The following is a 116,076-nucleotide window of genomic DNA, read 5'->3' as shown; positions in this document are numbered from 1 at the left end:
GTTTGAGGCTTGCAGATCAGGACTAAGAATCTTGGCTCTGGCTGCTGTGTTTTGGGCTCAAGTTGAAAATAACACAAGGAGTACAAAGTTATTAACCAGATTCATTGTTTAACCTTGTGCCACTAGTGCATAGTGTAAATTTCCCGGTTTAAACAAACTCATGAGGGATTGTACCTTTTTCTTTAATCAAGTGGTCTTTGTATTCTTTGAATTGAGGTGAAAAGAAAACAGAACCATCAACCGGAAAAGATTGCTTTCTCAGGTTACAATAATACGGAGATGAAAGGCAAGTATGTTATGCTGTGACCGATATGAACCAAGCAGAGGTCGAATCCATCACGGGAATAGTTTGTTTTGGGGTGGACTCTGGCTCCTTGCATGGGAATCTAACCACGATCTTGCCTTGACTCTTGGGAGAGACGTCACTGTTTAGAGCTGACTCACATTACCACAAACATTCACTCCACCACAAACTACCCATCTGAAGACCAGAACATTGTCAGGGATTAGTCTTAAATATCTGAGTCTACAGCATTAATATACTCTTTGTGGTGGATGTGGGTGAACACGTACTTCTCTAACAAAAGGTATAATTAGCTCACTGTGGTTCCTTGTTGGAGGAAGAAGTTGTCATCAAGATTTTGGGGTGATGGCATTGTTGTCTGTGCCTGACTCAGACAAGACTGTACACACTTTTTCTCTGATACATAATGCATGAATGGAAATGACAGAATTATCTCTCTTAAGGAAACCACTGTTCAGTTACTGTAGAGCTCTGAATGTGAAGACTGGATTGCACTTTTGATGGTGTCAGTGTTGTGTGACTATACCTTGTCTGGCCAACCATTTAAACCTGGTCATGTAGTGCTTCTAATATTGTTGACTCCTTATGTTTTTGTGCTTGTTTTGTACTCTACCTCTCTTGTAAGCCGCTTTGAATGAAAGTGTCTGCCAAATGAATGAATGTAAATGTAAATGACTCTGGAGCATGCTAATGAATTGCACAAGCAAATATTTCTTTGTATCAGTGATATAATTGGGACACACATTCCATAAATTCATGCAGACGCCCTGTGTTCTACAACAGCACATGAACTGAGAACCCATTTGATCATACTGGCCACTACCAGGGCACTGAGACTCATGTTCATGACATCAAACTGATTCATGGCCCAGTGATGTCTGTTCATTTGAACCTGAACTCTTAAATAGATAATTAATCCTGGGGAAAAAAAGAGGAGCCCAACAGGAGTTTGCGCTTACATCTCTGTGTCTGACGTAAAGCGAACAGCCCCCTTATTTATGCTGTATTTTCCATGCAGAATGTAAATCACCCGCATGAAATGAAACCTCTCTTCTGGGACATTCGCTGTGCATGAACAACAAAGACGAGGCAGATCAATGCAAACCTGAGGGGCTGCCCATGCCTTCATTTCAATAAAGAAAGAAACAAATTGCAACAGAGCTTTAAAGTATATCATGGCAGTCATTAGGTGTAAGTGGATGCTCATAAAAACCAGTAAATCTTGATCACGTTTTTCTGTTTCATGCGCCTTATTATGGAACTGTGATACGTACATGTTTTGCAGTCCTTGCATATGCATCTCATCTGCATTTATATCAGGGACAGAGCAACAATTCATATTCTGAATTATCACTGCAGAGAGAGCACACTCTCTTGTGTTTCTTCTGTAGTACTCTTTTATTATTAGTTTAGTACTGGACCAGGTTTATCATAACCTCGCAGCCACATTTACATGTCTGTATTACTGATCTGTATAATAAAAAGATAGATGGCCTGCACTATTACTTATCAGTGGTCTGGAAGTCACTTGATATACATTTCTTTGCTCAGTACTGCCACGTATCAGAGGAAATACAGACAGTGGACAAGAACTGCCATGGAGAGTCAAGGGGAAAAATTACAACTTATCATATTGTTGTTTAAAAAAAGCATTTTATTTTGTTTCTGCCTTCTTCCATATCTGTAATTGATCCCAGTAATAAAAGTCTGAAGTATTTCCTCAAAATTTATATTCATCCTAAGAGACAGACTGTGTGTCACCTGTGCAGATGCACTGATCAATATATTATCTGAATGGATAGACTTCAAGCATCACAACATTCACAACATTCAGATGCAACAAATCAGTTTGTATAAATACACACACACACATAAATGCAGGGTTTATTTTTGGAAAATAGATAACATTGTGAAAAAAGATGTGAACACTTGAACTGTGCATTTAAATCATGGCATACTTTAGCTGTACCCCCATTCCCTATTTACACACTGAAAAAAAAAAAACCTCAAACAACCCATACTTATATAAGGGTAATAAACATAGTTGACATAGCTATACTGCACCTAGTGCTGTCAAAAACACATGACTACCTCTGCTATTCCATATGCCATTCATGCTTTGGAAGATCAGGATGGGCATGAGGGGGTGGGACCTCCCTCCAAGAGGGAGACAGGAAACAGGAAGCTGAGACAATGCAAGGACACTCTTCCAACGTGTTAGTGAAAATGCAATAAGCGAAGGGGCATGCGTGATCAACATCCAGTTCCCTCAGAGAATTGGTGCGCTTTGGCTCCGAACAAATGCGTTTCCACTGAGCTCCACTTCCTGCTGGGGCTCCCGAGCAGAATAAAACAATATTGTCCTTGGTGTGACTCCAAGTGCAGTGAGAGATGAGTACTCAGAACAGCTAAAAGTTCACGAAAACAGTCCATGGTGTGTAGGTAAAAGCTCATTGTTTTCAACCCTGAAAGAGACTTATTTACATAAGCCAGGTGTTACCATGAAACATGAATGAAATAGCACTTTTATTTTTGGAGCCCCATTCCCTTACACCTTGCTTTTTCCTTTCTCATTATTTTCTCAAAACAAAGGGTACAGAGTCATATAATGATGCTGACCTTTACACTATGGTGAAACAGCATTGTGTAGGGCTGGAGACTTGTGTGTGTCAGATGATTTTTTATAACATCTGTAGGGGCTCAGTAATCTTAAAAGTTAATGATGACACTGTAATTCATATGTGAAAATGTTTATTCACCATCCCAAATTCTTTACTTTAGTGTGATATACCATAATTCCATCAGCTCAAGTTAAGGGTGTTCATATTGTGTTTTACTGTTATAGCTTTATGTATGTGTAAAGGGTGAAAATATGTTTTTTATTTCCAACACACAATTGTAGGGAAAGCATGGAACAGCAGGCCATAATCCTAAGAATGGCACCTGGTAATTTTTAATGTTTGTCAAAGCAATTTAAAGTTGTGTAGTAAAGATTAATATCACAACATGCACAATATGCACAGCTCAATGTATCAGATCAATCATGTGTCTGGTTCAGATCAAGTGCTCACTGTGCAAAGGGAAGTTTGCATTGAGAAATGTCCTTTTCACTTTCACCTCAAAATAGGGGTTAAGTGAAAAAACATCATTTTGGGTAATGTACAGTGTTTGATTCTAGTCAAATGTCAAAACTGTTGATTTCCCAATTTTGTAATGTGCATAAACATAACTTTAGAAAAAGATTTTCTTGTTTGGCAAGGGAAAGTGGAGGGAATTATTTGTATGTATTGCTTTTTGAAATTGGATGAAAGGGGTACAGTAAAGCTTTAAGTACAATATACATGATGCCTCTATTACTGTGACAGAGGCCTCCCTAATCCTATATATAAATGTTTGTTTAAAATCAGTCACCTTAATTGGCTGTGAATTCATCCTCATCACAGACTATACTGATGCACTTATCACAGCCATACCTCTTTTGGTTTTCACCCTGGGGAAGGTTTCAACCCATGCTGGCTTGTCACACTTAGCAGGATTATGAGGAGATAGAAGCCAGGTCCTCTGTTGTGCTTGTGTGTGAAGATAACGATACCCCCCCCCCACCACCACCACCACCACAGATACACACACACACACACACACACAGCCCCAGGGTTTCCTGTGCAAGTTTGTGTTCCATGTGTATGTGTGTGAAGGCTATGTTATGTTAATGAGATATTGTGAGCGGGATGGCCGTTACATACACCACAAACTTGGAAGGATTTTTTTTTCTCAGCAGATTGGATGTGTCTGTTGCACGTGTAAGTTCCAATCAGACATCATTTTCTGAAAATCACATGGCTTGCATGGCTCAGATGCAAATAGAGTGAACTGAGCATGTGTAGTAAATTACAACACAGACAGAGTTGCATTAAAGCACTCTGTGACTAGACTTCAAAACATGGTATGCAAAAGTCTTGTTTGCAAGCCAAGCTCATCATTTAAATAATATTAAAACACAGACTTCACAGCTGGTAAGGCCAGCCTCAGCACATATTTGATAAGAGAATTACAATTAATTATTTCTTTTTTAATATGTATTGAAAAATTCCAATGGATCAAAATGTAAAGGCATCTAATGAAAATGGCAAACAGATTTAGCAGAACTGGACCATTTTGCTGGTTCCTAGGTTTCTCATTGAAGGCTTGTCCAGCAGGAGAATATCAAAGACACAGCAAACCTTTACTGCAAGCAAAACGGTGAGTTTATTTAAGAGGGTTCTTTTGTTTGTTCTGAACAAGTAACAGTTGCAGCCAAATCAAGTGGTCACAGGCATTCATGATGTCTTCATAGTTTGGGGGGTCTGCACACAGGCTGCCTTTGCTTTTCAGATGCTTTTCAATTGTTGGAACAAAACACTGCATTTATCTCTAATCAGGACATATATATGTTATATGATCCTATATATATATATATATATATATATATATATATATATATTATATATATATATATATATATATATATATATATATGATCCTATATATATATATATATATATATATATATATATATATAGGATCATAACACAAACAAAAGAGATTTTGTTGACATGACATGAAAACCAGATTTGAATGGGGAGACAGTAGCCATACATTAAACCATGCATACAAGCATATAGGTATATCCATCTGCAAAGTGTCAAACCCTACAGTGTGCAGTATCAAGTATGTGCTACTCACCAACAAAACAGAAAGAATGCTGGTTGGATGCTGCCATGTACTTCAATTACACAAAGCATTTCGAGAAAGGCCAGTCATCACTGTACCACTAAGTAGAACTGTCAGAGATTCATTACCTATCTTGGTCCATAACAAAAAATAAAGTGAAGACAGAGCACACAGTCTGCACCTGTAATAAATGTGTGATTCTGGATTATGCTTCAAAGAGGGCCTGAGTCCACAGTTCCCAGCTGCTTAATGTCTTTGTGCTAATATACAAGCCAAGACATGTCAATTATGCTGCTCAGCTGCACACGGAAATAAACAACATCCAGCTAGTAGTAGCTGCAAAGAAATGACTCATTACCCAGGAGCTCTATAATACAGCTGCCATGCACAGTGGTAGAGTATGATACCTAGATTGATTGTACAAAAAATAATTAAATTGCATCATTTACATCACATAGTTTTCACTCACATCGTATCGCAAGGTACTGTAAATTAAAATATAACACATTTTATGGAAGTAATGAAGTCTTCCAGCCTCTAAATAGCATTTTTGAAATGTACCTAGTGTCATTAGTATACCTTGCGCAGACTGGGAAGAATTAACATTGTCTGTCTTCCCCTATCTGTGTGTGTACTAATGTCAGCAAGTAACATGACAGCTTGTTGCAATGTACACACAGACTACTAATGTTATTGCAGAAATATTTAAATGCCATTTTTCTTATGTGGCAAGTAGAAACATACCTAACTGTGTTCCACAACCACAGGACACCCAGTGCACATACTGCTCATGCTGTTCAAATTCCAATGTGTAACAAGTATTATAAAAGAACTGGCTAATTCACTGAATAGACCTGAAGCAAAAGTACCTTACAGAATCCATTCAGCAAAGATGTCCTTCTTCTTCATCCTCCTTATTTATATTCTGGATAATATGAAATGTAAATGACTAATGCCCTAATTAGAAAAAATGATAACAAAACTTGACTGACTTTTTTGTATCTGTGATGTATTCTTACTGTGTATGTGTGAAGGACTGTTGTGTTGTAGACCCTAGCAGTTTTTGTATGAAGTTTCTGCTGACACGCTTGTATAATTGACCATAGATGATTAATACCCAATCAATCATAACGATCTTGCTATCAGGGTGCTGGCCTTGATTGATCATGCTTAAAAACAAATGGCCGAGGCATATAATACCACATGGTAATATTGACCTTTCTGCTGCACGTCGTCAGCACCAGCCTCATTATGATAAGCCTTTCCATCAGGGGACAAGCCGTGACAGAGAACTTCATTACAGGCTACCCAGAATCCTCAGCAAGAGAGACTGCCATGTCTGTCATCACTGTTGACTTCAAGAAATCCGTGCGCTCCACTCGTAGCATATCCTGCGAAACTGTCATCGCGTTATATGGAGCCCTGTTTCCATTTGACACATTTTTCGTTAATCAGGGACTGTCAAACTTACAATGCTGTATAAGTTAGGAAAAAATGACACTCACTTAAATGTGTGATAAACTGCCTTATTGTTTTCACAGAATCAGACCGTAAGAATAGCAACAAAGCTGTTGTGAAATTCAAGGAGCCACTCGTTTGACACAACTGCTACTCTGACTCTCTGAGTTAGTCCAAAGCCCTTCATGTTGGAAGCCACTCAGGCACCATTACATACTGTATAAAAATATATTAATAGGATCCTTGATACATTCCACACCTTAATCTGAGTTATTTCACACCCTGTATTTTGTTGATTCGTCCATTGGGAGTACTAGTCTCATGATTAGGTGGTGTTGCTGGGGAGCTGTGGCTGTCACTATGGCAGTGGCTACTCATACGATCATGTTCATACGTAAGAGCATTGTGGAAAATAGCAATACAGGGGACCTTTGTGGATATGGTACCAAATATAATTGTATGACTGGCCTTAAAGGGCACTTACAATTATCATTGTAAAGGCATTTCATTTAGGCGGTCAGTATGTTCAGCCAAATAATAACAATAGTAGGGGAAAAGGTAATAATTTTTCAGAGATATACCCCATGTGCACATAAGCCTCTCCACTGATTACAGTCCTACATAATTCAAGTGTATTCTTTTTTATTAGAAATATTCAGACAGTGTAGCACAGATGAACAGAAATGGGATACTTTGATCTGGATGAATCACCAACTGATGGCTTTAAATATTGAGAAAGGCACTCTTTGGATGAAAAGGTTTATGAGGAAAAAAGCCATACAAAATCTTCTAGAGGGGGGAAAAAAAAACTGTGAGGTGTAAAGCAGACAGCCTGATCAGTAGCGGTTCCCTGAAGCTGAACCTGTCTCCTTAGCCAACGCGATTTCAGCCTTTAACTGTGCGGCCACAGGCTCTGTCTCAGCTCATGTTCCCATTTTCAGGCCCTTCAGTTAAAATCCGCTCTTCTCTCCACAACATTTTTATTGACTTCACAAACACTCACTTTCGATTTGTATGTATGGGGAGATAAACAATGGAGATAGTGTCAACATGAATCTCGTTTTGAGAAGACACCAAGGCGAGTTCCTTTCTGCACATACCCACCCATCTCTCATTGAATTCTGCTGGGGAATTCTGCTGCTGTATGGGTGTCCCACATCACATTCAGAGGATGACAGTGTGGATTAATGGCAACAGTGCTCTTGACTGGTGGGCCGCTGTGTATTAGACATGAATAGACTGCAGGTTGCTGTAAAATAGTTTGCCAAAACTCAGATCTGGATATCAATGTTTGAAAAAAATTTATATTACACTGAATAGGTGATTTATCATCATTATTGTTGTATTACCTATTATTATTAATTAGCATTATTAAATATTGGATCTGATTTTTTCTTCTGAGGATAATGAGGGGTTTGATTTGTTGGGTGAAAAAAGACACCACTGTACAGCACAATGACCTGTGCAGGCCTAGCAGTTTTAACAGACTACATTTCCATTAAGCTCCTTGACTCAGTGCTTTGAGAGAGCATTAACTTGGCCCATTAATTATGAAGTGTGGTTACATATCACTGTAATAGCACTCTAACTGCAGATTAGTGTATTATGACTGCAATTATCCTGATGTAGTTTATAATGCTGTTAAACAGGATTCACGAGATGGATAAACGGAGAACCTCCTTGATCATTTCTCACATCCTTCTGCTACAAGAAAACAATGCTGCCCAGTAACTGCTGTCAGGCAAAGCACTGGACTTCTTATCAGTGGGTTGTGGATTCCAATCTGCACTTTTGATGGACTTCCATTGTAGTACTTGCTGTGCTTTAATGAAACTAATGTACTTCATCCTTAAAAGCGATCTCTGCAAAGGCACTTAAGGAAAATTAAAACAAAATTTTAATTAAAAATTAAAAACCAAAGAAAGCATTTCATTGAGGGTACCAAGCATTTAATAAACCATTGACTTGGTGTGCAGCCTATATGTCCACACTAAATACTTTCCCTGGGAGCTCAGTTTCTAGTATTCACTATTTCCACCAAACGTAAACTCTAATTAGATATATTAAGTATGGAAAATTATTATGACATGGTGATAATCTTTTGGAGGCCAGTCATATAGGCTCTTTTGGCAACCGCAGTGATGCAAAACACAGCATGTTCTGAAGTGTCATTTTCATTGCACTTACAGTATGATTGAGACCTGCACCTCTCCACCCTCCTGTCCTGTTTAAGACAGTGCAGATGTGGTCACTTCCTGCTTCCCTCAATTGTGTGCTTAGGACTCTGTATGGACCAATCGGATGGGTTGGACAATGAGTGGATGTCCTTTACTTGCTTTAGAATGCTCCAAGGAGAGTTTAAAATCTAGGCTCTTAAGTTAGGTTTTTTCTGTCATCTTGGTATTTTTTTGTTGGTTTCTTGAGATTTCACCATGGGGAAATTCTTCAAAATTGTTTATTTAAAAAATAAAGAAATATCTGTTAGCCCTGTTTACTACAAGAAAAAGAATAGGATATATATAGGATATATTTGCTTTAAATAAAATACAGAGGGACATCTATGTCACAGTCATTTTGTCCAATTTTATAATTTTTGTTAAAACATAAATCATGCCAGCATGGGACTTCATGCACAAACATATTTGTTTATTGTAACATAAAATATAATTTCCCCCTATATTCACTTAACATTAGTCTTATGCGACCCATTGTGCTATTCAGACTTGACTAAAAATTTGATTGCTGCTTAACATACAATTTAAGGTCAATTTTTATTTTGCCTTGACAGTTTTGTCATGAATCACTTTTAATAAATTAAAAGTGTAAAAGTACAAGATTGGAAAATCATTTTCCACTGGGTAGGAGGGTAGGAGAGTCTGATCAAACTTGACACTGTAAGTATGCACAGTCACTTGACTGTTTCTGTAGATATGATTCAACCATGCTGTCTAAACTTTAAACGGCATGTTTCTTTATCATGTCTCCGTCTAATTCTCTCTCTGACCTTCCTTTTCAGCTCGGTGGATGATTAGGATGAAATAAGAGTGGCTCGGAGCCTCAGAGGAACCCTGCTATTGGCAGCTTTTATTATGAGATTTCTCTGAGCTTGTTCACGGATTCTACGGAGAATAGAAACCTGACAAGAAGAAGCAGGGCAAGGAGCCTCGAGGATGCAGATTTCAGAGAGCTGTATCCCATGGCCGGTGTCCCTGTGACCGGAATGGCTGCTCCCCGCCAGCCCGTGGGAGAGGAGCACCTTACTACAGCGGCCATGATCTAGATGTTCCGTGCTGACGGTGGGAAATCTCATGAGGATGAAGACCACTGCCAGGAGCCAGCCCTGCCGCAGTCCCTCGCACGGCCAGATGAGGCGCTTCAAGGGTGGAACTTATCCTTTCCTCTTCCCCTCAGTGATCAGCGGGCTGCCTCCGCCGACGCTCCCGAGGGCCCCGTCACACCCGCCCTCCAGCGAGGGCAGCACCCCCTCGCCTGCCAGTGAGTATCGGCTGTCTGTCCACTTTGTCTCCTCGCTTTATCATCAGTATGGTGTGGTGGCCCTGGCTTGTCCTATTGAAAATGCTGTTGAAGATAATAGGTGTGATATGGTAAATTGTGTAGTGTGCTGTATTTTATATACTATATTTTCAGTCACAGGGTTTTTGTCAGTGTAAAAGTTGCTTTTACACATACACATAGTAAACCTAAGAAATGTTTTTTTTTTCCTGTTGTGGAAGGAATAGCACAGCTCATTTGCTGATTGGGATCAAGACCATGTTGTCACATGATGAGCAGCTTGAATGCACTGTATGACAATGTAAGAGTATTAAATGGACACTGATTTGTGAGGTTGCTTGTTTCGTTAGGTGTGGCTTCGTTTGGAATAACTGTAACAAGTGGTCTATATGAGGCAACTATTTTTGATCTTGACTTTGGCAGAGTAAGGTCGATGTCTTCCTCATGCTGTATTATCACAGGGACAGTGCAGTGGTGTCTTTAAATGTGGCAACGGTAATCACAGTAAAAGGATCTCCACCTATACATAATCATACTTCAACTTAACTACACTGAAGTGTGGTGGTGTGATGCATGAACAGGGTGTAGCTTTAAAGTCTGGTTGCAGTACTCTTGTTATCTGTCTGAGCAAGGTGCTCAGCTTGAGTTAATACCAATCTGTGTAAATGGGTAATTTGTAAAATAGATGCCCAATTGGTAGCATTGTACTAGGGCATATTATAAGCAGATAAATAAGGTTAGGATGTTGAATATACTGACCTCTTGCTGAGATGCTATGACCTCTGTGTCACTCCCTAACATGTGTATATCTTTACTATACAGCTTGAGTTAAAAATTGCAAAGGTCTGCATGCATGTTCACAGTTTTTTTTTCATGTTTTCTATTAATTGGATGTATTAATCTGCTCTAATGCTGTTGGTTTCATTTGAAAGCAAAGTCAATACCAAGCACTCACTGGAAAAATCTAACGTTAATCTACTTGGAAGCCTGAGAAGAAGGCTGAGGATTTTTAAAAGGGCCTGATCAGCCGGCTCGAAGTCGGTCGTGATCCTGCGCCTCGGGCGATGTTAATACCTGTTCACAGCGCTGGGCTCTTTATCCTCCCCGACCCAAACATGAGCGGTGTGAAGAGAACACTGGGGATAAGAGGCACTCCTCCACGGCATCGGGATGAAGGAGCGCTAAACTGATCTGATCTGGTGCTGTGCCAGGCTGTGACGCCGCTGCCAAACAGTGCCAACCAAGCTTATGACATCAAATGGAGTTTAATGTTGGGGGGAACAGAGCATTTTGGAAAGACACAGGGTGTGTGTTAGAAGGGTTTCAGGAGACATTTTTGCCATTTAAACCTAAAGTGAACAAACTGTGCCTGCATAGCCAAGGCTGTGTGTTTGGCTATGATAGAGAGGTATGGTGACCATTTTTGGCATAGCACTGTGCAAGTCATTGAATCTTTGTCTTTTCTTACTCTCTGCCATGTCTAAATACATGCATTATTTTTCAAAAGGACAGAAATGAAACCTGGCGTACCTTTATTTTTCACTTGGAGAGTATTTTAGTAAAATTAGCTAAAATAATAATGCCTTCCACATACCTGTACTAAAATGTAAACCACTTTGCAGAAACATGTTACTTACGATGCACTCTGCACTGTGTAGCAGACTGTTCCAGGACCAGCCAGCTCTGTGTGATTCATCATGGAAGAAAGCTGTGCTGTTTCAATAAATTATTCACAACAAAATAAATACAGCAGCCTGATGCATTAGACGTAAATAGAATTTTTCCTCCACAATATACTGAAAATTAGGACTTCTTCAATAAATGCAAGGCTGCTGAAATGATGACAGGCACATTTACATACCCAGACTGTGGCATCCAGTGAATTCTTTAAGTCCTTGAATTCATGATGAAGCAACAAGCTGAACATTGAGGGATTTAAAAAATAGATTGCATATATAATGTCTCCAGACGCAGACATGCAGGTGACAGACTATTTAGGAAATATAATTGGTCCCTTGTGGTTTTCACCCACTCCATCCAAAAATTCAGTAACATATTAATAACGTCCCTCAGACAGCCTTGTTCTGTCTCTTTCCCCCGTTCAAGTCTCAAACCTGCTCCAAAATAAACACCCGCAGGTTTGCCCTCGGGAAAGAAGTGGTCAAAATCAGCAGGTCTCACGTCCCATGGCTCACGCTCTAAGCTCTGAGGTAAAAATAAACACTCAGTTGGAAATGTCAATAAAATAATAAATAGACTTAAATGAGCAATGACTGCAGGAGTGGCAAATTATCTCCAGACTGGTGAAAATGCAGAACTCTGCATTAGACCTGCTTGTTTGGATGATTTATAAACTTTCTAGAGAAGCAGACAGTATTCAGGTTTTACAACACTACAGCCTGCTACACACAGGGTAATTAACAGCCTTTGAAGGATTCTTATTGCAGATTTTGTGCTGTTTGATTCTTTGGAAAAACATCATCTGCTGATTACTTATTAAAGGATGTAAATTTGAGTCTGGGATAGACATTGCTGTGAGGGACTTTATCAATATAATTGATCATTGAAATTTTAATATAAGTTTCCTCACATGAAACCTACTCCTAATGTTGTCTTTAATGAGACCTTTTGTCAAATAAGCAAGGTGCAAGGTGAGTAGCTCAGCCTCATATTGTATAATGAAAAATAAATAAGTAACTTAGCAGGGAATGGCACCTGTTTTCCTCTAACCTTTGTGCAAAACAAGATGGCTCACTCTTCTCTGCTTACTTCGTTGCAGCCACTGTTCGCTCTGTGACAGTTGTTGCAGTCTGGTTTTAATCTGCATTAAGTATAACATAATTGTTGAAGTTAACTGTGGTGTCATGCAACTTTGCCACTCCAGAACAACATAAATCGCAGCATTTGTGCCTACCAAGTAGATTACGATTTGAATTAATGACAGGAATTAACAGCATAAAAACTCAGCCCCCCTTTCATGTATAGCACAGATAGAATATCATGACCATGGCATATACAGAGGGTCTTGGTCATCTGTCATCCTGGGTCTTTTGGTCATATGCTGATAGTTTTAAAAATGAAAACACAGATAATGTGATCTGTTACTGAAAAAACAGACCATACAATAACCCTATCCCCCAAGATACTCTGCTTGTCCTCCACAGTACTGGATTGTCAACATGTGCAATGAAGTTAATTGAATTTCAGTAGACAATGATTATAAAAAAAAATATCCATTAAAATGTGCAGCCCACTTTCTCTGCTCTGAATCTCTGCTCTCTCTCACCTTTGACTCAATGCATTCTCTTTTCTCTGACTCTGTGCTCTCTCATTTTAAGCTGATTCTGTGTTTTCTTAGCTCTGACTGTATGCTCTCTCTCTCTCTCTCTCTCTCTCTCTCTCTCTGTTCAGTCCATGCTTTATCTCAGCTGTAACTGTATGCCCTCTCTTTCAGGTAGGTCACTCCTCTGACTCTCACTCCGTACGCTCTGACTCAATCCCTATGTTCCATCTCTCTCCTCTGATTCAGTCTTTCTGTTCCACTTCTGTCCACTTTGACTCAGTCTGTCTGTGCCAGCTGTACTCTGACTCTCTGCCTCTCCGCAGGTATTCGGACTGCCCCGTGGGAGGGTGCAGACTTTGACAGGATGACTTATTGATTCTGAGACCATGTCAGACACAGGACTCACAATCAATTTGCACAATGAATTGAAGTCCTTTCTGAATTTCTTTTTAATGGACCCCATCAGTATGCTGAGTACTCAGAAACACCACCGGGGCCTGAGAGAGATGCTGAGATGCTTTGTAGCAGACCTTCAACTGCCCCCAGTCTCCGAAGGGAGGGGGAGTGGTTACAAATTCTACACTGACTTCACCAAAGGCATGTCCTGATCGGCTATGTAAGGACCTAGTGTGCTGTAAATGCAGTGTACATTTCATGTTTGGAATGAAAAATCAATCAACAAATACTGCTACTACTGCTACTACTATTACTACTACTACTAATAATAATAATACATTTTCTTTTAATTGTGTATGCTTTCTTTTAGTGGTATATATCATCCATCTTCATTATTGAGATACATTATAAACTTCACAAGCATATTTATGTAAATGGTATATGTGGCAAACTTCCTGATTGAAAAAGGCACATACTAGGAGCAAAGGCCCACCCCCTGAGGATACTTAGTTTCTCACTGAAAAAAAGTTTTTACTGCCTCCCCCAATAATATTCCTACATTAAGTCAATAATACAGTGTAAGGGTGAAAGTATATGTGTCTATAAAATATCCAGCAAGATGTAGAAATAGGAGTGCACCATACTGCATGTCTTTTGTTCTGTCTACATATTGAAGTCCACATGAATTTCAGGTGATTAGATAAACCAAAGTAGCTGTACTATTTGTCAGAAAATCATTAAACTTTAATTGGATACTGTTTATATACCACAACATTAAAAACAAATCATAACTGGTCGCACGATGGTCACAAGTCAGGATTTGACTCAAATGTGAATGAAGCTTTTTTCTAAAAAAAAAAAAAAAATGCTAAATTATTATTGTTATTATTATTGTTTTGTTGATGTTGTTGTCGTTGTTATTTTTTATTTATTTTTTATTATTTTAACATGTGGCTCCCATTTCACAGAGGTGACATGAAATCGCTTCTCTCTCTTTTCCTGCAACACCATTCCTTCCTTCATTCTCTCTTTCTCTCTCTCTCTCTAACACACAAACACAGTTCCTTGCTTTGTTCTCCACAATGTATGGAATGTTTCTGAAGATATTTGGGTCACATGCAGGGCTCGTACATCCAGAACAATGCATGAATAATGTAAAGGTCTCTCATTATGCCATGTTCTAACCCAATTGATTGAAAATCAATGTGTGACTGAAAACATGCGAATGAAAGGAACCTTTCCTGGGAGCACGGGGAGAACTGGGTCTAAGGAATGTTGAGGGGACCTGTAGTTCATACACCAGCCTCTAGTCCAGTGACTCATTCTTAACCTGTTTAGTTAATGAAAGACACAACATTTGTCCGTGTCGCCATCCCCTATCCCCCTGTGGCTGAGGCACTTAACCTCAGTCTAATTGAAAAAGATAGAGCAGCCACGGCAACAAACATGCTTAGCGAGCGAAGATCGATATTATCTCTGCACTAAGTGAACGATCGTCCACCTTGTCTAACAATGAAATACGGACGGTAAAATCTATTAATTACATGGTACTGTGTGAACAAAGTCTGCCAGGACTTCCACCGGACTGTGTCATCCAATACGATTGCCGTTCACCGGTTCTGTAAGGCTCTAGAACAGCAGTTACCATGGCAACATAACATTTACTTTGCTGCTGGCGTAATTACATTTAGAAGTATACCCCTTGTTGTACTGTAAATGCATTAGTTCTCAGACTTGTGCTTTTTTTAAACAATTTTCAAATAATGGCTTGAACTGTACTACTCAGGTTAAATTGCTATCAATTAAGTGAGCTCCAGTAAAACGAATACAAGGCACACATGGTGAATCACTGTGCTTTTACTCCTTCAGCTTTGTCATCACATACTGTCAAGCCAGACATATTTTTAGAATGTTTCCAGTGAAGGTTAATTGGTATGAATGTGTTTTTATTTGTTCTTTCCTGTTAGCTACATGTACATTTTACTGTGTTAATGGCAGCATGTGATGTTCTGTTAGAGCTCTTGCAAGTGTAGAGGCGCCGGGGCAATGATTAGAGCTTTGTGTCGACTACGCCACCTACTGGAGGTCTGATCTCTATGTAGGAAATAAGCCTGGTGGGAACTAACCACCGGTTACCAAATACAACCAGCTTCCTGTATAATCCACACCAAGGCACACAGGTTCGTGCAAGGATGAAGCAGAGACGGGGTTCTATTAAAATTGTATACACGCTTTATTTTGATTGGTCTGATGGTTACACTTTCATTAGTGGGGCTAAACACCCAGTTAGACACAGAGGAATATCGTACCGATAGCGGATACCGAAGACACAAAATAAACTAGAATCAACAGGAGCGGAGCTTACCAGAGGGAGACCTTGTCTGGAAGGAGGGTCAGAAGGACCACACGTGGCTACACACACACACACACACTGCACTGCACACCCCGGTGACACTACACTGCAAATGATAGTGGAGCAAAGACACAAATACCCACCACCAGGTGTCAAGCCTCCCTACTGGATGTCCCCAGTCCTGCCAGGAAAGAAAAGAAAGACAATAATAAGACAACATCAGAAAAGGGCCCCACCAGTTAGGTCTGAGCCCACAGGGCTAACCAAATAGCAGTTATGGCCACAGGTAATAACACCAGTACAAATCACAACACAACACTTCCCCAACGGGCACAACAAGGTGCCTTAACCAATCCTGGAATGTGTGAAAAGTCAAGGTGAAACACACGGGCCCAGGAGGGCAGACTAGTCACAGGTGGGGCCTAGCATCAGACGCAAGACACCCAAACCGAAAATAGACAACAACAACAACAACCACGACAGCTAACAAAGAAGGTTATGTTTACAATACAATATCACAGTAGATCATTCCTCATGCTACCCACCAGGAAACCCCATACCCGATATCCATACGCACACACACACGCACGAGCATGCACCCCACGCCAACACGGAGCACGTCTACACACACCCAGCGCCCTCAACGCTAACTCACACAATCACCTGCACGCACACACGCACCAACACACACGATCACACGTTACCACTCAGATGCTCCGGCCACCCTCGTACGGTGCCGCCGCGATAGAGCATTCGCTAAATAAGAGTCATAAAACTAAAAGGGTTATTGATGACAAAACAGCAGCCGGTGACCAAAATGCAGCCTTGATCTTGTGTACTTCCGGTAAGCGACCCACCACGGCCGAAGACGAAGAGAGGTGAACTCCCGTTGCTAAGTGCTGACACCGCAACACAGCAAAGCAGCCTAAGTAAAGCAGATAGCAGTAGTTTAGACAAGCAGGTTAAGAATCGCTGACGATAATTCTAAAACACTGAATGGCTACGTACCGGTAACTTAAACAAGGACGCGCACCCACCGATTGAGTGGTACCCCAAATACGGCACACTGCGACGCACGATAAGGGCAATATTTCAAGTGTTTGGCCCTAAAACAAAGGCAGAAGTTAGCAACCCGAATCTGGCATGCATAAAATCACAGCGTCAAGCAAGTGTTGACCAACATACCTTCACGGTTGAGACGTGGGCACTCAACTACTGCTCAACAACGATAACGACTGGAGCATAAGACGCAAAATGCCAAATCGAACAGAATTCAAATCGCCTACCTGGCTGCAGCAGTGCCGGGCTTTTAAAGGGATCCCACGGCAAACAATTAGCATGACAAGTGTCGCATACCGTGACGTCAGTTGATGCGACGCCGCACTGCCGCTGTTGCTTCTGCTTAAAGGTACAGGCGCTCCGTTACAATCTACCCCCCGCTTCTTTTATCGTCGGCCCGACGATACAGCTCACGCTTCCCAAAGTTGAACAAAGTGTGGACCCACCGAACATGGATTCGTCAGAGGTCACTGGTCCGCACTCCGCATGGTAAGCGATGGGGGTTGGAATGCTGACCTGCTGTGACCCGGGTGGTGCGGCGCTGAGGGTGCTCCCTATCGCCAGAGCAGAGCGCTACTGGCTGAACGCCTATGGATTCGACAGCCAATTCGCTGGGGGGAGGATCCCGGTTACTCATATCCGGGCCCGCAGAGCCCCGCAGCGGTTCATCTTGGGATGTTTCAGCCATGGCTGGAGTAGGATGATCAGTACTAAATACTTGCTCCCCAAGGAGAACATCTTCCTCGCTAGACAACTCCCCTGGATCGCCCGGGGGCGGTTCCTCCAGTGGAGTTAGCCCCGGGGACTTGTTATAGGCCTGCGGCCCCAACACCCTTTTCAACATGCTACGATGCACATGTTTCGGCCTACTCGCATCATTAGTAGGGACAATCGTGTACACGGCCCCACCTTCCAACGGGGCCCGCAGAACTGTGTGCACCACCGGATTCCACTGGTCCTGAATTTTATTACGACCCCGCACCCCGAGGTCACGCACATACACCAACTGCCCTACTTTTAAGGCCGAACCCCGCACCCGTGAGTCATGTTTGTCTTTGCGATATTCTGCTGCAGCTGCAAGACGCTCCCTGGCCCCATCAAAGGCTACCTGGAGCCGGGTCTGGTGCTCCTGGACCCAATCGCACACCCGGCCCCCAACCGGCTCACGGACTCGCCCAAGGAGGAAGTCCACTGGCAGCTGGGGCTCCTGCCCAAACATCAGGAGATGAGGAGATTCTCCTGTGGACTGGTGAGGGGTGGTGTTATAACAGAAAACCACATGCGGCAAACAAGTTGCCCAGTCCCTCTTACGGGAGGCAGGCAAGGTGCGCAGTAAATTGTGCAGCGTGCGGTTAAACCGCTCGCACTGGCCATTCCCCGCCGGATGGTACGGTGTTGTTCGAGATTTCTGGACACCGTACATAACACAAAGCTGTTGGATCAGGACACTCTCAAAGCAGCGCCCCTGGTCGGAATGAAGCCGGCTAGGGATCCCGAAGCGGTAAAACCATTCCGTTATTAGGACGTGGGCCACAGTTGGGGCCCGCTGGTCACGTGTGGGGACTGCAATGGAGTACTTACTAAAAACATCGGTAATTACCAGTACATTTTCTAACCCCCTCGTAGTTGGCTCCAGAGTAGTAAAATCCACTGCCACCATTTCATTGGGTCGCGATGCCACCAGGTGACCCATGAACGTGGAGGCAGGGGGCCCAATTTCCTTAGCCACCTGACACCTAGGGCATTCCTCACACCATTTGCGCACCTCAGAAAACATTCGTGGCCAGTAGCATCGTTGCCGCACCAATTCGAGGGTTCGATTAACCCCTTGGTGACCATGCTGCTGATGGAGTTGTTGCAAGACTTCTGACCGTAAAGAGGCTGGCAAAATCATCTGACGACATTCTTCACTCCCGTTGGGGTGAAGAACGCGTCGGTAAAGCACTCCCTCACTCTCAATTAACCGGTCCCACTGACGCAACAAAACGAGCACCAGGGACGGAAGTTTTTCCCTTTCCTCGCGAGTTGGTCGCCTCTGGTCCTTCCAAAAGACCAGAGCTGCCCGAATCACGGGATCGTTTTCTTGTAAGGCGCGCAAGTCAGGGGGGGCATGAGCCGGCAACACCGAGACTACCAGTTGAGTCGCCCTAATGCCGTCCCCGGGGGCTGTGACCTGCTGCAGCAGTCCAGGGACTGCCGTCCCTGGAGCCAGGTCCTGCACCCCCTCTGTGTCGGGTTGATACTGCCGCGACAGGGCATCAGCATTGAGGTTTGACTTCCCTGATCGATACTGTAATTCAAAGTCAAAAGACGCCAACTGGGCTGCCCATCGGTGCTCTACGGCCCCTAGCTTTGCAGATGAGAGGTGGCTCAAAGGGTTGTTGTCAGTGTACACCACACACTTCTGTCCCAGCAAATACTCCCTGAATTTCTCCGTGATGGCCCATTTAAGTGCCAGAAATTCCAATTTCATAGAGCTGTAGTTGCTCATATTTCGTTCCGTTGGTCTAAGAGCCCTACTGGCATATGCTATAGGCCGTACCCTCCCGTTCTCCTCCTGTGAAAGCACTGCCCCAAGACCACTATGGCTCGCATCTACTTCCAGGATGAACGGCCGGCTAAAATCGGCATAAGCAAGTACCGGTGCCGAGACCAGCTTACGCTTAAGGTCCGCAAAACTCACCTCACACTCCTCAGTCCAAGCCTCCTGTGTATTCTGCTCTGACGCCCGTCTGGACCTGCTTCTGCTCAACTCAGCCACCAGCCGATGAAGAGGAGCTGCTGTTTTTGCAAAGCCTTCCACAAAGCGCCGATAATAGCTGGCAAAGCCAAGGAACGAGCGGAGCTCGGACACGTTAGTGGGCCGGCGCCAATTGGAGACGGCTTCCACTTTACCAGGGTCTGTGGCAACCCCGTGCTGAGAAATAATATGGCCCAGATAGCGCACCTCTGATTGAAAAAACGCACACTTGCTCAACTTAGCCTTAAGGCCCTCTGTCTGCAGGCGTGTCAGGACCATCTCCAGCCGCTGAAGATGTTGCGCTACAGTGGACGAAAAGATGACAATATCGTCAAGGTAAAGCAAAACGGAATGACATTGCTGGTCGCCAAACATGCGTTGCATGAGTCTCTGGAAGGTGCTTGGCGCATTGCAAAGGCCAAAAGGCATCCTGTTCCACTCGAACAAGCCGAACGGTGTACAGAATGCCGTTTTGGCCCGATCACCCTCAGAGACAGGGACTTGATTGTACCCGCTGGCCAAATCCATGGTGGAAAACCAGCGGGCACCTGCCAACATATCTAAAGTCTCCTCAATCCGAGGAAGGGGAAAGGCATCCTTCCGGGTCTTAGCATTCAACAGCCGATAATCCACGCAGAGCCTTAAACTCCCATCCTTTTTCTTAACCAGAACCAAGGGTGAGGCAAAAGGGCTGCAGCTCTCTCTAATGACATTGGTCTGGAGAAGCTGGTTTATGTGTGATTTAACTGCCTCATAATCAGAGGGTGCAATGCGCCTATAGCGCTGTTTAACCGGGACTTGATCCAACAATGGGATGTCATGAGAAATCAGGGTCGTACAACCCAAATCCCCTTCGTGTGCAGAGAAGACCGAAGAATATTTCAATAACAGTGCCCGGACCTGTAACTGCTCAGAGTCAGACAGCGGTGACAGGTCGATAGCCCTAATTTGCTCCTCAATCGTTACTGGTGTGGGCAATTGGCCGCCAGAGGTGGCAGTAATAGAACGAACCTCTACAATGCCCCGAGGCAAACTGACAATAGAAACGGTGCTCATTTGTCCCAACCTAGTACGGGGATAGAGCATGATATCTGTGGAACCCACGTTGACCACTGGAATATGCACCAAGCCTTGGGTCACTTGTACGAGAGCCGGTGAAACCAACAATCCCCCAGGTAATCCTGAGTCGGTTGGCTCAAACAAAGTGCCGGGTCCTGAAAACTGTTCTGAGCAGGTGGCTGCAACCATCTTTATAGTCCCCCCAGGTACTCGCCATGGCCTTCGACCACTAACATTTACTGGACCACCAGCCTTGGGCGGGGGCTGAATCACAGCCTGATGGCAGTGTTGCAGGGCTTTTACCACCGGATAGGGTGCTGCAGACACAGAAGGCAGATCAAACAATGTGGGACCATGTTGCCCGAACAATTCCTGGTAGCATTTACTTATCACGTTCATACCGAGTACCCCAGGAACCTGGGGCGACATGTCACCTGGTGGATCCCGAACGACCAGAACGCCACAGTTGTGCATAACCTTACCACAAAGTTCTACATCCAGTTCCAAATAGCCTAAGTATGGAATCGCTAGGCCGTTAGCAGCACGAAGTTGCAGCCAATGGCAAGATTGTAAGCGCTCCTGGCCCAAAGGTTCAAAATGTTCACAGAAGAAGCTTTCCGTCATGGTAGACACCATGGACCCCGTGTCAATAAGGCAGGGGACCCGGATCCCACCCATCAAAACAAGCAAATGGGGGCAACTAGACAGTAAGCCCCTTGCGGCGCTGGGAGAACCAAAAGCGGTACCTGAGCCTAGGAAAACCCCACCCGGACTGTGGCTCTTCAATCCGGCGGGTATTAGTTTTCCGAGGGCCAGGACGAGCGAGAGGGCCTGCTCTCACAGGGCCCTGGGTCGTTATTGGAAGGGGCGGGTGGTGGCCCCACCATTCTCTCTCCATCACACTCCCTCGCATAGTGACCTGGCTGCTGGCAGCGTCTGCAAATAAGGGGTCCACCCCGGGGGAACCTACCACGCCTGGGGGGCTCCTGCAGTGCGGCCATACTACGAGTAAGATTATTTATCTGAATCTGCTGTTGTTTCAACATTTCTTTTAATTCCTCCATGTCAGACTTTGGCTCAGGCCTGCCAAAAGGGCCACTAGTCGCAGAACAGGAGGTACCAGAGACCCCAAATACTCTATCACCACCAGACGGGAGGGAGAAACTACGTGGCCGCGGTGGTTCAGCAGAGCCCTCGCGTTCCCAGCGAATGGCCTCTTTGCGAACCTCTATCAGAGTGGCCAACGGCTTGTTGCGAATAAATCGTTTCAGTTCACGACGTAGGGCGCCCTCGCTAACATGTTCCGTGAACTGGTCTCGAAGCAGGACGTCCGCATTAATAATGCCTTGGGGTGCACATCCCTTAACCTTATCCATTAAGGTCATTAAAGCAATAGAAAACTCGAGCAACGACTCCCCCTCTTGCTGCTTTCTAGAAAAAAAGGCCTCTTGCAGGGCTACGTACGATTGTGGGCAACCATATAACTCCTGTAATATCTCAAAAATTTTCTCTGGGCTCTCCCTTTCCTCCCTCGACCTATAACGAATCTCTTCCCGGGCTTCGCCCTCCAGGTGGTCAAAGAGAAAATATGCCTTGTCAATGGTAGACAGATGCCGGGCCCGCATACAGGCGGCTGCTTCCTCCCTCCACTCCTCTATACCTATACCTATGCTACCCCTAAAAATTGGGCACTTCTTCTCCCTTGGGATAAAAACCAACCGTTCAGTAGTCGATATGACTGGTACACTAGGGTCAGCAGAGGCCGCGCCAGAGGCATCCCCTAGATCAGCATTTTTAAGACGCTCATTCTCCGCTCTTAATTGGGCCACTAGGTCCCTAAGCTCTTGCATTTCCTCCGCCATTTCACACCAAGACACACTGTGCCAAAATTTATAGTTACCCCAACTCACAGGAGATGACTGAGAAGCAACTCCAAAAAGGACTGTAGTTTCCTAAATCCGTTCCGACCACGGGCTGCTGTTTTGTCTCTACAAAGGAAAACAAGAATCACACCACCTACTCAGTCGTTCTCAGACGCCCATACACACATACAACAACCATACAGAAGAATTACAGCGGTGGGATGGAATACACAAATTCACAAAATAGAACACCCGTCTCTGTTCTTTTATGCGAATCCTGCCGACTGCGCCAAAATGTAGAGGCGCCGGGGCAATGATTAGAGCTTTGTGTCGACTACGCCACCTACTGGAGGTCTGATCTCTATGTAGGAAATAAGCCTGGTGGGAACTAACCACCGGTTACCAAATACAACCAGCTTCCTGTATAATCCACACCAAGGCACACAGGTTCGTGCAAGGATGAAGCAGAGACGGGGTTCTATTAAAATTGTATACACGCTTTATTTTGATTGGTCTGATGGTTACACTTTCATTAGTGGGGCTAAACACCCAGTTAGACACAGAGGAATATCGTACCGATAGCGGATACCGAAGACACAAAATAAACTAGAATCAACAGGAGCGGAGCTTACCAGAGGGAGACCTTGTCTGGAAGGAGGGTCAGAAGGACCACACGTGGCTACACACACACACACACACTGCACTGCACACCCCGGTGACACTACACTGCAAATGATAGTGGAGCAAAGACACAAATACCCACCACCAGGTGTCAAGCCTCCCTACTGGATGTCCCCAGTCCTGCCAGGAAAGAAAAGAAAGACAATAATAAGACAACATCAGAAAAGGGCCCCACCAGTTAGGTCTGAGCCCACAGGGCTAACCAAATAGCAGTTATGGCCACAGGTAATAACACCAGTACAAATCACAACACAACACTTCCCCAACGGGCACAACAAGGTGCCTTAACCAATCCTGGAATGTGTGAAAAGTCAAGGTGAAACACACGGGCCCAGGAGGGCAGACTAGTCACAGGTGGGGCCTAGCATCAGACGCAAGACACCCAAACCGAAAATAGACAACAACAACAACAACCACGACAGCTAACAAAGAAGGTTATGTTTACAATACAATATCACAGTAGATCATTCCTCATGCTACCCACCAGGAAACCCCATACCCGATATCCATACGCACACACACACGCACGAGCATGCACCCCACGCCAACACGGAGCACGTCTACACACACCCAGCGCCCTCAACGCTAACTCACACAATCACCTGCACGCACACACGCACCAACACACACGATCACACGTTACCACTCAGATGCTCCGGCCACCCTCGTACGGTGCCGCCGCGATAGAGCATTCGCTAAATAAGAGTCATAAAACTAAAAGGGTTATTGATGACAAAACAGCAGCCGGTGACCAAAATGCAGCCTTGATCTTGTGTACTTCCGGTAAGCGACCCACCACGGCCGAAGACGAAGAGAGGTGAACTCCCGTTGCTAAGTGCTGACACCGCAACACAGCAAAGCAGCCTAAGTAAAGCAGATAGCAGTAGTTTAGACAAGCAGGTTAAGAATCGCTGACGATAATTCTAAAACACTGAATGGCTACGTACCGGTAACTTAAACAAGGACGCGCACCCACCGATTGAGTGGTACCCCAAATACGGCACACTGCGACGCACGATAAGGGCAATATTTCAAGTGTTTGGCCCTAAAACAAAGGCAGAAGTTAGCAACCCGAATCTGGCATGCATAAAATCACAGCGTCAAGCAAGTGTTGACCAACATACCTTCACGGTTGAGACGTGGGCACTCAACTACTGCTCAACAACGATAACGACTGGAGCATAAGACGCAAAATGCCAAATCGAACAGAATTCAAATCGCCTACCTGGCTGCAGCAGTGCCGGGCTTTTAAAGGGATCCCACGGCAAACAATTAGCATGACAAGTGTCGCATACCGTGACGTCAGTTGATGCGACGCCGCACTGCCGCTGTTGCTTCTGCTTAAAGGTACAGGCGCTCCGTTACACAAGGAAGAGTGCCCATTTGCAGTACTGCTCCAAAACCTCTTGTGTAAATCTCATAATGGAACCTCTTGTGTAAAGCCATGGGTCTGTTTCTCCTCCATTAGCAGTTGCTAACTTGCTAAGTTGCTTCATCTTCATAAATGCACAGGAATAAATACTTGTGATAAATATATATTTTAGGAAGATGACTGTCGTTCTTTAAAATTAATACTAATATTCATGAGATAAATTTTGATATTTTACTGTAGCTACAGAAATCAGTGTCACAAACTTTGTCCCCCCCACTCAACCCCCCCCCCCCCTCCCAAAAAAAAAGAAGAAAGTAAAAGTATCTGTAGGCCTTGCAAAGCTGGGGTGGCTGAAGCTGGGCTGCCTCTCAGTAATGTCTCCATGGCAACCATATATAAATCAAGAAAATGGTCCCTTTTGTGAGTTAGTTAATAGGCATGACATGCTTCTTTAGAAAAACCCAACTATTCTTTGAATGGACTTTGATGGAAAGCCAGGCTTTTTCTACAGCCACATTCTCATTCTCATCCTGTAGCAGCTTGTGTGGCTGTCCTGCCTCTAATTTATTACCTCCTTAAAGCTCAGACAATGAAAAAGCAGTTCTCAGGACAGTGTTTACATTGAAAGGCACACAGTACAAAGCAGCAAAGGACCATCTCTCTTTGTTTCCCTGAGCAGAAAATACATTTCACCTAAAGGGTCCTGCTTTTTTCCACCCCTGATTCTTTTTTGCTGGATGGGAGGTGCTTGCATCACCTCTGCATGAAACTAAATGCTGAGGATCTCCCTGCTGCGGGTTCACTGTGAAAGGGGGAAGGGTGGAGCTAATGAAAAGTCAAACACAGGACAGCAATTACTTGGCAGTTTAAACTGAATAATGGTCTACTAGATTAGCAAATTGCTAATGTAATTTTGCTGCTGATTTATGTTGTTTTTTAACAATGTAAAAGTTGTCTTGCCCTAGGTTATAGGGTAAAAATATAAATTTGTATTGACATTTTAGAGATACTACAGCACACATTCAGTAATGGCAAAATAAAATGAAAAAAACAACAGACAGGAATGAATCCAACAGCAGTGAGAAATCTGATTTCTTTTGCCCCCTATATCATCTCTGATTTTCCTCATGACTCCGTTCATGACCCGATTCATCCAGAATTAACCCTGCAGCTATCCAAATCGACCTCGGTCACCTTCTCAGACTAAAGGAAGGCGTTTATTTAAAGAAGGGTTTCAGAGTCTGATTTGCTACATTTGATCTCAGACCTGAAGTAAAAGAAAACGGGGGAAAAAATGCTTACTTTCTAAGCTTTTGACAAAAGGCCTCTCCAAAGCACTTTTCAGTGTATCGAAATCTAATCTGTGGGTCTCTGAGCTCTGTGCTACGGCTGCACTCTGAGATAAGCAAGGAAGATGTTCTCTCTCTTACAGGGGGGACGTTAATTCTCTCGAAAACCAGCGTGACGGTCTGACTCCGTAACACACTCAAACACACACCCCGAGGCCTGTGTGGCCCTAACACTCAGGGAAAGACTCGGTTTGTTTTTCATCTGTGCACTTTAACATCCTTGTCATATTCCAGTGTGAGCACTCACTCATGATCATTTTTTAAAAAGTGTGAAAATCGCCCTTATCTACGGACTGTGCATTGCTCTGCATTGCTGCTGTACTGATTGGTCACAGTGCTGAAGACAGCAAGGGGTCTGTTTTCTCTGGTCGCTCAGTCACAATGAGCGCAGATAAGATCTCATCATAAACACATCTTTATATTTAACTGTTGTTGGCATTCAGGTTCTTGAATAGGTTGCTCGTGTTACTCATGATTGTTCAAGAAAAAATGTTTATCTCTTAATTAATACTGAAAGTTCATTCACAGTAAAAAAAAAAATCGCAATACTGAGAAATTAAAGCAGATCAATGAATAATTGAAACCATTTCAGCCATAATCATTTAAAAATATAATTTACTACATAATTATAATAAAATATATTTTCAATGCTTTGAAAATATCTAGCAAGAGCAAAACAATAAAAAGCTGAAACAAGTTTTTTGTCAATAGGGGTATGTTGTCTTAATTCATTGAACACCACAACATATAAATTTTCTAAGCAAATCCCTGCTATTTAGTACCAATATTAAGCATTTGAGAACACACAGATGAATAGTTAATATTGACATGACAAGTGGAGAACAGTTATGAAATTGTATGGCTGATGCAATCTGTAGGGATACATTTCATCTTTTTTTTCCAAATCAACCATACAGGCTTTAGGTTTCAGAATTATTTCTGTGTGCGTGTGTGTGTGTGTGTGTGAGAGAGAGAGAGAGAGAGAGAGAGAGAGAGAGAGAAAGAGAGAGAGAGAGACTGTATACCATACTTAGTCAGCTGTAAAGACCAAGACTATCCAAGAGAAGCACAGCAGTACAGAGCTGACAATTGATTTCTGCCAAACTCTACATTACTTGCTTTCTGTACACTACAGCACTGTTTTACCCTTTGCTCTTTTTTGTCTATTTCCCCAGTCTTGTGTTTCACCTACACATGTGAATGCTGGTGTTAGAGACAAAAGCCTGAGTGGAGACAGGCCCATGTCATGTTGGGTGCTATCATTGGACCTGCAGCCTTGGTCCAGTCCAGCTTGTTTTGAGTGAGGATGAGGAATGGCTAGAACCCATTCTGTAGGGAAAGGCCCAAATGTTTTTCAACAGTACGCAGCCACAAGAAACAGCCCTCTCTAATTGAGGGTGTTTGCCTTGGGGGAAAGCCAGTGGGCTGTTGAGCCATATTGTCGAGAGGGGTGAACAAAAGATGCTTATGCTTTGTGGGGTTTTCTCTCATGAGGAGACAGGGGTGTTTATTTGCACAGATGCAGGGACGGAATCCTTCATAGTGGCACTGACACAGCAGATGTAAAGAGATTCTACCCCATGTCAGTGTCATCACACTGCCAGAGACAAGAGTCTGCCAGGGGACAAGAGAATCAATTAGCACTGTGTTCCAGGCACATCGCCCCTGTGAACAATGTTTCTGTCCCCCCCTTCAAAATGCCACGCTAGTCTGTTTTTCCTGTCTCCGCATGATGACATGTTGATGATTATTATTATTGATTAGTGCATAGCTAATAGGATAATACATTTGTGTGATAGTGCATGTGCATGTGGGTGTGTGATATGCATTTTTTATTAGACTGAGGAGTTTAAACAATAAATAATTAACCAATGTAATAGAACCTACTGGTGTGCATATTCACATACAAAGACATGCAAACAAACATTACATACACAAAACACACATATAAATACACAAATTCACATACACACATTTAAATGCTCATATATCTATATGTTACTTATAGATTTCAAAATCCATATATGTATGTATATGTAATTTTAAGCAAAATGAAATTTTATATGAAAAAGAAAAAAAAAAGAAATTTTGCTTCAAATATATGGGCTGGGTTCTCTGATATAAAGTGAATGGTTTTTTTTTTTCTGGAACAGTGCAGAGGAAAAGGGCATAATTCTATTTCAGGAAATGCTGAGGAAAAGCAGGGAAACCAGAGGGAGTGGGACAAGAGAGGAGAGGGCTGGGGGGGGGGGGGGGGGGGGGGGGGGGAGAGGCAGCGAGGGAAGAGGGAAGATGCAGAGAGGTAGTGATGTGGTGGAGGAAAGGCAAGCATAAAAGAGTGCAGTGTATGGGGGAGAGAGAGGGAGAGAGAGAGAGAGACAGATAGAGTCCATATCTGAGCTTTCGGATAGGGGAGGGAAAGGAAGAGGTGAGATGGTGATGGAGAGAAGAGGGGAGAGAGGGAGGGTAACCCGTCCCCATGTCTGGGTGTCGGGGAGGGCCACTAGCCCACAGGAAGGCCCTGCATTCCTGTCCTCTGGGTGACCCCTGTTCTGAGGAGTGCAGGAGTTATTGGGTAATCAGCCTCTGTCAGCACCTTGGTTATGCGGCATGGGCTGAATCCAATAATGTGAATGGAGCTTGTAATAGCACTGGTGAAAAGTAAGTTTACTGTGAAAAGAACCCCTGGAGTTTTTTTTTTTTTGTAAATCCTTTCTTTGGTTTTTTCTCTTTAGTTCATTTTCAGTTTACGTGCATGGCATTGTAGATGTCATTACTTTATAACGCAGCTGAATCTCTCTTCTCCTCCCCCCCATTTTCCTCTCCTATTTTGGCTCTCTCTTTTATGCATTTAGCTCTCCTCTTCTTCTAGACTTGACTGCACACAGCATATTTTGAATTATCTGTTTTATTTCAAGAATGAGAAACGGAGGAAGAAAATAGCGGAGGACAAGCGTGGCTGAAATGTATTGATTTTTTTGGCACCAGCTCACTTAGATTAGGAAATGCCAATACTGGAATCCCTTCCTGACGCCCCGGTTCATGTCAAGTTCACTTGTCATTTTCTATAATTTTGAAAAAATCAAGACCCTTAACAATGATGTAGTCAGCCTACTGTGGCTGCCTCAGGCCCCGTTATTGAATTTGCCAGTGATGGTCTGTTATTGCCATGGCACAGAATTCCTAATACTGAATGGAGGGAAAGATTTTTTTTTTTGATGGTTAAAATTTAAAAGGCAGTGACTATGACTGCTCATAAATGAACTAATTAGGATTCTCCATTGACTGTCTCTCAGACACTTAATTGCTAATTAAATCCCAATATCCCTAAGACTATTGTGCTTCACAAGAAGTAATGAAAACACCGTAAACATCATTTATTTTTTTAAGCATTACGAATGCTAACAATTACCGGTTTCAGTGTCTGTGTGCGAGTACAAGGATTCCGTAACCTCTCAAGCAACACGCAAGCGGCCGTGAAGGAGCGGACGGGCTATCGATAATATCACTGCAGAGGGAGATTAGGGGACTTTGTGTGTTAATCTCCGTGAAATCAGTGGCTTGAGAGCGAGCCGGAGATAGCGGCACTCCGCTCTGATGAGACGGGCCCAGGCTCGCTGTACGAAGCCGCCTGAGCGCCGCTAATCCCTCCCCTGGCTGCAGACCCGTCAGCGCCCATGAGAAGATACTCAGGCGTGGTCTGGGGGGAAAAGCACTTTCGACCGAATTCAGAGATTTGGGCTTTTCCCGGACAATATGAATGCATTAAGTGATTACGGCAGGGGAGAGTAACGGGCGTCTGGGGGGGAACTGGAAACTGGAATACTGTATTCATACATTTTAGCACACCCTCTTGTCAGAGCTGTGATGGCAGTCCAGAGATGTCAGTATGTCAACATGATGATTTTGATTTGAAAGATCCAAATACAGATGTTTTTTTTTTTTCACAAAAAATGAAACTATTACATTTTGGTATAATTTTAGTTTACAAACTATAAGCGTGGATCAAACCCTTATTTTTGTGAAAAGAAGTGCAGAGGTGGAGAAGAGCTCTCCTGCTTTTAGGAATCAGAAACCAATCAGTTTTATCATGTGGATATTTGCTTTCCTTTGATGTGAAACAAAATTTCTTCTCTAGGGAAGGGGATTCTCGGAAGAGGCTGAGCTCCTGTGTTATTGCACAGCAGCCTATGAGAAGGGCTCGTCATGACTGTCAAAGTGGAAATTACATCAAAGAATTGGCATGTATCAATGATTTCTTTTTATCTGCCACAGTACTCTGAAAACTCAAACACAATATTGTAGCAATCGAGATGTGGATACCCATAAATAGATCTTAGGTATATCATGTCAATTAAAACCAAAGCAGTAGTGATAGTGTTTCCTAGGAGAGAATGTTATGGTACGTTTGAATTTGTATGCTTTCTGGTATTAAATCATAGATATTTTTTGTTGGTGCTGTGGATCACAGATTTGTTGTTAATGAAGTGTAGGGGCAGCATTCTCATATACAGGAACAGTAGTTCAGGATCAGTACTTAAACATAATGCCAAGTCCGACAAGAAAAGATTGCAAGGTCATTCTATTGAATCATAACAAAGGCTAAATATTATAATAAATCGATCGATTGGTAGTGTATCAGATTGGTAGTGTATAAGCAAGTTATGCTTTGGCAATGATTACCTTTCTGCTGCCCCTGCAGCATTTCACATTTAAATTAGGATAATAATGCTGTGGTAGAATTTATTGGATATTGTTATGTATATTCTGACTGCAGTCAAGCCTAAAAACACATGTTTGAACTCAAAGGTAAAGAGGTGCAGACTGAATTTGTTGGATTTGACACCCCTGCTTCTCTTATACTGAAAGTCCATCTCAGACAGACACTGGAACACATACATCTATGTTTCCACTTACTTTGCTTTGTTAGCAATAACCATGTACTTTATCGTGCAGTTTAATTTATACCCTTACATGTCTATAGTTCCTCTCATACAGTATGTGTATTGTTACATATCATGTGCCATCAGTAGGACTGGGAGGACAGGGCCTCTTGAATAAGACACCCTGGGGAGTGTTTAAAACAGCACATAGAGACATAAAAGATGTGTAATGTGACTTGTGTAATGAGCAGATTGAGTCAAATGATAAATGAAGAGGAGCATCAGCTGAAAGAACTTGATTATCATTGCTGTACGCTGCAGAGAGACCTGGCGGTGAAGAGAGGGACAGTCAGTGACTTGAGCGGGCTTGGTTGCCTAAGAAATGACATTTAGCAGTGATCACATGAGCTACGTGGCTAAATGTTCATCTTTACATGTATCAGTGAGTATCCATTTAACCAGTCTGTATCCATTTATTCGTCTCCAGTATCTGTCTTGTATTTATCAATGGAATCAACCAGAGATCCAGGAAGAGAAGACATTAACATGAACAAAACACAAACCAAATAAGTCATGACAAGATTCAGACTTTTACGTTAAAAAGGAAAAGATTTTTTTTGGCACAAAGGATGTTAGTAAGTTAAATACACTAAATAAAAACTCTGGGTTTGCCTTGAATGAGTACCATGAGTTTTCCCCTGAAGCCGAAAGGAAAATGTGTTGCTCCTCATGATCGCTTAGACACAACGTGAGGTGTAATTACACTGTCTATATCGACCTGCATATGCACCAGGGGAGCAGTTGTACTAAGCGCTGTTGCCGCTTTGTCCTGAACAAGAGAAGTTTATTGCCTGTTGGTTTGTAATTATTTTCCACTTCAAACTACTCCTGCCCACCATTTCACCCACCATACTCAGTGTATAATCTAAGGTTCACTTTGGTTTTTTATGAACACATGAATTAAAATCCCAGGTCATCTATTCTAGAAGCCATAAACGAAATGCTTTTTATGTTCATATTTGTTAGTAGATATCCCTTGACAAATGGGACCATATTGCTTACACTCCTCACATTTATACAGCTGGATTTCTCAAGGGCACAGCTTCTGTATTCCATCTTTCTGGTCACTCTGCCACTTCAGTGAAAAAGAATAACCATGTTGTGAATGTTATTTTCCCTGTACAAGCATGTGTTCAATTCTGAATGCTGTCCGCTCAAGGTGTATTTGCCCTTATTTAACACTATTTAACATTGAAGGGTACATACCATGCAAACCATATTCGTCTTTTTACTCAGTCTGGAAGATCATTTTTTGTGCTTGTGTTTTGGGTCAAGACATACTGTAGGTGGAATGTATGCTGAAAGCAAATTCTATGCTGAAAATATGAATATGATATGATGCAGTAAAATATGGCATTTGATCTGCAGTGTCTGAGGCAATTTCGCCATACTTTTCAGAATTTGCACATGCTGTGTGATTGCATTCTACATGCCACATGTACAGGCTCTCCTCCTGACGACTGTTATAAAGATGAAACAGCATTGACACATACAAAAGGAAACGCAAAATAGGATTATGAGAACTGGAAACAGCCAGAGGAAAGCATATCTGCACAATGCTGGACTTTATAGTGGCGAGAACATCCCTTAGAAAACTTGTCATTTCTCAGTCTTGTGCACAATTAGATTGTGAGCCACTGCATGTGCTTTGATGTGTAAGGGAATTAAATAAACATGCAATAAACTGATAGAAATCATGTTATCTTTTCTGGTGTTCACTCTTTTATGTGCACGGTACTGACTTGTCAGCTTCATAAGTTATTAATTGCATGTTACAGTTGAGACAATAATTGGGTGAGAGACATTTCCACACTATACAGACAGGAAGTGTTGACTACAGGTTTTTGCACCCAGTTGACACTTCCTCATGTGTAGTCTCAGTCTGCACAAAGGCATTAGATGCAGCTGCAAGGGCCTGCATGGGACACTCTTTACACTATTAAAAGTGTAAATAGTGAAAAGCAGATTGTATGCGCATGTTTTGTTTTACTCTCAGCACTTGCCATGAGACTCAAACATCAGTGTTTTTAATCTTGTTTGATTGATGGAGGTAGATAATGTACAATTTTTAATGGTCCTTTCACATGCTAGGGTAGTGTGTTAAAACATCAGTTACAGCAGTAAGTAGTAACGCTTGTTTAAATTTGTTTCTCAAATGAAAGCACGTAAATTGCAATAAGATTCACCAGAAACATTACTACATGCTCCTGCGGTCATAATGGCACACAAGACCCCATTCAACGAGACAGCATCCATGTGTATACCTGTCCAGTATTTGTGATCAATGGTTGTTTAAATTAAATATTACAATTACAAATCAAATAGATAAAAAATGTTATCTATTTGAAATAAATGCATTTGCTGAAGAGTCCATCAGACCTATTAAGGAATAGCCTGTTTTGTGTGATGTCTTATCTCCAGAAAAAAAAACAGTGGGGAGATTGTGAATAGAGAACTACACACACTGTAATCCATAAACAACTGAACAACCTGCTGTGCCACATCTGGGTTGCAATAACCATTGGAAAGCTGTAACAACAATATTTCCATCAGAGAAACATCACCATCACAGTGGTGGACCCCACTCGTATGCAGATATTCTCTTGCCTGTACCATCACTCCACACTCCTGCTCCTACCATCTCAGTCCCCCCTCACGCCTACCAGAAACACCCTGTAAATCTTATCCACCCATCAATGAAACTGTTGAGACTGTTACTTTAATGACATAATAACATAACTACGGTGTCTGAATATATTGGCCACCAGCTATGAAGTACAAGTGAATTCATGTTATTCATGCGTTACACCACTATGAAGAGCTTCTTGTCTGGGGTCAGGAATGTGTCTGTGGAATGTGTGTGTAGGGTGTGGCAGTGATGATGATGTCACAGGGTGAAACTGATAGGGCTGTTCATCTATAACTGATTTGAGCAAGTCCCATCCTTTGCTCTATGTGTATTTTACTGGGACTCATGCTTTTGCACAAACAGTGCTCTAGAGATGTTTTTCATCTGTTAGGCTGCTACTTTCTGAGTTTTACTCTTCGCTGGCTGCCTCTGGGAAAAATGCTTACAGAAGACGAAAGACACAGCGGCCTTCACTGATGCTCTTAAGATTACAGCAAGCCAGCGCTTCTCAGCTTCCCTGATCATAGAGATCCATGCTGGACTAGGCAGAGGGGCAAAAGGCATCAGAGCCAGGAACAGAGGATGTAACGGAAACAGAACCAGAAATAGCAGACATGAGCAAAACAACACCAGGAAAAGGAGACATAAGTGAAACCTCACCAGGAACTGGTTATTTTTCACTAAAAATGAAAAAATTGAAAATGAATCCCTATAGAAATTTTTAGTTGGGTTTACCAAGAAAACGCAAAATCTTTACCATGCATATTTAGAGAAGTGGACCGACCAAACACTTTCGTATAACCTTTGTATAATTTTACAATATAAAAAAACCTTGGCACCATATAACAATATGTTGCCTTCCCTTTGCTAAAATGCATACAGTTCCAATCTTTAAGCAACCTCTTGTTAATCTGAAGTTTTGTTTAGCAGTTTTGGCATAGAGCGCAACCAGCTTTACCAACTTGCAGAAAGGAGAACAGGTCACCACTAAAACTGTGTGGGGTACAACGTGTAATATAACTGTAGGTGTCAGCCTTTGGGCTAAGGATTTGGAAGGAAAACCAGTATGTAATCTGGTGAGGGGTTATATCATAAGAGTTTGGTATCATGGATGTAGGTTTTAGTGAGGAAGAAACTTTATTGCAGCCGTTCCAATAAGAATTGTAGCTCTGCTGAAAAGACTGAAAAAGTGTAACATGAATTTGTAAGCATCAAAGTTCCCCTGGATAACAGCATTGACTAAGTCAATAAATGATAGTAAGAAAGTAATTATTGTATTTTGAGGTGCTCAGTTATGGTATTGATTCCTTGTGGGGGTAAATTTGATACTTCAGGTAACAGTCTGTGTAATTGGCAACTTTACAACCATATGCCCAGTGCTAGAATCTGAACAACACTGTCAATCCAACACTGTCTAAAAAATAAGGGAATTTTTTTAAAAACGGGAAAAGTCATCTATTCTTATGAGAAAGAAAAGGGGAAGAATGAGCAGTGGCTACCGCACTTAAGGGTTTGTTCTTTTAGGTTTTTCTTAGTTTTTTTCTGTTATTATGTTCTGTGTTTCTGTGTCTCTCTCTTCATGTTATGTGACCCAAAAATGCATTTTGTTCTACATTCTTCAAGTTCCCAATATGGGATCAACATGATGATTTTTAATTTAAGTTTCACAAAACAAAAAATATTACAAAAGCAAATTCAGAACAAAATTACTCACAGGACAGGATGCATATAGTACACACATGTGTGTTTAAAATAACCTGTGAGGATCTGAAATCGTGTTCTGCCAACATTAGTGCAATAAGCTGAAAGAGTAGTGCAAGGAATCATGTGTCACCTGTTACTTTGGTTTCTACATTCTCGAATAGGTTGGCCTCTTACCATGAACTCAATCAAAGCAAAGCATCCCAGTGGAGGCACCTTTTAGAGCAGAAGAAATGCATCCAAACTAGCTCTATTCTGGAACAACTCACTGGCTTCTTGGGATGTTTTGGCAAGATAAAGGTGCCTTTGAGAGTATTTATCAATTTTAACACAGTGAGTGGGTTAAGAGTGGGTGTTTAAAGCTTTCCTGACATTTTTGATCTGATTTTCACCCTGGCCGGGTGAGCTGGTGTGTTGGCCTTTGGCTTCAGGAGGTCAGGAGTTGAAATATCAGCCCTTCCTGTCAGACTGAGAATGGAGTCCAGACCAAACAAGCTGAGGACTCTGGGAATTGGAGCACTGGGAGGGTTACAGGGGTCAACAGGCACAACATGAGGGACGAGTGGTGTATGGATGTAGAGGGGCTGGAGGGAATGTCTGCTCCCAGGAACAATGCAGCGGAGCTTACTGACTTAACAGTGGAATGTCAACAATGGAGCAATAGGAGAAGCTGTACTCATCTTAGGAGGTATGTCAAGGCCCTGAATGCTGAGGCCAGTACACATTACTGAGGATACTGTGCAGACTATTCAGACGTGCCATCCCAAATGGAAGGGGGTCAGTCATCTGTATGCTGTCATCAGCATCATTAGGGTTCCAGCAGGACATAGCCTCTGTCTTTATGTTAATTACACTCCATTTGTTTAGGCCTGACCATGCATCTCAGTGTCATTATGGCCCAGACAAAATCCATCTGAAATTCCGGACAAGGAATGGCATTGTGCCCAGTACAAATTTATTTCAAAACCAGTGTTCATTTCTTTATTTTTTTATCTTCCTTTCGATATGCAGTAGATGATGTTTGTGACATTAATTATTTTAAGTGATAACTGACATGTTGTGTTTTATTATCTTTCTCCTTTAAGCCCATTCAAGTGCTGTGCTATGACAGTACCCTTATTTTTCTTGTTCATAAATGACAGGCCATTAGGAAGAAGGAATTTATAGGTTTTTAAGTTAAGATGCCTAACTTTGATGCACTTGGGGAGAAAGGAATACCATATCAACTCTGGAAGCATTTTCAGTGTTTTCCTGTCATAAACTGGTCTGGGGAAAAAAAATGTACAAGGACGTTTCATTGTTTTTTATCAGATTAAATGATCACCTGACAAATATCCCAAATGGATCAAAATGTCTTTGTATAGATAAATACATTTCTAGGAACAAAGAGAATATGAGCCTTTCTTGTTTTAAATTGTTTTCATCCATAGCGTTCATTGTTCTTACCTCTTAAAATTCACAGAGCCATAGGTGTTTCATTTGTGGCTTGTTTTCAAATTAATATTTGACTAGTTCAGTTCTGAGGACTGAGATGGTGTGTGGCTATATTAAAAAAAAATGAGTCTTGGAGTGGTCCTTTGAGTGTGTGCATTGAGCTCTTTATACAAAAAAGATTAATTATGCAACCAGTAACTTCTTGGCTAATCTTTAGTCTCATATAATCAAAGATAACAGACTCTGAGCCTAGACACATTCTAAAGAGGCTCCTGAGAGCTATAGAGTCTGTCACAGCTGTTGCAACTAAGACCATGAAAAGCAACTGATTACAGCACATCGGCTCTAGCCAAATAGAACCAAAATAAGATCACATTTCCCAAGTGCAAGCCTGAAGGAGATTCATAACCATGCACTCACATAGCAAAAAAGAGATGATTACAAAAGTTGAAAGCATTTTACCCTGCCCACTCTAAAAGGGAATCTCTGAAAATTTTTAAACAAACAAAAAAACTCTGACTAAACAATTTCCTTGTACATCCACTGAGCAAAATGGATAAAAACACAGAATACATGATGCATTGGACATTTTTATAATACATACTTTTTATGAAGAAATAAAGAGGAATATATACATTATATATTTGTATGTATGTATATATGTACGTATATGTGTATTTTTATATATGCATATATTTTTTCCAGGCAGCAAGATGAAACACAAATGAAATACAGCCGCTGTTCATTCATAGTGGGCAGCAAATCCTGGTTTTAAAATAAATGGCTTATCTTATAACCCTGTAATTACAGGAAGATTTTTGCCTCTTGTTATCACCCATGTGCTATCCTTGAAGTGTACTGTTCCAGTATGCAGGCCCCTGTGAGTTAGGCAGGGGGGATCTCTTTACTGCCTCTCAGTCACTCTGCTCCATTACTTCCAGTGAACTCTGCCGGATCGCGCTCACTTTGTAATTTACCCCCCTGAAATCGAGCGGCTCTCTCCGAATGTGTCCACTCACCCAGCCACGGGCCAGTGTTTCCAACACAGAGGCTGCCACTTGATCCCTTATCAGAGAAAACACCACAGGTGTAATTAGTGTTAACTATGGCACAGTCAATATCGATGGGCAGCTACACAAATCAGATAGCTTTTTGAACCGTGCAGCAAGAACTGATCACTTTTATTGTATAATGATTGGCTTTAAAGGTGCCTTTTGGCAATATGGTGCTGTGTAACATCTATGGGTAGAGCTGCATCCATGCAGTGGCCTCATTCTGCCTGTACGTCTCAGTAAGGAGATTTGAGCTGCAACCTGATTAACCCCTTTGGAATTACAGTGGTAAAATTGCATTGATATCAACCCGACTTTACCTGGGGATGCCTAGGAATGAGATTTGCCCTGAAGGGTCAATGAATCACTGACATTAAGTGGCACTGACAGGATATTAATTTCACCACACTGTACAGAACAAATGATGAACGAAATAAGGGTTTCCTAAGAATGTTGCAGTCTGATGGTCTACTTGTAAAATGCAGTTGTTGTCATATTATCCTCATTTGTTCTTGTTACATACTACAGTCCTGCTTGTGGAAATATTTGGCAAGGTACCAAGTACATTGGTACGCTCTCTGAATACAATGGTAGCCCAGCATGATCACTTCTACTGAGCTGTAGATGTTACAGTGTTGATAAAAAGTATCAATGACACTGCAGGAAGACACTGTATTATGCTGAATTCTGATGGCTACTGGGTAGTAGATTGAAAGGGAAAAGACCTATGGAACATCTTTTTCAAAAATGGTCAAGATGTATGAATCTATAGGTAGGCTTGAGTCATAATAGTTCAAAGGTGACATGTTTGCAGACAGAAATGGACCCTTGATTTTGAGGCCCTAGTAATCAGTGAAGGGACCACAAAATTCACATGTATTCAGCAGCTCTGATGGATTTGACTGTGTAGCCCAGGGATTTGGAGTAACAAGGGATTTGGAGTATATTAATATCATAAATCTGTTGTTGTTGCCATGATTATTTTTGTTCTTTTTATTACTTTGTGCTAGCAAAAGGTAACCCTAAATGAAAATGTTAGATAGGATAGTGTGTAAGAGACAAATTAGATAAGGTCTGGATATTGTGTAATAAGATAGATCTTTTGCATTGTGCATATTGCAAGTATTGCATATTGCTCAAAAATGGTTATACCTTGTATGGAGTGCCAAATACAATATGTGTTGGTAGCTGAACTACAAACAGACTTAAAATTGATAACTATTTCTGCAATTAAAATGTTGGAAAATTTCAGTATGGATGACACATCAGCAGATGATTCCTTTTCTTCTTAATTGTCTAATAATGTCTAGTAATGTAGTATCACTGCCCTTGTGCATGTGATATTAGATCATTTTAATTATGGCAAATCTGGCAAAAGAGACTGGCCATTCATTTTTGTCTTAGAACCTTTCTTTTTTGGCATAAAGGATGATTTCATGTGAATTGCAAAATGGTAGGGACCTGGCATGTATATTAACCCTGCACAAATATCAGGACAATTACAAATAAAGGTATTTTCTCTGCCTCCCATATTCAGTACACAAGCTACCACTGATATGCAAAGCTAAAATTAAATTTAACTGTAAATTCATAAAGCAATAATGCTGTAGCTGCATAATTAGCCACCGGTGGACTTTTAACTGTTTTTTCTTAATTTCCAGAACAGTAGTTACTCACAAATATTAAATTTGACTGATGGCAGACCCTGCCAAATTGATTTTCTCCTATCTCAACACCCCCTGAGCCTTGTATGTGATGTCCTCTCAGAACAGTATGGCAACAGGGTGCACCTTATGGCTTTCTGTGAACAACCAGTTAATGTAAACATATTTCTTATTTATTCAAATCTGTGCTTGCATTGTAATGGATATTTTCCAGCACACAGCAATTCCACAGAAGCTGAGTTGCCCCTGGAACAAAAAAGCATCAATGATTACATGATTTGTGGAAATTATCAAAAACAACAAAAGGTTCACAGCAGCTCCAAGCCAAAATGTAGTGACTTGAAGTAAATAAATACACAGATCCTAATACTGGAGAAAATCTACTTTCATTGGAACAGAATATTCCACCACATTTGCACAGACTATACTATTCATGAGTAGAGTAAGATTACTTTGGACAAGGTTCAAAACAATATACATATCTGTTTCTGTACACCCCTCAGAAATGAAATCCCTCAAAATGGACTGTACAAAAAATGAAATGAGCAGATAAAAGTTTAAAGTATGTTTGCAACAGAGAAAAGCATCTGATGAAACATTAAGGTTTCTTCACGAGGGATCAGAAGATACTGAAATGTCTTTTATCTTTCACATTATTGATCTTTGTGATGTTTATGAAAGATCTTAATTAACAAATCTTAATTAACAACATTGGTATGTACAGTGCTTTCTTTTGGGAAGAATACTGTGCAGAGCATGAGAGTGTGAAACATACGGACAAAAATGAAATGGCTGGTGTCAATTGCTCAAAATTTTAGCAAACAGCAAAACCACATGAACTGTAGCTCAGTGATTCGAAATTACAATGTGAATGTAATTCTAAATGTGTACTCTGTTCAAAATTAACGTTTTGGAATTTGAAAAATCATTTGAAAAACCATGTCCAAATCACCAAGGATTTCCTTTATTTTTTAATTTATTTCTTCAACAAATTTGATGGATGTTTTATCCAGTATCTCTATTTGATAAAGTATTATTTCTTATTTCTTATTATGTTTTAAGCATATATTTGTTTGATAACAGTAATTTTCAGTAAAAACAAAAACAAACCTCGACCCTCCCCACAAATCCAATCTTTCCGCTTTCTCAACATGCTGAGTGAATGTGTGATTATTGCAGTAAAATATACAAAAAAATCAATTTTCTATTGTGAGGAAAATCCAAAGCTACTTTCGAAGGAAATTTGCTTGGTTACTGAACAAACATTAGCCACCATCTGCGTTCAGTACAGATTCCTGGAGTGTAAAAGTCTCTCACCTCCAACAAGAGGTTTGCCTGATCTCTAGGGGTCTTGTGAAAAGGACTGCCTTTTAAAAGATTCAAGACGTGTAGCACAACAGCGACGCAATAGATTATCCCAAAAGCTACATTTATTAACTGCCTTAAGCTTTTCCTGTCACCAGGAAATTGGTTTTAAAAAATAGTGGCTTAAAAACAGCAAGCTATTTGGTGAGGACATAAGTTTTGTGAGATATAGGGAGCTGTCTGGCACATGTGGGGCTACAGTGGAATTTAATGGGATGTTTAGATAGTCATGGTGGTTTGTGACTCCCTGCACACTCCTCCATTCGCAACCCACTAACTGGAGGGCTACCACTGGAATGAAAAATGTCTGACTGAGGGAAGTGAACCAGACAAACTGTGAAAACTGTACCTCCCCCCTCAAGAGGTTCCCTAAGTATAAAATCTAGAAAGCACACAATCCCTGCAACCAGTCCCCACAAGTGCCTTGCTGACTGCACAGCTCTCTCGCTCTCTCTCTCTCTCTCTCTCTATATATATATATATATATATATATATATATATATATACACATACATATATATATATATATATATATATATATATATATATATATATATATATATATATATATATATATACACATACATATATATATATATATATATATATGTATATTTGTATTCATTCTCAGGCCTCGGTTCACAGTGAGTTTATATTACTTTACACTTTATCACAGAATTCTTTAATTTCTTAATTATTCTGTCCAAAGCACAATGAAAAATGATTACAAAGGTATAATGTAGGCAGAGCAAAAAATAAAAATGCCAAAAAAGGTAAGTCAGTGTTGTATAATGTCACATTGCAGCTGTAACAGAAAGACAATAAGATTGTACAGTGACAATACAATTGCACAACAACAATAACATAGTCAATTTCAATTTAAACAATGATGGGATGGCACAAACAGACAAGATTAAAATCAAGTTGAGTAATCTGATATCAGGCCAGTAACACAACTGTTTTCTGTGGTCTTGGAATAGATTCAAAATAAGAATGTTACTAACAACTTTAATGGTGTTCCTGAAAACGCATTGTTAACAATCAATTGTATTTTTGCAGAAACAAAAAGTTTGATTTTGATCTTCCAAACCTGGTTACCAGGGCAAGGACATAAAAGGATCTTCTAATGGTACACACATATAAATGCTTTCATTGATAGACTACAGAAACAGTATGCTTGCTAGCTGCAAGGAATCTTTAACTAAAACTAAATCTAACTTTTGGATGTGGCCATATTTATTTTATAGCTACTTGGTCCTGTCTGCACAGGCAAATGTTCCATTTTTATAGAAAAAGGCTAGCTAATTTTGCATGTTTTCCCTTTAATTATTTTCATTTGAATACAGTATTGGGGATCTTTAGACATCAAATCCATGTCTAATTTAATAGACAGGTAGCGGTAGATGCATCGAAATTTTACAGTTACAGCCAACCAATTTAACAAGTTAACAACCGCATGAATCCAAATGAAATGATTTTCAGACAATGGTCTAAGCATACAATATATTCATGTAAGACGCTACTGTGGATCTGTTGAAACCACTGCCGTGTGAAGGGAGAGATTACGCATACTCAGATTAGAATACAGATCAGATATTTTGTCACTCTCTGGGCCATTACATGTTGTTTTTAATTGGTGTGCAACAGCAATGTGAACCAAAGCTTATGTATCTGCTCGCTACAACATTACAGCGGAACAACATTTAATCAGGTTTTTGTTTGTACAAGGTGGTGTGTATATGTAGGGGAGATGTGAGAAAGTTCTTGGTGATGTTGAAATAACAGAGACGGAAAGGTATTCTCATATACAGTATATACATCTAGTTATTTTATTATTACTCCCAACCCATGCTTGGGTGAAAGAAAAAATCTGACTAGCACTGACGGTAACATCCCCTCGTTCACCCAGCCGTATAGCCACTGTAATTTTAAAATGTTGACATTTTTAGACAAACTGAGACCACTGTCTCTAAATTAGTTGCATTTCTTGTTATTTGAAACAGTAAAATAAGATGGAGAATGCAATAAAAGTTCGAACGTGCCCATCCTGTAAAACTGGCACTGGCTCGCGCTTAAACCATCCTGCATACTTTTCACTCGCCAGTGACCATTTGCTTTTCTCGACATTAGGCTGGGGGTACACAAGGGTGACAGTAAAACTGGGTCTCTTAAAAGGCGAGAACACGGTCATCATTGCTTGTGTAATACAATGTGGGGAGCTTGTTTTCCTTTCTCCCCCATTACCGTGTTTAAAGCATTCTTAGACCCTTTAGACAACATTTGGTACATGCATAACGTAATATCTTTTTGGCAGCGGCAACATTATAGCCTATCGCCCAAATTCTTCAAACCATTCTGTCTGTTGCTACTCCATTGCCAGGCGCAAACCTGTCAAATGAAAGCGAGCCATACCTAATAGTGAAACGGTTAGAATAGCTACGTGAACTTGAGAATCAGTAAATATCTAACTCAGATGCAGAGTAAAGCTCGCGTTTCCACTGAGAGCGCATGGTGGTTCTTTCGATTGAGCAAAAGACCACAAACCATCGTTCTCTGTGTTTCTTAAACCTGCCTCTGCTGCGAGTTTTAAGCTGTGTGAGAATCCTGGGACTTCGTGATGTCAGACTAGCTTCGTTGGGTCATTTGAAGGTTAGCAGCCTCGGAAGGGTTCATGGAAAGTTCACTCGCATATATTAGGCAATTCAATCTTTCATTCCCTGTGACAAAACTAGTAGGAAGTGAGCTGTGTGGAGGCAGGATAACCCATTCGTCATTGCAGGGGAGATGTAGTTTTGAATCGCGAACTGTGTTATTCGTAAAAACTACATATTTTAGTCCACCGCTTTTCGTCGAGGATAGTATCTTTGTTGTCGATAACCGCACCGGATGGACCGTGCGCGATATTAAAAAATAAATCCGCGGGGTTAAAACGGACAGGAAATCGCGAACACCCCTTTTCGCCGTTGAATCTAGACTGCCTGGAAAATGGTAAATGATCATTTGGATCAATTACAAGCTTTTAGCAGTGTTGTCGGTCATAATTCATGATTCGAGACTGGGATAAAGACCAAGACTGTTCGTGCCAAAAAGGGGGCAGAGTTAGATGGAGTTGGGTATACTTTTACATGTGATTTCCTATCACGCCTAAAAGAAAAAAGACACTTTTTCCAGACTGTCGCAAAGGAACATCATGTTTGATTGTATGGATGTTCTAGCTGTGAGCCCTGGACAAATGCTGGATTTCTACACGGCAAGTCCTTCTTGCATGCTCCAGGAAAAGGCTCTTAAAGCATGCTTCAATGGACTAACGCAAACAGACTGGCAGCATCGGCGGAGCGCACAGTGTAGGTTCAAAATTTGTTGTGTTCAAGCTAGCTGGCGACCATCATTTTACATTTGTTTGTCTCTGTGGAGAGTCACTAACATAATGTTGCCAGATATCCTGTGTGTTTTTAAACTTTCCGCGATTCCCGAGGGATGTCCAATACTGAGAATGCAGCTAGTTAGCTGTTTTGAAAGTTGATCTGATCATTTTTAACACACCGATAGACCACTCGTGAAAAACTACTTACATGAAGTAACCTATTCAAAAGCAATTGTTGGAGCATGTTCATATGAGCATCTGCGCTCTGCATGTGTCTATCAAACTTTTTGACATACAATATAGATAGTAAAATCGATACACAGTAATGACTATGTGCAACAGTGTCGTAAGGGCTGTCACACCTGTTTTGTTTCTGTCGTGCAGCTTCAGGTTTTAACGTTGAAACGCGTTCAGTCTCTTATCGTCAGGGCTGATGCTAGTAACTACTGTCGCCTACATTGCGCATTATCTGGAATATTTACACTGTGCAGCGGAATACAAATGACCAACACACTTTCTCTACTGCTCCAGCACTGAAGATGAACAAGGGATGTCTGCATAGTGTATTCGGGCAAGAAACCCACTGGAGACAGCCACGGTTTCAGTGAATACCTGTTTACTTTTTTACAAGCTTATAGCCTTTGCATCGTATCCATGCGTAATCGTTGACAGTGACAACATACGGGTATATCCGCACAAGCACTTGGCGTTTCCTGTTTTCAGAGTTATAATGGGGTGTTGCATGAACAAAAATATTTTCATTGCATTTGTCGATAGCAGAATCGACTACCAGTAACGCCGACTGAAAAATTGACAAGTTAACTGCTCCACCATTCACGTACTTGCAGAGCGGAGCACGATCTCTAAGCTGCCGTGTGCTGTTTGCCAAACTTTTTTCCTCCCTGCATGCTTTATTTTGATCACAACATGACAGCAGTGGCGATAACGTTAGGCGCAGTTTACTGTCATCGAGCACTGTTCGCTGTCACTGCACAAATCAAGCACAAGTGGTCCCTATCAGGAAAGTGAGAGTGGAAAAGCGTCAACAATTAAGCAGCAGCTACGGCCGCTGTAAGAGCAGATTTGACATAAAGACTTAATTCGCTTTTGTGGCACCAACGATGTTTGAATTTATACACATTCGAAATTGATTTACACACACGTTATTGTTCAATTAAAAATAATCGCACGGACGTGTTTATCTACGCTTCATTAAACTAATGAAAACATTTAATTACATAAATGTTTATGAAACTGTAGACATAACACTGATCACATCATTACTTATTCAGATGCTTATAGAAAGGGTATGATTAAGTGGGGAGAACTGGGTGGGTAATATGCCTAATTCCTCCGGACTGCAGTAACTGACATAGCACAGTTCCCCATTACAATTCGTCACTATACATTACCATGTAAATGTGCACATAATTTATAATAGTTTTTCTAGGACAATCAAGCCACTCAAGATATTTTGTAAAATGTACTATAAGTGTAGTATGTGTACATTTATGATTATTGTCCTATATTATTACTGCTACTATAATATGTTTTGAAGGTGAGCTTTCATGTGCAGCCTGTTTATCTCCTGGGTCTCATGCGACAATTCACAGTCCATTAATGATTCCACCTTCTTAGCGGGTCGTCTGTTTATGTTAAGTAACCAAGAGTAAAGCAATTACTGCCTATTAAACGCTGTGGAAGGGTTCATCAGTTTAACTAATTATTGCACCTAAAAAAGGTGTCTTGTATTTGCATTTCAATTAATGGGGAACTAATTTGCATGGCAGCACACGGGGCTGGAGCCATCTAGGGCCAACTGCAGTATATCAGAATTCAAGAATTTAAGAGTGTTATAGGGTGTGCAAATCTAGCCACCAAGTAGGTATCTCAAGTTGTAGTTACCGAGGATCACTGTCTCCAGCTCCGTACCACCTCAAACCGAAATACACTACCACTGCACCGTCATGTTGCTGAAGTCTGCAGCAATCTCAGCCTAAGGTGTGCATTCGTTACTGCAATGGAGCTTTGTCCTCATCTATGGCTGATACATTTAAGCAAATACAACATTTTAAAAATGATTTTTACTGGACGCACTATTTGTCATAAATATCAGTGACCACTGAACATGACTTGTGATGATGTTCAGGAAGGGATGTAAAAAAAGATTAATTGCTTAAATTTAGTGCTGGATGTTAAGCAGAACATCCCATAATAATCACAATGAATGTCTCCAAAGATTTTCTGTGGATAATGGAAGAAGTTGTCATAACATGGAAAGAAATAAGTGCATCTCCCATTGTGCACCAGTAAGCTTTACACAACCTTATCGCACCCATATTGATCCAGGCATACTATAAACCCATCAGTCTTCTTCATAGATATTATGACTTATATCATCTTTATAATGAAATGTATAAGCATGACATCTTACTGTTCATAGGGATGATTGCTGTGATATCTAAAAGTCTGTACTGCAGTCGTTTCATTGTAAGAATCTTAAAATATTATTAAACAATGATGTGAAGGACCTTAATTCCTATTATTCTGCCTGTATGTCTCAGTGGTCTTTGAAGTTGTGAGCCTTAGTAGTAAAAAAAAAAAACATGGTTCGCTGCCACAAGCATTAAGTCTAGGTTGTTAATATTGATTAGAGGTAACACTACAATTATTAGGTGTACATGAGAGCAGCAAAGTTCAGTGTATCAATCAAGTGAGCTTTAGCCGTGCAGGCTAATTTTTCATCCTGTTGTAGTTTACCTGATCAATATTAACCACCTCATTTAATCCAAAGTTGCTCTCCTATAACAGTAATTCTGATAAATGTGCTTGAGGATTAGTCATGAAGAAGTTTAATCGCTGTAATGGAGCTACTGAAATGCAGTGGAAATTGACCCAAAAATGAATGCAGCGTCAATCATCCATAATCAGTTAACAGATTGTCACTTTACCTGTCAGTTGGTTAATTTGTGTTCCAGTAGGCATATTTACCAAAAGCTATATACTGTAGTAGCAACATGCACTTATGCTGGAGCGATGAGTGAGGGCTTGCTTGTTAAAAAGGGTGTGATCTACAATGTCTGTAGTTCATGGGATGTCAGTCTCAGGGTCTTTTTGCTTCATTTTGATTTTGATCTGAGTGTGGAATTGAGTCCAGTATTCTCCATCCTTACTGAAGGGGAATATCAGACATGTTGCAGTCTTAAGTTGCTTACAATTATCACAACTCTGCATCCAAAGGAAGCACAGGCAACAGGTAAGCAACTTGGACTTAGAGAATCTTACACAGGCATCATTTTTAAGTACAGACTGGATGTGAAACCTACATTCATTTTAATCTTTTCTAAATAGGTGTTTTTTTTACAGTAGTTAGCAAAACCGGTAGCTGGTTGTGGACGGCCAAGATTTGCCTCTTGTTTAGATTACCTCTAAATATCCATAAAAATGTTTCAGTTCACTGCAGTTCTTTCTCTGAGCAATCAAGGGAACAGAGACTGTTTCAAGGCTAAACCTCGGAAGCTGAAATCAGGAAGAACTGGCTGCATCCAGTGTTGACCACACTTTACAAAATTCTGTTGGGCTTTTGAGGAGAGTATTTGACGTGAAGCTTTGCTGGTTTTCATGGCTTTGAACAGCCCTGCACCTGATGTTTTGGAGGGTTTTAGAGTGAGTGGGGGAATGCTGGGCTTGGGTCACAAGTGCACAGCCGGCATCCAGTGTGACCTGGTTAAGACTGTCATTGCGGGGTCACAGTGGGGTCATAGGAGGGTCACTGACATAGGACAGCCAGGAGCCCAGACATGCTCCTCCGTAGAGGACCAAAGCTTGTGGGAAACTCCCCTGGCTCCCCTCTCCTCCCTCCAACCTTTGCAAACACATGCTGTCCTGCTACTGATAGAGCAGCAGGTTTAACCTTTTCCTTCAGAGGAGACCCTCCCAATTTGCAAATTTTTCAATTCACAGTCTAGAGTATTTGCATTAGGTAGCTTTCATTATTTCCAGCCCGCTCTTTTAAAAATGATGGTGACAAATGGAAAAGTGTGACAATTGTATTTTTTTTTTCCTTTAGAGGTTTAGTTTTGAAATAGTTGATCTAACCAACAGTACCATACTTAGCTGTGTTGTGAACAGCCAATCAAAGTCAGTGGGGCGGTGTTGTAATGTAGTACTGCAGAGATACCGTTAGCTAAACTAACACCAGTTAGTTTGTCATAACTGCGCCAAAAATCTCTGTAGTTCTACTCAACTCAGAGTGGTCAATATTGCACACCTTTTTAGAACTGAAAATGTCAGATAATGTCCTTTCTATTTTTGGGCTTTCCAGGACATTTCAGGTAGGATCAGCTGTCTAAATTGCCACTATATAGCAATTGATATGCTTTGTTAATGTTACTTACTTGCTGAGACTGCTGCTGTTCTGCTGGGCACATTGCTGGAAATATTTCAATTGGTCTGTCTTGTCTTGGAGTTGAATCATGAGAATTGAAGTTGTGTGTCTAGGTCTTTAAATTCTCTTTAAAACATTCTTTATGTTTGAACCAGCTACAAAAATGTAAAAGCCTAGCTACTTCTTAGCTTTATTCTTTTGGTCCTTTGTCTTTTATACTGTATATAGCCGGAATATATCTATTGTTTTCCTTGGTGGTGGTTTGGTTCTTACTACCTTTGCTTTGATCATGCAGTAACATTGTAAAGACTGCACCTTTAATTTACTCACTTGTCTAGCTTGTTAGATAGAAGAAAGTTAACATAAGTTAGAGCAATACTGTATAGCATTTGACATACTAGTAAAGAACTATGCCATACGTTAACAGTTGATGATGACACCTTGGTCAAGCACACTATGATTGATGAAAACTTTGAACTTAAGCTGAATGTAATATTGTAACAGTAGAATTTAGCAATAAATATGTACAAAATGTAGGTTAATTAGTTTGCTGCATTTAGCTGTAAAGACACACAAATAAGTGAAATACTGGTCTTTGTTCTCCTCCGTGGCAGTGATATTCAAAAGTATAGCGATCCTGTTGAAATCACACGCTGCTTAATACCACTTATTTTTTTCTGGACAGCACTGGGGATATTAAAGGGATTACACTGAACGTAAATTGTTGTTGTTGAATAAATCCCTAGAATATATCCCCCACAAATGTTTAGGGTTTCCTGAGGGTATTCAGATGACCCTGCTCTCTTTGTTAACCGCACCGACCACAGAGTTAGCTCTCCATCCCACAGAAACTCGCTGCGAGGTCTGCTGTTGGTGAAAAGCCGGCTGTGTTTTTGGTTATTTCTGCATAGACTAGACATAAAATTAGATGGCTTATGTGACTCATTTTTCCCCCCAGTGTTTAAGGGTTTATAAATAACCTCCACAATGAAATGTATACAGCAAGCACTGGGCAAAGCTGGTTCTAATTTGGTGTACTTTCAATGAACTTTGCCGTTTCCTTTGACTCTCTGCCTCGTATATGTGAGCTATGTGCACTCCATGTTCTAGCAGTGAATTCAAAAAAGAAAGGAAAAAAGTCCCTGAGTCTATAGGCTTCTGGCAGAATTTAGAGGGAATATAAGTGTTTAGACCCAGCACAACACATGGGTGTAGTTCAGCCCCTAATTTACTGAAATCACCCCTCTCGTGCCAGAGACTAGGTTCAAATTCCCTTTTTGGTTCTCTCTCTGTCAGCCTGAGAAAAGACCCTCCTCTTCAGCTTAGTTGAACTTATAGATTACATTTTTATTATGGTAGGTTTTTGGAACTTGAAACAACTTTTAAATGTAATGTATTTGAAAGTTGCAAGTTACCAAGCACACACCCAGTTATTGACACCCACCATGTAATAAATATTCTTCCAAATAAACCCTTGCCCTGGGTTTTAGTTTGCAGTCCTTGTCAGTTTTCTTCAAGTGCTTTCTCTTTACGAGTGATGTGATATTACATCTTCTCAAGTCTGGTGTGGTGTGTTTGGCCAAGCAGAAGCATTGCCTGGTGACTTAATTGGATCATTTTAAAAGACCAACAGGAACCGCTCCTTTCTTTCTGTGAACCTGTCTGTGTGGCAAAAAGACGCTGCCGCCAAAGTTCCAGTGGAGCTGATGCATCAAATGACATGTTTTGAATTTTTTTCCCCATTGAGAGAATAGTCGCTAATGGGTGTGTTTTCCTGTTTGACCCTGACGGTAGGTTCAGCTGGAGGCTAAGAGTTCAAGGGGATAGAGATGAGCAATTTTTCTTTTTCTCCTTTAAAATGCCTCCCATTTAGTTATCTGTCAGCAGCCTTTATTCCCCTAATGGTGCTGGTGTTTGTGCTAGCCAGCAGAGAAGTCGCCTTGCAGCAGCGGACGGCACTGAGGTTTAATAATCCAAGAAATGGAAGAGGTTTCCTAAATCTTCTGTTGCACAGCACCAATGAAGGCAAAAAAACCTGTCATTTTATTTGTTCAGCACTTCCCCCTCTTTTTTGCATCATTGGTTTATATATCCATTACATTACAGTTGCTTTTATCCAGAGCTACTTACATAGCCCACAGTTTTTACATGTTATCCATTTATGCAGCTGGATGTTTTCTCAGGCAATGTACTTTGCCCAAGGATTCAAATCTGTGTCCCACCAGGGAATTGAACCAGCAACCTTTTGGGTATAAACTATACATCTTACCACTGTGCAGATCCTGCCACCCTTGCCACACTGGGATAAGACATATGATGCCTCACTAGGTGGCCTAGTTAAAGGCACTTTTCAGATGTACAGACCCCTCTCTGTAGTCAAGTTACAGTAGAGCACCTGTTTGTAGTTATTTCATGTCCAATACCACTTATTCCAAGGCTTAAATTGTGTCTTTGTAGTTTCATCCCAACCCTTGTCATCCAGATCTGTCCATAGCTTATATAGTTACCCTGCTCACAGACAGACAGGCACACAAGGGTGATCACATAACCACCAATACACCTAAATGCTACACATAATTACGCTATCTTGACTGAATCACTCATGGGGCCTGGATACTTGTATTCTGTCTTCGGACTGATGTTGATTTGTAATTTGTTATGTGTTGCCCATTATCAGGCGTATGCTTGTAAGGATCACTCATATGCTCGTAAGGGTTCTTTTATGTTCTTAAGGACTCAGAATCTATGTTTTTGAGCCTCAGTTTTACCAAGGAGGTTCATAAATCCTTACTTTTATTGGCCGGTGGCCCTGGGCAATCTGGCCATCATCAAATCATGACTGAGCTTGAGCAGGTATATATGGATGATCAATGTCCCAGATGAGCCATTGTTAATCATTTACTGTGACAACATTTACAGAGTCCAACAGTGTCTACATAGAATCATGTATTCTGATAATCAGTTCAATAACGTTTGCAATTTGACATGTCCTCTAGTTCGTATTCAGCAGAAGTAAGCTTAAATTTCATAAGGGCATGAACAAATAAAAGTTATTGTTATGGCTTTGTATATTTAGAAGGGTTTGCTATGGCATCCTAGTCGAAAGTCAGTTTTTTGGAACACCATGAATCCCTCTGATAACTTTTGGCACAATTACAGCCAGGAAGACTTCTCTTTGTAGCTGATTCAGAAACCAGGCTTCCAAATCTCAGAAACAAGACCGATCATTTGGAGGGGTTAATCGCAAAGATGAGTGTGACATATCTTCAGTGGAGTTTGTATGTGATTTGGGACAAAGGGGAACCTAAGGCTATACCATGCTATTTGACCTCATAGCGATGAATCTGTTTCGCTTATGCTCTTGTGTGAAACGTCAGAGAGCCAGCACTTCTAGAGCCTCGTCTTAGCACTCCAGGAGAAAGTTCTGTGACAGCAAACTGGACAAACTGAAGCCACAGACTACAGGGAAATGAAGCTCACTAGTATGTATGCAAACACAGAGGGCTTTGCCCTGTCCTGCAGGAATACATCATATATGTGACAGAAGGGTCAGTTTCATTGTTTTTGTTGTTTGATGTTGGAAATGCTTTCAGTTAGATTACTATTAGAAATATTCTTCTGCTGTCTTTATCTATCCCTTGCTACAGTATATAAATGCAAATGTGTGAAAAAGGAGGAACAGGGGAGAACAAGTTTTTGGGGAAAAAAAAGAACAGGAATTGGATGGTTGGAACTGGATGGAAAAGAATAGGATGGTTACTGAAAAGGACTTTGTTTAAATGCCACATATCTCTAAACCTGAGTGGCTTTTGTTAACTAAATATGCAAAATGTAATCGTGGGTATTGAATTTGAGGCATTAATTACACTACTGACAATGCCACCTTGAAAATATTGTACTTGAATATTTTTGAAAGGAAAAAAAGGTGTGTTCTGTTTTGTTCCTGCTTTGAAAGAATGGGGACAGATACTTATGATTCTGTATGGACGCTATCTGACTTAAGAACCAAATAACTGGTGAAATAAAAAAGAATTTTAAAAACAATTTTTAAAAATGGTCATTTGTATGAGGTGTCAGAAACAATGTAATAATTGCACATGTGTGTTGAGTTAAGAACAAAGCGCAGAGATTATATCTTGCAGACCTTCTCACCCATTTTTCTGTGAATCTGTAATTTGCCCTTGATGTTACATATCATGTATGTGCACGACCAGGATTTTACAGGGGGAATTCGAGTGACAGTAACCAACATAAACCAAAGGAATCATTCAAGTAACAAAAAGGAACATTAAATGTGTCCCTCGCAGGGACTGAAACTCCCAGCTCTGCTGCTAACATGTCAGCTGCTTTGGTCCCTGTGTGTCTCACCCTCTTTTGAAAAATTCTTATACCCCTTGTGTCTCAGCAGCTATTGAAACGCAGAGCACCAGTTCTGAAGAGCTGGTTCCCAGTCCCCCGTCCCCGCTGCCCCCTCCTCGCATCTACAAGCCTTGCTTTGTGTGCCAGGACAAGTCCTCTGGGTACCACTATGGCGTCAGCGCGTGTGAAGGCTGCAAGGTAAGAGTTCAGGCCGATCACTAGAAACGGTCCTTACGGATGCTTATGGGTTTAAATGAAGCCGTAAGACGTGATTTAAAATGGAGGCAAAACTATAACCCTCCACGGTTCGTCTTTATTGCCTCTGTGAAATCAGGTTTTATAAATGCTCTGAAGTTCTTTAACGAGGCTTGTGGGTTTCATTAGTGGCTGCAGTACAGTAATTAATGTACAGTAATTACAGTTAGTTAGAACTGAATATCGTGGTGGGAGAGCTCTTAGCAATTCAGTTTGTGTGTAAATGATTGATGCAGATTGCAGGCTGCAGTTTCTCAATGTATTTACTGCTGTGTTGCATCTGCATTCATCACCATGAAGTGAATAGCAGCAGTAGAACCTGTTAAAAGCAATTTTAATAATAAAAGAAGTAAAATGAGGATAATACAGTATATGGATGTGTATGCAGAGGTTGCTACTGTGTGTACAGCAAGAGACCCTCCCCATGCATAGATTTGTGAGTGAGCATGTCAGGTAGCACTCTCTGTTCCTATTAATAAAGACTTTAATCCCACGTGTCTTAATATTTACTTACAATATACACATGAATCACTTGTTTATTGCAGTGCAACATAGCTTTTGTCAAGTTTATTTTTCCTTATGGATTATTTTTCAAAATAATGTTTGTTTTTGTGTCAGGAGCAAACTTCTCTTTGCTATTAATGCTTTAGTATCAGTACAGGTCAGATTGTGGTTTTTGCAATTCGCAGGTAACATTATAACCTGTCCCCCACAAATGGTGCAGATCTTGTGTATCTTTGCACTTGTATGTGCAGACTGCTTGAGAGTTTTTGAGAGTACTTGATATGCGTTGTTTTAAATTTTGAAAATGATTTGTTTGACTTATTACTGCATGTTCATGTAGAAAAAGAACAATTCTGATATGCTGAAACAGTAACAAGAGTTGTTTATAGGACATTAGGATAGGATTAAGGAACACCAGTCGAGGTATAATCAAGCTAGTGTTTTATGGAGAATATACTGTATTTCCAGTTTTAAGTTGTTATCAAGTTATATGTCTCTGTTGGTGCTTTTTTAACAGTTAATATTGTCATATTTTATTGTCTAGAAGGCATGTCCATTCAAAATGTGCAGTCTTTTGAAATTGAAGTCAGTATGTGCATGCCATTTCAATGTATTGTTCAGTAATTAATCTCATTTTTGCCTGAAAAGTCCTAAACTTCAACCTGTAAGTATATATTTTTGCTGTCCTGTGCCCTTATATTTGGGCCCAACTTTCCCTTGTGCTTACATTCTTTAGCCAAGATGCTGTTTCCAAGAGGTAATAATGAGGTCTCTGAAGGAAACCTTTCCACAGAAGCAGTGTCCCTGTCACTTAACACAGAATCTCTGTCTACAGAAGCAGTGCTTGAGAGGGACCAGCTGCCATACCTCTCCCCTGTTCAGCGAAGGGTTCAGATTTGGCAAAGAGATCGTATTTTTCTGTGAGAGCCCCTCTCTTGCTGACTCCTCTGAACTCTCGGAAGCCTGAGAGACAGTGAACGCATTGTTCACTGCGGACAGAAACAGGGCACTCTGGGAGAGCGGCCCATCAGTTCCGTCCTTGTCTCCAGCACTCCCAGGCTGAGAGCTCTTGTTTAGGCCTTGTCCCTTACTCTGAAAAGCTTACTTTCCATTCCTGCCTGTTAGCCCTGGGTGCAGAGAACTCAGGCCTACAGGTGAAAAAGGGCACTTGTCTAACCGAAACAAGGAAAGACTCGAAATGGCATTTATTTGTCCATTTACAAGAAATACAAGTCAGGGGTTTATCTGAAAGATACTGACAGAGAATATTGTTGCCAGCCCAGTTACCTTATAGATGAATAGTTTTTTTTTTACCTGATTTTAGTGACTGTTTTTCATTATCCATCCACAAGGTGCCAATGAGTCCCAAGGTTTCAATCCACCAGTAGTGCACATGTTTTATATTGTCCTTGTCTGGCCAATTTTATTTCAAAAATTTCTCTTTAGTTTTTAGGTCAGATTGTCAACAGGTAGCCAAATAACCATAAATATTGTGGTGAATGTTAGTGCTGTATTTTTTCAGAGAATTAAGAATCAGAAAACACCTTTCTCCCACTGTTCTGTTGTTTTCCCTTCAACATACATATTATTGACATTAAAGATGGGGGCCCACTCATATTGAATGAGCATGTTCATTTGCAGTGAGGATTGTGACCACCTGGGGCTACCTGAATGAACCCCTTCAGTACACAGTGGAGGATTGAATTGCATCACCTTAACTGTTGCATATTTGGCTGGAAACCTTTATTTGAACTAGTTTTGAATACTAGATTAAAATCACCTCTGAAAGTTGCTGTGAGATGCTTTGTGTTATTACGTGCTCCCATTCCACCTCACCCCAATGAAAAACATTGTGAAAGGCAGAGATATTCCTGCCAATTTTCCTCATTCAAAGCATGATCATTTGACACAAGAGTGCTCTGTTTTGGTGCCCCTGAGAATCCCTGTATTTGAATAAGTAAAACAAGAAGCCATATGGTTCCACATCAGTTCATGCATATTCAGCACTGGCTGTTTGTGAACAGCACTCCATTTCCAGCTCGCAGTTGCCTGTCTGGTGTCTTTGAAATAAGACTGCGTGTCAGTCTGTAATTGTGACAGTAGACACACTGCATATCAGAACTCAAGGACTTGAAAGAGAGCAGCCATGCAACATGTAACATGCAGCTGTGCAGTGTTTTAAAAAGAAAGGATTATGGTGAAATAGACTCTGGAGTTTTATATTCTAAATCCTAAACACTGAAATAGGTCAATTTATAAATCCCTTGTGTAAAGACTTGATCCACATTGCCATGATTTGCAAGGCATAGAAAAGTCAGAGCTCGAAAAGGATATGTCCTGCTGTTGCTATTACTGTTTAATAAACAGCAATGTTGGTGAATCATATATAATAAGAAACTGGAAATTGGGAGAAAATGGGTCATTCGTGAGTGATTTAAAACACTTACTGATGTCAACTGCTGTAGATGTAATTTATTTTTTCTATCTCTCATGATCACTCTCATCCCAGTTAAAGTCCCAGGTGCTGTAACCATGCTCTTCCTCTCAAGTGGCATCTCGTCTGAAACAGGAGCAAAACCATGGTGTAGTCTTTATTGCCAAAGTCTTCAAAACATTATCAGAGGAGTGTTACAGTACACAAATACTGCTTAAAAGTATACTACTTTAAACATATGAAGGACTGCATGGAACAATGTATTTGAACACACTGATGAGTGCACAACACATTTTGACCTCATTTATGTGCAGTTTCAGGTAGCATTGAGCAACTGTGGGAAAGCATTTGATTTGAAATCAAAATGCATGCAGGAACAGAGATTGCCCTAAGCCTCATCCAATGGAATGAAAAGTCCACTAAAGGAAAAGCAAAACAAGAACAGAGTACATATGACAAGTAGGCTACATAAGCCATATAAATTACAATATATAAGTTATGTGCTGGTTATGAGATCTTAAAACAGCGTGTGCACTAAGTTGCAGCAGGAGGACAAAAAAGAAGAATGATTCTATAAAACAGGACACTACCAACTATTTATTAAGCCTTTGGGGGACACTGTGCCTAATTCATGAATTCATCTGGCCTGATTTTTAGTAACATTTTATTGAAGTCCCTGTCCCAGTGCCCAGAAATGTAATTCTTCTGCCAAGTAGTTTTTTCTGTGAAGTAAGAGGTTAATTTGGATGTAATATCTGTTCTCTTAATGGAGCCTGATATATTCTTCTACATGTGTGTGTAAAACTTGTGTGGTTGTTCCAGCACATACCAGGGAGCATGGGCACCGATGATGTAAATCACTCCTTCAGGCAGGTAATGGTGAATTTTTTTTTGTGAGTAAGTTTTGTTCATTTTTGGGCTTTGAAGTGTTTTTTTTTAGATTGTGCCTTACAGCTACAGTACACACAAAGGAGGTGACCAACTGTAGGTGGGAGTAAGCCGCAAATAGATTGTTTAGGCTGTTTGGTAGTATTTGCAGTGTGCAGAAATCTGTGACATTCCTGCTGCAGTGTAGTCAAACCAGGGGCACCTTTCTAATAGAGTCATGCAGCAAGAGAGCATGCCAGCATTCATGGAGTGCCTTTTTAATTTTGTTGTCTAAAGGAGAGTAGTCTATACTGTGAGATAGCTTGAGACTTTCCCAGAGGTAAATTATGATATATATATAAAATTCAGCATGTAGGTAATTCATGGTGTTTAATCAAATGACCTTGATATGAATGATATGCATACAAGCATAGTTGTTTGAAACGTGTGTGTATGTGTATGTGTGTGTGTGTGTGGTGTGGGCATGGCTGCAGATCAGTAGCGCAGGTTGCTTGAAGACTGCCGGCCAACTCAGGTTTCAGGGTCACAGCATGGAGTCTGATTGGCATGAATTTGGGGTGAGACCTCTCGATCACCCTGAACTGGAATCCGAGCCCACGTACTGAGCGGACAGGAAAGCTAATTAAAACAAGCTGTGGGCACCCAGCATCTTGTACCATTTTTAAGCTTCAGTCATTATCACAGCACTAGTGAACTCTAAACCTTCAGACTTCTAATTATTTTACATTACATTTATTTAGCAGATGCTTTTATCCAAAGCGACTTACAAAAGTGCATACAGCAAAAATTTCTTTATACATTTGCTCTAATACATTTATTTTCATCCAGTTTTAAGTGAAGAACAGAATTACAAAGGTCAAAAAATATTGAAATATTGTTTATAGCAGAGAAAAAATATTTTGGTTCTTCACATGCCACATGCATGGACTGGAGACTAAATGCAGTGTTCCACAAAGTACAAGTAGTGGGAAATTATCACAGAAAATGTTACGGGTAATTCACATTCATCTCTTAAAAGGCACAGCATAATTCTCCTCAAGCTTACAGTAGAGGCAGTTTGATTGTGGGGGCTTTTTGTTGAAGTCTGTGCTCTACCAGTAATTGCTTTGCTTTTATAAGCAGTCGCTCAGTATGTGTTATGCCATGTCCATTCCCCTGACTCACAATAGCCAAGTAAGTGTGCATGAACTATGAATAATTTCCTTGAGTGGGTGCCACGGGCAAGAGGGCTCCTTTGTTCCTGTGTAACATATAGTCCTTGTAGTGAACATGACTTTGTTCCTAGAATGCTTTGTTCAACAACACAAACCAAAGAGATGGAGGCTGTGAAAAGGGAGCAGGTCTTTTTACTACTAGTTCAGAGAAAACATAATTTAACACTAGAACTACAGATGGAGTGAAGGTGAATGTGTGTTTTGTTGATTTATCCATGTAAAGTGTCTTGGGGATTATATCTGCTCTTGAGACCCTCCCTAATGTGTGCAAATCACTTTCTGACTAAGTTTTATAGGTGTTTCTGCAGCAGAGTGTTATGATAATAACAAGAAGATCATAAGAACATTGGAAGTTCAATGATAACAACAAGCCATTCATCCCAGCTAAACTCGTCAGCTTGTCAGTAGAATAGAGTGTGTCTAGGACAGTGTCAAGCCGGGTCTTGAACAAACACGTATCTCTGTTTACACTACAAGTCCTGTCAAGCTGTCCCATGTATTTATAACTCACTGAGAGAAAAAATACTTCCAAGTATCAGTGTGGAATGAACCTTATCTCTTTATACTAATTTCTACCTGTATCCTCTTGTCAAATTTATATATCACTTTAAAAACGTAAAGACCTTCCTTAATAAAATCCATATCTCCAGAGGTATTAAGGCGTTGTGACAGTTACCTTTTGAACATTTTTCTTCTCAGTGTAATGGATAACTTGCATGGAAAAAATGTATTATCTGTCCTGCTAAAATGTGGATATATTAGCCCGTTTCCATTTGAAATGCATGCTCATCTCATTTTATCTTTTTTCTTGTCACGCATTAGCTTTCCCAAAACATGATCTCATCTGTTCCAGCTTTTCTCATCAGGCACACAGATCTACTCCACCCATCCACTCCAATCAGGCAGTAACCAGACAGGTTGTATATTCTCTGTAGAACCCCTGTAAATATCCAGGATATGTGCACTCCAATCTTGAATGTGATGCAGGGAATCTGACAATAATTTTGACAAGGAGTATAAGATGTGTTTGAGATACAACATCTAGATGTTCCAAGATGAGTTTTACCAATACTGTTTTTCCTTTGTTTGTGAGGGTCAGTGCCAGTACTTATTCTGTATGCATTTTGCGTAAATCACAATTTGGGATGTAATGCACTGGAGTCAGCTGGTGGAGCTGGTTTAGTCTATCATGCCAGGAACTTGTGTCTTATGGCCTAGATGGGCCAAGAGTTTTTTGCAGAAATCTTCTGTTATATACTGCCATTTTGTGAAAAACACTGTCTCTTGGGTGAGCGCCATATACGTATGTTGCAGAACTGTCAATAAAATCCTGAAAGATGTATCTCTTTCATGATGTTTCCCCTTTAGACTTTATTAGTTTTGAAATTATTACTGCTTCTCTTGGCATTAAAGTCCATTTTCACCTTGCATTCTCCTCTGTGCTTCTTTGCCATTCCTCTTTTGCTGCTGAATACTGGGCATGGAGTACTTTTGCTTTCCTGGGACACACTTAGCTTACTTCACCTTAGTTCTAAATCCTGTGTCTTAGTCTGCCCACATAAATGGGATATTGGCCTTATCTCAGGAATTATTTGGTGCTAGGACAGCTTGGGTTTTTGACCTTGCCTGATAAAGGTAAACCAGTGAAATCATCTCTTGAGAAAACAAAAAAAGACATTTACAATTTTTTTTGCAGAAGTTTCAGCACTGCTTGTGAGAGCTACAGCCTTCCTCCTTTGGTCTCTTTCAGTGGACTAGTTTAGGAGCTATTGTTTCTAGAACGGGCATAGGGTTTTACATTCCACTGGTTAAAAGGCCTCTCAGATGACACCACTTCATACAAGTCTCAAATAACGAGCTCCTCTGCTTTTAACATAGCTCAGGAAACCTCTTCATGTATAGTCCCTAACAAATAGGGCTTATGTGACAGTTGACTCTAATAAAGCTGGTGTAATCACTCCAGCCTGAATGGACTCCAAGACGGCAGCCATCAGAGTAGTTATACTTGACAGCCAGGATCACAAAGAAAATGTGTCACAGCCTCAAGTTCACCTCTACCAAAGGCGATTGGGATCAGAGGAAAGAAAGGTTTCACTGAAGTGAATCTGTACTCCTGGCATGACTGACACTTAATATTACTGTGTTTTACTAGTGGCCAGCAAGCGGGTGTCAATCCTGTCAGAGTAGTTAAAAGAAACTTCTGCAGTGTTGCCTTTATTTTTTTTCATTCAGCACAAGCCTGGGTGATGGTCAACTTGAGCTCATGATGTATTGCTCGCTGATTTCCTAACTTTGTAATGTGTAATTTTGCAATGTGATCTGTGGAAAGGGGGAAATAACACTGATATTAAACAGATAATTACTGGTATCGATTAATTAAGGTCATTTGATTTAAAACAGATTAGGTCTTACATAAGCTCTCAGGTTACTTATATCGGTTTTTGTACACCACCCAAGGATATGCAGGTACCACCTGAGCTGATCAATACTATTTTGGGTGTGGTTTTTTGTTTCCATTTGATGCAGCTTCAAAGCTCATACTCAGTTACATACAGAAGAGGCTGGACAACAAGCACTCTATTAATGTCCACTGGGCTCTTTCAAAGAACTCCTTTCGGTATGAAACCCAAGGCCTGAATGAAGAGACTACCTAAAGAACATGGCCAAAATAATCGTTGAGGGGGCGATTTGAAACCCAACAAGGGACTGTTATTTCCTCCTTTATTCTTTCATTTCAGGCAAGACTGAGTCATCCCCAAAAGATAGAGGTCTTTTCTATCAGTTGATGCTATGTGTAGACCTCCCTGTCTCAGGTAGACCGATAAGCAATGGTCAAATTGCTGGTCTCAGCAGTTCCGGGGTAGTGGAGGCTGAGGGGGGGGGTCTAGCATCAGTGCTCTGTCTTGTTTAGTGTTGAAAAGAGTTATTTAACAGTGTGTCTCTCAAGGCCTTGTGTGTATGTGTGTGTTATCTGCTGAGGTTTCACATTCACCTGGTTACAAAGCCCAGCTTTGTACACTTTGGGTTCTTTTCTTGTGCTCTTATTTACTCTGTACCGGGAGTCTCTTTTCAATGCCTCCTAACCTTGTAGTCACCTCTCCCATGTTCAACAGAGAAATACACATTGCATAAAAAGTGAACAGCAACCTTTTTTTTTCTTCCCACCCCCTGTAACAGGATCCCCCCTTCTTTCTTCTCTTTGGCAAACTTGAGGTGTAAGTAATAGCCTGGCTTAATTGCCCCCCTTTGCTGCAACTCTCTGGGGTCTCAAGTGTCCCTCTCCACTTTCCACTGCAGCGATACGTTGTCAACACAATTAAGGGTGAAAGCTAATCTGATTCCCTTTCTGCCAGTGCTGAATGCTCAGGCAACACAAGCTGCAACAGTGAGGGGGGTTAAATAATTGATGGACAGCACTTTCATTTTTTTTTTTTTTTTTAATCTGTAAATGAGAGGACCTAAGACGCCTTGGCCATAGGTGACACCCTATCCCTATCCCATTAAGATAACAAGATGAGAGATAATGATCCCAATTAAGATATTGTTTAGGAGGGAAATCTGTCGGAGGAAGAGGAGGCCACTCCTTCAGTGGGCTGGGTAGAGTTACCACCATGCAGAGGGGCAGTGAGAGCTCAGCTGGGGGGTACGCTTGATGAGCCGAAACTGTTCGGCTCACAAAGGTGTACTGTACCTTCTGGTCAATACCAGTATTGCTTCAGAAAAGGCTGGTGAGTGGCAGTAGAGTGATTTAGATTTAACACTCAAAACTTTAAGCTTGTAAAGCAATGTTATGATTTTTCCAAACAGAGAAATTAATGAAAAACATCTTTAAAAACACTAAAAATGCTAATATTTAAAAAAATGTGCATTGTCCAAGGGTATTCTACTCTCAAACATTAGCTCAGCATGGGCTGATCCATTTGCAGTGCATGAATATGTTCTTTATTGTTTAGCTCTCTGTCAGTGCGTAGTGTTGACTGTAACAGGTAAGGAAGAACACTATCATGACAAATGGTAATGGTTCCCTCACGAGAGTCCATTGAGCTTACATATAATAAGTAACTCTCTGAGGTGCTGCTGTCTTTTGACTGCTGTTTACTAAAATAATAGTGCTGTGGGAAAGTCACCTCTGTCCTTTATGTTTGGTTGTACCATATATGCTTTGCTTTTGCTGTCCCCTCTGTTTGCTAAATACGACTTAAAATGCCCTAAGATTAACTTCAGAAATGTAAGGTTAGACTAGGACTAAGTGGTACACATGCTGGAGTGCGACAGTTTATGCAGCATCCGATTTAATGAATTGCTTCAAGAGTGGATGGAAGTGGGTGGTATATGAAGAGGGATATGTTATTGTGAAGAGGGATAAGATGGTGCACAGTCAGTGGGAACAGTTCAAATAAACTGTGTCATCCTGCTGATCTCACAGTGTGCTCCATTAGATTTCTGCAGCTACATGTGAGCTATACTAGCTAGATTTAGGTAAACATTCATCATCTGTGTTTCAGTTGACCTTTCACATAATCCACCCAGCTAGAGTAGTTGTTTTTTTGAGGCTCAGCTTGAAATATTGATGCATTCAGCTAAATGTTCATTACTGGCTGTGTAGCTCAATGAATAATTAGCTAGTTTGGTGTTGTTTAACTGTGTGGGTGTGCAGTACTTTCTGTGACATTTTTAACATTCTTTTAGATTAGAATCCAAGAGGCATTGTCTTCATGGCATCCATTCTATCATTTGTACAATGCTTATGCTGTAAATTTTATTAATGGATTCATAAAGCCTCAATATTTGCTCTGCCAAGTGGCCCAAATAGCAAAGTGGCTACAAACACACATTCATTCATAAGGTGGCTATAGGTGGGTAGAGGGATTTGTGAAGGTTAACACAATGTGGTGACTACACGCCTTTCCTGTAATCTCAAAAGCATTGTATTCTCAATATTTTCCTGACAAAAATGGGCTTTAGCTGCTTCATTACTTCATTACAAGTCTGCTTGCCCCCTGGTGGTCACAGAGTAAGTACTGGACAAGGTGGGTGGCTGCCCCAAAGCTGACATACTTTTGACTACATTCTGATGAACTCGAAACACACCGACTGTTGGAGGCAGCCGTGCCGATTGTGGTGATTCTAGTCTAATGGGAATGGTGTGATCCAGCACAGAGATTACCACATACACTGCCTAATGAGAAGGGCTTCATCCGTCACAGGCGCACAGAATGCATTTGAAATGGACATTTTAAATAAAGCACTACAGATGAAGAGTGATTTTTTTCACTCGGTCGCTCAACTGAAACTGACCCAAATGATCACAGAAACATTAAATAACAAATGAACAGTGCCGAGAGTGCATAAATTAAAAACATTAAAAAAAAAATCTGCAAAGTTGGAGCTTCCCTTTTTCTGTGGAGTGATTTAAAAGAATACAAGACTGGGTAAAAGCAGTTAGTCATATTAAACCGTACCATTTTTGTTTCAACACTTGCATGTTTTTCCTTGCAAGTCATTCCTCTGCTGCATATTTTCCATTTTGATGAAACCTAGGGCTTCGGAAAAATTCAGATCCATCATTGTGCTTCATTATTGTGTTGTGCTGACAGCAGCAAGCTTTGAAGTTTTCTGTCAGACATGTGACAGGCTTCATTACAGAGGCACACGGGAGCACATGACATGTTTCCCTCCAAGACATGACTGATTGTCACCTGGTTCTCCAATGTTGAGGGCCCACCAGTGAAGTCTCTTATGTATGAATCATTAGGAATAGCCCCTTCACCTCTAGCAGCTGGCTAATGCTGCACAACAAAAATAAGACATATCAGTAATATTTTTGTTATACAGCTTGTATTCCATTGCATTTTCCTCTAATAACATTGAAGCACCAGTTAGGTACGATTGCTTTTTTCTGCACAGATAACAAAGTGACACCCTGTATGATAGGCTGTATCTCCTAGTCTCACGTCAGAAAATTAAGTAGAAGTGGCAATGAACAGATTCTTCCAGTGGCTGTAAGCTGTCTTACGTCTTCAATATCTTACTCTGAAAATAAAAAGTAAGACCAACGTAACCATACCTCAGTCGGAGCTTGTATCACTGTGAGGTAAGATACATAGTATACACATTCCTATGCCTCCATTTCCAAATGTTTATCTTATGACATAACTCTGGTCAAATATATGGTAGATATCACCCATAATGTAGTAAGGGTATGTTGTACTGTCAAATAAGTGAAATTATATTTGTGGTCAAAAATATGTACTACCACCCATGAGTAGCAGTGCTGTTGAGTTAGGGGGGTGAATGAAGTCTGTGGTCGCTGCTTTGGATAAGTCGGACATTCTAAGTGCAATGTTTTTGCGACCACTTTATAAAAATCATTTCATATTTAAGTAGAAGGCTAAAGCAGTGAAAGAAAGGACAGAGAACAAGCCTGTAGCACAGGCAATGTGACGACAGAAGGGCTTAGCTCAGCCCCCATCTCCGGCTCTTATTGGATCATTGTTTCCCACCTCTTCAAGCTGAAGAGTTTCATCACAATTGTATTGTTGACTCACTCTGTCTCTTTGACAGCACTGATCATACAGTTGTATGTTCTGCATCCTCCGTGCCCTTCCCCCTATCACTCCTCTTAAAGGGGACCGGTGGATATTTGAAGATAATTCTTTAGATATTAATTTCCACATAGATAAAAGATTACTATGTCACTATGTGGAGGACATTTCTCATTTTCAGTTAGTCTCTTGTTGCCTTTTGGGTAGCCATGTGATTAAAACAAAGGAATCTGAACGTTCTGGTTCTGAATGTTCTGTGGCCTGGTTTTATTGTCAGCATTTCTGTGGCATTATTGGGATTCTGTGGATACCACTTGGGACAGAGCACCTTTTACAGAGGGCATTCTTTAACTGCTTCATGGAGGCAAACTCTTAGAAGTAACTGGGATAAAGATGAAGAATAGGCTTATTTAGAATGATACAGTAGAAATAATACAGAAATAATTTCTATGCTTCTTTTGTTAATTGAAATGGAATTGCTATTGTTGCTGCAATGCCTGTACTGGCCTCAGCCTCTAAAACTAATTCCAGGGTGCCAAAGACTATGAGAGGTCAAAATCATTTGCACTTGCAGTTTTTAATTTAATCTGTAATTATAATTGCACTTTCATTACACCTTTTATCCAGAACATTTGGAAGAAATGAGTGTTTATATTGTGCATTTAACAGCAGTCATTTTACAGTGCAATAAACTCATAAGAAAAGTGGGCATCATCTGCACTAAAGTGTACTGTTGGTGTGATGCTATGTCACACCCAGCAGAAGAATATAGAGCTGTTTTTCTGGGCTGGACATTAGCAGATGTTGAATTGGAAATGGCTCAGTAAACTAAGCCAGATTAAGTGCTCCATGTGTAGCGCAGTGCCATAATAAAAGGAAAACATACCTACTGTCTGAACAGAATGCTTCATTCTTATCCGAGACTCACTTTTCAGTTTTGTTATGTGGCGTTATAATCAGATGTTTTCATGCTGAAATCCCAGGTGGGGCACTGTAGTTGTGCCTTTTAGCACTTAACCTAAGTTGCTGAATTTATTATTCGGCTCTGGAAATGGATATGTAAAATGTAAACTATGTAAATCACTATTTGCATAGTAAATAATCCGTGATAGCTTTTTGGATGTCCTTTTGGAATCTCAGGAGTATCGTTCTTGCCTCATTCAGTGGCGAAACAACAAATGCAGCAAAACAAGTAAGCAAGACTGTGGAAGTAAAGACAATTTAATGGAAATGTAAAGTGTGAAACTGAAACGCCTCTCCTCTCTGTCTGTATCTCCCAGGGTTTTTTCCGCAGGAGCATTCAGAAGAACATGGTGTATACGTGTCACAGGGACAAGAACTGCATCATCAACAAGGTGACGCGAAATCGCTGTCAGTACTGTCGCCTCCAGAAGTGTTTCTCCGTGGGGATGTCCAAAGAGTGTGAGTCCAGCGAAGTTCATACCAGCGCTGCTTCCTCGTTGGGTTATGGGCTGTCTTTTCTGGTCACATGATCTGTAGCTCACCCCCTTGTGATTTCTGTTGCTTTTGCATTTTTCTTTTAATTAGATCATGTTTTCTTTCCTGAAGCATATTGCTATTCCGTAAATGTGATTCACATTTATATGATTCCCGGTGTGCAGCAGTCTCATGCTTATGATGATTGGCACTTAATCAAGCATGCATCATGAGATGTTTACGCAATAAAAAGTTTGAAGTAGGTCAGAAAAACTTTAAATTCCAAATAAGACATGAATTGAGTGTTATTTCGGTTTACATAACCTTGATATCTCTAGAGGTTTTTTTTTCTATGAGAAGCATATATATTACACTGGCGGCAATGTGATTTTATTTCAAACAAATGTATGTGTAAAAATATGTGTTAATTAATATGTTGAAGCTTGCTGGTATTTCAACACCCAGACAATCCAAAGAAAACAGTGGGTCTCCTTTGATGAGCAAGTTGTCTTGGCACAAGAATCCAGGATTTTACCACAAGCTTTTTCATGAGGATGATAGTATTACAAGCCCAAGGTGCCTCTGCAATAGAATGAAAGGAGATTTCTGTCAAGTGGTGCCTACAGACACTTCTGACAGAGTCAAAGTGATGCCTCACAGCAGAGATGATATAATGCTGCGTGGTGATGTCTTTGTTTGATAACTTGTTTTTAGAGACAGAGGGAGTCACAAACCTAATGAGTTTCCCTGTGGAAGCAAGCAAAGATTAATTTGACGACATCGCCTCTGTCTGTGTGAATATCGCCCAGTGTGCTTTTATCATTAAGCCACAGATATAATGCGCCTCAAACAAAAGACTCAGAAATAATACATCAAAAGGCTACTGTTGTGCGCTCCTGTAGCCCAATAACAACCAAACCCCCCCCATCTCCAGAAGCACTGTAGAGGTTCATATTTCATCCATCCCTGCACAGCTCACCCCAAGGAGATCGATGTACAAGCAACACTCTGCTGGCTCTTTCAAAATATTGCACTGAGCCCAACTTTCTGTCACCTCATTAATTACGAGTGACAAATGTGGGCAATGTCATTTCCGTGCCTGTGTGGGAATCCTGCTTTAAAATGTTAAGTCAAGCGTCAGGCTTAAACCTGGTCTGAAGCCATAGGGCGAGGTAGGTTCTGTCTCAATCAGTACAGTGTCACTGCCTGAGAAGTGGACATTATCGGGCACACGTGGGAATATTTATCAGCATGACCCCTGCTTTGATTAGGATGAAGCAATTTGTCTGTGCCTCTCATGTTTTCTCCTTTTGTTCATAGTTAAGTCTTGCTTAAGCATTTAAGCATGTCTTTTCTCATCCTCAGAAAGGCAATTTTCAATACTACTGAATAGGAAGAGGGCCAGGGAACAGGGTTCTGGTCACAAAAATCAGTTGGTAGACTACATAACAGACATTTCCTTTTGTGCTGTGTGCCGAAACACACACTGTACATGGCAAACCCTCCATCTGATTGCTGGCCTTGATTGTCATATGACAGATGGCTCACTCCAATTCAGGGAGATATTTGGAGATGGGCATAGGGAAGCTATCTGACCCAGTTACCCCCGCTGCCGCTCTGAGCCACAAAACTGCCTGAAAGGATCAGCAAGACAGAATGCTGAAATCAACAGATCACCCCTATTAGATCATGCTACATAGATGAACTTTGATTTGCTCAATTGATATAGGAATATTGAGAATCCAAGAAATGGGTGTGCTGTATGTGTGATCTCTCTGAACATACACTGCAAAAAAGGCTTATGGATTACAATTGCGAGCATTTCTTTACTGTAACTGTTACAGATGTATACGCACACATTTATAATAAATAGAAATGATATCCGCATTTTGACTGGACAGAACAGCATTGTCTGGTGGGGCTCCTCAGCTGTCAGCCATAGATGTGGCATCATTACATTGTCGTTAAGTTTGCTTTGCAGATGATTTAATCCAGAGTGATTTACAAAGCTCACATGTATATGTGCTTCCCATTTGTACAGCTGGATCTTCGCTGGGTTAAGTACTATGGCCAGCGGTACAACAGCAATTACCCACCCATGAACTGAACTGCTGACCTTTTTGTTACAAGCCCTGCTCCTTAGCACTGCAACACACTTCTGCCCAGTTGTGATCCTTAGGTGGGAAAGTGTTGTTTTACCCTTGAGCAAGGTTTACTTTACCGCAGTTGCTAAAGTAAAATGCAGTCGTGTGAATGGTTTTCAAAATGGAAAAGGTTTTTAAACACGGCAAGCATTTCAATTCAGCCTGCAAAAGAGTGTCTGCAAAGTAAGTAAGAGAGTAACATCATCAGGGAGAACAGTATGCCACAGTGGTGAACACAATCAGCTCATACCTTATTACCGCCCCTCAATAGGGAGGCCCAGGAGGTCTTGGAGTCATCTTTCGGGTGTAAGGAGCTAAAGTGACTGTTTGATAAAGCAGCAGCTGTCTGTAAACAAGTGAGGGATTTGTGCATGCTATGTAGAATAGTGATGAAAGCTCTCCCTGCTGCGTAAAACACAGAAAATACAAGTGCTAGAATTGGCTTCATCTTTGCTGATAAATGCTTTCAGACACTAAATTGCGAAGAGACTGTTACAAAAATCATCAAACGGAATCCAGTGATATGGATGCTTTAAGGACGATGGCTTACTTTTGTAATGTTACGTTATGTGTAATAAGTATAATTTTCCTTAATTTTGGTAGTTGCTTTCTTGCACATTGTCAGTGGATCTATTTTAATGAATTGGCCATGAAATGTGTAGGGACCTGGAATCATAGGTAATGCAAAAGATTTCATCTGAAGACTAATTAAACTATGTTCTGTAATATCTTTCCATGCACTGCTCCTGTTTACAACCCTTAGGTGTCTGTGTTGCTAGAAAGAACATATGCATAGCTTCTAGGGAATGCACTTTTTCCCAAGAACTTGCTTAAGAGTAAAGTCCCTATCTTACTAGTATTGGGATAGAAGATTGGGTTGGGCAAATATATATATATATATATATATATATATATATATATATATATATATATATATATATATATATATGTGCATGTATATATACGTGTGTATGTGTGCGTGTGTATATACGTGTGTATGTGTGCGTGTGTATGTACGTGTGTATGTGTGCGTGTGTATGTACGTGTGTATGTGTGCACACATTGTCAGAGATCCTCTGGCCTATGCTGTCCAAACAAACAAACAAACTGTACTGCAAGAATCTATTTCATAGGACCACATGAATTCATTTTGTGACACTGTTAGGAATGTAGGATGTTAGTGCATTATCAAAAAAAGGTTACTATTTTAACAATTGGATTTTTCAAGTTTCAAAAATGTTAACTGCAGCTGAAATGGACCTTGATATATATCTGAGCTGCTGAACTCCTGGACATGTACTGAACCTGCTTTTTGCCATTTGAAATGGAGGATAACTGCATCTATCCACGGTGTGGTTAAACAGACACAGACACCAGAGGCACAATTTCAGCTCCAGTTACATCTTTTGTAAAGCTTATTGCTGACATGTTATCTTGGAGTGAATGGGTGTGCCTGGAGACACTGCACTGTTCTGGGAGTGCTTTTGATGTAACACAGTCCCAGTTGTCAAATAAGCTGTTCGGTATTGGTATGTAGCTAGCAATACTGCTAATAATGAAAATGTTTAATAGCTAGCTAATGTCCAAGCATTGTGTGAATCGGCTCATTGTAAATGTCATGACATGGAATCCATAGTGTGACAAGAAAAAAGCAAAAACACTAAGCCTTTTCAAACCAGACTTTGATGTGATCAGAACTCCAAATCATCCGACCATGCAACTCCTATAAAGCTTTCTTGGTGTCATCGTCGGATCTGTTCCCCTGCTGTTTAATTAAATGTACTCTCACAGTGGCATGGTTCAACATTTCGCGAGTGAATTTAGGCAAAACCCCGACATAACAGCTAGGCCCGAGGTCTGGCTGAGTACCCTCCCCTCTGACACTGTAGAAATATAGCTTTCATTTGTGTGGAGGCACATGCCACGGTTTGATTATGGGAGCTTACTTGCGCGAGGGACATAAGCCCGAGAGGTATCTGTTTTATTTACCAGCCCGTCTGTGCAGATGTCACCGAGCAGCACGGTCCCTGTGGTGCACAGATGGCTGGCCCGCGGCCTTCAGAGAAATACATCTGATTAACATGTGCCATGACATCACATCCTTAGAATGTATAGGCTTGTCACACTTTGACGTTCTCCTTTGGAATCTGGGATGCCGTCTGCAATGAACCAGTTGGAGGGCAAAGATGAAGATTGAGCCTACCTCTCCGGGGCCCATCTGCTTGTCCACGGCTTCACTGTTTCCCCCAGCTCTAACTATCCTGGCCATATGATCCGTTTTTACTGCGCTGCATTGAATTAAATGTGTGGCAAATTTTTTATACAGGAGCTCCTGAAGTGGCATCTGCAGCCCCTGAAAACCCCACGCACAGACCACCACGGTTGCTCATTTCACTCTGGGAAAGACAGGCAAACTAATGGGATGCCAGTGCATTTCAGTCTACACCCTTGCATTGCCAGACTTTGAAAGAAATTTTGTTCTTGGACATTTGTTCCGCTCATGCAGTAGTGCTCATTTTCCTCCATGAAAAAATGGGCTCCTGAGATGCAGTGGTAATAGTTATTATGGGTCAATATTCATTGTATCACATCCTTGCATAATGATATAGTTCACCTGGTACAGTATGAAGTGTGAGTCTAGTCCTGATTCACGGTAGCAAATTAAGCAACACATTGTAACCCTGACGACCCCGGATGCAAGGCACTTTTGCACACTTGTTGCAGGGTAGTATGGTATGAGAAGAGAAGATGAAAAAATGGTTTAATGTACCAAGCATTTATACGTAAATGAGCCTTGTAACTGCTGTGTTCCCAGCCGTTGGTTGGTATATCCAACTTACAGAGGGATTTGTATGGGTTTATTTTAAAATCAATAATGACTTTTAATTTTGTTTTTTGAAATGCTCTAATCAGATAACTGATAAGTTAAACTGATTTAATACAGAGGACAGCTCATTTTACACACAATAACTATGTACGTTTGAATTTTTTGCATTATATAGGTTGAGAATATCTGAGGGTATCTTTTGCAACCATGTTTGTATATAAAAATATATAGGCAGTGTGTCACATTGTACAGTGTGTGCAAAAGGGGAAAAGTATATATTTCCTGGTAAGAGGTGATTACAGTAAGAGACGGGATCCTCCTCTGGATTTATCTCCCCCCCCCAGCACGTATTAAAAAGCCATTTATTTCCATGGCTCCTTGTCCAATGGATCATTAGAATGTGCAGCTTCTGTGAGGGCAGTGCTGTGGCCAGCTGTATTTTTCAGGTGGCAGTGATTTGGTTCCAGTCCAGGGTAATTACACAGGGTGATTTGCCTGTCTTGCAGTGTTCCTCCTAAATCATACAGCCCGCTCCCTCGCTCGCACCGGCAGACATCCCCAACATTTCCCCCAGTGCACTGTGTCACTCCGTGGTGACAGAAAACTGGCCTCCTCCCATTCCCCATAAATACAAGCTGTTTTAATGTGGTGGATAGTGTTTGAGGTCTGTTGGGACAATGGGGTGTTACAATCAGGATGTCAGTTGTCAGTACATTTTGACTATTAATGCCAAGGTTTATGGCTGTGAAATACTTGCATTGTGCCTTCAACATGAACGTATTGCTTATTCATTTGATCATTGTACAGCCTTTTCCAGAACAAATTAAATGTTATGAATTGTATTCTGAGGTGAATACAATTGTATAAATAAACAGTAAAAATTAATCATAAAAAGGGAGAATTCATACATAATTATACAGCATTCTTGAGATTCAATAAGGCAGAACTGGTGATGACCATTGTCAAAAGTTATGCAGTGTTTTTCTTTATGTTCAGGTGGATTTTATGTTTGTTTCTGTCTCTGTCTGTTATGCATTCCCCTTAGCATTAAATTTAACATTTTTTATCAGTGATCACATCTGCAAGTTCACTTTTGATTTTGTTGTTGTGTCCATACATTTTATATGCAAGCAGAACAGAAACACAGCATCACTACTCCTATATACTTTTTCTAAATGAAAGAAAATAGAGCAATGAGCTTTTAGCTTTGCAACCTTTATGAGAGACCTGTGATGCACCAATGCTGCATCATGTTATCCAAGCAATGATGTATATATACTTGATGCATTTGTGAAGGGCAGCTGTCTAGTTTGAGCTGAACACAGAAATGAAAGCACTATCACTGCAGATGAGGGTAGAAGAAACTTGGCATGGTATGGGAGTATGGAGCGCAAACAGTGGCTGCAGTGTGTTTTATTTTTCACTGGTCTTAAATAATGCATTAAACCTTCATTCATCCTTCACATTTCAACTGCAGCTTAGTAGCAGGAGTAGAACCAGCCAACCCCCGCATCACCACCACCACAATCTCTTGCAAAAATATAGAAAAAAAATTAAACTCTGTGGAGGTTTTTCCATAGCACAATACTAACAGAACGTGCATTGTTGCCAGTTAATTTATTTTAATAAAAGACACTGCAAGCGTTTGCCTTGAAATTACAGTGACTATTTTTGGGCCTCTCCGAGTAATGAGGTATTGGTCGCAGAGGATACAGCTCTATCAGCACGAGCCCGCAGTAGTTTGGTCTCAAAAGCCCTCTGGAAAGCAATGATGTCTCCTTCCACTGCACTTGGCAGCTTGCTTTGTTCTGTGCACAGAATAATCCTCTGGCCCCGCATGAAGCATCACATTTGAAACAGCCCTGGGGGGTTGCCGTGCCAACAAGAAATTAGAATCACAAGGCTCGTTAGGAGCTTACAATTTCAATATAATCGTTAAAAAATATTGTCGGGACAGATTACCCAAGCCGTTTGGAGAAATTGTAGTTTTGCTCTGACATCAATTGTCTGCAATGACATGTAGCGGACAGGGTGAGTCACTGTGAATTATAGAATTGTAACAGCTTGTTTATTCTCAGGAGTAATTTATGAATTTATGAAGAAGCAAGTATTTTCCAATGCTGTCAGAAAGTTTGTTGCATTTTTGGATGAAGCAGGGGGTAGCTAGTAAAATTTACATAACTGCTGTGTTTTTTATTGGAGGAACTTGTTCTTAGGAGATTAAATAAATAAAATAAGCAGATGGTGTAAATTTGAATGAATGTAGATACAGATGGAAAAGATCACATAGAGCAATCAAGGAGGGCGGATAATTGATACTAATACAGTGAAATTTAATGGTTAAAGGGTCAGTTAGTTTTTTCCTGTGTGATCCCAGATAGGTTCCAGAATGCGGAGAGGCAGTTAGGACAATTGACTGAAGGTTGCAGCTTCAAGTCCCAGCTGGGGCATTGCTGTTCATCACATGAACGAGGAACTTAACAGTGGGTATTTGCTCAGGGTACCAAAAGAGTGGCCGCAGAGGACAGTTTTAGTTGTTTTTTTTTTTTTCAATGACCTTATATAGATTGCAGCATTGAACATACTATTTCTCTTGGGTTAGCTTAGTTTAGTAGCTTAATAGTGTATATAAAGTCTATGTGACCTACAGATGCAACATGGCACTAAAAGAAGTGGCAAAAAAGCTGGTGTCAGATTTATCTCACAGTTCAAATCAACACCTTGTGAAAGGTAACAGCAAAACATTTAACTTGCAACTTGCATCACATCATATTAAAATTGCGGGGTAAAGCATCTTGTTTAACAGTATGTTGAAAATGGTGTGAGGATTTGCTGACCTACTGTAGTTACATTAATAAATTTAAGTTCCACCACCTTAAATGTTTACATTTACATTTATTCATTTAGCAGACGCTTTTATCCAAAGCGACTTACATAGGTTACAGTTCTTTACAATGTCATCCATTTATACAGCTGGATATTTACTGAGGCAACTGTGGGTTAAGTACCTTGCCCAAGGGTACAGCAGCAGTGTCCTAGCGGGGATCGAACCGGCAACCTTTCGGTTACAAGTCCTGCTCCTTAACCACTATGCTACACTGCCGCCCCTACATGCCATCATAATATATGGGGTGGTTAGTGAACCTGATTACAGAGAATCAGAACCTTACTAGTTGAATTCTCAGGGACAGTAGCAACTCTTTACATAGTCAGTTAATGATGATATGGGGTTGTTGTCTGTTGTATGGAATTCACTTTGGTGTGATTGAAAATAGGCTAATAATATAAATAATAATAAGACAAAATTTAGGGAAAAAAAAATCACATCTCAATATGAAAATCAATCATCATGATTTCAGACTGTGCGCTACTATGCAAAAAAAATTACATTAACCTTTTAAATATGGTACAAGAACAAGGAGATAAAACCTAGGGAGAAATGTGATACCAATATAAATAACATATTTATTGATATGTATAAAATTAAGGACAACAGGAAACTTGTCTCAGTATTATACTCGAGTATTCAATCTACTATCTACTAAAAAACATTCAACAAATAAGGTTAGATTAAAATGGGAGAAAGAAACTGGAGTTGTCATTTCAGAGGAAGACTGGTTCAATATGTGCTCTGTACAGGCTACTTCCACCAGCTTGGGTTTCTGGAGAGAGTTTTGTTGGTGGAATTTGATTAGATACTTTACAACCCCCAAGTTAAAATATGTTCAAACAGGTGAGATGGGAAGAGGTGCCCAATGATTTGGTCATACTGGCAGGAGGTAATACAAGTAATACAGAACATTTTTGGTGATGAAATTGATTGTTCTTTTTCTACAACCTATTTGGGCAATATTGCAGCCAATTTATTGATGCAAGCTAAATATGTACTAAAGCCAGCAAGAAAGTTGTAACGTGAAAATGGTTACAGAACAAACGTCCAAAAGGGACTGAATGGATAGAAATTGTGAATGATATTCAAAACATGGCAAGGATGTCCTTTTTGTTCTGCATCTTGATAAATTCTTGAAATATTGGGAAAAATGGATTGTGTTTGTGTCCCCATGAGTGGATTGTTTTACTCATTAGGAACTGATATGTATCTCCACCAGTATAGTGTTTGTGTGAATGCACAGGTGAAGAGCTGCTTGTTTTGTTATGTTTCGTTGTATTTTTTTTGATTTTCTATAAAAATAAACTATAAAAAAATAAATAAATATGGTACAAGGATGGAGAGGTTAATGTTGTCATCTGCAGCCTTTTTAGCTGTGAATAAAACTCAGTTTAACTAACAGAATATGACACATGGCTGTTAGGTTTGGTAGAATAGTTATTTTAATTGCACTGAAATATTACCATTTCACATTTGGACACGGTAAAATATATACGTATTCAAGTAAACATGATATATTGCAGTGTATCAAAATTAAAAGGTATTTAATATGGGGTGTTATGACAATAGTACACGTATCTCAAAGCATGCTAGCACTTGTTTGCGTGTTTACTGAAAAACATGGTTAAAACTGGTGAGAATATTCCCAAAAAAGTTGCAAAAAAGGTTTTTAATCCCTTAACTTTGAATAGCTTCCATAAACATCCAGCTGCACAACTAAAAAAATGTTATTAAAGTAGTATATTGGAAAAATGTATGTGATGCCCTTGATAAGCATGTCTACCAAGGAAGTAATGCGTGGATAACAAATAATGTGTCTTGCGCTGTCCCCCCCCCCCCCTAGCGGTGCGGAATGACCGTAACAAAAAGAAGAAAGACGTCCCCAAGCCGGAGTTCACAGAGAGCTACGAGCTGACCGCAGAGCTGGAGGTCATCATCGAGAAGATCCGCAAGGCCCACCAGGAGACCTTCCCTTCGCTGTGTCAGCTGGGGAAGTACACCACGGTGAGTTACCACACCCCTTACCGGTCCACCCCTCCCGCCCAAACCTGTACAGGTGCTGTTTGGATATAAACTGAACAGAGTATGGCAGCTTATGCTCCCTTTTCAGTCTAAGCAGTGAATGTCCTGATGAGTGTGTATGTAAGTAGCATCAGAGGCTCCACCTCTTATCATAGCTGACCCATATACTATACTTCACTGTAATGTATACTGCTACTGCCCATATCTAATATTAACAATGATGTTTGGGGACTCAACAAAATGTACACTGGCACAAATATTATCTGAAAGTAGTAGCTCAGACGAAGTGCTCCTGGAAATAGCTGTGGAAGAAATAGTCTGAAACACAATGTATGATACTCTACTACCCAGGATTTTGGTGGCTCTAATAAACATCCATCCAACACTCAAACGTTCTCAGCATTGTATTTTCATGGGTCTTATTTTCAGAAACGTTCACAGGATAGCCGTGATTAATTTCCTTTTGCATTGATTAAGTTTTTGTTTTCTGCAGTGATTTAAACGATCTAAGTGAGAAAGCAAGCTTAGGGAAAGAGAGAAAGGCTACGTGCTGGCTGGTCAGTCATTCCTTGTCCTTACCCCAGTGAGGTGTTGTTGTCAGAACACACCCAGCATTCCTGGGGTGAATAACAGGAAGTGCGGCAGTGGCCAACCACATCCTGTCCCTCTGGACCACTGCAGCAGCCTGAAGGACAGGGGTTCGAAAGCAGGCCTAGCAGCCGTGCTGACCTGCCTCTTCTCCTCATCAAAACACAAATACCCATCCAGAACTCATGGGACCTTTATTACTTTCATAAATACATTTTGATAATAATTACTTATCAGTTGCATCCACTTGTTCAGCCACAAGTACAATCCACATGTTTGATAAATTTACAGCATCAACTGATTAAATCAGTGTTCATATGTGGGTGTACAATTCATGCTTCATTTAAAATTTTAGGCATTTGAATCAAGACTGGTGAAGCACTTTGCTTGAGAGAACAGTGGCAAGGTCTATTTATTTGCAGGCCCAGGATTGAGTACCCCTAGCCCTGGAGCCAGAGTTGGCTGGGTTTGTTTAATATCCTGTATGAATTTGCAGTTTTAAATCTTTCACTCAAAGTCCACCTTTCATTATTTGCTTCGAAATGTGATGATAGCCCTAAAATTGGAATATTCTTAAGATTAACGCATTTCATGAATTCATTTATTCCTGTCTTTGGCACTTTGATAGCATAGTGAATATAATATTTTAGCTAATATCAGGATGTGTTGCGTGCAAAAACAGAATGGATTACAGTCACTGCTGCTAAATCCACATCAGGAGAATGTTTCCAAGCTTCAGTAAATATGGACTGTGTGTGTGATCATTTATCAATCAATGAGTGTGCTTAAATGTATGCTTCATTCTGACACCCTGAAAAGTGGAAGTTCAAATGATAACACTTATGTCATTATTTATTTCCATCCTGATATCAAAGATTAATACAGAACAGGGCTTGGTTTGGCTTTGCAATTGTGTCTCTCTTTTGAGCCCCAAGTCTTTTTTTCTGTAAAATTCCTGTATTCGTTATCACTGAAGGAAAGGGGTAAATTGCCTGCTGCACAAATTATCCCTGTGTTCATGTTGAGTCAAAAGAAGACAAAATGCAGAATTTTGGAAATCTACAGTAAGTTCTGGTCATTCTTAAATAGTTAAATTAAGAATTTTCTGATGGCAAAGGTTATGGTTCAGTGATACAGGAAGTTTAAATGAAAAGTAGAGAGAATCCATAAAATCCACCATTTTAGTTACCATTTCCATAGTGTCTTTGGTATTAAATAGTGGGGGTTTCTGTCAGGCTGATAAATAGATTATGAACAGGTTGTGATAGATAGATAAACATCTATTCGGTAGTTAGGATTGACGTTCTGTGAAATTGTCAGGGTTGACAGGTTCCTGTTTTGGTGCGCTGGGACTGTTTCACAATAGAAGAAAATATATTCTAATATGGAAGTGCATCAGTTCTGTCAGGCGGTCTCTGGAGGATTGAGTGAATCTTGTGACAGACAGCGTGTCAGGAAGCCTGGGTTTGAGTGGCATTCGGAAATGATTTTGTATAAATTTGTTTCTCCTTTCAAAGCTGTGCCTGGCTCCCACAGTGCCTAAAAAGAGGTTCCATAACACTGAAAGTATTTAACATATTTCATTGACAGTTATATTTGCAATCAAATAAGACGCTATAGGTATGTAGCAATATGTTGTAACTTGCACATTCGTAGTTAACCAGTTGGATGACTTCTGTTACCAGTAGGTGCAGTGCTGAAACTTAAATATTTTGGCTGTAACGTAGTGTCATACCAACTTCATTAACTTGTCTGGCTAGCGAAAGATGATACTAGCTGCCAGTCAATACAGTGCACTCCTCCGATAAAAATTACTGATACAAGAATCAATTGCATGTAGTCATCAAAAACGCTGGTTAGAGAATCATTCATATTCTAAATATTTAAATTTTGTAAGATTCAATCAGTCTGCTTATAAGGATAATTTGGGGCTCACTGACATCATGTAATTATGATACTGATTTGCATGTAACAAAGCATAACACAAATAAGATGAAAATGCCTTTTAGAATTTGAATACAGTAAATCTTCTGTCTCATTTTAGTAACAGTTGCACCTAGTATTTTGAGAAAGAACTAAATTAAAAATCCATCTGGATGTTATTTGACAAGGCACAAAAAAGACCCATCCTGCCAATGAAACGTGCCACCCTCTTCAGTCTGAAAATGAAGCAAAGAGCAACCGAGAAACTCGATATTCCACAGTCTACTCTGTATAGAATTCTTAAAGATAGAGAGAGCATCACACAGAAGGATGGGGAATGAAAGTGAATGTGAACTGGTGAGACACTTATGATTGAAGACAGTACTTGTCACATTTGGCATGTTTGTAATTAAACAATGTATGTGCCACAGCATTGTGGCTATACAGCGCCAGTTATCATGGGTAAACTCAAAAATATTTAACATGAGTCAGATTAACTATTAGCCGTACTCTGACATTAGCGAATTACCCCCAGTTTGTCTATTTGTGTGTAAAAAGCCAAGAAAGACACCCATTGAGTTTTGCTTGCAAGTAACATTGCAACTCAAAGGATTGATATATTTTATTAAGGACCTTTCCACAGCAAACTTCTCTGCTACCTAGCTGTTTCTTTGTTATATACATGTATTGGCAATCTTGTTATGCCGTGTTTCTAATATCATTTGTTTTTTGAAAAATGACCAACTATGACTAATGTAATACTGTAGCTCGCTTTTCCTACACTGTTAATGTGACCAGCTAGCCAGTTTGTTTCCTCTCACCAGATAAAGAAGCGTGACTTAATATCTTTCATTTCATAAAATTTGACCTACACTTGACGTCCATCAAGTTCCCCGCTGTATCTATTTCTCCACACAGATATTTCTCTACTCAAAGGCTAGTCATCTTCCTGCATAAAAACTGTTTGCCCTTCAGTCCTAGTGAGGCTACATTGGTTGACAAGTCTTTTATACAAAAGAAATTCAGTAAGCGCTAAATAAAGTCTTAATCTGGATCATGTAATTATTATTGGTCATTGACTCAATTTTTCTCTGTCTGCTGAGACATTGACATCTCTATTCAGAATGTAAGTGGAGATTAGCTACCCACAGATTAGTTTAAGATTCCAATTATTTCTGAAATATTCTGTCTGGGATGATTTAAATATGCATTACACAGTGAGAGGAGGCATTTGTTGGTGTGACTGGGCTCTGTTTAAAAAGTATGACATCAGACACTGCATAGCAGCAGTCCAGAGATGTGGCACTGTGAAAAGGCAAGAAAAAAAGTGCGTAGATGGTTATTACATTGCAAGCAGTGATTATGGATGTAATAATTATACAAAATACTTGCAGCCAACCATATACAACGAGTATACTAAAAAAGGATGTGACATAACAATGAAATAATCAACACCTTGTGAGTACAATCCTTCCCTAATGGGATTCTTTTTCATTAATGCATTACAGGTGGGCTTATAATGTCACAAAGTTGTGGGAAAGGATGCTCTTAAATTAAATTATTCAGTGAGTTTCACTGTTGCTCTGTTAGACTATTGGGCTGGAGATATTGGCATTGCGGGGGAAGTCAGCCTGCAGCATTCGGTCCCACAGACCTGGCCCACTCACACGGGAGATCTGTGTACACGGCCCATTAACCGGTCGGAGACATCAGCTGTCAGCGAAACACAGTGCAGGGGCTTGTACTGAAGAACTCATTCTGAGTGATTTAAGCACAGCCATAATGTGTGTTTCACTTAACCGATGATAATATTTAGTGCTATTTCTACCCACCTAGTGCTCTCCAGAGATAGAAAATAGATCCTCTCCATGATGCCCTCGCTGTCTACGCTGTAGGAATTTATTCTGTGGAGTGGCAGTATGTCTCTGTGCGGCTGGGGTCCAGATGAAGTGCTCAGCACCGATTAAAAGCCGCTGCCTGTCAGACAGACACCACTTTCCATTGCACTCCTACTTACAGTGTGGCAGAAAATATACGTGCTGGAAACTGGCATGTGGCCATTTATTTTATCGGAGGGAATCAGTTAGCATGATACGCTAAGATCTTAATTAGTCTCTACATTACTTCTGTTAATCTGTGGGCCATTTTTGTGTAAAAAGCAGTAAGGTCTCCATAGATACTTATAGAATCTCCAATACTAACAAAGGTAAAAAGAGGCCTTGAAAAAGTGAAAAAGTGAGTTTCCAGACAATTGACAAGTTTGACTATCGTTTTTATCTTGTGAAAAGGGTTTTAATTTTCTACTTTGACTTTTTCACCCATCATTAAAATAATTTTCTGTTACATACAGCACTCAACACACCTAAAACACATATGAATACCCACATGAAGATGCACAATGTTTGTACAGTACACACTTCTTCTGTGACACACACTTTACTTTCTAATTTGCCTAGATAATCTGCTAAATAGACTACATCTAAATGTGTGAACATTGCCTTAGTGTACTGATGGTGTAGCCTAGCCCTGGGCTAGTGACATCACTTCCTGATGTCATTCTAACTAAGCTATGAATTTGCATACCGGCTGCACTACCACACAAATGTAATGAGCCATACCAAATGGGCTGTTTTGGATAAAGTGTTAAAAAAAAACAAGCATCAAATGTTCAATCTGGTCTTTTACAAACCAGATGTATTTTGCCCCTTGTCATCTGCACGTTATTTAACATAGCTTCTAATGAAATTTACCCAGCTATGTTCCCTCCTCCTCTCTCTCTCTCCATCTCTCCAAACACATCCCCACATGTCAGAATAAAGATGTGTGGTGCTTTTCTGCTGAGCTCTGAGTCTGAGAGCTCAATCTCAGTTTCTCATCAAAGGAAAAGCGCTGATGGATGCCTAGTCCTGCAGCATCGGGTGACAAAAATAGATGAGCAAATTAAATCTTGAGACATTTTTTTTTTCTTTTTCAGAAACAAATATGAATTTATCTTTGTTTTATCTGTGTCTTCCCGCTATGTTGAGACTATCTCAGAAGGCGGGAAGATTCTTAGAATGGTAGCATCTAGATAGGGCCCTCTGAATTGTGAGAGTGGCAGCATTTAGTGGTGTATCTCATTCAGACCGTGTTCACAGTTCATTGACTAGGCAATTAACTCTGTTGACTTAGGCGATTAACAGTGAAGAGATGAAGCGATGTTTGCAAACCTGCTATTCAGGGGTAATCTATTATTCATGGAGGACCTGGGAATAGAAAGTGGCCTGCACACACCCTTACTTCCCTCTCCCCCCTTTCACTGTACTTTTCTTATTCTCCATCTTTCACTATGACTTCTCCCTCTTCCCACTCTCTGTAGATCCTCCCAGCCTCTGTCCACATGCAGTAGCAGGGAACTTATTTGTGTTGATGCAGGCAAGAAGGCCTCTGTGGATATCTTCTGTATGTTAATGTGCTGACTTCAAAGTCCACCCCACCACCAGCTGGCCTGGATTTACCGCTGATTTATACCATTGCCCACTGTCACTTCAAAGACATTAGTAGTTAGCTCATAGGCTGTCACACTTGCAGCGATTTATTGTGGTGCCTGAATTCGGTTGGTGCTTTGCAGTTGCAAGAGGAAAATATTCCAGGTATTCAGATTTTTGTTATATCACTTTGTTGGTGTTACCTGTATTTTTTTTGCCTTTCAGACAAAAATCAGTCTTTTTATTCAGATTTTTCCCCAGAATCGTATGCTTTGAATCGAGCATGTTGTTCTTTACTTACTTTGCCAAACTTTGCTGTGAGAAACTGGCACCATCACTCAGTTTGTATAAAATCAGAGCTCAAATCAGAACTCATCTTACCCGTTCCTTTTATTGGAAAATGAAACCCTACACTGTGCAGCACATTGAAAATGACTTGTCAAAAGGCACAGGCAAGCAAGCCCAACAAGCCTATTTGTAGAGTCCTGTCAAAGAGCACTTACAAATCCAAAACTATTTAAATCAGTTATGGGTGTGCATTCATAATAATCTTGTAATAAATTGTATAATTTCCTGGATTATCTGTGTAGTTCAAATGGCATTAAATTTCTTTTCATTTTGCTTTCCAAAAAAATTATATGGGAACTTGATATGAGGCAAATTATGAAATTTTTGTATTCTCTTTGTATTCTCGATCTTGACAGGAGTCTTTCTTAGCCAGGTGGCCTTATATTGCAGGCTAGTGTTCTTTAAAATCATGTCACATGCCATTCTTATGACTGGTTGATGGTATTGCCTGGTATCTTATGTAGCTGGCTTACTTTCTTCCTGTTCCTCTCTCAATCTCCAGAACTCCAGTGCAGACCACCGTGTGCGACTGGACCTTGGTCTGTGGGACAAATTCAGTGAACTGGCCACCAAGTGCATTATCAAAATTGTGGAATTTGCTAAACGAGTGCCTGGCTTCACAGGGCTGACGATTGCTGACCAAATCACCCTCCTCAAAGCTGCCTGTCTGGACATTCTGGTAGGTACTGTGTGTGTGTGTGTGTGCGCGTGCGTGCATGCGTGTGTGTGCGTGTGTCTGGTTTCCTTGAAGGCAAAGGCCTCCCTCACGAATTGCATGCTTGGTGTGATTCTGTAATGAGCAGCACTGCAGAGATTTCCGCACACTGAAATTACTGTCCCCTTAATGGACAGGGTGGCAAACCATGGCCACTGACAGTTTTCTCAGCATCAGTAGATCTTGCTGAAAGTTGTCAGTTTGTTGCATTTCTGTGTTCATATTTCATTATTATTTCAATTATTGTAATCTCTGGCCAGAACAAATCAACACACTGAGAAAGAGATCAAAAGAGAAATCAAGAGAGAAAGATTGAGAGAGAAATTGAGAGCGAGAGAGGGAGGAAGGGAGTGCTCTCTGGGTACCATTGTGTGGAACTGTTCGTGGTGCGGTGATTTGATTAGTCGTGGCCTGAAGGAGACTGGACAGACATGGGAAGGCACCAAATCATGTACCTTCTCCAGCTATCTGGGCATTGCACAGCTTTCATATCAGGCAAATGAATAACTAATGGCAGTACAGTATTGTTGCCATAACATATGCTGTTTTCCTTGACCTAAAAAACCCTCTTCTGAGTCAGAGTCTGCAGACAGAGATATGAGTATGCAAGCATAGTGTTGAGATAAAAAATAAATTGCAGTAGGGGTGTTACAGGGCTTGTTGATGTTAGAGTCCCTGTATGATGAGAGCTGGGATATACAGGGGAAATTTTGCTCCTGGATGCCATTTTCTTACCAAAACAACTTTAACATGGGGAGTGGATACAGCTGCTCAGGCCAACAGTGTTTTCATATCTTTTAGCCTTTCAGATGACTGCTGAAAGAGCCAGGGCTTGCATATATAACAAGAGAAATGCAACACTGAGACAGTTCTGTAAAGATGGGAAAAGACATTCCAATAAACTACTTGCTAATGAATAATAATGATGGTATAAGGAAAGGCTAAAATATTGGCAAAAATCAATAGAAAGGAATTTTCTGCAGTCCGTGGCAGGAAAAATGTGAATTTTAAACAAATCACGTAGCCTGTTGGGTCACATCATTGCACTTAACCATCGAAACACGGAGGTGAACAGCCCGAAACCTGTGAGTTCACTCAAAGAATGTTTGGCGTGCCAAGAGAAACCTTGATTTCACCAGGTCATCGCGTGCCTTTTTCCAAAAGGCTTTCTGGCAATTGACTGCCGCTCCTCCAGTATTGTCCTTTTGAACATCCGTCAGAGGGCTGAAAGGAAGGATCAAACAGGCATTCTTTGTGGGCCCAGCCTGTGTGAGTCACAGCCAGCATGTTTTATTCCGTTTCATCACACTGTCGCTCCTGCCATTCAGTGTCAACGGCATCCTCCGAAATCCCCATCAAAGGCTGGATTCTAACCAGCTATGCTTCTCCTCAAAGCTGCAACTCCATAGCAAGATGCCAGATTCCCCCTTTTTAAAGGTAGTTTGAGTATGTGTTTGACGCCCACATCCTAATTTTTTTACTGAGACACTAAGAACTTTTTTCCCTAGATAAACGTCTATTATTGATTTGATTTTCTGATGTATATAAATGTTTGAATAATGAATTGAAGTTACTTGTATATGCGTATTGCTGGCCCCTCAGATGCTTGCTGTGCTTGTGGGTAGAGGAGAACACCACTTGACCTCCTGCAGAGCTAGGACATTGGACACTAAGACCCCACTGCTGGGGTGTACCTCCCTCCCGCTCAGACAGAGCTCAGATCTCAAATCTAGATAGGATGGGGGACAGATACTTAGGTGCAGAGAGAAGACCTGGGCAGAAATGGATTAATCCAGGTTAGAACCTCAGAGCAGGACCAGAGGAGTGTAAGAGACCATCGTGCACACCTATTATTTGCTTTCCTAAGGTGCATTCAGAAAGAGAGGGTGTGTATGATAACCAGTATTTAGGTATTCCATTAATTATGAATGGGTATAACCGTTGGTGCAAAGGTGTTCAACAGATGATACTTATTAATTAAAATGATTTTTTTAAATTCAGGTTTCACAAGCTAAAATCCAGTTGAAATTCTCTCACCAATGGCCAATTCAAATTCTGCGTTAAATGTTAATGTTAAATCAGTAATGACGGCCATCAACTGCAGGTGACCACAGACTAAATGCAGAACACATAGTGACTATAGGTGACAGCCGCTGGTGGTTTTAACTGACTGTCAGGTGTGTGTCCCCAGCCTTAGAGGAGCAGGGTAAAAGGACATACTGGGAGCATGAACTAGCCGGACAGGGACAGAAAGAGTCTAGACAGAACCCAGATGTGCTCAAGGGAAGTGAAAGTTACCACACTAGAATTAGAGGAACTAGAGGTAATAGGTCTAATCTGTTGTTATTTTATTGCACATTGTAGCACTGTCTATGTCATTGAAGCAGCACACTTTTTGGCTTACAAGTATCCATATTTACAGCATTTATAAAAATGCTACCATTAATTGTTTTTCCCAACACAAAATCTGAATTTACAATCAGAGAGAGGCTTGGGTGTGAGGATGAGAGCTAGGAAAAAGCCAATGTGAGTTGCAGGTAAAATAAAAAAGGTAACTCAGATTTCTTTTCCATCAGGGGCGTAATGTGTTGTGTTGCCTTCTTTTTTTTTAGTTTGTTGTTTCCATTCAGTGAACTCAGGCAGGGAGCTAAAGAAGATTTATTTTATCCTTTGAGTGTGCCAGCTTTCTCACTTTTCCTTCAAAGAAACATCTGTCCAAAGGCTGTGATTTGAGTGTTGAGTCTTCCATCTCCATGTCCTGTCATTATCAAACTTACAAACACTGTGTCATGATGCTTAATCTTTATTCTGTATGTTATGTGTAATATTTCAATATACAAATATTAATACTGTAATTCTGTAATATTGTTTTATGAATATTTAGTTTAATCCCATTTTGTTTAGTGTTTTTGTAAAAAATGGTATTCCTTGCTTGTGTTCATGAACATTAGCCCTGCTTAAATGTTGTGTCTATGGGAAAACAGGTTTCTTCCCCTCATGATCTTGTTTACAGTGGGGTTTCCAGGAATGCATTGTGTCATAAAAGCAGTAACAAACTGTATTTGCAAAGACAAAATGATATGAATGTTTGAAGAAGAGAACATTCCTGAAGTCCTGAACATGCTTCAGCTGGGTTAATACCAAATACATTTCAAACGATTATTGTATATTACTGTATACTTCCTGTATGTCAGTTTATGTCAACTGTATGTTTGTAGCTCCTCCTGTAGAGGCAACAGAAAAGATGTAAATGGTAAACAGTATGTATATAAGCTTGTGGTTCTTAAAGTACTGATCTGTGGCCAGTTGATTGATGGACTCCATTCACCCCCTTCCCTTGTGCCCCCCACAGATTCTGCGGATCTGTACGAGGTACACGCCTGACCAGGACACCATGACCTTCTCAGACGGGCTGACATTGAACCGCACACAGATGCACAACGCAGGGTTTGGCCCACTCACGGACCTGGTCTTCACCTTCGCCAACCAGCTCCTGCCCCTGGAGATGGATGATACAGAGAGCGGCCTCCTCAGCGCCATCTGCCTCATCTCTGGAGGTACTGCTTGCTTCACCCCACCACCTTCACACCAGACTCCCATTGGTCTGTTTGTGTAAGTGTGTGCGCGTGTGCGTGCATGTTTACGTATGGTCACATTGGGAGAGGATGGGTAGCCCAGGGTTAAGACACAACATGTTTTATGTGTACAGTCATCAGTGCTGTGTGCTAGTTGAGTGTGTTTTGGATAGTGGAAAGCAATACAGTGCCGTGGCACTGGCAATTTCAGTATTCTGCAACAGTATACTCCAGCATATCAACTCTTTAATAAAAAAATGAGACATTAAAAATTATATGAATTTAAATTGTGCTTCAAGATACTCTGTTGACTGGTGATATGGTCTTACCTCATGATTAATTCCCTTCCACTGCATCTCATAGGAGAGAGAAGCATATCACAATACTGCAGGGTAGATTGCCAGTCAAAGACGTGAGACCCATGGATCTCACCAAATATTGCACGGTGTTACATAATCCAGAGGAAGATCAAACTGAGTGAGTCATACGTTGCAATGATAAACTTTTAATTAGGTGGCGTGAGGTTCATACAAATTATGGGATTATGTGGATTATGTATCTGCACTGCCATCTTCTGTCCATATTGGTTACAACCTGCAAAATCTCCTGGAACCAAATGATTTCTGCTGTCATGAAAAATGACCTGTTGTTTTGTTTGTTTGTTTTTATGTAGAATTCTCAGCCATACACTGCTTTAAAGATAAAAAGAAATTCTATGGAATTATATGGTTCTGACACTAAAGTGTAACTTTAGAAATGATGAAAGTACCCAGCAGTTACTGATATTTTAGGTTATTGTATGATTCACTTCTACCTTCTGTCCCACAAAGTATGAGCAATCCCTTATGATTTTGTCTCTACTTTCAGCCTTTGTAAAATCAATCACCTCAGATGTTGGCTGCATGAAGAAAAAGAATAAAACAGTGCAGACATGAAATATTTCAATGAATTCATATTATATATGCCTCTTAAACAGCAGCTGAACCAATTGGTAATTATAAAAGTGAGTGAGAAGCAACAGTGAGAATATTGTTTGCTTAGGATTCCTCTGTGGTTCTCCCTGTTGTTGGGGGGGCACTGTTTCACTGGGGTTGTCTCTATCCTGCCCCCAGACCGTCAGGACCTGGAGGAGCCCTCAAAGGTAGACAAGCTCCAGGAGCCCTTGCTGGAGGCACTGAAGATCTACATCCGCAAACGTCGGCCCAGCAAGCCACACATGTTCCCTAAAATCCTTATGAAGATTACGGACCTGCGTAGCATTAGTGCTAAGGGTAAGAACCCCATAGGTGTGGCACATTCTGCTTGCTACAGCGCTCAGAGCCTGAACCACAAAAAACAGCAGTAATCCAATGGCAGCCTGCCATTCAGTATAAACACTCAGCCAAAGTTCCAGCTGCTTTTATTACCTGAGAGACCAGGCTTTTTCTACTCACCCACATCACTGCCTTAATGATGCTGGCTCCTTAAAGTCTGCAGCAGTCAAACCGAATGACCACTTTGAAGATAGTTCCAGTGTTAATTACTTGGCAGTATCCCGATTTTCCACAATAATATGGAAAAAAATTGAGCTTTCACCATAAATTCATTACTATGAATTATTATCCGTTTATTTCAGTAATTTTTGATTTTGCTCACAACTGCTCTTAGTTGTTGAAAATGCTTCCTTGCACAATTGAATGGCAGTCTTTAATTTTAAAATGTTGAGAGCAGATTGGTTAGTCATTTGTCATGGTTTTCCAATCCAACATAAAGACTTCATAAAACACATGAACAGACATGAATAAACTGGTCATTGCAGTAGTCTAGGCAGCGGGACAAGTCTTCGGTCTTCAAGAGGTCCAGTTCATTAAGTCATTAAGACTTCACAAGAGCAGTAATGACTGTTGAACCTCTAATAAATTGAATAAATGTAATCAATAGTTCAAGTACAATTAAACACACTCCCACAGCAGACCACAGCTCTGCACACTGTAGTACAGTACTCCAGGGGGCACATACCACCTCACCAGGTAGGCATTTGCAGAGCACCGCCCTCAGCAGTTTCTGGAAGTGACTGACAGGTGTCCGTCTGGTGCCGCAGGCGCAGAGCGCGTGATCACCCTGAAGATGGAGATCCCGGGTTCGATGCCGCCGCTGATCCAGGAGATGCTGGAGAACTCCGAGGGTCAGGAGGGGCAGGGCACCGAGGACGGCAGCCCGGAGCAGAGCAGCGCCAGGGGAGCCAAGCCCTCGCCAGAGTCCCCGGACCCCGAGGACAGCGGTGCCACACCAGCTGTGGAGCCGTAGGGCCGCACCCAAAAGAGACCCCACAGACTCCAGACATTCCTTTGCACAATACAGGGGGAAGGCAAGGCAGCGGATGCGGCCTCAGCGGCTCCATCGCGGCTCTGTTCTTTGTTTTGTTTTTGTTTTGTTTGTTTTTTTTTTAACGACACTAAGGCCTAAAAGGACCAGTGCTTTGTGTATAATTGATATTGAGCTCTTAATATTTCCCTCTCTGACCGGGACAACGTCTGTCATGAATCGGGACACTCCTCCGGTCATACGCCTACATGAAGCTGAAACTCTTCAGGTCTCCATTATGAAAATGTACACATGCATGATGGGCTGAGCTTGGTAAGTGGTTCGATTCTCTCTCTCGTCAGCATACATTGTACATACCATTGTATGGTTAAACTTCTGTTCCTGTGATGAATGTCGTGGTGCTTTTATTGTCGTCTTAAATATGATCATATTTAAGGCAATACATCGAGGTAATACTGGCTTTTCAAAGTCTGTAAAATGGATATATAGAATGTTCTTGCATATAGTTAGTAAGGAAGTCTATTTTATATTTGTTGCTATATTTAAAGTTTTTTTTTTTATTTTTAAGGTCCATGTTCCAATGCCACTGCACGTTAGAGTGGGTGGACCCCTTTGGGTGTTCGTAATATCAGCCAGTTCTGTTTCAGCCTTAACATTGACAACTTTAGGAGTTTCAAATGAAGACACTTTGGGTCATCTCCCGTTGAGCTATTCAAACGCACATGTTTTGCTGGCAGTAATTAAAGGAACTGCGTGGCCTTAATTACATTTCTTTTGTAGAAATGTCATCTGGCAGTAAACACGGGGCCATTGCAGTTCAAACTGTAATCATAAACGTGGAACCACACAGCAGATTTTGAAATAAAATATCATAATAAGTAATTAAGAGCTGATAGTTCTACAAGTTGGGGATTTTAAAGACAGTTTTATCTGATTTGTTAGGCTCATAACAATCTCTTAAGATCTACTGTATGTAGATTGGAGGAGCAGCAGGTAATTTAGCTGATTAATCAATCAGTGTGTCAATTACTCACCTTTCAGTGTGTTGTAACCTCATGTGGTTGGTCTGGTAGGGATGGTCACCTCTCCACAGCACACACGTTGTTTACTCTTACTGAGTTCAGAACAGATTATTATGAAATATGTCAAAGCACTTATCAAAACCTGATATGTATTAATGAGTACTTCTCCTTACGGAAGTAACAAAAGATCTGGTTTTACTGTTGTACAAATCATTCAGATCACCTTGCAAAAAGGAAAAAAAAACAAAAAGTTTTACGGGGTCAGTTGATTTTGTCTGTCACAGGCAGTGAGTGCAAAACTGTCAGTAGTCTCGTCTTCCAGGACAGGCAGATGATGGCTCACTCCCAGGGCAGCTAAACAATAGCTGATACGCACGGGGTCCACATTGGACATTAGACATTCATTCAACATTTTAAAATTGTGTCATTGTCATTCCATGTGGAAAACAAAATCAGATTGTTTAGAAATTGCATTAAGATGTTTATTCCTTGTTCAAAACATTGAAATTGTAAATATCCTACAAATATACAGATGTATTTTTCCATCAAAACAATGTTGTTAAGCCACAAGGGACTAGTTAGCAAGGTTGTCATACTGGTGTTTAGTTCATCTTCAGGATCCTAAAAACATTGCACTTTCATTTCCTGTCAGTTCAGTGCAAAGAATACCTCAAATATCATATAACAGACAAGAATAGGTGGAAAAGAATTAGATTTCAAATTAATGTAACATATTTGAATTAATGTAATATTCAGAGTGTAAGGGTAGGGCAGGGCAACATGCAGTGTTGATCGAAGTGTTTTTTGGAGCTATGTTTCTCACGTAAATACTGCAGTCTCAGAGAAATGGGTGGTTGACACCAGTTAAAGTGTGAAATTTTTAACTGGAGATGTGTCACACAAAAAGAATGTCTGCGTTGTTGTTTGTCTGAAAGTGGACAAGGTGCACAGACACAGCTTCAGTAACCCCACGTTGAAAGTTCACAGGGCTGAAGACTGAGTTGTAAACTTTATGAATGTCATTTTGTTACTGTAACTTCACCACTAGGACAAAGTGCAGTTGTCTCCTCAAATTTCCAGAAGTCCTTGTGAAGACATGTCACCAGCTGCAGGTGTGAATCCCTCACCAGTGTGGCAGTAGGCATTTTCACCAAGGCCAACAGCGCCACTCAGTGTTTGACTGCTGTATCTGGCAGGTGGGAAATGCATTTTAAATTTGGTTGAATTTGGATTCATTTTCAGGATTGACAAGGTAAAAAAGTACTGTCAAAGATTATAAACTCAGTCCTCCTGCTTCCTTGGTGACTAAGCCTGTTTCCATGGGAACTCAACTGTAATCTACTTAATGTTCTGTTGGTTCTCTGTTTTCATTGGGTCCTGTCTGTTCAAAATAATGAAATGTTCTTTCATGTTCATATACTGTTTACCTTTACCATTGACTCCCCTGGCAAAATAATAAAATATATTTATTTTAAAGTAAACATGTACTTATTTTAATTAAATATGCATTTACAATGTAGACACGTTAATGCAATATTCCTTAACCCTTACAGCCAATCAATTCCAGAAGGTAAGTTATTTATACCCCATTACCTCAATTCAGTTTCAGATCTTCAAAAAAAGATGATTTCTCTGAGTGGGATTTGTTCTGCAGTTATAACATTGAGTAGGCGGAAAGACGGAAAGCTCTTTGTATCCCTTTGATGTCTAAATATCATAGATCTTGAAATGCTTGAAATGCTAACTATGACTACTACTGTTATTGATTTCTGATGCCATTGAGTCTGACCCGTGTGGTGGGACATCTTTTGAGTTTGGTCACAAGGTCACATTTTAGTGGGTAAGTGGGTCTTTTCACTTTGTATGTCCAAAAGTTACCAGTCCACATGATGGGCAGTGATTATGAGAAAAACAAAGTTTTATAAACAAAGTCTTAACATATCCTCATGTATCTGGGCATCCTCATACAAATAGAAACAACATGGGACAATCATAGCAAAATAAGTATGTCCCATAAATGTTTTTTATTGTTTGTTTTATTTCAATCAATATTTAAAACCTGTAACAGTAAACATACAATTTCAATAGAACACACAAGATTTTTTTAATTGAACATATGTCTTCTGGGAATTAATTCCACATATTTCAGAGCAGAGGCAGGGATTCGAGTCACAGGAATTGGACTCGAGAACTACACAAGTCAGGAAATACAGTAGATTACTTCAGACCTGACTTGCCTAATAAAAATAAATAAACTCCTCAAAATTTGACTTGCACCTTTATGACTCTAGATTTCACTTCGACTTGGAACTTGATGACTTGAAAGACTTCCTTACAATGATCTGACAGCATCTGAGGGTAATACCCCCTCCACCACTCTGCTCAGTTGTTTCACCTCTGTCTTTATATAGCAGAAAAGGTCAATGAATGCTATTCTATTGTGGCCATGTGTCTTCTGATAAACCTCCCCATCTGCACACCTCAGACGGACTGTGCTGTCATATTCTAGTTGCAGAGGAACAGCGAGAAATCATCTACCATTCACGTGCTTCCTAAATACTATTTCCCATTTTCTATAGAATAATGCATACCCCTTTCCACATTTATATACACTGTACATGTTAATCAAAATGAAATCAAATGCAAACCTATAGTAGATATTATAGCTAATGGAATTCACTGCCAGGTTTCATCAATCATTGATCCATAAACTTCTGATATTCAATTAAAACTCACTCATGACCCTTTAATAGTTACCGGCACTAGAAACCAGAGCGTAGACATTTTCATCCTGGTCAATTTTGATCTGACTGCAGCCTTTCAATGGTATGTCTGTCTGAGCAGGTGACTGGTAGTGGATAATCGCTACCAATTAAATGGATGCATGATGACACCATACATTGGGTGGCAAGATTTAAATAGTCATGTTGTTGAGCACGTGCTTGGAATGCTAAGAATGGATTTCAGATGTTTGGACAGGTCAGGTGCTATACTGCAACACAACAGCCCAGATGAAGAGACACAGAGACATTCTCCACTGTGTCTTCCCTTGTTAGCTTCATAGCTGAGGGCAGAGGGTTACTGAGGTCCCACAGGAGAGATTACGTGAAGCTTCAACGTCACACATTAGAATGCTTATTTCCTTCTGCATGAAGTTCCCTTGTCTCAGTTACGTTATTCTGGTTCTACATATTTGTGTATCCCATTACTGTGTTAATTTTTTTTTTGGTATTTTAATTGTTAAAATACCAAAATTGATCCTGACATGCAGATTGATTATGTGTTGAGTGTGACACCTGATTTTGGTGCCTTGAATAACTGCATGCAATATCGTGTCCCTGGAGGCTACTCCAGTGAGAGATCAAGCTGTTGCAGCCAGATAAACTTCCCTGTGGAATTTTACTATAAATGCCATGAGCCCCTAAGGAGCACCTGAGCATCAAAAGAAGTATAGACATTGATGCAGTATTAGAGGGTAAAATTAAGGAGGTTAAACGTTACTATGGGGCCAATCCCTAGATCTTTGTGCTCTACGTCTTGTGCCAGCACCAGGTAAAACTCCATGACTTTCCGCTGACAGAGTACTTAATGTTGGGTGAGGGTATCCCCTGCTGGTGAAAGAATAGTATATCCATGCTTGAAGGAATAACAGATCTGAATACAGAGGAGCATGGATACTAATTCTCAGGGGATCCAGATCACATGACTGCCTACACTACCAATGGAGATGAAGCATTCATGTTTATCCTCCATCTCAAGGCCTCCAAAAATTGACTTTGCAAGGTCACGGTTCAGCTTTTATACATATGTTTGCCCAGATACTTATCCAGCTGTGTGCTTAATGACCTAAAGAAGTAATATTATTCATTTTTTTTTTCCCAATTCTGAAATATGATGTAATATAAATGGAGTTGATGAAGAATCTGCAGCACTGTGCTCCAGCCTGTCTTTAACTTAAAAAAACTCTTTACCAATCACATTTCAAATTGCCCATATTGTTACAGCTACTCACTGGACAATAACATTACATTATTGTTATTTAGCAGATTCTCATATCCAGATGCAACTTACATATGTTATATTTTTCACATGTTATCCATTTATCCATCTATAGCTGAATATTTACTGAGGCAATTCTGGATTGGATACCTTGCCCAAAAGTTACAGCAGCAGTACCCTGCACTTTGACACCCTGTGTCATACCAGTGTCTACACTGTATTATGAAACCAATTTGCTCTTGGACAAGTCCCATTGAAGTTGGTATGTAACAAAACTTGCAGTGTTAAGAATGTAACAGTCTATTAAGTATTACATTTATGCTTGTGTAAATAATGACGTATTACAATTAACAAAATGAAAAACTTCATTTAAAACCTGAACTTCTTTGGGGTTTTGTTTGTTGAAAACATTACAGTGCTGTGTCAAGCTGTGTGCATGAGCAGTAGATGCAGTAGATATTTTCTTTTAAATTTATTTCTTTTATTATTTTAAGTATTAAATCAATGAATTTATTCAATTCTGATTTTTTTCTTGTATAATGATGCAAAATATTGTGCAAATGCTCCCAATCTCATGCCACAAATTGAGAGCGAGCATTTGGAAATTGACCACGAGATGGTGCTAGTTGACAGGAAGAGGATAGATATTTATGTTGGGCCTGCACACCTTGGATATTTTTAGCCATGATAATTTAGTCACAAAGGATAACACATCTATGGAGGAAGTCCCAAATCTTGACAAAGAATACACATGCCTCTTAATCGGTCTGCAAATCATATGAAGCAGGAATCACTTGATTAATATTTCCGTTTACCATAATATCTACTTTATGTGAATAATTTTTTAAATGTCCAGCTGTTTCCTAGACAATGATTTATGAAACATCATGTCTATTAAGACTGGAGGAAAGCATTGCCTCTGAATTTCAGCCATTAGTATTTGATTATTGCAGCAGATATCAAACTGAGTCTCATTCCACACACAATGCATCAATGAGTGCATCAACGTATGTCTATTTGTGAGCACAATGGGATGTCATGTGCCTACTCATTCAAGCATTCAACTGACACACTGCAGGAGGAAATTGTGGGAATTGCATTATGCCCATGATGCTATTCCCATTATCTGCAAGGACCATGTTCTATTTTCTTTTTCTCATCTGTGTCGTGTCTTTTGTTGAGGGGTGGTGTGTGTTTACTGAACTGTTTATACTATAAAGGTAGAAGAATGACAACCCAAGATTGATCATTGCTGGGATGCTGCAAAGCCTTCTAGAATATCCACACACCATAGGGAGCCAATTCAACCACTTTACAACATCCCTTGTTGTAATAGTGTCTCTTTCCAACCCACTAATAGACCACACAACTACTTACAAGGCCATGATGTAAGTGAACTCATACTGGGGAAATGGTTATAGAAATGCTACAGCTGAACAGGCATACATGCCTTACAATTGATATAATTTTGTAGTCACTACTGGTGGACGCTAACATTTTATTGGATTTGTTTTAAGGCATGGAAAGTGTTCTGTGGAGGTTTTATCTTGAGCAACAATGCACTTCCTTAATAATGTAGGGAATGCTAATAGCCTGACTTCCTGCCCTTGGGATGTGAGTAATTGGTACTTGAAAGCTTTGCACCTTGCAGAGCTGCTAGAAGTCTCTGTCTGTTTTAGGTCTGGGTGGACTTGACATTTGTGAAAAGAAATTCCGAGCCGCAATGGCATGAAAGGGAATATGTTTAAGCAAGGACAATTGGGTATTAATCTCAAAGGAAATGAGAGGCAGTAATTGGAAAAACAAAACCCATGGTGGGCAAGAGGTTTCTGCTTCAACTTCTGTCATATGACATTATTTATCTGTTTATTAGGGGTCCTTATCCAAGGTGACATAAATAAATATACATGCTACAAATGTCCATTTATACAACTGCAGGCTTACTGAAGCAATTCAAGTGACTGTTTTGCTGAAGTGTACAATATAAGTAACCAATCCGTGATTCAACCCAGTAATCTTCTGGTTACTCACCCAGGTCTATACAAACTATGTCACCCTGGTAGCAGCCCCAGCGAAGACGAGTACAGTCCTCTGGTAGACTGATCTGTTGCCAATGAAGGTGGGTATTCAGTCTTTGGATAATAAACTCTATTTCATTCACATTTCCTGCTTATCAGACTAGTTTTGTGCCTTTGTCCTTTTCTAATATGTAAAAGCACTTTTTTTAACAAAGGTCAGATATATCTAAAAGACAAATTGTAAGAATGCTCTCCATCTGCTTCAGATATGAATTAAACTGAACAGACAAATTCATGACATCTTTATGTTTGTGCTGAGGATACCTGTTCTTGAGGATGCCTGGCTGTCTTATAGTGACAGTACTGGGCTTGGATCCTGGGTGTCACTGAGCAGTGTTCAAATGAAATAGATTTGCTTACAGTTGACCTTCAGAAACATTTGTGCATGAACAGTATCTCTTTTTTCCAGCAATGGTCAAAATGTGAAAAGAAGGCAATATAAGATGTCCTGATTAGTTTTGGCTAAAAAATAGACTGTTACTCAGAAATAAATAGCAACTCTTAAGTCACAGGTAAAGACAAACGTTTACTGTACAAAACCTTGTGTGTAAGTTAGAGTGAGAGTCATTTTTAGCAACCATACAGACTGTTCTAAATGTTGGATTCAACTAATGGACAGATCAATTATTCATTTGATTTTTAATTTCAAATTATTTGACTAGGATTGATGAGACTCCCACAGCACTTTGTCTTCATGGCAGGTAGTGTTTCCTACTTTATGGACAGGTCATTTTTAGTCCTTCAGAAGATCCTATGTGAGAATGGTGTAATTTTACTTTTGGGTGCAAATGCCCACAAATGCCCACATTCTATTTTGTTGTTAACTATCAAAACTGCAGAAATGTATTCTTATGGTAACCATCAAAGCTACCAAGGAAGTGATTGAAAACCATACTGTACATTGTAGTGTCCTATTTAAACATGACTTAAGTGACTGAATATTTTACATTCGTAGCTGTCAAATTGTGCTCACAGCATTAAACACTTAACATCATTCTGTCATTCTATTTAATTATGAAAACATTTAGCGCTTGCGTACCCTGCTCATCCTGAGCAATTATGCAAGTGTTAGCTCTGTGTTCAATATTTAGCACTCTTCCTTCTCCTGTAACAACCCGTTGCCTCCCACTCCGAACAATGGGGCAAATACAGAGCAGCTCTTTTGATTACTGCAATGCTCCCTAGAATTTCATTAAAGTGCACTGTACTCTCCAACTTTGTATTTCAATTAGGGTAGCCTGGCAGATTTCTCTTCACTGTGGAAACAGTGTCAGCACATATTTTCACTTTGATATTGGGCCATCCCACTGGGGAGCTGGGTGTCTGTTACCAACTTGGTTACCAAGTGCTAAAATTAAATTGTGCATGATTTTTTTTTTTTGCAGTGGCCACATGGCAGCTCTCAAACATATTGCAAACATGCAAGCTAGCTGCAGTATATTGGGAATAAATGCACATGTAAATGTATATACATTTACAGTGCTTGGAAATGTAAGGAATGTTGTTTTTTTTCTCAACTGGGCAAATGTGACCTTTTGTTACATTTGACATCTATGACAAATTTATGAAATGAACACTACATTTCACATGACAGCACAAAAGAGAAACTTCCAGGAACATAACATGAATATTTTAGTACACTGGGTGAATTGCTAGTAAGGGAGGGTGCTGTTCCATGCCATGGGTTGAGTTAATTACTAGGCCACAAGCTCAGGTAAGTCAAACAGTGCAGTACAAATCTGCATTGGAGATGGTATGTTATGGCCCAGAGTGGAGGAAGGGAAATACTTTGCATACCGTTTCTTCCAGAGAAAGTAAAATGGTCCTCTTTCCATTTTTTGTGGAGAAATAAAAAAATGCTCTGTTGTGCTCCACTGCACTAGCATATTGTCAGACTGGAATCAGCAGCTCTTTAGGGCCAGGCAGTCTCTGTAATCCTGCTGTGAGAGTGACACACATTATTATTCACGGATCCGTTGCCTGCTGAAAGAATCCTCATTGTCAAAATCAATGCGTTTTTAACTCTTTGTCACCACTTCTTTCTCTGTCTTTGTTTCCCTGACTGGGACAGAAGATGTATCTTCCTTCAATTTGCTGGCTGGCGGGGCATACACAATATGTGTACTGCATCAGGATTAGGACCTGTTGAAATAATCACAATGACCCATTACAGTCATTTACTTCTGCACCATCTAATGTCATTTGAATGCACAGATCTCAGATACAGGTTCATGTGGAAACACAATAAATGGCCAGCCTTGGACCATTTCGCACTTTCTTCCATTCTTGTGAATTCTCTGGTACCCCTAATAACACCTCTCACCATTGGTCTGGCCTGGCTGGATGGCTTCTTCAGCCTTCATCTACATCTTATGTCGCATAATTCAAAGCATTGTGGGAAATTCCAATGAAAGACACAGTAAGACAATCATATAAACTGATACAGCACATGTATAGTCTGTAGTCTACTCCAGGGTTTGTTTAGGGCAATCACACAGTCAGATCAGACAAATCAACTGAACACAATTCTCCATGAACAGCTGATTAGTGAATATTGGGTTGCCCTGATTAAGCTATATATTTATACACCTTTTTAGGCTCATGTCTTTTTACATTTCCAGTTTTGAAATGTTCACTGTGAATGTGCGTTTTTGCCGTTTCAGCAATGTGATGGTCTTGGGAGCTGAATGTGCTTAGTTTGCAAGATCTGGTCAAGTGGACTTTTTTATTCAGTGATCAAAATAAGGCCTTAGAGAATTCACAATATCCTTATCTTCCTCAGTGTCAAGGCCTCTCATCTCCAAAATTGTTTGGACTGAAATAATACACATCAGTTAAGAAAACAGAGCATAATTCCTTACATTATTCAATGTTGGCAGAGATTTACACTTTACTGTCAAGGCACACGCACAGACTGAAACGCAGACCAGGAGCATTCAGGTTCCAAGAGGTTTATTAAGAATCGCAGGGCAAGCTCGTGGTGGCAGAACAGGCTGGGTCAAAACCGGGCAGGCAAGCAGATCAAGCAACCAAGGCAGGATGGCAGGCAGGGATGAGGTAGGCAGTCAGGCAGGAGTCAAGCAACACAAGTAAACAGGCGGGTACACAACAGGTAAAACACTGAGACAAACTGGCAACAAGACAGAGATAAGCAGGGTATATATAGGGCTGGGCTGACGAGGAGATGGGATGCAGGTGGACAGGCAGGCAGGTGGAGGCGATCAGGAAATCAGGTGGGCGGGGACACATGGGAACTGTAAACAAAAACACATGGATGACACTGACAGACAGGGAGAACACAAAAACAACTAAGTACTCACACTTTACACCCTAATTTAAATATTTGATAGAATGACAATGTATGTCACATGTTTAGCAAATAGCTTTTTTTGTCGACTTAAAAGACCAAATGTTTGTGTGCATTCCTGATCTTTCCTGACCTTTCAGTTGAGGATAAAGCGAAGCATATAATGGTTCTAACACATATAATGGTTAGAATGCTTTGTTTCATTTAGTGTAGTGTGGCTCAAGTCCAGTTCTGCGGTTTTGAAGCAATTTCCTCCTTAAACACAAACCCCAGTAGTTTATCTGCCTAATAATTGTGGTGTGGCCCTTCTTAACAAAACATCCTCTTTGAATTTCCCTATCTTTAATGAAATGAAACCACATGGAGAAGATCGTTTGTCTTGATTTCATTTGAGAGTGATAATGACATAATATAACACAAGCAGAATTAGTCATCAAATCCGAGTCATAGTTACAATGTGCCATTGCACAGATGACTGCAAAGCAGAAATTTAATCGAGAAATCTCTTTTGAGTCATAAATGTCTGTGATTCCTCACCCCTTAAAAATAATTATCCTGCAGATGTCAAGATTTAAGTTTAAACCAGCCCTAGAGTGATACACTATTTGAAGACCTAGTGCAATCCTGCTCATTCAAATCTCAAAGTACAATAAAAGCTGCCACAATAATTGACCCATAGCTAAATTCTTTAACCGTGTTGTGACATAATATAATAATAATTAAATTATGATAGCAAATGATTTCAACCCTAATCTGAAATGCTACCGGCAGGTGGGGCCTCCGAAGAGTGGGGTTAGTATCATAAAACCTTGTAAAAGCTAAATGTAGAAGTCTAATAAAGGTGTTATCGATGGCCTCACTGAGTCCTTGCACCTAAGGCCCAGAGGTGCCTCACTCCTACCACACACTGCACACACCTGATTCTTTAATCTCTGTGTGGACCAATTGGATATATTACCTTACAGATAGACTGTTTAATGGCTCTCCTACACTAAAAATATTGAGCAAACAATATTATATGATAATATTGCTGAAATTTTGTTTTAGTATCAAATGTATGTAACTAATTCAGTGTCAATTAGTGTGTTGGTTTTTTATTGCATTATGCATTTTTTAAATATGAGTAATTAACAATTTATCTTAGGAAATGCTCATAATGGAAATGCTCAAGAAATGAATTTGGTACCCCATACTGTGACAACACCAGAACATGTGAGTTTGCTTCTGTTCTGTGTCATCAGTAAACAAATAAGGTGATGGATCACAGAAACAATGCCTCAATGGTTTGAAATCAGCCAAGTCCTCAGACCTAATGTAATATGTAGAAACTCATAACCTCCACCCATTTCCTCTGTAATTTATCACTGTTCACATTATTCAACTCTAAATACTATCATTGGATAACATAAAATTGAAAGTTTGTGGGAGATGAGGAAAAATAAAAAATAAAGGCACAAACTTGCTGATTTTTAATCCAATTGCTATATTTAACATTTTACAGGGATTTTACGTTTCAGTGTCTCTGTTGATGCTTATTTTGCTGTTTTACCTATGAGACAAATGAGTTAAATCATAATGAAATTCCTGTGGGTCTGGCAATAAGCAGGAAGTTAATTTCCTTACAGCCTCAATTTCCTTTCCTTCCCCAAGTCTCCTGCTCCCTGAACTGCTCTAACCAAGCAAGAATGTCTTCTCAGGAAGGTGTGGAGAAAGTGTGAATTATTGTGCAGCAAAAAGAATGCCTTCGGTCCGCTCCATGACACTAGGTGTCATAGAACATAACTGGTTAAAAAATATAATGCAAAAGTGAAAATAAAAGAACATACCTAAAATACAAAGTCTCAGAGCAGTCTCTTTCTCTTCCCTTGAAGTGTGTGGGATTAACAGCGAAGGTCTGAAGTAAGAGAACTATAACAGATAGTTACATGACAAAAATGGGTTTTAAAATAAACATTAGTGAAAGTAAATACTAAAGCCATAATCCAGGAGAAAGGTCCAGGGATGTGGATACTGTCATCAATAGTTCGAAGTGAATAAACCGGATAGACACTCAATTAAGTTAGATTTTGATTGCTCTTTAAAAGCAGCAGAGTTTAAGGCCCATCAGCTTTGATGCTCTGGTCTTTGATGCTGGTTCTGTGGCCGAATCAAGGCTTCAGAGTCTGAGTAAAGGCCCACCCACTGGAGGCTTAATTAGGGTGTGGTTCTGCTCCTTGATACTGTAGGCCTTCCCAGACATATCTGAGATCAGTAAGCTGATCACTTCCTGAACTGTTTACACAGCTCATGCAGATTTTATTCCAGTAACTCTGTGCCTTAAAGATGCGAAGGCACAAAAGGCTAGTTTTTACTGGCTTTGGGTGCTGGGTCTTAACAAACTATCAATCCCATGTGTGTGTGACAATCGTATAAACTGGTACAGCACATGTATAGTTTGTAATACCATGGACCATTTCGCACTTTCTTCCATTCTTGTGAATTCTCTGGTACACCTAATAACATCTCACCATTGGTCTGGCCTGGCTGGATGGCTTCTTCAGCCTTTATCTACATCTTATGTTGCATAATTCAAAGCATTGTGGGAAATTCCAATGAAAGACACAGTAAGACAATCATATAAACTGATACAGCACATGTATAGTCTGTAGTCTACTCCAGGGTTTGTTTAGGGCAATCACACAGTCAGATCAGACAAATCAACTGAACACAATTCTCAATGAGTAGCTGATTAGTGAATATTGGGTTGCCTTGTTTAATGTATGTATTTATACACCTTTTTAGGTTCATGTGTTTTTTACATTTCCAATTTTGAAATGTTCACTGTGAATGTGTTTTTGCCATTTCTACTTAGTTTTAAGTAGAGTTTTGTTATGAATTGAACCCAGTATATCCATGTGAAACTTGCAACCTGAAATACAATACATAAGAATTACAACCAATTGCAATCAAAATGTTTTATTTTTTATATATATATTTTATAAATAATATGTTACTTCACACTCTTCTGTATTTGTTTACCATGATATTTATTCTCTATTCTCTATATATTGCAATATACTATGAGGAGTTAGATCAAGACTATATTAGATCAAGACTGACAGACTGACTCAAAACTATGCTCCAGACAAAACTTTGTAGGCTCAACTTCACAGGCCAGCCTTTGCTCTGGATTGTGGGCAGTGGAGTCATGAACACTGTAAGGTATTCTAATATGGCTCGATAATGCAATACGCAATGCACAGGAAGTAAGAAAAAAGCATGCTGATAGAACAGGATGTGGGCTCTCTCGGCTACATCAGCACACAACATCAGAACTTGGACAGCTGAGACTCCCATTGCTGAGTACTTTTTACAGGCATCGGCAGATTGAAAACCCTCTGGGGCACAAATTCATGCCATACAAAGACAGAATGAGCTTGTAACCACACTAAGTTTTATCTCAAACACACATTTGCTATGAACATGACACCAGGTTTGCCAAAGTCATATTACATTTAAATTTCAAACAATGTTGTGTGGATTTTCCTTTTCTGCTAAAATGGTAAAATGAAACAGCTCACCGTACATACACATAGGGTATACAGATAAAGGTATATAAGATAGCTTGCCTGAGGAAAACAAGTGCCTTAAAACACTCTCCACAATATTCTTTAAGGGTTGTGATAGGGCACTGTATTCTCTGAGATAAAGTGTAAAAGCTTCTCGAGGAAGATGCATTAAAATTATACTACCATTGTGCATTGATCCAGAAGGAATACATTGGTAATTGTTGTGAGTGACATAAGTAACTCACATGAGGACGTACGCTGAGCAAATAAATAATAATAATGGTTTGAAATGATGGCAATCATGGTGACAGGTGAGCTGGCTGACTGATGATGATTATGTCTCCCAAGGATAAATGATTGTTACTAATTAGATTTTGAGGATCACATCTTGCAGATGCAGTTGTTCTACAGTGTTTTACAAACTGATTTACAGAGAACTACACACTATTCTAAAATAAAATACAGTAAAACAGCAATTACATACTAAATTGGGATATTAATCGGTTAGAAAGTCCATGACAAGATAAAGATGGAGTTCTAATCCTAATTTAATTAGTGTTTTTTTTTCCTATGGTGGAGATTGACTGATTTTTTTTTTTCCTGTGGTTAAGTCTCGCGTTTATCATTTTTAATTAATTGGTTTGGTGTGTTGCTTAAGTTTTAAAAGCACTTCAAAGCTTGCTATAAATCTGAGGATTAGGCATAAAATTGGATGCATTCATAATGTCCTTAAAAGGAAATAGCTTTTCAAGTTGATTTGTTTCAATGTTAGATCATATTGATCGCTTCAGTCATGCTGCGGCTTCGACCGCTGTGGTCTTCCCCAATCAATAGTCATTACGTCTCCAAATAAAGTACCCTTTTCAAAGCTCTCTCCCAGCACATATCACACAACTCTTTCAATAGCTGCCTTTTCAGTGTATGCTAGTTTCCTGGAGCATTTCAACAGGAGACTTGCATCTTCAAACCACAGTAGAACTGTACCCATTTAAGAAATCAAGCAAGGCCATCATAATTATTATGTTGAATGATGTCTTTGATATGTACATGTGTGATGTTTCATCTGCTATTCTCCACTCCTTTTCAAAATGCACACCACCATTCCCAACATTCACTTTTACAGGAATGCTAGTTACACCACAGCAAAAGAAATGAGGGGAGACTTCATTTTCTGCTCTCTACAGTAGCATTAAATGCTCCATAACACACAGAAGACTGATAAGATCATAAGGCTCAATGGCTAGATCTTCAGACTATGAACCACGGTTAATTGCCATATGTATCTTGGCCCAGTTTCACTCCTGTAAATTCTGGCATCTTTGATTTTTGTTTCATCAAAAAAGGGGGAGGCCGCTCTCACAGGATTTGATGAAGAGGAATAACATTACATGACTCTGTGCCCGGGAGGAACCCCCACTCACTCTGAGCACAGATTAATCTCATCTGGGCTGTCTGGAAAGGATTCCCTAGAGCACGTGATGAATGGCGTTTATATGAGGTATTCCCAATAGTCTGTTTTTCTACTTTAATTAAGAGGAAAACACACACCACTCCTACAGTATTATGAAAGCTTCTGCCACACCAATAATAGCAACTATGCCACAGGAATTCCCTTACCAACTAAAATGTCTCTCCAGTGATCAAAGGCTATTTAATGAATTTATGGGTGGGTCTGTCTGTACCTCTAAAACATTACCATTGTTACATTGTATTGTTTGTTTAGCAGACCTTATCCAGCATAACTTGCACACATTTGACACATTTTCTATTTAATCTGAAAGGTATTTACTCAGGCAACTGAGGTTAAGTACCTTAGTCAAGGAATCAACAGCAGCCCACCCAGCCCATCTACTGGTTACAAGTTCATCTCCTTTACCATTATGTCACACTGCAACCTAACATGCTATTTAATTGCCTCCCAGTTTTCTCTTCAGTGAGGCCGATATCAGTACACTGCTGGTGAGTTAATGATCCACCTTCAGAAAGTTTAATTCATTATAATACACACATAAGACTTTGTTGAGCTAAGTATACTTTGCAATAACAGGAAACCAAACTGCAAGTAGAAATACTGGGTTTTGCCCACCTTCAAGAAAAACAGTAGTTAGAAAAACATAGTTTATTGAAAAAGGGTCACCCAAATCAAATCCTGTTTTCCTGAAATCCTGAACTCCTTTGAGGAACATCATGAAAATAGCCTAGCACAAATGAATCATCTTATTGATACTTGATCCTAATTGCACAGTGTCTGTGACACATTGACAATGTGAATCTTTGATTTTAGGTGGGCTAAACTGCACATTGAAATGACCAAAGCCATAACATAATGTAAACAGAGATTTCAACATGGTGCCATCCTGCTACTTATAATGAATGACATTTTGTTGCTTTTTAAGTCAAAATTTACTTAATCAATTCACATTCATGAAAATTACTTTTGAAAAGGTACAATTAAAAATGATATGCTCACTGTTATGCTCACTGTTACTTTTTCATCTCTAGTGATCACTGCTTCCTTTCAGGCTATTCCTAGACTATGTAATCAATTGTGTTTGGGCAGTCATGCCTGGAGCACAGAAACAATAGCAAAGCCAAGGAAACCCATGCAAACGCAAAGCTCTGTAGGTTATATGCCTGAAGAAGTAATTTGCAAAAATGTACCACAGAATTACTCATATTACTCATACTCATCTCTGAGCATCCAGAGACAACTGATATTGAGAATGATATTAATAGCTACTCTTTCCATCTTTTCTGATTATACAAACATAACAAAAGATCTTTGTTTGTACTTTGGTAGTCTGGAAGACCCTTGCACTTGTGCATATATACTCAGTATATGTTCTCTAAGAAATTTCTGTCTGATGTTCACTCAATCATTATATTAGTCATTATAAATCAATCATTAAAAATTGACGATTCACTTCCTGTAGCATCTCAGGCCACTTTGCCCACACAGAAATTATAATGTAAGCAACGTGTATATAATTTTGTTTTTGTTTTTTGGAGTCAATAATTGATATCCTTGCTTTGCCTCAAAAACTCAGCCAACTGACTGAAATTCCACCTAGATTGTACAACTGAGTTCTGTGCACTGCCTACCTATGGGAACTGCCGTCTATAGATTTCAGTTCCCCTGATGAGCAAGCCTCACCACAGTCTTGTCGCACCTGATTCCACATTCCCCAAAATCTACAGTCTTCACAAAAGGCTCCAAGAATCCTTTCAGAATGTGATGTGCAAGTGCATTCCTGGAGGCAAGAGCATGTTCTGTTTTTCGTCTCCGCCTGAACTGCTCATTAATTATGAATTAAGGAATCCTTTATGAGCACTCGCAAGGAAAAATTATGGTGCCTGTGAATTGCAGACCGCAGCTACCCATTAGCCTCCCTGTTATTCTTTGTGTCAACTCATAAATTCCCTCATGCATCCACTCTGCTTTTCATCCTTCCACTGCTCCATAAAATCTAGACCATCATGCTCATGTTTGGGGATAAATGGAGATATATCACGCCCTTCATTCAAGTCAGAAGCAAGGGACATGACCCATTCCTGCTTTTAAAATCCCTTCATGTTCTAACATTTGTCAAAGTCCCTCTTATTTTAAACAAAGATTATATTTTAATAATGATTAATAATCAGCTCTCTATGCTAGGAAAAGGTAATGCCACCAATAATTTACTATACTGCTTACTTTATTTATTTGTTCAATAGTGAGTGCCAAAACCATGTTTTACCTTTTATTACCTCCATTACACAGAAGCAACACATGCAAAATAACAGATACAGAATAGTCAGAATAAAAAAGCATCAAGGTGAAAATCATACCAGTACAAAATAGTTTTGAACAATTTCATGAAACATATGATGAACAGGTGATTGTAGAGTCTAAACGAGATCTAAAAAGCAACATTAACATAAATGAATGACAAGGGAGTGGCACTGGTACCACAGAAGAGTGTGGTTATTAGAATTAGAATATGTGTGAGCCCAGAGCTCGGTCCTTCAGTGGTCTACCTGTTTGGAAGGGAGAGGGGTTAGTAGGTTTGCTAGCTGAACAAGTTTATACAGGTACTTCAAAATTGAGTTGGATCATTATTATTACATTATTGGCATTTTTAGCAGAAAATCTTATCCAGAGCAAATTGCATTGGTTACAATTTCTTACAATGTTATCCATCTATACAGCTGGATATTTACTGGGGTAGTTGTGGGTTAAGTACTTTGTTAAGAACAGCAGCACTGCCTTTGGAAGAAATCAAACCAGCAACCTTTTGGTTACAAGTCCTGCTCCTTAACCACTATGCTACACTGCCCTCCAATCTCATTGCTTGCAATTTATTTTAAGTAGGTGTGTAATGAAGCTACCTAGCTATAGTACACCTTTGCCAGAGCTATCTTTTTAACAATATATTAAAAGGGGGCCAGAGAGGCATTTGTGATCCCTGTTTTTATAACTGTTCACATAATGTTGTGAGAAGGTAGCCATTTAAAGCTATGTATGTTAGATAAACATTAAAAAGAAAGAATGCACAGCTTGTGAGATTTACTACAGCTGCGGGCTGCAGTAACTACCCCAGACAGTTCATGACCAACAGTGCCATGGTTTTAAGCAATGAATAAATAAAATTCTTAAAGTAGTATGGTTGTTCTCTTTTTGTTGCTCATAGACTATACATGATTGGAATGTTTAAAAACGTATGCTCCCAATACTTCACTTGATTATATAGAAATATGAAACTAAACAATTTATGGAAGTAACAATCTGAAAAGTTGGATGCAAAACTGTGTCTTTGAGAAATGTTGTGTTTGTAGCTTAAAAGCTCTGGGAGGGGATCATGTTTTATTTTGTACAGGGAGATATAAAATCCTGATGAAGGACAGTAATCTTTCAAGTTTCACATGCAGAATAATTACAGGAAGTGCCTGCACTAGCTCAGAAATACCATCAAAGCTCTTCTCCTGTGCTATTCGACTCAAAAAACCTCTCATATCCTCTTCTCTTGTAAATCAAGAGCCTTCACACTGAAGGATAAATGAATCAACAAGTGAAAATTGCCACACTTTTGACAGATTTTACCCATCAGGATAAAAGACCTGAAGTGCTCAAGGCATGCGAAGTCATGCACTGAAATTTGCAGAGCACCTGTTGAAATGTAACTGAATGTCAGACCCATCTATGAAAGTGGCAAAGTCCTCAAAAAGCCAACATGTTCATCACACTATAATGTTGACACAAAAAATAATGAGAAGGACAAATGACTATGAATGTTAGTTTTTTCCTGTACTTGGTAAGACAAACAAAACTGAGACAAGGAAATAAAAAGAACACCAATAAATACACATATCTAAATCACAGCTAGCATGTTATTTAAGATGTAAAGGTCACTCTCTCCTCTAATGGCAAACAGCCCAATTCACATGTGAGCACTGCAGAGCAAGAGTATATGACCATAGTGAGTCAGCTTCATCACAGGATCTCTCTCAAAAAGATACCATACACTTTGCCTTTACAACAGGTCTGAATACCAATCAGCCTCAGTTGTGCATATACCTGTTGGTAAGGCCAGTACTGTTCAACGTCCAAACAAAGACAACTTGTTTTAGGTAGCTTCCTATGATGCCATTACAGTGACAACAGCAAAAAGGAGATTGCAAAGTATGTAATTTCCAAGGTGCCAGGATCAGCAAGTGGCCCTTTCATTTTAAAGTTTTTAGTGTGACTGAGAAGAAGCATTTGTATACATTACAGTTGAAGGTGCCTCTGTAGCAAACCTACAGCCTTCTGCAGTTATGGCAAACTATGTAAACACAAGGCATCTGAGCAAGTTCTTATTCTCCTTTGAGAACTCTATACTGAGGCACAGAGGATGTAAAATGTGAGGTGCACCTCAAACATTTAATTGCAAATATGATATACTTTCCTGTCTGACAGCCTAGTGTCGTGTCCATCAGGTTGCACTCATTGGCTTGGCTAGTACACTCCACAGAGGCTTTTAACCAATGAGCTGTCAAAATGTGCTTCCAGTCCAAATCAATATGCCTGCATAGGCAACCATAAGAAAGCAGTACAACAAGAACAATAACAGACATTAAATTAAAACAGAATAAACAGCAGTAACAATTGCATTATGGAACAGAAAATAAATGACAGGATGATACAGAACAGACAGAATGATAAATTTCACATGCAATGAGCACAAACGAAGAAAAGAATTAAGAAAATGGTAATACTATAAAACTACAGCAGAAATCAGGACAGAATAAACAACATGAAACAAATTCATATAAATTTGTGGATTGAGAAAAAGGGAAATGGTACAATACCAACCAGATCATGGTAAATGACAAAAATAGACATAAACTAAGCAAAATGTTTAGTCAGCAGATCAGAGGCAACACTGGAAAGGAAAAACCTTTGATCTACAGTATATCACAACAAAGGGGTTAAGATTACAGTATAACCTATGAATGGAGTTGAAGCTATTATATAGCCAAATGAACACGCACACACACAGTAACGAGCCAGAAATAATTAACAGAATAACATGTACAATTGACATTACCTTTATTATGCCTTGATGAAAAGATGAAATTAAAAATGAAGTAATACCAAAACAGTAAAATGGTGATGAAGGAACAGTCAATTATTACAAAGTTTGAAAGGGTTTTTTTGTGCTTTTCAGTCATGATAGACAATGACCCCCCCAAAATCAAGTTAACATGAGATTAGTGGAGTAGATTACTTTAAGTGGAAGAAATCCCATGGTGCACCATACGCACCATACGCATGGGTGAAATGTCCATTCCTGTAAGGTTAATATCTAATTTGAGGTCCTTTTTCATATCAACGATAACTGGCTGCCTCTACAACGTATTAAAGGTCAATTACCAAAGGTATTATACTGGAAAACACAAGACATTTCAAGCTGCATTGTCGTCGCGAGAGAAGCCGTACACATAAACCGTTCCAGTACTATTCCTTGTAGTGCTGTATACGTCACAGCGAAGCCAAGAGGAGCGGCTTGTGCTGTAGTTAACTGACAAAAACGTAGGATCCGTTCAACTCGTGTCAGGCAATGAAGGAGTGTTATCAATTCAGAGCGTGCTGCCGAGAAAACAGTCAAGACCTCCGCAGCAGATCCCTCCCTCGCCTCTCGCCTAACTGCTAAAGGATTTGCAGATCAGATGCAAGTACAAACAATTATTGCGAGGATATCACCTGCAGCGATCGCCTGTGAGAAATGTATTTGGGATGACAACGTTGATGAAAAAACGTCTGGAGACTGTTTTATTGCAGGTAAGAACACGTTGCCTGTTGCTCTACAATGTTAATGGACAATGTTCTTTAAAAGTGATACCTCTTAGGACATTTAGTGCATCTTTATGAGTACAGTGGTTGGGAATATTTCACTTTTCCTACCCAAACATACCAACATATATTGGTAAAATATATAGTTATAAATATTCAAAATTTGCCTTTCAAGATATGCGATGATTGTTCGGTGAAGTCAAAAAGATTTTCATGTATAGCATATTCATTATTTTATCAAGCTTGTGCTTTGTTCTGACTATTATTCATATTGAGTGACTGGAATAGCAGCAGGGAACATTTCACGCGCATGAAACGTGGATGAAAAGGGAAATAATGAGTTATGTGGGTACATTTACCTTTTATGCAGTTTCTTATGTGTCACTCATGCTGCCGAGGAATAAAGTAGTGATGGTAATGTGCTTGACGAATAACAACAGCTGTTCTGGTCAGGCCAGGAACCACTCTTCTATTCATCGGCGCACGAGGGAGAGCCGTTAACGGGGGCAGAAGCGCGCTCATTCGGGCATTTCAGTTTGCTCCCAAACTGCTTTGATTAAAATTAGAGCAACGTTATATACAGTATCCGGATGGAGATCATGTGAAGACTGTCTTGGAAAAACTATTTTACCACGAAGTTGGAGAGCGTGGTTAGCACTCCCCGATTCCCTTTCTGCCATGGAATAAGAGGTCAATAAAAGATTATTACCCTACGTCATATGCCATACATTGCTGTAATTTGGATCATATAAATATATTCTCCCACATTTAAGATAAATCCCCTTATTCTAATTCAAATTTAAGCAAATAATTAGTGTCTTTAATATATATTTCATTCAGGTAGTATATGTTTCATACATTTAATATATGTTATAAATCGTATAACTGTTGCATGTATCACGTTTCAAAAATTATGTAAATGGTAAAAGGTTTTTATGCAGATAGTTGACCAATGATATCATCAGTGGCTATACTGGCAACGAAGTCCACTGGCTGCTATCACCCCAATATGGCATCTTGGGGCAAAAAAGAAGTTTATACTGTAGGTTATATCTGCAAAATGACAAGTTTCCCAATAAATTGAACAAGTTTAAAATAAATGTTTGAAACCATTATGGATGAAAACATTTGGCACCCTCTACCGCCATTGTTAATATAGAAAACAAGGGCTACATCTATCAGTTTAGTGACTGGTGTTGACCAATGTACCACACGTAAAATGCTAGAGAATATTTTTTACGTGTGCTGGTGAGTAGTTTGGGTCAACATATATACAGGGTCATAGTCACAAACTGCTCAACCCCCAAACACTCCCCAACCACTTTTTCAAAAGCTGTGTCCATTATGTGACCATTATGCAGGTATGGCTCCTATGAGGTGTCATGTGAGGCCATTGACTGGCCTTCAACCAACACATACTCATGCACACAGAAAATCACAATGTGAAATGGTAATGGTAGTCAAATTTCTCCTCAAAATAGGCATTTCCTAAAACAGGCATTGGTTTGATGTTATGTGTAGGATTAAGTTGTCTTTATGCTTGCCTGAAGCACCTGTACTGTATGTCATTGAAGCCACTGTTTTTAATGCATTTATATTACTTCTTACTTTATCCCAGCCAATGCACAGAAAGCAAGTGGCACAGAATGAGATGTGTTTATTTTACTGTCAATGTTAAAAAAAAATCTGTAGCACAACATGGCAGACACCTCCTATACCTAAGTACAGCACCGCAGAAATATCAGTTAATTTGCTGAATTGAATTACTCTGAGAAGCACATGCAAAATGAGAGGAAATGTGATAGAAAGAACATTAATTTGGTAACTTCTTTTTTATTGTTCCAGGGTTATAATGAATGATGCTTCCCCGACAGCATGAACATGCACGGAGCTCCTTTGTATCTAGCAGTGCTTGCATAGGAGAAGATTCACATTAACTAGATATTCTATGGGTGTGCTGCTGTTGTGAGGTCTGGAAATGGAGAATTAGCTGTGGGCATGCAGTGCAGTTGAACAGCATTAAAGGATTGATGCACTGAATTACTCTTGATTGTCTCAAATATGCAATTTGAAACATATTTCAGTCAACCTTTTTTGTTTTCAGTCGATCTTCTTTTTCCAATCCATCTTTTCTTAGTTAGTAAGTGCAATTAAATCAAATTATCCTTCTCAGAAATGCTGAGAGCATATGAATAATAACAATGTCATCAAATATAAACTGACGAATCATTATGACTAGCATTGCACGTAAATTACACCCTGATTTGATAAACTAAGAAATAGGGTACAGTTTTGCCAATACAAACATTTTATTCCTGCTGTTGAACACACCCTCACAGTTTGCTGATAGACCTTTTATCACCATTACATCTTGTCTTACAGGTGTATGTCTGAATACTGTTTTTCTTGACAAGGCATAGCCCCCAGTAAGCATGCATTGTCATGGCTGGCATTGTTTTGGGAAGATGCAAGATGTTTTGGCATAGTAGTGATAGCAAGGAACATGAGACCACTGTTGAGGAAAAGCTGATGATAAGGAAATTCTGCTAAGTGTGCTCAGAGAAGGTAGCAAAATGAAAGGGCAAGACTGAACTGCTCCAACTGCACAATGTCTTCTCAATGACTTTGCTCAGAACCTAAATGAAAAAGGCCCCTCACTTTCAAGGCAAATAAATAGTAAATAATTATGCAGTTAAAATGAATATTTTTTGCCTGTTTACAGTTTACATGTGAAATCATTACTTACTATTTTTATTTACTTATTTGGTTAGTTATTTCATTATTTATTTTTTGGCAGATGACATGTTCAGGCTGACCTACAGTGCATGAGGAAGCAGAAATGCAATACAGAGACTAAAGCAAACATCAAAGAACTAAGTATCAATACAGTAATAATGAAGCATATACAATGAAAAGGTTGAAATCAGGACAGCTGAAATGGTGTCAGCCAATAATCTTTTCCATGGACTAGACTCTTACATCACAATTGCATCATATCCACTAATAATTACATATCTCCAGCTATAATAATACTCCTGAATGAAAGGATGCTCTTAGTGTAAAGTGTGTTAGTTTTGAAAACAAAATTTATCATTGTACTTAGTCTTTTGCTGTTTCCATTTTTTGAAATTAGTGGATGCAGTAATGACAGGCAAGTCAGATATTTCACTGACTTGTCTTGACTGTTGCTTTCATAAATACTTTTAGATGATTATTGGGATGTTGTCCTAGATATTGGGTGAGTCGAATAATCAATAGATATTTTTAGGCAGTGGTATATTTTGTCATTCAGTACATTTTTAGGCTTCCAAACCAAAAGCAGTGAAAGCATTCTGATCTTGTAGGGGTTTTCCTGGGGCAGTTTGCTTGGATGTGTGCCCAAGAATTTGCTTCCCCACATGATCTGCAGTGTTTTCAGTGTATTTTGATCATCATCCTCCAGACATCCCTGGAGGCACTCCAACCTCTGCAAACAGTACAGGCAAATGAATAATTATACAATTATCGATTGTATAATTTTAGCAATTAGGAGTTCATTGGTGCAAAAAAAATAAGACAGCTACAGGTAAGGGAGGGGGAAGGGAAACATGAGCACACAAACAATGTCAAAAATACAATTATTTTGCACCAATATCTGCCTAGTATACTGTATATCAATGGATATAACTCATTTAGTCCAACTTTTCATATATTATTAAATCTCTCACTAGCTTGCTTGTTAGGACAATTGTGTCAGCTCTTTCATGGCACTGTGCACTTTTTCTGTTGCAACTGTATTTATACAATTATCCTGTTATGATCTGCAGTATGAAGGGGACTATATTCAGTATAGGCTAGCTAGACACCTACTGTCAAGTTTAGTGAATGTTACTGCAAATAAATTTACTTGTTTCTTTCCGCTTTCAAACACAAAAGCGTTAGCATGAGTTTACATGCACTCAAGTCAACACTGCTGTGTATTTCAAGCTGCAGAGACAAAGCTACCATGACAGGTGAATGAAGGGCAACAAATGGAGAGAAACACCCAGTTCGCAAGCTACAAGCAAACAGCAAGAACTGATTATCTTGCTCGTAGACAAAGTAAATAGTAATAAGTGCATCTGGAGGTGTTCCTAGGCTGTGACTTCTTTCAGAACGAGATGTATCGGCCCCAACTCTAACTCACAGTGTCAGGTGGACACTTGTTGGACACCTGCTGATTTAAAAAATGACGATTTTTAAAACATGTGCTGTGGCCTTGACTTTCACATTCAGAACTGACAAATAAATTAGCTTCAGACCTTGTACATATAGTCATAATGGGACCCAAATTAGAAAAGTGGTTTGGTAGCCGTATTAGCATAAATAATTTCTTAATGTCTATGGTACATTTCAGTTTTGGGGTTTTTGAAGGTGTTAGAAACCTGTAGTTTATTTTATGTCTCTTTGAAATTTCTGTCCGTGGGTGGTTTGAAAGAAGAGGTGACAATGGATTAAATTTATATATCTTAAGGACTCTCAGCTTTATACTGACATTGAATGGGCCCCACTATTAATATCTATAAATTCCTATGGCTGTTTTGGAACATTCTGTACATTCTAAGACATCTAATAGTGATTCTAAGAATCAGTCCTACACATGTACTTCAGATGTAAGTCACACGTTTCTGAGAGGGAGCAGCAGAGCTGTTGAAATTTAAATGAATATCTAAAGCATATTAATTACTATGGCTCTACAATGATTAATCTACAGTGAGACATAAATGGGGATGAAAGCCATGATATTCACAACCACACATCACAACTTCCTGACAAGAGACAGGATTACCTCACTGTATGAAAGATCCCTTGTAGAGGAGCTATTCAACCTATCGTGAATATAGGAGGGTGAGGTCACTGTTTATAACAAGCGGACACATAGAGTTAGCTGTACTACTGTGCAATTACAAAAGACAAATCCCTGAGGAAGTTGTTAAAATGCTACAAAATAAATTAATTAGAATTTTATATAGAATCTTATGTAAGTATATATCATGTGTGTATGTGTGTAAAAAGAGAAGCATAATTTCATTAGCATTAAATAATCTACCTGGGTCTAGATTGTGGAGTCCTTTAGAAAATTTCTAGACAGATTCATGGAGTCTTCTGATAGAGTCTACTTGTTAAAAGAGAAAGACAGTAACCTTTGATTGCATAGAGCACTCGCACACCACTCCAGTACTCATAAGTACTGAACTCAAACAGAATGAGCTTGTAGTGTCATCATTATCATCAGTTGAACTGGTATTGACTGATGTACTTTTCTTTGATAAATTTGGATAAATTCTTAGATAAATTTAGATAAAATGTTCTCAGTTGAGCATTTCCAAAGACATTGGGTAAAAAGATGTGGAACATTAGTGCTCTAGATTAGTTTAAAACTATTTTATCACTTGAAAATACAGAGCAACAGTGGAAACAGTGAAGTGTCTGTGTGAGTGAAGGATCTTGGAAACAATACCAGATCAATATGACACTTTCTCTCATTTTATACCTCTATCAGAAGATACCTTTACACGTCACCACACCAACAAACCCAAATCCAAGACATAAAATGTCAAGAAAAAAAACAGGAAGTGAAATATTAGTTCTTTTCCCCTTTTATCTGTCCTTTCCATTTCATCTCTGTCTCTCCTTCACTTGTTTCCATCAAAACAGGTCAAACACTTTTAGAG

General features: G+C 40.1%; 1 protein-coding gene and 2 long non-coding RNA genes across 5 annotated transcripts; 1 reads left to right on the top strand and 2 right to left on the bottom strand.

Moving 5' to 3' along the window:
- Positions 1-9,783: 9,783 nt before the first annotated feature.
- Positions 9,784-89,335, top strand: LOC118784535 (retinoic acid receptor beta-like). 3 transcript variants are annotated; one of them, XM_036538812.1, is made up of 8 exons: positions 9,784-9,967; positions 53,087-53,235; positions 66,158-66,299; positions 76,019-76,179; positions 83,026-83,202; positions 86,591-86,795; positions 87,926-88,084; positions 88,894-89,335. In XM_036538812.1, exons 1-8 carry the CDS (start codon positions 9,787-9,789, stop codon positions 89,097-89,099), a joined length of 1,380 nt encoding a protein of 459 aa, XP_036394705.1. In that variant the 5' UTR covers positions 9,784-9,786; the 3' UTR covers positions 89,100-89,335. The 3 variants fall into 3 exon arrangements, with proteins under 3 accessions (XP_036394705.1, XP_036394704.1, XP_036394706.1); XM_036538811.1 differs by having other exon boundaries at positions 53,084-53,235; XM_036538813.1 differs by lacking the exon at positions 9,784-9,967 and adding an exon at positions 44,022-44,271.
- LOC118784536 lies at positions 16,526-17,403 on the bottom strand. Its single transcript, XR_005005249.1, has 3 exons — positions 17,304-17,403; positions 17,026-17,123; positions 16,526-16,942 (listed from the first exon to the last, which is right to left on the bottom strand). It is a non-coding gene; the product is annotated as an uncharacterized LOC118784536 (long non-coding RNA).
- On the bottom strand, positions 23,866-24,720 carry LOC118784537. Its single transcript, XR_005005250.1, has 3 exons — positions 24,644-24,720; positions 24,366-24,463; positions 23,866-24,282 (listed from the first exon to the last, which is right to left on the bottom strand). It is a non-coding gene; the product is annotated as an uncharacterized LOC118784537 (long non-coding RNA).
- Positions 89,336-116,076: the final 26,741 nt, after the last annotated feature.

This window comes from Megalops cyprinoides, chromosome 10 (genome assembly GCF_013368585.1).
Source record: "Megalops cyprinoides isolate fMegCyp1 chromosome 10, fMegCyp1.pri, whole genome shotgun sequence".
Lineage (NCBI taxonomy): Eukaryota > Metazoa > Chordata > Actinopteri > Elopiformes > Megalopidae > Megalops > Megalops cyprinoides.
Note: the sequence above shows the minus strand (reverse complement) of the source record. Positions and strands in the feature narration are given on the sequence as shown.

Excerpts from the sequence above, each read along its gene's own strand:
- LOC118784535 (XM_036538811.1), top strand. The coding sequence starts at position 9,787 with ATGAAGACCACTGCCAGGAGCCAGCCCTGCCGCAGTCCCTCGCACGGC. Across the intron at positions 9,968-53,083 it reads CAGCACCCCCTCGCCTGCCA|CAGCTATTGAAACGCAGAGC; the intron begins GTGAGTATCGGC and ends CTTGTGTCTCAG. Across the intron at positions 76,180-83,025 it reads AGCTGGGGAAGTACACCACG|AACTCCAGTGCAGACCACCG; the intron begins GTGAGTTACCAC and ends CTCAATCTCCAG.